General features: G+C 37.3%; 1 pseudogene; it reads right to left on the reverse strand.

The window, feature by feature from the left end:
• Positions 1 to 18995: 18995 nt before the first annotated feature.
• Positions 18996 to 106832, reverse strand: LOC127094704 (myosin-8-like; annotated as a pseudogene).
• Positions 106833 to 144179: the final 37347 nt, after the last annotated feature.

Here is a 144179-nt window from a genome sequence, read left to right on the forward strand (position 1 = left end):
ATCATCTTATGCATATATGATCCTCAATGAGTCCCAAAAGGCAAGAGAATGTCAAGCTAGCAAGTTGGTTCATGGTGGTTGACTAGAGGAATTCAACTGGTCAAGACCGGGGTTCCCTAGACCCTCTCTCCTACAATCGTTGTCATATGAAAATTATTCCAAACAACTTTCATGTTGAGGTCTATAGTTAGTTGTTCTTGGAAAGTCATTTTTTATGGTGAAAGATTATAGGTCATTTTGTCTAAACCCTAATTTCGAGGTCAACTTCCTAAGACCATAACTTGCTCAATTTTTATGAGATGAAAGTTATTCAAGTTGCATGATCAAATTCAATATGTCTACTTTAACTTTGATGCATGTGATATGAGGAAACATTATAGGTCATTTTGGACCAACAATTCAATTTTTAAATGCATGTGATATGAGGAAACGTTATAGGTCATTTTGGACCAATAACATTGAATAAGTGATTTTCCTCAACTCCTAAAATGCATAACTCCTTCATGATAAATCCAAATGAGGTCAAATTTGTGACCAATTGGAATTAATTTGAGAGAGCTACAACTTTTATAAAGGAACTTTTATCATTTGAAGTCCATAGAAAAAGTTACTCAAGGTGGAAGAAGTGAACATATGGCTTGGTACTTAGATTTTTTTTGATATGTTTGATTTTCCAAACATCCACCTTAAAATTCATCATGATCCAAGCTTCAAATGAAAAAGTGTTCAACATGAAAGTTGTTCCTGTTGATCTAAACTTTCCAAAAAGTCCAAATTCATCCCGTTTGGACAAAGTATGAGTGACTTGAGCATGGCTTAAAGTTGAATGACCATTTGGCATATTTGAACTTCCACTTTCCATACACGAATGCATGGCTTGTTAACATGACTTCAGCATTGCTTGCACATGATTTTGGACCTGAATACATCATTACATGGGCCTATCACACGCCCATGCATCCATGCAAAGGCATTTTACTATTTTTGAACTTTGGAAAGAAGTGTGCAAATATCATTGCCTTGGCCTATAAATAGAAGTGTCTATGCTCAGAATTAAGGACCCTTGCGCGCCAGCTTTGAATCTCCAACCCTAAACCCTCACATTCAAAGGATAACCTTGAGTATTTTCATTAAAAATCGAGTTTGAATCTCCACTGTTTTGAGATTCAAATCTTCAATAGTCCTGCTTATTTCTTGATCTATTTCCACTCCATCAAGAATCCAGAGCAAGGCCAAGCACAACTGAGAGCAAGATCGTGTCCATCTGAACCTACAGTGAAGGTGAATTTCTGAATTTTTCATCTCTTTGATTCTCACTCAATTATCCATGATTCTTGCTGTTTTTTGGTGTTATGAAGTCCTACAAATGTAGGAAACAAGATTGAGTTGCTTTGAGGTCAAATCGAAGCAACTCAAATCATGATCCTCAAAATTCATCTCTTTGTATCTTTCTATATACTTGGAGTTAGGTAAAATTGAGGCCAGATTCGAGCTCCTGAGCATTTTTACTTTAAATTCATGTCCTCCTTTTTAATTTTGGTGATGGTTAACGGTGGACCAGTCCGGTGAGGTCCACCGTAGAAGAAGACCAGAGCTCTGGCTCCGGCGATGCGTTGGCGTGTCTCCAAACCACAGGATCCTTCTATTTTGTTTTAATCTTGAGCGTCCAAATTGATTACCACGACTGTGGCACATTGACTAAAGTCCATCATTGAACGGGCACTCTGATCCACTTGATCTACCACCTCAATTAATGAGGGAGATCAAGTGGTCCACGTTTTTTAGCATTTTTTATTTTCATTTTATTTGTGTTATTTTCATTAATTCATATTAACTTTAATATTGATCCAAAAAATATGGGACTTTCACCAAAAATTCTCAAATATTTTTCTCTTTCATTTTATGAATTAAAATTACTTTTTGGATCAATATTAATATTTTTCATGATTTAATTATTTTTGTGCATATTTTTAATTATTTAAAAGTACTTTTAAGTTTCCAGAAATAATGAAATTTTTTCTCCAAGGTCCTTTGTCCTTGTTTGACCTATGATAAATCTCATGGCCATTTATTTGGTGTTTTGATGAGGTTTTAGTATTTTGACCAACCATAATTTAATTTAATGCATTTTTTAATTGATTTTTAATGGTTTAATTGCAAATAATTTGTGTGGAGCTATTTGTGTTGACTTGTTGAGCTAGACTTTTGTTGTTAGGCATTGGACAAGGTTGATTTGACTTTGTTGAGTTAAAATCATTGGATTTAGGGGATTGATGAAATGTACATTTCATCTCCCAAAATGAATGAAAATTTGATAAAAGTCCTCCTTTGACCAATTTGTGTTGATTTCATTTCCCCTCCCTCTTCATCTAAATCCCATTCTATCTCCATCCATTTCATTGACCTATGATATCTCTATATCCTAAGGCTTTTGTCATTTTCTTTTAAGTGTGGTATGTTTTAGGAGTATGGGTCATAATACAATATCTCTAACATGCATTAACACTAAAATTTCTATTGCACGGCCTCAAATAGTTGTGACTTCTACATAAGTCCAATTACGATTGCTTAACATAGTGCTGAATTTTGACACAAAACGCATAACATTCTAGTAAGTGAGATTGTAAGTCTCCCCTCTTTCATGGTATTGTGTATAAACTTGGCCTTTTTTCCTTCCTTTGGAAGATGTCTTGGTTCAAGGATCCATGCTTGTGAATAGAGGGTTGAGTGTTCTCCAAAGAATGACTTAAACAACAAAAAGCAAAAGTAATACTAACTTCTAATCAACTAACATTTAACTAACATTTAATTTCAAGCTCTTTACTTTTATGCACTTTAAATTTCAAGTCTTTATCCATTTTCCATTATTCATGCCATTTAACTTGTTTATTTTAATTCCATTTTCACTTTGCTCACTTGAGCCTTACTTTGTGATTATATTGTGATTGTATATACTTATTTGTGTATCTTGTTTGGTTTTGTAGTCTTTTGACATTAATGCACATAATAACAATAAAAACCCTAAAAAAGATTTGTATGGACTGTTAGTTTTGATATGAGATATTGGACTTAGAATTAGACAACACCCCCTATGCAAAAGGACTTGGCCAATGCCAACTTTTCTGAAACCAAGTGCTTGTGAAGTGAACTTTCATCTGATGCAAGTATTGAGATCCCATTTGAGTTCATCTGCTACATGGTCTTATTGGAGTTGTTACTTTGAACCTGTGTCTAAATGCCTATATTTGAGCCATTCAAGGATTATGATATCTGATACATTGGAAATTATGAAGAAGATCATGAAGTTGATAAGCTTGAATGTGACTATCTTTATTTGATGCCTTGCTCTTCACCTTGCTATTTGTGTATTGATATTGCTTGATTCTAAAGTCCAAGGAAAATTTGGGTTTCTATATGACATTCTTGTCTATTGGATTGCATCCCATTGGTCATATCTTGTCAACTCTTAACTTTTAATTTTTGCTTATGATTAGTCTCTTCATCTCCTCCCACTTCTTAAATTTCAAATATCTCCCCCCTTTTCAAAATCTGTTTTGCTTGTGATTTCTAAACTTAGACATTATTGCAAATTAGAAACTTTGGCCTTATGCCATTGCATTTTCAAACTCTTTTCTTAATCAAACTTGTAAATAAATCTAACCATATTGACTTAAAATTTTAAAAGACAAAAAGAACTAACACCCATTCAAAATCTTTTAGGCTCTTTTGCCTTTTCTTAAACTTAAACTTTTGTTAAAAGCAATGCACTCACTTTGAAATTGTTACCACGAACTACGAGGTTTTGATCCCTCATTTTATGTTGGTACGTAGGCACAAGTCTGAAGGTCTTGTCAAACACAAAAATATAATTAATGAATTCTCTTCTCATCCCTACACTCTATTTATTGCAAACATCATTTTATACCAAAACATATGTACACACAAAAAAGGGCTCCCTAGGAGTACCTAGGACACCTTGGGTGCTAACACCTTCCCTCTGTGTAACCAACCCCCTTACCTGTAATCTCTGGCATTTTATTAGTTCTGATTTGAAAACTTCTTATCTTTGGGTTTTGTTCGTACTTTTCCCTTTTCCCTTGGAAACAATAAAAGCGCAGTGGCGACTCTAGTTTAATTGACGTTAAGTTTATCCATAGATTAATGGTCATGAATTTACCGCTACAGAAATTAAGTGGCGACTCCACTGGGGAGTAGTCTCCAGTGGGTTTAGCCTACATTTTTGTGTGTATATAATTGTGTATTTGATGTTTGTATATTTGTTTGTATGATATAATCTGCTTTTTGCGCTTGGTGACCTCTGAATGGTGAGATAAGTTCTAACCCGAACTTGAGTGCAATTAAGATAGGAGGATGGTATAGTCATGTTCGACTTGTGTGGAGTAGTCCTTAACAAGTTGGCTTGAGACCCATCTATTCAGTGGAGACCCTTTTGGAGCTATTGATGTCACATAAGTTATTTATGGTTAGGCATTACTTTCTCAGATTTAGGGTCCGAGAAGCTGAGGACCGTAGAACATTTAACCCCTCTTGGCCTATTTAGGACGTAGCGCGGAGACTGTTCAAGTGTAGACTTGATAACAATTGTTATGCGATACTACACTCAGACGAGTTTCTCTTGAGAATATTATGGGTTGATAAGTCAGTCATCCTAACCTGTAATCTCCGATAGATGGAATTAAGACTCTAGGAACTTTTTAGAACATGATCTATAGGTTTTTATCCTTAATACACTCCTTTGGGATGGTTCTTAACCTGACTTCATGCTCGTGACTCACAATAAACCCTTGATTCTTGGTTGATCCAATCAAGTCTTGTCAATATCAATGGAACTTGGGTGTTGATAAGGTGAAAACCATAATCCACCAAAATGGATGATTGATCTTGGTAGTGACTTGATTCATCCCTTGACCTTTGTTTTCCTTGTGTGTGATCCCTTTTTTATGATTGTTGCATTCATGCATTCATATGCATCATGACATTCATCACACAAAACTAACTTCAAGGAACTGAGGTTTTATTTGCAAATATTTTTAGACTATGGATTATGGACGAAGGAACACTAAGAAGTACAGTTTCAGATGTCCTAACTTGAAAGAGTTAAGGAAGCTATCATCCTTTGTATTAGATCCCTTGGACTTCAAACAACGTCATGGGAAGCTTCTACCTGTGTTATCTACTGATGTGGTTGAAGGACTCTTGAGTGTGTTGGTTCAGTTTTTTGACCCTTTCTACCGTTGCTTCACTTTTCCTGATTATCAGCTTGTGCCTACGTTAGAGGAGTATGCCCATCTCTTAGGAATACCTATTTCTGACAAAGTGCCTTTTAGTGGATTGGAAGAGATTCCCAGATCTCATATTATAGCTAAAGCTCTTCACTTAAAGAAGTTTGATATTGAGGCTCTTTGGGTGAAGAAAGGAGGAATGTTTGGGTTGACTTCTGAGTTCCTCATCAAGGAAGTTACTGCCTTTACTCAAGCCGGTAGTGTGAATGCTTTTGAGGCTATCTTCGTGTTGCTCATCTATGGTTTAGCTTTTTTTCCTAACATTGACGGTTTTGTTGATGTTAACGCCATTAGAATTTTATTGATTGGGAATCTTGTGCCTACTCTGTTAGGCGATATGTACTTCTCTTTGCATCTAAGGAATTCTAAAGGTGGTGGAACTATTGTGTGATGTGTTCCTCTTCTGTAGAAGTGGTTTACTTCGCACTTGCCTCAAACGCCTACTTTTGTGGAGAAAAAACAATGTCTAAGGTTGTCTCAGAGACTTATGTCGCTCACTAATGATGATATACTTTGGTATGATTCTTCATTGAGTAGCTTGGATATTATTGATTGTTTGGGTGAATTCTCTAATGTGCCTCTCATTGGTACACAAGGAGGAATCAACTATAACCCTGTTTTGGCCCGTCGTCAACTTGGGTTCCCCTTGAGAGACAAACCTAATAACACTCAGTTAGAAGGTATTTTCTATTAAGAGGGTAATGATCCCCAACATTTGAAGTAGAATATGGTACATGCTTGGCATAACGTGCATAGGAAAGGAAGATCCGAGCTTGGTCAGCGCAACTGTGTGGCTTTGGAAGCTTACACTCTTTGGGTGAAGAAGAGAGCTTTGGAGTTGAAGATGTCATATGCTTGTGAAAGACCTATATCTTTTGTTGTGGTTGAGCCATTAACTCTCTGTAACCAAGATGTAGAGGAGTTGGAAGACACGCTCGCCAAGATGAAGCAAGATAAGGATATGTGGGAAGAGCGGCTCTATGCTTTGAGCAGAAAGCATGAGGAGTTGTAACTTGAGTCTAAGGATAAAGATGCACTTATTGAGCTTCTTCAAGACCGAGTAGTGAAGAGACATAAAGAGCCATAGGTTTCATCTTCCTCTAGTATGCCTCAATCTTCCGGTGCTTAGAAGAAGATTGTTGATCGGCTTGTCCTTGAGAAGGCTCAGATGAAGACTTCTTTTGAGTCCGAGATCCGACGCATCCGAAGGAAGTACGTGCCTACAACCAGATTATCTGACACCACTGTTGTTAGGGGATCCTTAGGATGACTAGTCTTCTTTTCTTTTGTATTTGTATTTTGGTTTCTGAAATTGTACTCAGTGTAATCCTTCCAAATCATATAAATAAAAGAGATTTTTATGGTCAATCAAGATTGTGCAATTGTTATTATTATATATTTGCAAATAAAATAGTATGTTCCTTGAAAATAAAAACAATCAAAGCATTACATTTCATGCATCATTTGCATAGCAGGTTTTTCTTCCGCCAGATGTCTCATTGGTTATTCTTCTATGCTTCGACCAAGCTGACTTATTGATGCAATACCCGCGCTAATCATCTGAGAATCATGGAACACTTGGAACAAGAGAACAGAGACTTGAAGGACGAGATTTCCCGCCTGACTGCCATAAGGAGTCATTTCTAGCTGCTCAAAGTCAATCTTCTCCAACACCTGCAACTCCCCCTCCTCAGAGGACTGTCATTTCAGAGGTTGTTTCTTCAACCGTTCCTGCCACTCAGTTCAACCGTGGGGAATGCCACCCAACTTTGTGCCCGAGGGTTTTGCGCCTACCTTTGTTTCCATTCCGGCATCTAGCACGGTCATGTCTGTGCCGCCACCGGTTGTTCATACCCTGCCTCATGTTAAGGATACCATCTACCATTCTGACCCGTCTGAGGGTTCAGATGTCTATGAGAAGATGGATGAAATGAAAGACCAATTCCTTGAGCTGCGAAAGGAGTTGAAGACCTTGAGGGGAAAGGATTTGTTTGGTAAGAGTGCTGTAGAACTTTGTTTGGTTCCCAATGTTAAGATCCCGATGAAGTTCAAAGTCTCTGACTTTGAAAAGTATAAAGGGAATACCTATCCACCCAGTCATCTCGTCATGTATGCTAGAAAGATGTTGACGCAAACTGATAATGATCAGTTACTGATTCATTATTTCCAAGACAGTCTGACTGGTGTCGCTTTGAGGTGGTACATAGGTTTGGATAGTACGAGTGTCCACACGTTTAATGATTTGGGTGAGGCCTTCGTGAAATAGTACAAGTATAATGTGTATATGGCGCATGATAGGGACCAACTTCGGTCAATGTCTCAGAAGGACAAGGATACGTTCGAAGAATATGCCCAGAGATGGAGAGAGCTAGCCGCTCGGATTATCCCTCCTTTGAAAGAAAAGGAGATGGCATAGATCTTTCTCAAGACCCTGAGCTCGTTTTACTATGACAGAATGATTGCTATTTCCCCTAGTGACTTTACCGAAATGGTAAATATGGGGATGAGGTTAGAAGAAGGTGTTCGTGAGGGACAATTATCTAAGGAAGAGGTATCATAGGGCAAGAGGTATGGTAACAGTTTCTCTAAGAAGAAGGAAGCTGAACCAATGCAATATCAGTTGGGAGGCAGATGAGGCCTCATGTCAGAAGAAGTTCGCAATCCCGTCAACACCATTGTCGTACCCCAAATTTTGACCACCTTTTCATTTTTATTTTTAGCCGACACTAACACATTCAGAACATGCCAGTCATCTGGTCAAATGACCTAAAAAGTTAAAAGGAGACCATTTTGTTTTTTTAGGAGTTGATTTTAGTTTAGGGGTATTATTTAGATTTAAAAAAAAAACATAATTTGTAGGAGCATGCTAAAAAGGGTATTGTTATTAATTTTTTAGGAAAGTTAGTAGGGTTATTAATCAGGATAATATGTCTTATTTATTAAAAAAAATCAATTAATTAGGGGTACTATTTACTTAATAAAAGTGTAAATTGATGAAATTATAAATGTTTTAATATTATTAATATAATTAACTCTAATTAACATATTAGTATTATGATTCTATTTTATTTCAACTAACTACATTGGCAAAATTGGTAGAAGAGGATTTCTAAGAAGTTGGAATGAAGAGGTCATGAGTTCAAATCTCACCTCTTTTATTTTTTCCTTTTTGTGTTTTAATTATAAAAATCACAAAAAAATCAAAATTTGCATTTTTTTTATCTTTTGTTAATTGATTTTCGTTTTTTAAATTTATATATTTTAACAATTTTATTTCTTTCACTTTTTTGCATTTTATTCATAAAAATAGTTAAACATTATTTAAAATAAAAAAAATATCAAAAGTGTCCAAGTTCAATGTATTTTGTCAATTTTTCAGATCTGATTTCTGATTGGTTGTGCTTTATGACAATTGATTCATTTCCATTTATAATGACCTAATTTTTCCTATAAATAGGACTCCTTTTTCTCACAATAGGAAGGGGGGAATTACATAGAGTTTTACACAAGGTTTGATATGAGTCTCACAAAGTCTCAAACTTTTGCTCAAGGGTTTTAAACTTTATTTATGCATTTTAATTCTTTCTACATCTTTTTAATTTAATCTTTTGGCCATATGATGATTTCTGATGGCTGTTTCTTTTTATTTTTTCTTATAAAAATTATTTGATTAAACTCTCTCACCGAGGATTACAAAGTCTCAATTTTTTCTGTCAAATTTGGTTTCTACTTTTTAATTTTCTAAACCACATGATGATCATCTGATGGTTTGTTTTTTCTTTTGCTTTTATCATTTTTTAAATTATCTACTAATATAGTTTTTATTTTTCTTATAATTTACTAATGGTTTTTTTTACTAATAGTTTACAGAATTGTTTTTGTAAATAATATGAACCAATTACTACACCACCACATGATGATTATCTGATGGTTTTTTTTTCTTTATTTTTTTATTATTGTTGGTTTTTTATTATAATTTAGATTTATCTATTAACAAAATTTCTTATTAATAATTTAGAATAATTATTTTACTAATAATTTATAATTCTTGTAAAATATTACACAAATCAACTCAATCATATTAAACGTTACTATTCTCCTATCCACAATTTACATATTCTTACCCTAAAATTGTTGCTGTTCACATCGAACAACAACAAATAAATCCTAGACTCCAAAATCAAGTTGATCAAGAAATATCGAAAGAAAAAGGAAGAACACGAGGAATATGAGGAATGAAGCAGCAGCTTACGTGGGTCACGACACTTCAGGTTGGTATCTTCATACTATTGATTATTGATTGTATATTTATTCTTGAATTCTTGTTTGGATTGCGATTTGGGGTCTGAATTAATTGTTATGTGTTTTATTCTTAAATAATTATGTATTTGAGTATTTAATGTTGTATATATTAAAAAAAAAATTGTGTAAGATTAACTTTAATTGAATTTTCATATAATCAAGTTTAATTATCATCATAAAATAAAATAAAATAACTTTAAAAAATTCTATTCCCCGTAAAAAAAAAGATTATACAGTTTTCACAATTTTGTTTTATATCTAATTAACATATTATCTTGCCAAAACTCATAAACATAATTCTAATAACCTAAAACAAAATCTCACGAAGCCTAATAAAATAAACCTGCATCTTCTTTTTCAGTGAGTTTACAAACTTTCTCACACTAACACAATTTCAAACACATCTTAAAAAAGGGCTAAATTGTTAATATTGAACTTTCCATATTTTTTCTGTAAAAAAAAACTCAATACATGATATACTTCCGACCTATTTTAGTTTCTCTTTTTTTTGTAAAGAATTAATTTACAGGTAATTAAGTCTTCTTTTTTATTTATAATATTTTCATTATTTTGTGAATAGTTATATTGATTATAGACATTCATAATTAACATGGAAAATATAATTAGGGGTTTAAGTTGAGATTAGAATTAATTCTATAATTAAGCGTATTAAAATTAAGGATTAACTTTTAAATGGGTTAATATAAATAATAAAAGGGTTAATTATGGGATATTAATCAATTAAGGTTAGTTTATGGGATAATCTTAAGGGATGAAAATAAGGGATAAAAATAAGGGATAAAAATAAGTGATACGTCAGGGGACAAACATGTATAAAATTCTATAACAATTTCAAGGGATAAAAACAAGGGATAAAATTTATGGGATAAAATTATGAGATAATTTTAGGGATAAATAATCAGGGATAAATTTTTATGGTTTTAGGGATAAATAATTAGGATACGGAATATGATATTTTGTTACTTTATAATCAACTAATATTGTTATGGGTTATTTTCTGAAATTAAAATAATCATCATATTTTTGTAAATTAACTAAGGGATAAAATCGGGATAAGGGATATATCGTATGACATCTTATTTAATTTTATTAGTCAAATTAAATTATATTTTCAAATAAAATGGGACAAGGACATGGGAAAAAACTCTAAGGTTTTCAAGGGTTAAATTGGGGATAAAATCGGGATACAGGGTTATGTCTAATACTCTAGTATAATCAATAATTTATTTTCTTAAATAAATTAAATATTGTCTTTACAAACAATCATGGGATAAAATCAAATTCAACACACTTCAAACTATAAGTCTCCTGCCCCTAGTGCATCGAGCCATTTTTTTTCCAAAAATCAATTACTTCACTGCCCCCAATGCGCGAGAACTTTTATGGGATAAAACATTGTCCAAAAGTCTAGGATTTTCAAAGAATAAAATCGGGGATAAAATCGGGATAAAGGATTACATCTAATACATAACTATGACTCTTAATTTATTTTCTCAAATAAATTAAAACAACATTTTTCGCAAGGGATAAAGGGATAAAGTCAATTCAAACTCACTTCAAATCATAAGACTTCTACCCTAGTGTATTGAGGCATTTTCTAAGATTACTTCTCTGCCCCCGATGCGTGAGAACTTTTAAGGGATAAAAATAACCAACCAACCAACAATTTTTAAGAAGAACTACGGTACTCTGATCCCTCGCCTAATGCGAAGGTACGTAGGCATAGAGTTGTAAACTCTAGCGAGTACAATTATGAAAAATATTTTTGGGTCTCTCGTCCATTTAAAAGTAATATCGTATGTAAATAAATAAATAATAAATAATTAATAAATATTAAAGCAAACACTTTAGAAACACACACTAGCCCTAAAATTGTAGGAGGATCCCATTGAGTACAATGGAGGTAAGGGGTGCCTAACACCTTCCCCTTACTTAACTGACTCCCGAACCTAGTCTCTTACTCTTAACTATTAGGTTTTATCATTATTTCCCTGTTCCTTAGGAACAAATAAAGGATGGTGGCGACTCTGTCATTTTTCCAGCCGCGACAACCATCATCAAGTATCATCTGTCATTCTAGTATTTTCCAATAATCAATCAGTGTCAGTTTAACAACAACGTCAACAACAGCCACAACAAAGAACAAACAACTACAACAACAACAACACCAATAATAATCAACAACAACAGAATTTTGAGAGGAAGAAGGTCTCTTTCGACTCTATTCCTATGTCCTATGCTGAATTGTACCCATATTTGGTTCTCAAGAACCTTCTACAACCAAGAAATCCTCCACAAATTCCAGAACCACTTCCATGGTGGTATAAGCCAGAGCTTCACTGTGCCTTTCACCGAGTGGCTCCTGGCCATGATATCGAGAATTGCTACTCACTAAAGTATGAAGTCCAAAAGTTGGTCAAGAGTGGGATGGTGTCCTTTGAGGACCGTGCGGAAAATGTCAAATCTAACCCATTACCCACTCATGGAAATCCTTCTGTCAATATGATGGATGGTTGTCCAGGGAGTTTCCGGGTGTTTGATGTGCGATGAATTCGTCAATCGTTGGTTGAGAGGCATAAAACCCTGTGTACTAATAGTGATTGTGAGCATGATCACGCCAGTTGTGCAATTTGTAGTGTGAACCCTCGAGGGTGTTCGGTTGTTAAGAGAGATATCCAGAAGTTGATGGATGAGAATGTAATACATATTCAACAGTATAGGGATATAGATGATGGCAACATAATAGTGCCAGCGTTCAAGACACCAGAGAGGGTGGTAATTTAGTTTGATAGCAGCAGCAGTACCAATGTCAGCAATAGATTGGTATCACTGTTAGTAATATGGTTAACGGGTCTAGTCCTATATCATCCGATAGAGTTGTTCCGTAGCAGTATAATGCTACCATGTTAGAGAATGGTCAAGAGGTTCCATTGCCTACAACCAGTTCTGTTGTGAGCATTGTTGATGTGACAAAGGTGACCCGTAGCGGTCGTGTTTTAGGGCCGGTGTTCCTGAAGAATTTAGAAGATGTATCTGTCAGTAAGAAGGTTGATGTGCCTACAGTAAATCTGGTTAGCGCTCCAAGATGTCAGTCTGGTGAATCCAGCGGTTTGAAGCCTAACGATGATGATGACATACTCCGGTTAATCAAGAAGAGTGAATTTAATATGGTGGAGTAGTTGCTCCAAACTCCTTCCAAGATTTCAGTGTTGTCTCTGCTTATGAACTCTGATGCACACAAAGAAGCATTGCAAAAAGTGTTGGAACAAGCTTATGTGGAACATGATGTAACAGTGGATTAGTTCGACCATATTATGGCGAGCATCACTTCCTGCAACAATTTGAGCCTTTGTAATGAAGAACTTCTCGAGGAAGGTAGAAATCACAACTTAGCGCTACATATATCGATGAACTGCAAGGAGGATGCGCTGTCAAATGTGTTGGTTGATACCGGTTCTTCACTGAATATACTCCCCAAATCAACTCTTTCCAGATTGTCATATCAAGGAGCTCCGATGAGGTACAGTGGCATGATCGTCAAAGCTTTTGATGGTTCTCGCAAGACTGTAATTGGTGAGGTGGACCTTCCGGTAAAGATAGGTCCGAGTGATTTCTAAATTACTTTTCAAGTAATGGATATCCACCCGACCTATAGTTTCTTATTAGGAAGGCCATGGATACACGAGGCGGGAGCTGTTACTTCAACTCTGCACCAGAAGTTGAAATTCGTGAAGAATGGTAAGCTTGTTATCATCGGTGGGGAGAAAGCTTTGTTGGTGAGCCATTTGTCGTCTTTCTCGTATGTTGAAGTTGAGGATGAGATTTTGGAACTCTGTTCCAAGCTCTATCTATTGCTGAAAAGAAGAAAGTTGGGGAACCTATGTCCTCTTTTAAAGATGCTCAGAAGATTGTTGAAGGTGGTAGTTCTGATCAGTGGGGCCGAATGGTAGAGGTCGTCGAAAACAAGAACCGATCTAGTTTGGGTTTCCAGCAAGGGTCGTCTGCGGTTAAAGTTGAAGGTGTGCAACCTATTTTCCGTAGCGGAGGGTTCATCCATGGTAATGAACAACACTCAGTTGTAGTAATCGAGGGGGATGAAGATGAAGACTGCACCAATTTTGTGACGCATGGAAAAGCTTGCGACAATCGGACCTTTGTCAATGTTCCTATTATTGTGCATCATTCTAAGTAATTTCTTTTATTATCTTTTGAAAATCCTTCTCCTATGCCTAAGGGAGAAGTGAACATTATTTGGTATCTTCAAATTTGATCATTAATAAAATGCAATTCTATTCACCCACATCTATGATGTTTTATAGAGATTTGAAGAAAGCCAATCCGAAAGATGATTTACCTCTGCCACACATTGATATGTTGGTAGACAATACAGCTAAATTCAAAGTCTTTTAGTTTATGGATGGATTTTCCGGATATAATCAGATCAAGATGACACCCGAAGATATGGAGAAAACCACATTCATTACACCATGGGGAACATTCTATTATAGAGTGGTGCCTTTCGGTCTAAAGAATGCTGGTGCGACTTACCAGAGAGCAATGACCACTATTTTCCATGACATGATGCATAAATAGATCGAAGTCTATGTTGATGATATGATTGCCAAATCCAGTCATAAAAAAATCATGTCGAGCATTTATTGAAGCTATTCCAGCGTTTGAGGAAGTACAAACTCCACTTGAATCCCAATAAGTGTACATTTGGTGCTCATTCTGGTAAGTTGTTGGGCTTTATTATTAGTGAGAAGGGTATTGAAGTTGTTCCTGCCAAGGTCAAAGCAATACAAGAGATGCCTGCACCCAAAACTGAGAAGCAAGTCAGAGGTTTTCTCGGCCGCTTGAATTATATCTCAAAATTCATTTCACACATGACTGTTGTAAGACCCCAATTTTGACCCTAAGATCCCTCATGCAAACTCAGCATATGCAATAGCATTGGGATCACACATTGGCATCCTCCTTACCCCTTTTTCATTGGGTTTGTTTGGGGAGAGATCACCAAGCACCATGTGATTGTATCATACTTATATATTATCATTTCACTAACCAAAATACCAAAAATGTGTCTTTGTATTTGCCTAATTCTTTTGTAGGTAGGGCATGATCACCATTGATCTATCAAGTTCATATCTAAGGTTTAAGACCCTCATAGCTAAGAGCACAACCAAGGAATGATCCACAATGTCTCTAAGCATCATATATGAGTCCCAATGATCTTTTCATGTTATTTTGATCAAGATTTCTTCAAGAGTTTGGAGTTGGTTTGCCTTGGAAACCCTAGTTTGTCTGGGTATCTTGAGTATCTTCTTCAACAAGCTTCCTTATCAATTGATCAAATTTCTCAAGGGGGACTTCAAAGTTAATCATCTTATGCATATGTGATCTACCATTGCAAGTTATCAAGGTTGGTGGTGGTGGCTGGCCAAATGAATTCATCTGATCAAAATTGTCTCCTACAATTTTCACCATATGAAAATAATACCAAGATCAAAGTTACTCTAAATGACATTAAAAACAACTTTCATGATGAGGCCTATAGCTAATTTTGCTTGGAAAGTGATTTTCTATGTTGAAACATTATAGGTCATTTTTCCTAAACCCTAATTTGAAAGCCAACTTCCCAAGGCCTTAACTTGCTCAATTTTTATGAGATGAAAGATTTCCAAGCTGCACAATCAAATTCAAGATTTTGACTTCAACTTTGATGTTTGGAGTGAGATATAAATCAACTTTTATGAGCATGTGATATGAGGATACATTATAGGTCATTTTGGACCAATACCATTGAACAAGTGATTTTCCTCAACTTCAAAAATGTATAACTCTCTCATTCTAAATCCAAATAATGTCAAATTGGTGACCATTTTTAAGGTCTTTTAAAGAGATACAACTTTGATTAAGGAACTATTCTCATTTGGAGCTCACATAAAAAGTTTAGTAAGGTGGAACATTGAGCTATATGACTTGACACTTAGAAAAAATTTCAACATGTTGAAATTTCCAAACTTCCACCTCAAAATTGACAATGATCCAAGTTCCAAATGGAAAATTGTTCAACATAAGAGTTGTTCCTCTTGATCTAAGCTTTCCAAAGAGTCATAATTCATTCATTTTGGATTAAGTTTGCTAGGGATGCACATGGTCTTAACAGGCATGCATCAATTGGTAAAATCAAAACTTCAAATGATCATTTCACATTGCCTTGCCAATCAAGCTTGATTCAGACCTCATTTCAGTTGGTTTTGGACCTTAATGTATTGCTTCATGGGCATGTACACACCCATGCAAGCTTGAACATGACATTGCCAAATTTGGAAGAAATTGCAAGTGTGCAAATAACACTTTATTTTGCTATAAATTTAGACCTTCTGAGCTCATTTGAAGGGATCCTTGTGCGCCAGCTTTGCCTCCACTCTTCAAACCCTCATAATTCAAAGAAAAACCTAATAATTTTCACTTGAAAATTGAGGTTGAATCTCACTGTTTGGAGATTCAAAAACTCTAGGATCCAAAGTTTCTTGCCATTCCTAATCCACTTCTGCAAGCTATTAGAGCAAGATCAAACAAGAATTGAAGCAAGAAGGATCAAGTTCTGCACAACATTGAAGGTATTTTCCATATTTTTTCTTCTCTTCGATTCTCACTCAATTCTCATCAATTCTCTTGGATCTTTGGTTGTCTGAAGTCCTTCCAAAAGTTCTGAATTTTTTTCTCCAAGGTCCTTTGACCTTGTTAGACCTATGATAAATCTCATGGCCATTTCTTTGGTGTTTTGATGAGGTTTTAGGAAATTGACAAACCATATTTAATTTAATGCATTATATTTAGTATTTTTTAAATTGAATAAATGCCAAATAATTGTGTTGAGCCATTTTGATTGACTTTGTAAGTTTGACTGGTGTTGTTGGGCCTTGGTCAAGGTTGATTTGACTTTGCTAGGTTAAGATCATTGGATTTAGGGGATTGATGGAATGTACATTCCATCTCCCAAAATGAATGAATGATCTTAATTTGGTAAAAGTCCTCCTTTTTCCAATTTGAGTTTGATTTATCTTTCTTCCCTCTTCATCTTATTCCACTTCTTTATGCATTCATGTCATGGACCTATGATATCTCTACTTCCTAAGGCTAGTTGGTTGCAAAATAAACATAAGTATGGATGAGATTAGGCCACCATTTTTGCATATTCTTTTCGTGTGTGGTATGTTTCATGAGCATAGTCTATTATACTATGTCTCTAACATACATTAGCACCAAAATTCTATTGCCTGACCTCAAATCGTTGCGAGTTCTACATAAGTCCAATTACGATTGCTTAACATAGTGCTAAATTTTGACACAAAAGACATAACATTATAGTTAGTTAGATTGTAAGTATCCCCGCTTTCATGGTATTGTATGGAAACTTGGCCTTTTTTCCTTCCTTTGGAAGATGTCTTGGTTCAAGGATCCATGTTTGTGATAAGTGGGTTGAGTGTTCTCCAAAGAATGACTTAAAATAAAATCAAAGCAAAAGCAATACTAACTTCTAACTCATTAAAAACTAACATTTAATTTCAAGTCATTTACTTTAATGTACTTTATTTTTAAACCTTATTCATTTGCCATTATTCATACCATTCTAATTGTTTATGTTAATGTCATTTTTTTACTTTGTCCACTTGGACCATATTTTGTGATATATTTTGTTTATGTATATTGTGTTTAATTGTGTGGTCTTTGACCATTAATGTACATAATAAGAACAAAAACCCTAAAAAAACACCTTGTGTGGACTGTTGGTTTGATCTGAGGCTATTGGACTTAGAATTTTGGCAATACTCCCTATGCAAAGGACTTGGCCAATGGTAACTTTCATGTAACCAAGTGCTTGTAATTTGAAACTTCATTTGATACATCATTGAAGATCCATTTGAGTTCATCTGCAACGTGATCATTGTGAAGCTGTTATTTTGAACCGGTGACTTGTGGCATTGTGGAATTCATCTGTTACATGGGCAAATTTGAAAAAGATCATGGAGTTTCTAAGCTTGGATGTGGCTATCTTTATTTGATGCCATGCTCTTCAAGTTGATATATTGTGCATTGTTTGTTGCTTGTTTCTAATGTCCAAGGGAATTTGGGTTTCTATAGGACACTCTTGTCTATTGATTATAGCCCATTGGTCATATCTTTTCAACTCTCAATTTTATAAATTTGTGCTTAGGATTAGTTCCTTCATCTCCTCCCCATTTATTTAATTTCAAAATCTCTCCCTCTTGTTTTTTAAAATCTTCTCTGCTTGTGCTTGTTTTCTAAACTTAGACCATATTGCAAATTAGAAACTTTGCCCTTATGCCATTTCATTTTCCAACTTCTTTTCTGAATCAAATTCTTAAATATACTTAACTATACTCACTACGCCAAATAAGGGAAAAGAGGGCGCTTTTTTTGGCCTATAACAGCGCTTTAAAGCGCCCTCTAATCTGGCGCTGGCATAGGTAAAGACAGCGCTTTTTTTCCTGGTGAAAGCGCTCTCTAAAGTGGCTCTACCCTTTAAGGGCCACTTTAGAGGGCGCTTTTTAAAGAAAGCGCCCTCTAAAGTGGAAACTTTTAAGGGTTTAGATGGCGCTTTTTAAAGAAAGCGCCCTCTAAAGTGGAAACTTTTAAGGGTTTAGAGGGCGCTTTTACTGGAAAGCGCCCTCTAAAGTGGAAACTTTTAAGGGTTTAGAGGGCGCTTTTACTGGAAAGCGCCCTCTAAAGTGGAAATTTAAAGGGTTTAGAGGGCGCTTATTTTGGAAAGCGCCCTCTAAAGTGGGTGGTTATTTAAATTTTTTTTTTAAAAAGCGCTATATTTTTTTATTTATTTTAGACAACCTGTATATTGAAGCAGTACACCTAAAACTGTAAAATTTGAAGCCCTTTTTCACACACTGCATTCAACAAGCCTTATATACAACAATCCATACATATACAACAATCCGCTGATATATAATCGTTTAACTTCTAAAGATTCTAAATATACAACCAATTCATAACTTAAAAAGAAATAAAACTAAGTAGCAAAAGCATCTCTGAGATGTATGTTTTTTTTGCTAGCCGCAGTCTTCTTAGGGTCCGCTTCCTGAATCGAAGTTCATTTCTAGCAGCCATTCCTCGCATGCCGGTTTGAATACAAACAGCTTTGAAATAGGTAGTTTTATAAGCACTTCTCGAAAGATACATGCGGATTTGTTTCTGGATTATCAAAGATGCGGCCTCCCTTCTCATGCATTCATACCGACGTCTTGCAAGTTGTCCTATGTTAAGTTCATAGGATACGTAAAACTAAATGACTTAGAAAATGGATAACAAGATTATTCATACATAGTATCAAAAAGGATTCAAATAATTGATACCTTTAATAGCCCTTTGTAGTTCTATGGTAGAAAATCGCAATAACTTGTACTGTTTCTCACAAATATATGTGCGAGCTTTTTTCTGAATAACGATTGCGGATCTTCCTAGGACCTCGACACGACATGCATCTAGTTCTGCCATTTGACCTGCTCTCAGGAAAACTTTTGTCTTTCCTATCTGCAAAGAAACCCAAACAGCATTTTATTCCAATCCATATTATCATACATAGCGTGTTCGAAATTTTTTAGCATCATCATCTATGATTCAATGTAACCTGCGAGCAAATAAAAATGCTATAACTGAGATTAAGATAAGAACTACTACCTGATAATCTTTAAGGTTTGCTTTATCTAGAAGTCTCTTGCAAGCCGTCATCTCATCAGGACTGCAGATATATATTTATTATTAGTTATTTCAGATATAGTTGTGTTATTTGAACATCTAAAACTGGAAAAATTTCGTGACAACAATCTAGGTGGTTAATTATGTTCAGTACAATCACATTCATCTGTATGATCAGAAAAAGAAAACACGGAAAAAAGGAGAAGTAAATACCATGATTTTAGAACCTTAGGTTCCATTATACTAAACCGCTGAACAAATTCATCAAAGTTCTTTCGAGTTGGATATCCAGCGCAACTTATCCTAATTGCCTCCATTACACCCTGTAAAAGGCATCCACAGAGTTTGAAGTAACTTGAAACAAAAATATTCATGTCATAATAAAGAACAAGGCTAATATGGGGGTTGAACTCACCCCACATCGAAGCTGCTGTAACACATCGTTGTTCTCAAATATCCCCGACTTAAGAAGATTATTTGGCTTTACACAACGAATGTAGTGTGGCTCAGTCGCACTCAATGTTTCAAGCAAAGATTGCAGTTGTTGCTTCATTCCATAAGCAATAAGAATAACAATGATCAATAGTTATATACAAAAGACTTATAATTTTCAAGCATATGCATGTTTAAAGAAAACCGACCTTAAACTGAGTGGCTATAGAAGAAAACTTTGTTGTTTTAGTACTTTCCTCGTGTAAAGGTGGGAAAAGTCCTGAAACAAAGGAGCACTTGGAAGCACAGAGCAGCGCAGCGTGTTCCGGAACAACGTAGTCTTTGTTTTTATCAAGGAAAAGATCAGTTTGATACGTGACCTGAAATCAAAGTTCGACATATATACTAAGCTTTTAACTTTTTATTTCATGGTTGATATAACTGCGTAGACCAAAATGTATTTTACTCACATCACCAGCATAGTGATTGATGGTGAAGTCAGTTCGTGACAACTTCGGTTTGCTGAATCACTTATTGTCCTTAAGTGTTTGATATAGCTTTTCAGCAAATGTTTCGTGCGTTGATCTTAGAAACATACTACAAAGAATAAGCAGGACAATATATAAAAGAATGACTATAAAACATAGTTATTGCTCAAAGTATATATATTTGCATGCGCTAACGCCACTTTACATTATGTAAAATGACATAAACAAACCATTAACTATAATACAAATATTTGAACTATTGTCATTTAATACATACCAGGCCTCGTCCAGAAGAGCAATAACGCCGCCAGGTTTCTGAAGTTATAAACAAGAATGAGATGACAAACTGATAGAACTTTTCTAAAATGACAAAAATGCAAGGGTGAGTTGCACCTTCTCAATAAGATCGAGAACATCTTGATTATCAACGAACTCTATATAACTCCAATCAATTTCTTCCTTTGTATATTCCTCTTGCTCCATTTTGAAGACATGCTGCATAATGAAATAATGAAGTGTTATTTTAGTCTATAGAAATTGTTTACCAGGAGATAGTAGAAAAATCAAACCTGGTTGAAATGCTGCTGTAACTTCTCATTTGTCAAATTGATACAAAATTGCTCGAAGCTGAACAGGGCCGATGTAAAGTTAGTTACTGTTAGAACAATAACTGTGGTTCAAAAGTAAATAGATACGAAAAATGTAAATAGAGAATATATATGTAGAATTGTATAATGGTCTAATTGAAAATTCATCATATAGTTTTTACAAAAGATAAATATTGACTAGAAAATATATATGTAGAATTGTATAATGGTCTAACTGAAAGCTAACAGAAGAATAGTCGACTCTAATTTACTCTATCAAATAACATCCATACCTAAACTTCTTAAGTTACTAGCTACGCTATGTATGCTAGAATAAATACACTCATAAGCTGCATAGTGTACCTTTGATTGGTAGAAGGTGTTTTAGATATTGCTGCCTCCTTTTTCTACATCGAGAAACAAATGGAACAGTTGGTGAAATTTAACCCATCATGCCTAGTCTCCATTGCTAGCATTGCAACACAATAATTATTGTTGAGAATACTCAATAAATGTATGAACCAAGAAAAATGAAATAAAAAATGAACAATAGCGAACGTCAGAAGAGAAACCAAGTAATATGAAGATTAGAAAAATACTTATGGTGTCAAAATCGAACAGCTAACAATGAATTAATAGAAGGAGGAAACGTCGTAGATCTAACAGAGGTGGAAGGAGAACGCCTTAGAAGTAGCGAAAATCGTAGCAGTGAGAACCCTAACGTGAAAAAGAACGAAAATAACAGAGAGTGAAATAACAAAACGCGCAGTATGTTATAATTTTAATGTTTACTAAAGGGGACCTTAGAGGGCGCTTGTGGAAAAAAAGCGCCCTCTAAAGGGGGCCTAAGAGGGCGCTTATGAAAGCGCTCTCTAAGGTTTTCCAAAAGCGCTTTATAAACTGGAAATGCACATGGACTTATAGAGCGCTTTTTTAAAAGCGCCCTCTAAGGGTAACCTTAGAGGGCGCTTTCTAAAAAGCGCCCTGTATTGTTGTCCCTCTATCTCCTCCTTATTTTTTTGCTTCACCTTAGAGGGCGCTTTATTACAAAAGCGCCCTCTAAAGTGCGCTGTCTATTCTAGTTGTTTGCTCCTTATTTTTTCGCTTCACTTTAGAATGCGCTTTTGTAATAAAGCGCCCTCTAAGGTGTGCTGTCTATTCCAGTTTTTGGCGTAGTGACTTGACTTAAAATTTTCAGAAAGCCAAAAAGAATTAACCCATTCAAACCATTTTTAGGCCTTTGTACCTTTCAAACTTAAATTTTTGTTAAAAAAGCAATACATCCAATTTGAAATTTATACCACGAACTACGAGGTTTTGATCCCTCATTTTTATGTTGGTACGTAGTTACAAGTCCGAAGGCCTTGTCAAACAAAAAATATAATTAATGAATTATTTTCTCATCCCCCCATTCTATTTGCTTACAAACATCATTTGTACAAAAATACATATGCACACAAAAAAGGGCTCCCTGGGAGTACCTAGGACACTTTGGGTGCTAACACCTTCCCTCTGTGTAACCAACCCCCTTACCTGTAATCTCTGGAATTTTATTAGTTTTGATTTGAAAACTTCTTACTTTTGGGTTTTGTTCGTGCTTTTCCCTTTTCCCTTGGAAACAATAAAAGCACGGTGGCGACTCTTGTTATTTGATGTCTAGCTTATCCATAGCTTGATGATCATGAATTTACCACTACAGAAATTAAGTGGCGACTCTGCTGGGGAGTAGTCTCCAGTGGGTTTAGCCTACTTTTTTGTGTGATTATAATTGTATATTTGATGTATGTATATTTGTTTGTGTGAGATAATCTGCTTGTTGTGCTTGGTGATCTCTGAGTGGTGAGATAAGTTCTAACCCGAACTTGAGTGCAATTAAGATAGGAGGATGGTATAGTCATGTTCGAATTGTGTAGAGTAGTCCTTAACAAGTTGGCTTGAGACCCATCTGCTCAGTGGAGACCCTTTTGGATTTGGAAATGTCACACAAGTATTTATGGTTAGGCATTACTATCTCTGATTTGGGGTCCGAGAAGCTAAGGACTATAGAACATTTACCCCCTCTTGGCCTATTTAGGACGTAGTGCGGAGACTGTTCAAGTGTAGACTTGATAACAGTTGTTCTGCGATACTACACTCAAACGAGTTTCTCTTGAGAATATTATGGGTTAATGAGTCAGTCATCCTAACATGTAATACCCAATAGATGGAATTAAGACTTTGGGAACTTTTTAGAACATGATCTACAGGTTTTTATCCTGAGTTCACTCTTGGGATGGTTCTTACCCAGACTCTATGCTCGTGACTTACAATAAACCATTGATTCTTGGTTGATCCAATCAAGTCTTGTCAATATCAATGGAACTTGGGTGTCTATAAGGTGTAAACCATAATCCACCAAAATGGATGATTGATCTTGACAATGACTTGATTCATCCCTTGACCTTTGTTTGTTTGCCTTGTGTGTGATCCCTTATTTGTGATTGTTGCATTCATGCATTCATGCGCATCATAACATCCATCACACGGAAATTTCAAGGAACTGAGGTGTTATTTGCAAATATTTTCAGACCATGGATTGTGGACGAAGGAACACTAAGAAGTACAGTTTCAGATGTCCGGACTTGAAAGAGTTAAGGAAGCTAGCGTCTTTTATATTAGATCCATTGGACTTCAAAAAACGCCATGGGAAGATTTTGTATGTGTTATTTGCTGATGTAGTTGAAGGACTCTTGAGTGTTTTGGTTCAGTTTTATGACCCTCTCTACCGTTGCTTCACTTTTCTCGATTATTAGCTCATGCCTACGTTAGAGGAGTATGCCCATCTCTTGGGAATACCTATTTCTAGCAAAGTGCCATTTAGTGGATTGGAAGAGATTCCCAGATCTCATCTTATTGCTGAAGCTCTTCACTTGAAGAAGTCTGAGATTGAGGCTCATTGGGTGAAGAAAGGAGGATTGTTTGGGTTGCCACCTGATATCCTCATCAAGGAAGCTACTGCCTTTGCTCAAGCCGGTAGTGTGGACACTTTTGAAGCTATCTTTGTGTTTCTCATTTATGGATTAGATTTGTTCCCTAACGTCGACGGTTTTATTGATGTTAATGCCATTAGAATTTTCTTGATTGGGAATCTTATGCCTACTTTGTTGGGTGATATGTACTTCTCTTTGCATCTAAGGAATTCTAAGGGTGGTGGAACTATTGTCTGTTGCATTCCTCTTCTGTACAAGTGGTTTATTTCGCACTTGCCTCAGACACCTGCTCTTATGGAGAACAAATAATGTCTACGGTGGTCTCAGAGACTTATGTCTCTCACTAATGATGATATAGTTTGGTATATCCTTCTTTGAGTAGTTTGGACATTATTGATAGTTGTGGTGAATTCTCTAATGTACCTCTCATTAGTACACAAGGAGGAATTAACTACAATCCTGCTTTGGCTCATCGTCAACTTGGGTTCCCTTTGAGAGATAAACCTAATAACATGTTGCTAGAAGGTCTTTTCTATCAAGAGGGTAAAGATCCCCAACATTTGAAGTAGAAGATTGTGCATGCTTGGCATAATGTACATAGGAAAGGAAGATCTGAGCTTGGTTTGTGCAAATGTGTAGCTTTGGAAGCTTACACTCTTTGGCTGAAGAAGATAGCTTTGAAATTGAAGATGCCTTATCATTGTGAAAGACATATATCTATGGTTAGGGTTGAGCCATTAACTCTTCCCAACCAAGATGTAGAGGATTTGGAAGATGCACTCGCCAAGATGAAGCGAGAGAAGGATATGTAGGAAGAGCGTTTCCATGCCTTGAACAAAAAGCATGAAGAGTTGCAGCTTGAGTCTAAGGGCAAAGATGCACTTATTGAGATACTTGAAGACCGAGTGACGAAGAGACAGAGAGAGGCAGAGGTTTCATCTTCTAGCATGCCTCAGCCTTCCGTTGCTTGGAAGAAGATTATTGACCAGCTTGTAATCGAGAAGACTCAGATGAAGGCTTCTTTTGAGTCAGAGATCCGACACATTCGAACGAAGTACGCGCCTACAACTAGATCTTCTGACATTGTTGTTAGGGATCCTTAGGATGACTATCATCCTTTTCTCTTGTATTTTGTATTTCGGTTTCTGAAATTATACTCAGTGTAATCCTTCCAATTATATAAATAAAAGAGACTTTTATGGTCATATCAAATTGTTGCAATTATTGTTAAAAAATATATATATTTACAAATAAAATGGTAAGTTACTTGAAAATAAAAACAATCAAGCATTGCATTTCATGCATAATTTGCATAGATAGGTTTCTTTTTCGCCAGATGTCTCATTGGTGTTTCTTCTGTGCTTCAGCCAAACTAACTCATCGGTACAATACTCGCGTCAATCACTCCATAATTATGGAACATATTGAGCAAGAGAATATTGATTTGAAAGAGGAAATCGCCGCCTGACTGCCATGGTGGAGTCAGTTCTAGCTACACATAGCCAGTCTTCTCCAACGTCTGCAACTCCTCCTCCTCAGAGGACTGTTATTTCAGAGGTGGCTACCTCTACTATTCCCACAACTGCCCCTCATTTCGCGCCTTCCACACCTGTAGGATTCTCGTGGGGAATGCCTCCGAACTTTGTGCCTGAGGGATTTGCACCCACATTTGCTTCTATGCCGACATTTATCCCGGTCATGTCTGTGCCACCGCCTGTCGTGCACACCTTGACTCAAGTGGAAGATACCATTTATCATTCCGAGCCGTCTGGGGCCCCGGATGTATATGAGAAAATGGACGAAATGAAAGATCAATTTCTTGAGCTGCGTAAGGAGTTGAAAACTTTGAGCGGTAAGGATCTATTTGGGAAGAGTGCTGCTGAATTGTGTCTAGTGCCGAATATGAAGATTTCGGTGAAATTCAAAGTGCCTGACTTTGAAAAATACAAAGGGAACACATGTCCGCTCAGTCATTTGGTGATGTATGCCCGTAAAATGTCTACCCAAACACACAATGATCAGCTGTTGATCCACTACTTTCAAGATAGTCTGACCGGCGCTGCGCTAAGATGGTATATAGGGTTGGATAGTGCGAGCATCCTCACTTTCAACGATTTGGGTGAAGGTTTAGTAAAGCAGTACAAGTACAACGTTGATATGGATCCCGACCGAGATCAGTTGAGATCACTGTCTCAGAAGGACAAGGAAACGTTTAAGGAGTATGCGCAAAGGTGGAGAGAACTCGCTGCTCATACCAACCCTCCTTTAGAGGAAAAGGAGATGACTAAGATTTTTATGAAAACCCTTATCTCATTTTATTATGAGAAGATGATCGCCAGTGCCCCTAGTGATTTTACTGAAATGGTAAATATGGGGATGAGGCTAGAAGAAGGTGTTAGAGAAGGACGGTTGTCTAAGGAGGAAGTATCGTCCAGCAAGAGATATGGCAGCAGTTTTGGTAAGAAGAAGGATAATGAAACCAATGCAATTTCCAGTAGGAGGCAGAGAAGGCTTCGGACCAGAAGAAGTCAACCATCCCATCAACATCATCATTAGGTATCATCAATAATTCCTGTATTTTCAGCAAATCAGTCAACACCAGTTCAACAACAACAACGTCAACAACAACAACCACAACAACGAACAAACACCTACAACAACAACAATACCAACAATCATCAACAACATAATTTTGAGAGGAAGAAGGTCTCTTTCAACCCGATTCCGATGACCTATGCAGAGCTTTACCCATCGTTGGTTCTCAAGAACCTACTCCAGCCAATAAATCCTCCGCAAATACCTGAACCACTTCAATGGTGGTACAAACCAGACCTCCGCTATACTTTTCATCAAGGAGAACCCGGACATGACATTGAGAAATGTTATCCACTTAAATATGAAGTCCAAAAGCTAGTGAAAAGTGGAATAGTGTCCTTTGAGGACCGTGCACCCACTGTGAAAGCTAACCCACTACCAGCCCATGGAAATTCATCCGTCAACATGGTAGACGGCTGCCCTGGGGAGTTCAAGGTGTTCGACGTACGTTTCATTCAAAGGTCCTTGGTGATGATGCATAAGGACAATTTCTTGGTGAGCGATTGTGAGCATGACCGTGATGGTTGTGCTATCTGCAGTGTTAATTCAAGAGGTTGTGATATCGTGAAAAGAGACATCCAACGGTTGATGGATGAGGGTATGATTCAGATTGTTCAATCCCGACATATAGATAACGATGTCAATGTGATTGTTATCCTGTTCAAGAATCCCGAGAGAGTAGTAATTCAGTATGATAGTAGCAACAATAATAGTATCAGCCAAAGATCGGTATCGTCGTTGGTTATACGATTGGCGGGTCCAGTCCCGTACGCATCCGATAAGGTTGTTCCTTATCAGAATAATGCAACTATGGTGACGGATAGTCAAGAGGTTCCATTACCTATGACCGATTCTGTCATGAGCATTGTTGATGTTACCAAGGTGACCCGCAGTGGTCGAGTGTTTGGGCCGGTGTTCCCAAAAGATGTGGAAGATTCAACAGTTGGTAAGAAGGTAGAAGTGCCCACAGTAGATCCGATTAGTAATTCAAAGCGTCAGTCTGGTGAATCCAGCAATTTGAATACTAACGATGATGATAGAGTGCTTAGCCTGATAAAGAAAAGTGAGTTCAATATGGTGGAGCAGTTTCTCCAAACCCCCTCAAAGATTTCAGTATTGTCTCTGTTAATGAATTCTGAAGCGCACAGAGAAGCACTACAAAGAGTTCTAGAGCAAGCGTTTGTGGAACATGATGTTACGGTGGATCAGTTTGATCATATTGTAGCTAACATCACTTCCTGCAACAATCTCAGTTTCTATGATGAAGAACTCCCTGAGGAGGGCAGGAATCATAACTTGGCTTTGCATATCTCCATGAATTACAAAGATGACGCTTTATCCAATGTACTTATTGACACCGGATCTTCGTTTAATGTGTTGCCAAAGTCAACATTATCAAAGTTGTCATATCAAGGAGCACCTATGAGATATAGTGGTGTAATCGTCAAAGCTTTCGACGGTTCGCGCAAGATAGTGATAGGTGAAGTGGACCTTCCGGTGAAGATAGGTCCAAGTACTTTTCAAATTACTTTTTAAGTAATGGATATCCACCCGGCCTACAGATGTCTGTTGGGAAGGTCATGTATCCACGAGGCAGGAGTTGTTACCTCCTCGTTGCATCAGAAGCTCAAATTTGTGAAGAATGGAAAGCTTGTCATTGTTGGTAGGGAGAAGGCACTATTAGTTATCCACTTGTCATATTTCTCTTATGTTAAAGTTGAGGATGAGATTATGTTTTACACTTCATTTTTCCTAGAAGCATGGGATTATGTTTTACACTTCATTAGCATCATATTAGGTCATACTCATTGCATATTGCATTAGTGACATGGAGATCAGGTTTTGATCTATCACTACTTAACAAAGGGAGCCCACACAAAGCAAGATTGAGAATTAGACTTCATTTTCTAAGTATACAAGTCTCAAGGGTCTCAGGGGGGGGGGGGTCCAAGTATCTTATTATGGTCCTTAGTTCATCAGTGAAGGATTCAAAGCTATCAGAGTGTTCATCTGGATTTAATCAGAAATTAGGGTTTCATGGCTACCTGCAACAGGAAATATTTGGTTAGAAGTAGAGGAGCTCATCCATGTCATCATTATAGAGGCATCTTGGCCTAGGAAGATTCACAATTATCTCAGAAAGATCCATTGGCAATCAGTGTAATCAGTTCTTGATCATTTTGCCCTAAAACTAGGGTGTGGTATAAAATCAGTTTATTTCTGATTCTTCGGGTGAAACTCTTTTCCATGGCCCTCCATATGTTCACAAGGGTCTACATACAAAAAATCAGCTCTTTATTTGAGCTAGAAGTGCTTCAGTTGATCAATGGAATCGGGAATCAGACAGTTTGGGAAAAGTCAACTGTGGGGCCAGAAAAGTCAACTCCTGACATTTTGAGAGTGGAATCTAAAAATCCATGCCTAGGGGATCCTACATGTGAAATTTGATCAAGGTTGGATCATGGATTCATCATTTAATCAGGAATTGGAAAAGTTACTTAATTTGGAAATGGTTGACTTTCCATTTAGGGCAAGTTTTCATGATCGTTGCACTCACTTTAAGCCCATTTTATATCAAGATAAAAACTCCATTTGAAAATTTCTCCAACAGGAAAGTTGTTCCTCTTGTTCCAGGCTTTCTAGAAATATAAAGTTTGCTCCATTTGGATTAGAATTGAGAAAGTTATGCTTAGTCAAAGTGAGACATTTTTTAGGACACTTAGAAAAATTTCTAAGTCCAAAATCTTCAAAATTTGTCAAGACATCTTGGGCAGTTTTCTTGCACTTCAAGGCATTATTTGAAAATACTTTCTTCACAACGATTGTACCTTACCGTGTCCTCTTTCACATACTTTTGGAATCATATCATTTGGATCCATGGTTTGAGAGATACATTCACTTAAAGTGGGCACCATGACTTGATTTTCTAGGCAGATTTTGGGCCTAGCTGGCCCAATCAAATTTTCTAAGCATGCTGCACAGACCAGTCACGTTTTTTACCTCTTTTGGCATTGCATTGGACATCCATTTACTTATGTTTGGCCCAAAATAACAATATTTTACACATCACTTCACACTTTTATTCTCATGGATAAATCACTTATTAAAAAGCCCATGAGAACACCTAATCCACCCTATTTAAGAAGCTGAAACCCTAACCCTAAAGGAGCATTGAAATTTCGTGGCAAGGAGGCAAAGCTTCATCACATATCAGATTCCATTCCACTTCTATTTTCCATTAGGTAATCATCTCTTTCATGGCCATGTTTTGATATATCTACGCTTGCTTACCATGTTCATCACCATTAATCCTTCCATTTTCATATTTCTTTTTCTTATTTAAAATATTTTTTTCGTCCATAAAATTACCCAAAAATATTTTTCACTTTTCTTAACATTTTATTTAATTTTATATAATTTTTATTTTCATATTTTTTTAATATTAATATTTTATTTTAATTATTTATTCTAAATGGTCCATTTTAACACACTTTTTTTTATTGATTTTATTTTTATGACATAAAATTATTGTTACCATTTGATTTTTGGGATGAAGGTTGACCACTGTCTCATGGTCAACCTGACCTTTTATTGGAATTTTATTTCACATTTTCATTTTATTTTGGATTTATTTTTGACCTAGTTTGGTTGGTTGACTTTTAATTTGACTTTTATTTTTTTTAATTAATTCACGTGCCAATTTTCATTAGTTTTAAAATCTTTTTGGGGGATGATGATGTCCTGACCCCACCTTATGTAGTTTAATTTTTCATAATTTGCTTGATTAGTTTACTATTTATTATTGATTTATTTCTAACCTAGTCTTATTAATTGTCTTTTAGTTTGACCTATGTTTTATTTTAATTAATTCACGTGCCAATTTTCATTATTTTTAAAAACTTTTTGGGGGATGATGATGTCCTGACCCCACCTTATTTAGTTTAATTTTTAATATTTTTCTTGATTAATTTGCTATTTATTTGTTATTTTTTAATTTGACTTGAATTTTCAGTTGACTTCTTTATGATCGATGTTTGACTTAGGGATTGCTTATGGAAATTAAAGAGATCTTTTGATCCTCCCTCGTTCATCTCATATGCCATGTATTAGAGGCCTTTCATCTTGATTTTATTTGGTCCTTACCTCATTTCCTGATTTAATTATTCAGTGGATCCTTTGTGTGCATATTTTCATCTGTTTGATTCATCTGATATTTGTTACACTTGTTTCTTTCATCCATGCTTAATATTGCTTGATTGTTTAACATGTTCATACTTCCCATACATTGTTTGATGCTCCATTATATCATTCTTTGATTCTTTGATTTGATTATATATTTGTTTACTTATCTTATCTGATTATTAACTGTTGCCTACTTGTATGATGTATGAGGCATGTATTCTTATTGTTTGGTTTCCATGAACCATCCCCATTCATAACAAATGTACCCCTCTCCCATGAAGTGTATAATATTTATTCTTTCATCTTTATTCATCTGTTAATACAAGAATTAAAATGAACATCCGATAATCATTTCAAAATAAGATCAAAAGCTCGATCCAACGTCGAGTAATCATTTTCAAAACTTAACAGAACCAGCACGCATTCATCCATCCTCTTGTAAGTCGATTGCCTCAGGCATCGCCATCTACCTATAAGTCGATTGCCTCCGGCATCGCCACCTACCCTTATCCGTAACTCCTCTCCGCGCTCCATCCGTCGACTCTTGTCCGTTTAGGTAGCACCCATTAGGTAGAACCCTTTGTATGATTACATAGGTAGAATTCCCTTATTCTTTGCATGCTAACATTAGGTAGAGGTTTCCCTTTGTAAATCCTAACACATAGGTCCATATTGCATGACAACTCTAGAGCAGAGCTTCCCCACTTTTAGACCTTTCGTGCGTCTCCGATCTTGTGGCATGTCAGTCCGTTCTATTGCAAAGAGGTAACTGCCTAAGACTCGATTCAGCGAGCTGTGACACCTACTGCTAGGACGTTGGACAAACTGCCCACCCTCCTTTGACACAACTGGTGTCCTCTTTTGTAAGTCCATGTTCAGATGGCAATCCTTAACCCCTAGTTAGCTGAACTACGTTTTGCTCTGATTCTCATTCCAGATGAGATACGTAGGCATAAGACGCGACGTCTTACCGAGCACACTTCTCTTTAACCCATAGGTAGCCGAGCTACGAAGACTCTGATTCTCATACTCAGATGAGATACGTAGGCAGTGGATGCAACATCCTTGCGAGTCATTTTCTTTTAACCTTCCTTTTAGTAAATAGTACTTTAGATATACCTACACCCTTTAGACTAGAACAACACTTATGAAAAGAGCTCCCTAGGAGTACCTAGGATGTTTTGGGTGCTTAAAACCTTCCCGTTGCATAACCAACCCCCTTACCTAGATATCTGACATTTTTACTAGTTTTTGATTCGATAAAACTTTTAGGTTTTTGTTCGCTTTCTAACCATTCCTTTGGATAAATAGAAGTGCGGTGGCGACTCGAATTGTATGGTTTACCTTAGATTTAGTCAATATCTCTAATGGTAACGAATACTCCGCTACAGCAAGGAAGATTGTCGAAGAAGGAATTGTTGATCAGTGGGGGCGAGTGGTAGAGGTCGCTGATAATAAGAATAGAACCGGTTTTGGTTTCCAACGAGGGTTGTCAGCTGCTAGATCAGAGGATATGCAACTTAGCTTCCGTAGCGGAGGGTTCATTCATGGCAATGAACAACACTTAGCTGCTGTGCTAGAGGACGATGAAAAGGAAGACTGCACCAATTTTGTGACGCATGGAAAGGCTTACAACAATTGGATTGCTGTTGATTTTCCTGTTATTATGCATCATCTAAGTAATTACTTTTATTTGTTTTTGAAAATACTTCTCCTATGCCTAAGGGAGAAGTGAACATTCTATTCATCCACATCTATGATGTTTTGTTTTTACTTTTTTCTTTATTCTGAAAATGGTAATCACAAAAAACATAAATAAATGATATAAGTTGTCCATCTGCATAATATTTGGTCACAAATTCACCTCTCTAAAATCAAAATATCAAATCATTATGCAGGTTGGTTTTTAACCCCATTGAATACAATGATCCTTCTCCTTCTCCAAATTTTAAATTCCATGTGTTTGAGGCCGAGGAGGAAAGTGATGAAGAAGTAAGTGATGAATTATCTCGTCTTCTTGAGCATGAAAGAAAAGCCATTCAGCCATTCAAAAAGCAGATTAAGCTAGTCAACTTAGGTTCCGAAGATGATGTGAAGGAAGTCAAAATTGGGTCTCGACTGTGCCCAGACATTAAAAAGGGGTTGATTGATCTTCTTCGAGAGTATTCAGATGTGTTTGCTTGGTCCTATCAAGAGATGCCTGGTTTGGATTCTGAGATAGTGGAGCATAAATTGTCGTTGAAGCCAGAATGCCTGCCAGTCAAGCAGAAGTTGAGAAGAACACATCATGATATGGCAATGAATATCAAAGAAGAAGTTCAAAAGCAGATTGACGACGGTTTCCTTGTGACCGTTGAGTATCCGTAATGGGTGGCCAATATTGTGCCTGTACTAAAGAAAGATGGAAAAGTCCGCATGTGTGTTGATTATAGAGATTTGAATAAAGCAGTCCGAAAGATGATTTCCCTCTACCACACATTGATATGTTGGTAGACAATACTGCTAAATTCAACGTCTTCGATTATGGATGGATTTTCCAGATATAATCAAATCAAGATGGCACTCGAAGATATGGAGAAGACCATATTCATTACACCCTAGGGATCATTCTGTTATAGACCGATGCCTTTCGGTTTGAAGAATGTTGGTGCAACTTACCAAAGAGCAATGACTACTCTTTTTCATGATATGATGCATAAAGAGATTGAGGTCTATGTTGATGATATGATTGTTAAATCCACTAATGAAGAGGAACATGTTAATCATTTGTTGAAGCTATTCCAGCATTTGAGGAAGTATAAACTCCACTTGAATCCTAATAAGTGTACTTTTGGTGTTCGTTCTGGTAAGTTGTTGGGCTTTATTGTCAGCGAGAAGGGTGTCGAAGTTGATCCCGCCAAGGTCAAAGCAATACAAGAGATGTCTGCGCCAAAAACTGAGAAGCAAGACATAGGTTTTCTCGGCCGCTTGAATTATATCTCAAGATTCATTTCACACATGACCTCCACATGTGCACCTATATTCAAGCTTCTTCAGAAAGATCAGTCTTGTGATTGGACCGAAGATTGCCAGAAAGATTTTGACAATATCAAGGAATATCTGCTTGAACCTCCGATTCTGTCTCCACCTATTGAAGGAAGACCATTAATCATGTATTTGACTGTGTTTGAAGATAGTATGGGTTGTGTTCTTCGTCAGCAAGATGAGACTGGAAAAAAAGAATTTGCAATTTACTATCTCAGTAAGAAGTTCAACGATTGTAAGACTCGGTATTTTATGCTAGAGAAAACTTGTTGCACATTGGCTTGGGCTGCTAAGCGTCTGCGTTAGTATATGTTGAATCATACCACTTGGTTGATATCCAAAATGGATCCAATCAAGTATATATTTGAGAAGTTTTCTTTAACTGGGAGGATTTCCCGTTGGCGGATGTTATTATCAGAGTATGATGTCGAATACCGATCTCAGAAAGCTATCAAAGGTAGTGTCTTGGCTGACCATTTGGCTCACCAACCAATTGAAGATTACCAGTCAATGCAATATGATTTTCCTGATGAAGAGATTTTGTACTTAAAAATGAAAGATTGTGATGAACCATTACTTGAAGAGGGCCAGAACCTGGTTCCTGTTGGGGCATGGTATTTGATGGAGCTGTTAATTAGTATTGTAATGGCATTGGGGTAGTAATTATTACTCTTCGAGGCACGCATTTTTCGTTTACAGCTAGATTGACTTTCAAATGTACAAACAATGTGACAGAATATGAAACTTGCATTATGGGGCTTGAAGAGGCCATTGATATCAGAATCAAACATTTAGATGTCTTTGGAGATTCAACTTTGGTTGTGAATCAGATCAAAGGTGAATGGGAGACGAATCAACCCGGTTTGATACCATATAGAGATTACGCGAGGAGGATTTGAACTTTCTTTACAAAGGTTGGGTTTCATCATATCCCTCGAGATAAAAACCGGATGGCAGATGCTCTTGCAACGTTGGCGTCAATGATTGTAGTGAAGTATTGGAACTAGGTTCCCAATTTGACTATGATGCGTCTTGATAGGCCAACTCATATGTTTGTTGTTGAAGAGGTCAAAGACGAGAACCCGTGGTATTATGACATCAAGTGTTTCCTCCAAAGTCAAATTTACCCCTCTGAGGCATCTTTGAATGATAAGAAGACTTTGAGAAGATTAGTCAATAATTTCTACCTTAATGGTGATGTGTTGTAGAAGAGAAACTTCGATATGGTTCTGCTCAGATGCGTGGATAGACACAAAGCAGTTTTATTGATGACTGAAGTCCATAAAGGTTCCTTTGGTACTCATTCCAATGGGCCTGCAATGGCGAAGAAAATGTTGCGAGCAAGTTACTATTGGCTGACAATGGAATCTGACTGTTGCAAGTTTATGAAGAAATGCCACAAGTGTCAAATATATGCAGATAAGATTCATGTTCCTCTGACACTGTTGAACGTCATTTCCTCCCCATGGCTCTTCTCCATGTGGGGAATTGATATGATTTGCATGATTGAGTCCAAAGCTTCAAACGGACATCGTTTCATTTTGGTGTCAATTGATTACTTCACAAAATGGGTTAAAGCGCATCGTATGTGAATGTAACCAAGCAAGTTGTTGTTAGGTTTATCAAGAATCAGATTATATGTCGTTATGGTGTGCCAAGCAAGATCATTACTGATAATGGATCAAACTTGAATAATAACATGGTGGAAGCTCTTTGTAAAGACTTCAAGATTGTGCATCATAATTCTTCTCCCTACAGACCCAAGATGAATGGGGTTGTTGAAGCTGCAAACAAGAACATCAAGAATATTATTCAGAAGATGGTGTGACGTATAAGGATTGGCATGAGATTCTCCCATTTGCTTTGCACGGGTATCGTACATCCATATGCACTTCAATAGGGGTAACCCCTTTCTCACTTGTATATGGCATGGAAGTAGTGCTCCCCGTAGAGGTGGAGATCCCTTCATTGCGTGTGCTCATGGAAGCCAAGTTGATTGAGGCTAAGTGGTGTCAAACCAGATTTGATCAGTTGATTTTGATAGAAGAGAAGAGGTTAACTTCCATGTGTCATGGTCAGTTATATCAGCAGAGAATGGAGAAAGCTTTTGATAAGAAGGTTATACCTCGTGTGTTTAGAGAAGGTGACCTTGTGCTCAAGAAGATCCTATATTTTAAGCAAGATTCTAGGGGCAAATGGACTCCTAATCATGAAGGCTCATATGTTGTTAAGAGGGCCTTCTCGGGTGGTGCTTTGATTCTTACAAATATGGATGGTGAAGAGTTCACTCGTCCTGTGAACACAGATGCAGTCAAGAAATACTTCGCCTAAAAAGAAAAGAACAACTCGCTAAGTTGAAAACCCGAAAGGGCGGCTAAGGCAAAAATGAGCGTCTCGGTGGATTGAAAACCTGAAAGGGCGATCCAGGCAAAAGTTAGAGACATAAAACAAAAGAGAATTATCCCCATAAATTGAGTACCCCATCTTGGGTCATTTTATGCAAAATTAGGGATTACGACAAGTAACTGCATCCTGCTAATCTTTATATTTGAAAAAAATTGTTGAGAACAACGGTCGACGGTGATCCATCATCCCTAGTAGCGGCCAAAAGCACAGTGGGCATCAAGAGTTGGTGGAAGGATTATTGGTCATTTGTATTTAATGTAACCCTTTTCCATGTAAATTATCATTTTCAACCTTGTAAAGATCTATGGAGTCTTGTCATTTACAGACTACCATTCTATTAAATAAAGTTGAACGTTTATCCAATTGTTTCTACTCTTATTTATTTCAGCCAAATAGTTTTAAATTTTATTATGATCATTTTTTAAAATTAAAGTTTTAATCAAAACATATTTTCTTAAACATATAAAAGCATGAATTTTAAGCAATTGATCTCATTTAAAAGGAATATCAACAGTGGTTCGAAAGCAGTAAGCCCTAAGTGTGGAGCAGTATTGGTTCTTCCTAAGCAGTAGGCGCAATTTCTCTTTCATCCCCAACAACATTGTTCAGCACTCGGTGTTTGCTGATTTCTCCAGACGATTGATTGTTCGTTATTCTCCTAGTAAAGTAGTCATCCGAGTTGGTTGATTAATCCCCTACGGAATATTTGTTCCCCAGCTGAGTGGGAACAGTTCGTTACGGAAATTTGCGTAATTTTGACAGAACTTTAGACTTGCTCCCAATCAGAGTTTCCTCCTGGTTTCTGAGCAGCTATTTGTGTTTATCCTCTGCAATGTTGTCCCCCATTTGATATGGTGTTGACCTAAAATTCCCCACAGACTCGATAACGGTTTTCCTCAGCAGATCGCCTCTTTCCCCGACTAGGTTTGACCCGTTGGGATGTTGATCTCTCTTTTCTCCAGCAGTTGTTTCCCTCTTTTATGGATTGATCGAGAATTGTATTGATGATTCAAATCTGCGACACCCTTGTATCCTTTGCGATCGTTTTGTCAGTATAATCATCATATATACATATACATATACATATACATATACATTCATATAATTTCATGATTTCATCATAGCACTTGTTGACTCATTCTTGCGATTCTTATTCTCTGTTATGGTGGTACTTTACCCCCATACGGGTTTGGTGAGTTTGTCCTCTTTTCAAATATAGACTGTCAACCCCTTAAGCAGAAAGACTTTAACCTTTCTCCTTTCCCCACTCAGTTATTTCCTCGTGGATGATTATTATTTAATTTCCTCCCCAATTGATTATCTGGATGGAACCATACCCCTTGAGTTGTATCCTCATTGGATGGAGTCTTGATTGACCGTTTCTTTCTATATCTTACCTAGACAGATGTTTTGGGTCCTCTAAGAGTTTATTATCCAGTAACTGGTAATATTCTTCTTAGTTTGTAGTTTGTTACTTCTTGCCCAATACCCGACAAAAGTTCCCCTGTTTTCTCCCCAGTGGAGTCCCCAACGGATTCATTTTATGTTTCCCCAGGAATTATATCCTTGATATGTTCATCCTAACTGATGACGAATATTTTCTTCCCCTGTTTGAGTTTATACTTGATATGTTCATCCTAACCGATGATGGATAGTCTCATCTGTGGTGTTCTACCCATTAAAAGGTAGTTGTAATCCCTATTTCGTTCCCCAGGAAGTTAATCCTTGATATGTTCATCTTAACCGATGACGGGTTTCCTTCTCTTTGCGGTCTTCTGCCCAGTGACCGGTACTTATAAATCCTGCTTTTCTTTCCCCTTGAAGAGTTTATCCTTGATATGTTCATCCTAACCGATGAAGGATTTTCTATTTGATGGTATTCTATCCAGTAACTGATAGATGTAATTACTATTTCTCTCCTCCCAGAGTCTATCCTTGATATGTTCATCCTAACCGGTGACGGATATTCTCTTTGATGGTATTCTATCCAGCATTTGTAGATGTAATTCCTACTTTTTGTTCAGTTGGTTTATCCTTGATATGTTCATCCTAACCGATGACGGATATCCTTCTTGACATCCCCAGACAAGTTTATCCTTGATATGTTCACTTTAACCGATGATGGATATTCTCATCTTTGATCTTCTACCTAGTAACTAGTAGTTGTAAATCCTATTTCTGCAAATTTCCCTAGCAAGGCTAATATTACCCAGTAACCGGTAATGAATACTCCCTCCTGGCGGTTCCCAGCGAGTCACCCTTGATATGTTCATCTTAACCGATGACGGGTGTCCTCTCTGTCAGATCTTTATTATCTCCATACCTAGTAACTGATAGTGGATAATAAATTTTTGCTCCTCCTGTGTTGAAGTCTATTTCTTCCCCATTTGAGTTGAGTGTGCATTTCCTTAGTGAAATTGATGTTCCTGCATGATTCAAGTACTTCAGTTTTATCCTGATCTACTCGTTTCCCCTGCAGATGTTTTTTTTTCCCGGCTGAGTCTTTCCATTTTATGGAATTCCTCTAGTCACCCAGCAGTTTTAAGTCATAGCCTGGCCTATGCATAACTCTTTTTTTATTCCCCTCAGAGTCTTTGTCTCCCTAGTGAGCTTTCCTTACAGAATGCATTGTGCTCCTGCGGACTTTCGGTCGCTCTGATTTCTTTTCCTTTGTGGCAACATTTTCCCACAGAGAATTTGCTTTTACATTCATATCGTATGCATCATGAGGTCTCTTAGGGACCAAAATTTGTTTCTATATGTTATTATTTAATCCCATTCTACTGAGTCGATATAAAGATTTTAACCTTCACCTCCTCAGTTATAATGTTCTTAAATATGGGCAGCTGTAAGACCCCAATTTCGACCCTAAGATCCCTCATGCAATCTCATAATATGCATTAGCATTGGGATCACACATTGGCTTTCTCCTTACCCCTTTTTCATTGGGTTTGTTTGGGGATAGATCACCAAGAACCATGTGATTGTATCATACTTGTATATTGTCATTTCACTAACCAAAATACCAAAAATATGTCTTTGTATTTGCCTAACTCTTTTGTAGGTAGGGCATGATCACAATTGATATATCAAGTTCATATTTAAGGTTTAAGACCCTCATAGCTAAGAGCACAACCAAGGAATGATCCACAATGTCTCTAAGCATCATATATGAGTCCCAATGATCTTTGCATGTTATTTTGATCAAGATTACTTCAAGATTTTGGAGTTGGTTTGCCTTGGAAACCCTAGTTTGTCTGCGTATCTTGCGTAACTTCTTCAACAAGCTTCCTCATCAATTGATCAAATTTCTCAAGGGGAACTTAAAAATTAATCATATTATGCATATGTGATCTATCATAAGCCTAAAAAGTAAATAGAATTGCAAGTTATCAAGTTGGTTGATGGTGGTTGGCCAGATGAATTCATTTGATCAAAACTGGGTCTCCCTAGACCCTATCTCCTACAATTTTCACCATATTGTAACACCTCAAAATTTGCCCTCCTCTCTTGGGACTAGCTTTGCATTTTTGCATTTCATTCTTAGGTCATTAGGCATTGCATATTTGCACATCATATGGCTACATTGAGCAAGCCATTCTCCAAAATCTTGGTCAGAAGATAAAGAGGTTAAGATGTAAGCTAAGGTTTCATGGACTGATCATTAATCATCTGAGGATGTGTGATTCAAATTAGGGTTTCATGGTTCTTCAAAGAGGTTGATCTTCATCTGGGTTGAAATGATACATCATCATCATCATGGTTTTGTCATCATCCCAGAGATCCAAGAGCTTGATCAGATACCTTGGGATTAGGGTTTTGACCACTGGTCAACCCTAATCAGTTGAATCAGTTGCATTGGGCCAATCAGGGCTTAGCAAGAAGATGAGGATTTCAATGGGTATGGGGATCATCAGGTGATTATCTTGAGCTTATGGAAGCTAGGGTTTCATCATTGGGCCATTTCATCAGGAGTTTGAAGCTCAGCTTGATCAGTGCATAGCCAAAAATGGAAAGTTTTTCTCCTCAAAATTACAGGTCCAAAAATGCTTCAAATGAAATTTTGTCCAACATGAAAGTTGTAGATCTTGCTCTCACCTTTCCAAAAAGTCCAAGAACATGAATTTCTCATGTGTGGTTGGCAAGTTATGATCAAATCATTTTCCAAAAATGTTGAAATTCAAGGTGCTATAACTTTTGAATGGAATGGCCAAATTGGGTGATCTTTCTTTGAGCAAACCACATTTTACATGTACTTTCATGATGCATCATCACATTTCATTGAAAATCATCATAGCAAAAAGTCATTTTTCAAGTGATTCATTTTGAAAATTGGTGGGAAAAAAGGTCAATTTGAAAAATACATGTGATTTCCATACAAAACCAATTCCAACACATTCCAAACATCCAATGTGACTTGTTTGAACTGGTTTGGTACTGTTACATTGACTGATAATGAAAAGGATATTTTGGCCATTACACATAAATTGCATTTGTGCTAATTCACTCCAATTTTGCTAATTGTGATTAACTCTTGGATTAGGAGTTGGTATAAAATGATAATCATAACAGAAAAGCATAATCACATTTCACAATTTCAGATCTAACAAACTTTTCATCTCAATTCTCTCAATTTTCTCCAAAGCTTTTCACACTTTTTTATCATTTTTCATTGCAAATTCATCAATCTTCTTGCTGTTTCTTGCTTGATCCTTATTCTGCAGGACTTATAGGAGAACTGTTTGCAACAAGATCAAGACCAAGCTTGCAGAATCGTGACTGTTCTCACCTTGCTCATCCATGGCAGCTTGAGAGATCTTCCTCATTGTGCACAATTGAGCTGCAAGACCTCCTTCAATCAACTTCCCCAGCATCAAGCATCATCTGTTTTGGCTTTTTGGACCTTGAAGCTCGCGATTTCAACAGCTGCCATCACCACAAGGTTAGAACTCGATCTCAATGATTCTCAAAATCATGATGTGTCTTTGATAGTTCATTCATTGCTGAGCATACTGCAACTTGTGAAATTGATTTCCATTGAGAATTGCTCTAGTTATCGTGATTTGAACATTTGGATATGAAACTTAATTCGATCGATCCCGTTGATATGATTAGAGTTAGGTCAAATGCTTGTTAGATTCAGGATCCTGGTTGAAAGGCGAATCCAATGATGTATGATTTGTTCGTTTTAGTGAAATATGTTCTTGACAATTTTATGGAAATTTGTTGTTGTTCTTGATGAAGAACACGATCCAGAAGCTGTCTGATCTTCGTTGCCTTGGCTTTGTTTTGAAAATGTGTTTACCGCCACCAGTAACCAATAGCGTAGCGACACTGCATTAATGAAAACGGCTGCGTTTTGGACTTCGTTGCTCATATTACAAAATTGCCACTAAATCATTTAATTTGTATTATTTCATTTTTCTTTTTCCAATTTCATTTCATTTTCATCACATAACTTCAAAAATCCATAAGTTCTTCATTTCTTGTCCAAATTTGGTGAGACTTTTTTCACCATTCTCCTTGTGATGTGTAGTTTTTTATGATGATTTTTAATATTTTTGTGCACGTATGGAAAAATAAATTGCCTAGGGTTTGATTGAATGTGTCCAATTTGTGTATACCATGCCATTTTGCTTGTGAAATCTTGATGCTTCCGTAGAAAGGCTTGAAATTTTTTGTGCATGTTCTAGACTCTTTGCTGGTGATTTTGATATGTGGTTTGCAATTTTTGGATCCCTGGTTGATGAGATATGATTTTTTCATTAGAGGTGTGACAATTTGTGTCACACCATGCTTAGTGCAATTTCATGATTTTATTTGATGTGCTTAGGGACATTGGATTGAGTTGAATTTTTGCATGATTGAACATATGGGTGTTGAGCACACATGTGAATTTTTCTGGATTTATTGATGGCATTTCCTATTTGATTGGAATTTTCTCCCCTGTTTGGTCATTTGTTGATTTTTTGTGACACATGTTTGTATTTGCTTTGTGAAATTCTGGTCATTAATTGGATGGATGTGAAATTTGGTATGAGCATTCTAGACACATTATAGGTCATTTTGGCTTTGATCCCATTCATTTATCATGTTTTGTCACTGTTTTATGATTGATGGAAGTTGATGCTTGTTTTGATGCCTTGTGTTGGCTTGCTTGAACTTGTCTGGACTTTCTGATTTTCATTGACCTACTTCCTCTTGTCCAAATGGCATGAAATTTGATATGATGCTCATTGAATGTGTTCTGTTTAGGCCTGAATTTTTGTGAAATTTATTGAAATGTTTTGATGTTGATTTAATTGAGATCATTCTGTTTGGTCCTTTGAGGTTGCAAATTGCATGTTTTGTGCCTTTTCTTTTATGAAATGATGATAATGAATGATATGAGCATGGGACCAATTGGATTTGTTTCTAAATTGTTTGATTGTGGTTTTGGATAATTTTCACTTGCTGTTTTGGATTTTTCATCTCCTTTTGACCCTAGGCTTGTCCTAGTGGTCTTGTTTCTCATATTTGAGTTTGGCTTTTCAGGTTGAGATGCAAATTCCTTAAGGAGATTGCTTCAAGTTAATTGAGTTTGATTTGGTTAATTGTTGTGAACTAACTTGTTTTATTTTGTAGGATGCTTGGCTCACTTGAGTTGATTGTGCATTGCACATTGCATTGTTTGATTGAACATTGACTGTTGGCTTTTATACTGTCTGTTTTGCTTTTGTGATTGGTATACTGATTGTATTTGATTGATTTCAGGTACATTAGTTGCTAATAGTTCCTTCAGAACTTGCTTGCTGTTGCTTGGTTGTTTAACCAATAGAGGTAGAACACTCTAACTTCATGTAGTCTGGAAGACCTGGCTTGTTATTTAGCCAGGCAACTGTCTGAAGTCCTCCTTAAGAGGCGATGTTTGTGATTGTTTAACTTTGTCCCCAAGCAGGTAAAGACCTCTATGAGGCAATTTGCAGATAGAAGAGATATGCAATCTATCTCCCGCTATTCTGTTGAGTCGTCCCTCTGCTCACACCACTGTGTTGATGCATTGGGACATTAACCCAAGATTAGTTGAGTCAGAGTCGTGAGTGTAGAAGGGTTCCCACTTTCTGAACCCACACTCCTTTGTCTGAAGCTCTCCCTGGCCAAGGATAAGAGCTGTGAAGTCTCATCTTCACTCACCTTTCATCTGCTTCACCCTGACTCTCAATGTCAGGGTTAAGAGCGAACACTACCCTGTACAGCTGGCTTGCTCTTGCAGCCTCACCCTTGTTTGAGCCTCACTTGACTGGATATAGTGTGTGCTAACTGTGAATGATTGTTTTGTTTTGTGTATGCTTGCATGCTTCGCTTTTTCCTGGTTAGGATTAGCTTGCTGTTGTGCAAGTAGATAGAAACCATAACATAGGGCAATGATGCATGATAACATCTAGGCTCGAGTCCAGCTCCCTAGTAGTGTGTCTCCCTTTGTATCTGGTTAGAATTTCTTTCCCGTTCAGGGGAACTACGTCGCCCTGATCCTCATACCAGATGAGGTACGTAGGCAGGAGACCGTGCGAGGTCTCTCCGGGCATTTTTTTTCTTTTTGTGTGTGTTTGCTTATTAACCTTCTTGTGTGTCAGGATATGGATGTAAGCCCAACGATTGGCTGTCCGTATCCTGAGTGTGTTTGGTTGGTTCGGAAGTCGATGTAAGTCCAGCGATTGGCGTTCGGGTTCCATGTTTGCTCGTGTTTGTGTGTGTCTAGTTTGGCGTGCGTGAGCCAAACTACGGCAGCTCTGATTCTCGTTCCAGACGAGATACGTAGGCATAGGATGCGATATCCTAGCGAGCCCTCTCCTCCTTTCCCCCATCTGTGTTGTCTTCGGTGTGTGTGTGTGTGATGTTTGTTTAGCAACCTTTTCTTTCTTTTAGAGCGTGGATCCCGTCGAGTACGATGGACGTGAGGGGTGCTAATACCTTCCCCTTGCGTAACCGACTCCCGTACCCTTTCTCTTTGGTCGCGAGACCATGCTTTTTCCTAGGTTTACTTCGAGCGTTTCCTTTCCCTCTTTTGGGATAAATAACGCACGGTGGCAGCTCTGTGTTATTTTTTTTTCAGCCCGCCGGTTGTTTTTCGCGGATGCGACAACTGGCGACTCTGCTGGGGACCTACCTAGATGTTGACCTGTGCTGGTCCATCTTCCCTAAGCGAGTCTCTCCTAGCGTTCTAGGATAGTTTAGGTTGCTTGTGCCGCTTTATTTATTGCATTTATTGTTCTGACTGTGTATATATTTGCATAAATATTTGCATGCATCATACTATCATGTTGCCATCCTCTGTGCAGGTGGTTCCTCTGTTTTGGGGTGGGTGTTCTGAGTGGGGCTAAAACCCAGGCCCGAGTATACACCTAGGATTAGTGTGGTCTCATGTTCCTCACATGCCGGTTGGGCATGTTGTTGCGACGAGACATACCACAAGCCGGACGAGGTTCATCTGAGAGTGCTCTTCCTCAGTGGGGTTTTCCACTTTGGTTGGGTTACCTCTTTTGAACTATTGACTTCGGTGACCGATCTTTCCCGGATCTTTGGTTTAGACGATCTCAGGAGAGCTACAATGGCACACCCGAAAGGGCAAACCCATTGAGTATCTTTGCCCGATTGTCGAGACTATTATCCGCCTTAGGATGACCTGATTAGAATTTACCTGTGAGGGGAGGGTGATTCTTACAGATGCATGTTCAGATGGTGACTTTAATGGTGACTGTTGGTTCCGTTGATCAGAGTCCTATTTATAAGTCGGATTTATGGCCATTTATTTCTGAGACGCCGGAGTGTTGTCCGAGTTATTTATCAGTGGGGATCCGTTTATTTCAGGATTCCCCGGGCCGATTCAGATGGTTATGATGATCTGCTCAGAGATTGTCTGATGATGATGATGATGATGTATCTGTCTTCCGTTTATTTCGGAACTCCCAAGTCGGATTTATGGTTACATATTCCTTCAGATGGTTGTGATCGGTTCAGAAATCAGGGTTTCAGTGCAACAAATGATCAGACGACTTGGAGGATGGCACAATGCATTGCATTCATTCATCAGCATCATCACGTTCTGCATTTATTTGCATCTAACACATGTTTATCCATATGCAGGGACATTTTTGATCGAGATCCTGGTTGAGAGACTTCTTAGACATGAGGAGGCCCGGTTTGAAGGATGATGTCTCCTATAGCTTCTTTGACCCAGAGATCAGTGCGCTGAAGGATATGATAGCTTTGATTACACCCGACCATGTGGGGATGTTTCGTGAGCCATATGGGGGTATTCTGAAGACGGTTTTCAGACACACTGACAGAGATAGCAGCGCCATTCATACTCTCCTCCAGTTCTATGATCCCGGTTTGAGGTGCTTCGTCTTCCCAGATTACTTATTGGGGCCTTTGATGGAGGACTATGCTGATATCTTGGGCATTCAGATCAGAAATCAGGTTCCTTTCTATGCTACTAAGGAAGAGCCTGATATTGGAGGGATTTCCCGTGCTCTTTATTTGAGTCCGGAGATGGTTAAGGGGAGTCTGAAAGAGAAGGGGAAGTTGCCTGGTTTTCATCTGAGTTTCCTAGAAGCTAAGGCCAAGGAGAATGCTGAGTTGGGTAATTGGAACACAGTCTGTGCTTTGATTGCTGTGGGCATTTATGGGATCATTCTGTTTCCTAATCAGAAAAGCTTCGTGGATATTAATGCCATCCGCTTGTTTGTTCAGAGGAATCCTATCCCTACTTTGATCGGAGATGTCTATTACTCGGTCCATAACAGGAACGAGAAGCGGCGTGGGGGATTGATTCGATGTTGCACTCAGTTGCTATACAAGTGGTTTATGGGATATTTGCCTACCAGGGGTGCTTTTGTTCTTCTTGGCCAAAATTTCAATTGGGCGACCAAGCTGATGGGTTTGAGGGCCAGAGACATAGCTTGGACTCACAGTAGTGGGGTTGGACAAGACTTCATTTGCAGTTGTGGGGGTTTTCCCAATGTGCCGCTTATAGGAGTTCAGGGTTGCATTAATTATAACCCGACACTTCTTAAGAGACAAATGGGATTCGCTATGGAGCTTCCTCCGTTCAAGAGTGAGGTTCAGGAAACTGTGTACTTCCCGGTTGAGGGCAATCAGGCTAGGTTGAAGCAAGTATCTGATGCGTGGCGCAGCATTCAAAGGAAAGGCAAGTTTTCTTGGGGTAGAGCCAATAACCGGTCTTTTCCTCCGTTCGATGACTGGCTTAGTAAGAGAATGGAGCTTACTTGTCTACCGTTTCCTATGGTTGATCCTTGGTATCCGTTGATTGAGGAATCTCCTTCTTCTGTTGGTATGGAAGAGTTCCTGGAGATGAAGCGGGAGAGAGATCAGTTGCTAGCGGAGAAAGCGGAATTGGAGATGAGTTTCGCTCGGATTTAGATGCTAATCAGGAGATCAGAGTGAAGATGGAAGATCAAGACAAGCGACATGCCTTGGAAGCAAAGCACTTTGAGATGGATACTGCCTACTATGGGAAGGTCAGTCAGGCTTTGGCATCTTCAACAAAGGAGCACGACATCACCAAAGAGAGATTGGCTAGAGCCTCAAAGGTCATCGAAGATCAGAAGAGGAGGCAAATTATCGTGAGGGATCAGAGGGATGACAGAGTCAGAGTCCTCATTGCTGAATGGGAGTCAAAGCTGAAGATCAAGGAAACAGAGAATGTGAAGATCATCACTGAGAGAGATCATTACATGGCTGAGAGAGATCATTACTTCAGGCAGATGAAGATTCATCAGAAAGAGGTGGGGAGATTACAGCAGGAGAACACCGAGCTCAGGTTCGCCGCAGAGTTCGTGAAGATGGTTGATGATATAAGGCCTTTTGTGGGACCCTCATCAGGCTAGCTTTATCATTTGTGTGGATTACCGTCAGGCTTGTTGACGGAATTCATTTGCTTGTATTTTCTTTCCTGATTCTGGAGAATTGTATCTGATTTGTATCAGTTGTGATGTATGACTATGGCACTTATTGTGCATTTTGCTATGTGATGGTTATTTTCATTCTGTGATTGATCTTCAAGCTTTATTTGCTTTCCCGTATGCACTCACACAGCACACACACATGGTTGGGGGTATTTTGCTAAATCATATATCTCTGATCTGTATGATGAAATCGAATGACGAATATCAGAATATTGCTGCCGGATTTTTATCTATCTCGATGAAACCAGGATCGAGAGACAAAGTGTTCCTCATGTGGATAAACACTGCATTCATGCATGATCATAATGACGTGTTTTTATTTTGCAGGTATCAGTTCTAACGCGCTTGATTGTTTTAGGAATCATTGCTCGTGCTCGCAGAGTTGTACCTTTGCACTCAACACGCCCTCACAGATACTTCACGCGACGCAATACTCCCAGATTGATGGATCTCCCAAATTCAGATATCCTCGAGTTGAAAGACAAGATGACCGAGCTGATCAACGTCATGCAAGGTTTTGCAGTTGGTCAAAAGGCTCTGGCTGATAAAGTTGAGAAGCTCGAGCGGGCTTCAGCGGCAAACAGCGGTGTCAACCTGGATGGTGTCTCCAACCAGGGGCTGGGTGGTTCTCGAGACGGTGGTAAAAGAACAACAGTGGGTATAGTGAATAATAATGCTGGAGGTTTTGGTGTTGCTGGGGGTCAACCTGGTCAGAATCTGAAGGACAATCTGTTCCCGCCTTTCTTCGGGGTTGATGACGATAGAGAGGAAGACAGAGAGGCTGATCAGTTCTCGATGCACAACGAACCGTTTGGACAGTACGGTGCCCCACCACAGAACAAAGAGATTCAGTTGCTGGCTGAAAAGATCCGAGCTTTGGAGAGCTATGCCACTCCTGGGGTGGTCAACATGTCAAATATGGGGCTAGTGGAGGGGATTGTGATCCCGCAGAAATTTAAAGCGCCCACATTTGATAGGTACAATGGGAGTTCCTGCCCCGAGACTCATCTGCAGGCGTTTGTCCGAAAGATCTCTGCATACACCATGGACCAAAAGCTGTGGATGTATTTCTTCCAGGACAGCCTGTCCGGAGGCTCCCTGGAGTGGTACACCAAGCTCAAGTCCTCAGATATTAAGAATTGGCAAGATCTTGGGGACGCATTCTTTAAACAGTATCAGTTCAATGCTGATATGGCCCCGAGTCGTACCCAGCTACAGGGTATGTCTCAAAAGAATAACGAGGGGTTTAAAGAATACGCTCAAAGGTGGAGGGAGTTGGCTGCCAGAGTGCAACCTCTACTAGTTGACAGAGAGATGTCTGATCTCTTCATGGGAACCCTGCAGGGGGCGTTCGCCGAGAGGATGGTTGGTTGTCCGGTGACGAACTTTTCAGATATAGTGGTGGCTGGCAAAAGGATTGAGAGCTGGCTGAAGCTCGGAAAGATTCAGGGTAATGCTTCTTCTTCAGGGTCGAAGAAGCCCTTCAGTAATGGCCAGAGAAAGAAAGAGGGTGATACTAGTGCGGTCTATGCTCAAAGAGGACCCAGTAGGGATCGTTACTTTAAGCACACTGCTGCGGTAATTATTCCTACTGACAATCAACCTGCACAGCAGCAACAACAACAACCTCAACAGCAGAGACAACCCTTTCAGCAGAGGCCTCAGAGGGCTGGTTATCAGGTGCGGGGAAGAATGAACGACCGGCAGTTTGACAGGCCTCCTGTAACCTATTCCTTTTTGTTAAAGAAGTTGATGGATTTGGGGCTGGTACAACTTAGGACTTTGGCACCTTTGAGACCTGATCAAAGGCCATCCAGTTATGATGAGAGTGCAAAGTGCGAATTCCATTCGGGTGCTCCCGGACATAACGTAGAGAACTGCAAAGCTTTTAAGCACGTGGTTCAAGACCTGGTGGATTCGAAAGCTATCAACTTCACACCATCTCCCAATGTCAATGCTAATCCCATACCCGCGCATGGTCAAAGGGGGGTGAATGCTATTTCTGAGGAGAGTAGGGTTGGGTTGTCTACTATTGATCAGTTGAAGACTCCGTTGGCTGAGGTTAAGCGGCAGTTGATGTTGAATGGGGTTCACCCGGGCTGTGGTATTGATTGTGCTGAGTGCACTGTTGTTCAGAATGGGTGTGAATTATTGAGGAGGACTGTCCAGGGTTTGATGGACAATGGGAGTATTCTGATCGAGAAGGTTGATTTGGGGAAAGATGAAGTCTCCACCATAACAATTTATTTTGATCCGGTGGATTTGTCTACTCTAGCTGAGGCGGCTCCAGTTACCATCACGGTACCTGGACCAATTCCGTATGACAAAGATGATGTCGTGCCATGGCATTATGGTGGGGAGGTATATTGCAATGGGGAGAAAGTGGAAGAGCAGACTGTGGATGAAACCACCGTTTCAAAGGTGGATAATGCGGGTCCCAGCGGTTTCACTCGCAGTGGCAGACTGTTTGCTCCTGATGCCTTGAGGGGAGGAGTAGGAGAAAAAGAGAAAAAAGAAAAGGCCGAGGCTTTAGCCAGGGCAAAAGGGAAAGCAGTGGTGAGCAATGGTACTCCAGTGGTGACACCGGCGCCCGTGGGATCGGAAGAGAAACTTGATGATGATGCAGAGGAATTCTTAAGGATCATCAAGAAGTCTGAGTACAAGTTGGTTGATCATCTGCAGCAGACTCCCTCTAAAATATCGATTCTATCTTTGCTGTTAAGCTCTGAGGGGCACAGGGAGGCTTTGATGAAGATCCTGAAGAAAGCCTATGTTCCTCAAGAGATAACAATTAACCAGTTGGAGACGGTCGTGTCTAACGTTCATGCCAGCCATGGGTTGGGTTTTACAGACATGGATCTGACTGTGGATGGGAGAAATCATAACCGGGCTCTACACATTGCAATGGAATGCAAAGGAGCTGTGCTTTCGCATGTGCTGGTTGATACCGGCTCCTCATTAAATGTGTTGCCGAAGAAAGCTCTGGCTAAGCTGAATTGTGACGGGTTGATCCTGACTCCCACCGATCTAATAGTGAGGGCGTTTGACGGGTCGAAGCGGGCTGTATTCGGAGAAGTTGAGCTTCCTGTGAAGATAGGCCCAGAGGTGTTCAAGTCGACTTTCTATGTCATGGATATTCAGCCGGCATACAGTTGCATGTTGGGTCGCCCATGGATCCATGTTGCTGGGGCAGTGACCTCGACTTTGCACCAGAAGTTGAAATATATCTGGGAAGGACAGGTTGTCACCGTCTGCGGAGAGGAGGATATCTTTGTCAGCCACCTGTCCTCATTCAAGTACGTTGAGATGGACGGTGAGATATGGGAGACGCCTAGTCAAGCGTTCGAAACCGTTAAGGTGGAGAATGCTTTGTTTGCAAAAGAAGAGGAGAAACCGTCCATTGCTTCGTACAAACAGGCCGCCGAGGTGGTGAAGAATAGAGAGGCTCCTGGCTGGGGCAGGATGATGGACATCTCTGCAAAGAAGGACCGCTTCGGAGTGGGATACCATCCGGGCCGAGGCTCATCTGGACAAGGCAGAGAACGCCGTACGTCGGTAACATTCACTAGTGTCGGAATGCTGGATCCGGATCACATCTGCATGATGAGTGAGGAAGCTGATAGCGACTGCGAAATAGATCAATGGATAAAGCCGTGCGCACCAGGGATGGGAATCCAGAACTGGAAGGCTGAAAAGATCATCCGGGTCACTCTGCTGGAAGAGTAATATTTTTCTGTTTTTGATTTTATGTGCATGAAAGCCATACGTGTTGCCCGACACGTAATGGTTCATTGTAAGGGCCACCTCATGTTTAAATTTGCAAATTTGCATCATTAATAAAAGGATGTTTTTCAGTTAAAAGCGGTGTTCCCTGTTTTTCATTTATTTTTGCAGTTTAAAAATAAAAACAAAATAAAAATGGCAATGTTTTCATTTCTCTTTTTCAATTTGTCTCGTTCCGGTTCTAAGCAATGCATGAATCCACATTCATGCAGATGCGATCAATCTCCGGATCTCATTGATAACAATCCTGTTACACCCTCGTATGACTTCGACAATCCAATCTATCATGCTGAAGAAGAAGACGAAGAAGATTGTGAACTGCCAGGGGAGTTAGCCAGGTTGTTGAAACAAGAGGAGAAGGTGATTCAGCCGCATGAAGAGCATATTGAAACGGTGAATCTGGGTACCGACGAGGTCAAAAAAGAAGTGAAAATCGGGGCTGCTTTGGAGGAAAGTGTCAAGAGCAGAATGGTGGCATTGTTGAAAGAGTATGTCGACATCTTTGCCTGGTCTTATCAAGATATGCCAGGGTTGGATACCGATATCGTTGTGCACAAGCTACCGTTGAGAGCAGATTGTCCTCCAGTGAAGCAGAAGTTGCGCAGAACTCGACCTGATATGGCGATGAAGATTAAAGAGGAAGTGCAGAAGCAGTGGGATGCTGGTTTCCTTGTTGTCACTAACTATCCGCCTTGGGTCGCGAACATCGTGCCAGTCCCGAAGAAAGATGGTAAAGTGAGAATGTGTGTGGACTACCGAGATCTGAACAGAGCTAGTCCGAAAGATGATTTCCCACTACCTCACATTGATGTGTTGGTAGACAATACAGCTCAATTCTCGGTGTTTTCCTTCATGGATGGTTTTTCTGGCTATAATCAAATCAAAATGTCGCCAGATGATATGGAGAAAACAACGTTCATCACACCGTGGGGCACTTTTTGTTACAAGGTGATGCCATTCGGTCTCAAGAACGCCGGTGCTACTTATCAGAGGGCCATGGTGACTTTGTTTCATGATATGATTCATCATGAAATTGAATGCTATGTTGATGACATGATAGCAAAGTCCCAGACAGAAGAGGGGCATTTGGTAGATCTGGCCAAGTTGTTCGACCGGCTGAGACAGTTCAGACTGAGGTTGAATCCGAACAAGTGCACGTTCGGAGTGCGGTCCGGTAAATTGCTGGGGTTCATTGTAAGCGAGAAAGGAATCGAGGTTGATCCTGCTAAAGTAAAAGCAATAAGAGACATGCCTGAACCGAGAACATAGAAGGAGGTTCGTGGTTTCTTAGGTAGATTGAACTACATTTCACGGTTCATATCTCATCTAACAGCCACGTGTGAACCTATATTCAAGTTGTTGAAAAAAGATCAAACGGTCAAGTGGAATAATGATTGCCAAGCGGCATTTGAAAAGATAAAAGAATATTTGCAGGAGCCTCCGATTCTGATGCCTCCTGTGGAGGGAAGACCGTTAATTTTGTACCTGACGGTCCTCGAGGGGTCTATGGGGTGTGTATTGGGGCAGCATGACGAGTCTGGTCGAAAAGAGCATGCCATATACTACCTTAGCAAAAAGTTTACCGACTGTGAAACAAGATATTCACTGCTCGAGAAAACTTGCTGTGCTTTGGTCTGGGCTGCTCGCCGACTGAGGCAGTACATGCTGGTCCATACCACTTTATTGATTTCCAAGATGGATCCAATCAAGTACATTTTTGAAAAGCCAGCATTGACCGGACGGGTTGCGAGGTGGCAAATGATTTTGACAGAATATGATATACAGTATACCTCTCAAAAGGCGATCAAGGGGAGTGTATTGTCTGATTACCTCGCCCAGCAACCCATTGATGATTATCAACCGATGAAGTTTGAATTCCCTGATGAGGACATCATGTTTCTCAAATCGAAAGATTGTGAGGAACTAATCCCGGGGGAGGGGCCTGACCCTGAATCCGAATGGATTCTGATGTTTGATGGGGCCGTTAACGTGAATGGAAGCGGTGTTGGTGCTGTTTTGGTTACGCCGAAAGGATCCCACATTCCTTTTGCTGCCCGGCTAACATTTGAGTGCACCAACAACGTGGCTGAATACGAAGCTTGCATATTGGGGATTGAAGAGGCGATTGATTTGAGGATCAAGAACCTCGTCATATATGGAGATTCAGCTCTGGTTGTAAATCAAGTTAACAGAAAATGGTATACGCATCAGTCTCACTTAGTGCCATATCGGGATTATACGAGGAGATTGTTGACGTTTTTCACCAGGGTGAAGTTGCATCATGTGCCCAGAGAAGAGAACCCTTTGGCAGATGCTTTGGCTACTCTGGCCGCCTTGATTAAGGTGCAGTGGTGGAATCAGTTCCCCAGTGTTGAAGTAGGTCGTCTGGATAGACCGGCTTATGTGTTTGCTGTTGATACAGCGTTTGATGATGAGAAGCCGTGGTATTATGATATCAAGCGCTATCTGGAGACTCAAGAGTATCCTGAGGGAGCATCTAAGAAGGACCGAAAGACTCTGCGGAGGTTGGCCATGGTGTTCTATCTGAATAAGGATGGGGTTCTGTATAAGAGGAATTTCGATTGGGTCTTGCTCAGATGTGTTGATGATAGAGAAGCAAGCCAATTGATGAAAGAGGTTCATGAAGGATCATTCGGTACCCATGCCAGTGGGAATGCGATGGTAAAGAAGCTGCTGAGGGCAGGTTATTATTGGATGACCATGGAGGCCCAATGTTTTAATTTCGTGCGGAAGTGTCATAAATGCCAGATTTATGCTGACAAGGTGCACGTGCCTCCTAATCTGTTGAGTTTAATGTCGTCTCCATGGCCGTTTGCTATGTGGGGCATTGATATGATTGGAAAGATAGAGCCTACGGCTTCGAATGGGCACAGGTTCATATTAGTGGCTATTGATTACTTCACCAAGTGGGTGGAAGCAGCCTCTTATACGAACGTGACGAAGCAGGTCGTTGCCAGGTTTCTTAAGAGAGACATCATTTGCAGATATGGGGTTCCCGAGAGAATCATTACTGATAATGGTTCTAATTTGAATAACAAGATGATGACAGAACTGTGTCGGGAATTCAAGATTGAACATCACAATTCTTCTCCCTATCGTCCGAAGATGAATGGGGCGGTTGAGGCAGCCAACAAGAATATAAAGAAGATTGTGCAAAAGATGGTGGTGACCTATAAGGACTGGCATGAGATGTTGCCGTTTGCATTGCATGGGTATCGAACGTCGGTGCGTACATCTACTAGGGCAACTCCTTTCTCTTTGGTATATGGAATGGAAGCGGTGCTACCAGTTGAGGTTCAGATTCCCTCTTTGAGAGTCCTGATGGATGTGAAATTGCAAGAGGCAGAATGGGTAAGGACCCGGTATGAGGAGTTAAGCCTGATTGAAGAGAAGAGGCTGGCGGCCATCTGTCATGGGCAGTTGTACCAGCAGAGGATGAAGCGTGCTTTTGACAGAAAGGTACGACCTCGGGTATATCACGTAGGTGATATGGTGCTGAAAAGGATCCTTCCTCCTCAAAACGATCGTAGGGGCAAATGGACACCCAATTATGAAGGTCCATTCGTGGTCAAGAAGGTCTTCTCTGGCGGAGCCTTGTTGTTGACGACCATGGATGGCGAGGATTTTCCATCCCCTGTGAATGTGGACGCAGTTAAAAAATACTTCGTATAAAGAAACCCGCTGGACGAAAAGAATAAAATAGTCCAGGCAAAAAAGGGCATCCCGGCGAACCAAAAAAACAGAAAGAAAGGTTCGGGCAAAAATTAGGGATAAAAGGAAAATTGTACACCCGGCAAGTCGAAAACCTGAAAAGGCGACTTGGGCAAGAAAGGGTATCCCGGTGGACTGAAAACCCGAAAGGGCGGTCCAGGCAAAAGAGGGATTGAAACGAACAACTGCGTCTAGCATGATCGTTTGCGCTTTGGTTAAAGCATCATGGATAATACCCGGTAGGGATCAGTCGGAATCGTCTTATTCAAAAGGCAGAAAGCAAGGAGAGTCTGAGGACATATGGGGTGTAACCGAGTTGGAACTCGATGAGATCACGGGTTTCACATTGCCATTAGGATAGATTTTTCCTTTTGTGCGCAATTACCTCTTTTCAGGAATTGCTTCCTTTGTATTGCTCAATTTGAGCCACACTTTTCCAATCAATAAAATGCATGTTCAGTCAAATAATTTTGTTTTTGTTTTTCATTACCGCTTTGATTGCAAAAACATCCGATTATTTTGATAACGAATCTTTGCATTTTAAGACATACAGGTCCCTTCCAATGCATGTTTATAAGATTGAAAGCTTGAAATCTTATTTGGAAGGATGAGTGACCCAAGTGTTGAAATCTTGACATGCCTGGGGCACGCTTTTATCTAACGATCTCTTTTGCAGGTACTGTTAGGTATTTTCACTCACTTGCAGGTTGTGACGTGGAAGCTTTTGACAAACAAATCCCCATGGAGTCCAATCAGGGACGAATGAATGGAAGAACAGTGGAAAAGACGACGGAGGGCGTACGACGATCCTTGGAAATTAATCAAGAAGACTCTTCAAAGTCTGAAAATTGAAAAGCTTGTATAAATCCCAGGAGTTCGCTTTCCGTCGAGTACGGAGCGGTTTGGAATACAAGATGATGGAGCAGAAAGGTTCGGACGAGTCTGGGAGTTTTCAAAATTGGAAAGAGGATAGTGGAATTGGATGTGGAATGCCAGGGGTCGACGAGTCGACGGGTGTTCGGTATCAGATTTTCCTCATCTCTCCAAGCAGAGTCGTGAGGACTAATTCCACAGCAGATCCAAGGTCTGTGGCTTCCCTAGCAGGGTCAGAATGGTTATCCCCAGTAGGTTTTAGATCAATGTTTCCCCAGTCGCCAGGCCTGAAGGTTGTTGTTCCCCAGCGGAAGTATCTGTGTGCGGTGGTTCCCCAAACAGAGTCTGGAGTGTTGTATCCCCAGCAAATCAAAGACTGTTGTATCCCCACAGAGTGCATTGGTGGATCTTTCCCCAGCAATTCCCCAAGCGGATCGGGTGCAAAGGAGGTTATCCCCAGCAAGGGTTGCCTTTTTCCAGCGGCAGTGCTGTTCCCCAGCAGGGTGGAAGTCAGAGTGTTGACGAGTTCCTCAGCAGAGTGTCTCGAGCTCCCCAGATGAGTCCCTTGAGGGGGATAATTTTTTATACATACATCATGAAAATTGGCATAGCATATTGCATAATAAATCGCGTAGCATTTCCATGATTATGGAGCATTACGCAGAAAAATCAATCATGCATCATATTGCAAGCATGAGTTAGTCTCAGACCGTGGTTACCGTTTGAGAAGTGGTTGCCTGAGGGTGAAGGTGTTGCTCTGAGGAGTTTGGCACCGTTTTTTTATCAAAAATACTTCCCCAGTAGTCCGATACTGGAGGAAATCTTTTCCGTCGGACAGAGATGGAAATGTTACGCGATCAGCGCGACTCAAGCCGTGGTTACCGCTTGAGAATTGGTTTTGCCAGAAGTTGGAAGATGTTACTCTGAGGAGTTTAGCATCATGATGTCAGATCAGCAGTACCTCCCCAGTAGTGCGATACTGGAGGAAACTTTTCCGTCGGACGGAGATGGGAATAAAATCAAAGGACGTTACGCGATCAGCGCGACAATCGGGGTTCAAATGGAGAAAGGGAAATGTTGAGGCATTTTTTGGAGAGCGGGGTTCAAATGGAGATTAGAGTTGAAGATTATATCTGGGATGAGGTCCGCAGGATTATCTTCTGTTCATGTGTCACCTTAGACTTTGGTTGAGGCCAATGGAGGTCGTTATAGGTGTCTTCTGAGGAAGAGATGCACATGTTACCTTCCTTTTGTGAAGGTGTACCCTCTGATATGTCGCCCTCAGAGTGGTGTTGGGTGTTATTTCCGACGTTGCCAGCGGAATTATCACAAGAAAGCGGAGAACGGGGTTCAAACGGAGAAAGGGAAATGTTGAGGCATTTTCTGGAGAGCGGGGTTCAAATGGAGAAAAGGAGACACGAGGTGTTTTCTGGAGAACGGGGTTCACAATGGCGATCGCAAGTTATCGTCAGGCGACTGGGGTTCAAATGGAGAATGGGGTTCATTATTTTGGCAAACGAGATGTCGGGGTTCAAATGCAGTGATCCAGGATCATTTGCGCGAAAGAAATTTCGGGGTTCAAGAAAAAGAGAAAAAGAGAGAAATAATAATCCCCAGCGGATGTGTGGTGTTCAGGCCATGGTTATTGTAACACCCCGAATTAAATAAGAGGATTATTTAAATTAAGTTAATAATATATTTAATAATTTAATTAAATAAATTGAATTATTGGATTATTATTATTATTATTATTTGGAATAATAATTATTTGGAAAATATATATAAGTTGGAATAAGGAAAAAGGGTTTCAATTGTTGGTAAAGAGTTTTCACGTGAAACAGAGAAGCGGCTGAAAAGTGGAACGTGGAGAAAGGGCAAAGAGGAAGAGCTAGAGAGCAAAGGTTGAAGAACGGAAAAGCTTGAAGCTTAGAGATTGCCAGATTATCTCAGGTAAGGGGGGTTTATCGTCGTTTAATGGGTATTATGGGATAGCATGTAATGGGTAGTGATAAACCGTTGAATTACCCTAATTGGGATTTAGAATGCTGAGAAAATTGTGATGGATAAGTTGTATGAAAACTGAAATTGAATCGATAATTGTATGTGTCGTGATTTTCCGATAATGTAGCTTTTTACGGAAGTTGAATCGGAGGTCCGGAAGTCCTCCAACGGCGGAAAATGCGGAGAACTCTGCATTCTGCCTTGTGTTAGCGCAGGAACTGCTGTTTTGTCTGCGTTAACCGGTTAACCCAGGGCGTTAACCGGTTAACACTGTTATATTTTGTGAAAATGTGCTGTTTTGCCTGCGTTAACCGGTTAACCCAGGGCGTTAACCGGTTAACACTGTTGCGTTTTGCCAGAAAGTGTGTTTTGTCTTGCGTTAACCGGTTAACCCAGGACGTTAACCGGTTAACGCTGTTGGAAATCAGAAAAATTGGTATTTTAATGTTGTGAACATAATTGGTGATTGGCCTATTTTCGTTAATTTTGATGAGTAATTTTGTTGGGTTATGTTATGAAGTGTTGATACAAATATGTTGATAAGTTGTGTTAAAGTTGTTGAAAATACTGAGTTGTAGGCTTGGTGAGCCAAAGTTGATTATAAGTTGATTTTGTTGAAAATACTGAGTTGTAGGCTTGGTGAGCCAAAGTTGATTATAAGTTGATTTTGTTGAAAACATTGTTGTGTTGCTATTATCATTATGTTGTCGAAAGTTTAAAGTCGTGTATGCCATGTACATTCATATGCATTAAGTCGGAGCTCTGCTCACACCACGTTGGCCTGGATTGGCAAATTTTAAGTTGAAAGTTGAAGGCTTACGCCTTGATGGAGCTTTGCTCACACCACGTTGGCCTGGATTGGCAAATTTTAAGTTGAAAGTTGAAGGCTTATGCCTTGATGCCCAATAAAATGGCAATGATTTTAAGTTGGGAGTTTTACTCCGATTGGTACCACATGCATGAAGAGTCGAGTCTCATTCGAGTTGCATTTTGTGTTGTTATTGAGTTGCATTTCACGTTGTTATTGAGTATGATATTTGAGTTGATGTGCCGTTACTGAATGCATGATATGATTATGGTGATTAACGTGTAAATTTACTTAGCATTACATGATGATTTATAATGCTTATTATATCGATTGAGGAACTCACCCTTACAACTATTTTTCAGGTAACGAGCAGTGAGTGAGTAGAAGCTAGTGCCTGGAGTCTAGTGTCGTCTACTTAGTGGGTCGTGCTCTGATAGATGTAACATCGGGACGGGATGTTTTAATTAGTTTATTGTTGGTTGTTGAACCTTTTTACCTGTAACATGTTATATGTTTTGAATGGTTGGTTGATTCTATCCGCTGCGAATTATGCAAAAAATGTTGTTTTGATTAAATAAAGAGCATGACAGTTATTATGGTGTGAAATGTTGTGTGACACCCTTGATTGCATATTTACTCTGATTGATATGTGTTAATTTAATTAAATATTTGGGGTATTTTAGAAGGGTGTTACATTAGTGGTATCAGAGCAGGTCGGTCTGTCCGGCCAGTTGTCGTGTCGTTACTGTCTAACAATTGTGTAATTGTTACTAGTCTAACTTTTAAGTTGTGTTGTAGTGATAAGTTGAAATGGCTGGAAGGAATGACGCTGCAATGGCTGCCGCAATGCAAGCGATGGCACAAGCTGTGCAGAACTTGCCAAATGCTGGTGGTGATGCTGGATCACGTAGCTTGGCGACTTTTCAGAGAGAGAATCCGCCGGTGTTTAAAGGGAAGCATGATCCAGATGCAGCCTTGGGATGGTTGAAAGAGATTGAGAGAATCTTCCGTGTTATGGATTGCACTCCAGCTCAGAAGGTTCGGTATGGTACTCACATGCTAGCAGTCGAAGCTGATGACTGGTGGCTAGAGACTCACGAGAGGTTGACCGTGGCAGGTGAAGTCATTACTTGGGATGTATTCCGCAGGGAATTCATGAGGAAGTATTATCCGGAAGATGTCCGTGGTAAGAAGGAAATTGAGTTCCTTGAGCTGAAGCAAGGAAACATGTCTGTCACTGATTATGCTGCGAAATTTGTGGAGCTGTCCAAATTTTATCCTCATTACACTGGTGCTGGTGCTGAATTTTCAAAGTGCATCAAGTTTGAAAACGGACTACGCTCTGAAATTAAGAAGGCTGTTGGGTATCAGAAGATACGCATTTTTACTGAATTGGTTGATAGCTGCAGGATATTTGAAGAAGACAATAATGCTCATTACAAGATTGTCAGTGACCGCATGGGCAAGCAACATCAAAATCGTGGCAAGCCGTATGATGCCCTAGTGGGAAAAGGGAAACAAGGAGCTGCTCCGGCTCAGAGGACTAGTAGGGGAGGTGCTCCTGTTGGTATAGTTTGTTTCAAATGTGGTCAGGCTGGTCATAAGAGTAATGTATGCACTGTTGAAGTAAAGAGATGTTTTCGTTGTGGTAAGACTGGTCATGCAATAGCTGATTGCAAGCACAAGGAAGTGATTTGTTTTAATTGTGGCGAAGAAGGGCATATTGGAAGTCAGTGTCAGAAGCCGAAGAAATCTCAGACTGGGAAGGTGTTCGCATTGACCGGAACTCAAACCTCCAGTGAGGATAGACTTATCCGAGGTACGTGTTATATTAATGGCTTTCCCCTTATAGCTATTATTGACACAGGTGCGACTCATTCCTTTATATCTTTGGATTGTGCTGTGAAACTTAAGTTAGAGATATCTGAGATGTTTGGTAGTATGGTAATTGATACTCCTGCGAAGGGTTCAGTGACTACTACTTCGGTTTGTTTGAATTGTCCTTTGAGTATTTTTGGTAGAGACTTTGGGATGGACCTAGTGTGTCTTCCACTAGTGCAGATTGATGTTATTCTGGGTATGAACTGGTTGGTGTTTAACCGAGTTTCTATCAACTGTTTTGATAAGACTGTGATATTTCCTGAGGTTGAGGAAGGAAAGGATTTGTTTCTATCTGCAAGGCAAGTGAATGAGGAGGTAGCTGATGGGGCAGAGTTGTTTATGCTGTTAGCGACTTTAGAGGCTAAAGATAAACTGGAGATTTGTGATCTAGCTGTGGTGTGTGATTTTCCTGATGTGTTTCCGGAAGAGGTAAATGAATTACCGCCAGAGCGCGAAGTGGAGTTCTCGATTGATTTGGTACCTGGTACTAGACCGATATCGATGGCTCCGTACCGTATGTCTGCTGTTGAGTTAACTGAATTGAAGAGTCAGTTGGAAGATCTGTTGGATAAGAAATTTATTCGTCCGAGTGTGTCACCGTGGGGTGCACCAGTGCTATTGGTTAAGAAGAAAGAAGGTACTATGAGGTTGTGTGTGGACTACAGGCAACTGAATAAAGTGACGATCAAGAATCGGTATCCTTTACCGAGGATTGATGATTTGATGGATCAGTTGGTTGGGGCAAGTGTGTTCAGCAAAATAGATTTGAGATCTGGGTATCATCAGATCCGTGTGAAAACCGAGGATATTCAGAAGACTGCTTTCAGAACAAGGTATGGACATTATGAGTATTCTGTAATGCCTTTTGGTGTGACTAATGCGCCTGGAGTATTTATGGAGTATATGAATAGGATTTTCCATCCGTACCTAGACAAGTTTGTTGTGGTGTTTATTGATGATATTTTGGTGTATTCGAAATCTGAAGAAGAGCATGCTGAGCATTTGAGAGTGGTTTTAGAAGTTCTCCGAGAAAAGAAGTTATTTGCTAAATTGTCCAAGTGTGAATTTTGGTTAGGAGAGGTGAGTTTTCTTGGTCATGTGATTTCAAGAGGTGGCGTTGCTGTTGATCCTTCTAAGATAGAAGCGGTATCTAAGTGGGAAGCTCCGAAGTTTGTTGCTGAGATTCGAAGTTTCCTTGGTTTGGCTGGTTATTATAGGAAGTTCATTGAGGGATTTTCTAAGTTGGCGTTACCGTTGACGATGTTGACTAGAAAGGGGCAAGCGTTTGTTTGGGATTCAAAATGTGAAGAAGGTTTCCAAGAGTTAAAGAGGAGGTTAACTACTGCTCCTATTCTGATATTACCGAGTTCGTCGGAACCATTTGAGGTTTACTGTGATGCTTCATTGTTGGGTTTGGGTGGTGTGTTGATGCAGAATAAGCAGGTTATAGCTTATGCTTCGAGACAACTGAGGGTTCACGAGAGGAACTACCCGACGCACGATTTAGAGTTGGCGACTGTGGTATTTGTTCTGAAGTTATGGAGGCATTACCTGTATGGATCAAGATTTGAAGTTTTCAGTGACCATAAAAGTTTAAAGTATTTGTTTGATCAGAAAGAGCTGAATATGAGACAGAGAAGATGGTTAGAGTTTCTGAAGGATTATGACTTTGGTTTGAATTACCATCCGGGTAAAGCAAACATAGTGGCTGATGCATTGAGTCGGAAATCATTACATATGTCTATGCTAATGGTTAAGGAATTGGATTTAATTGAGCAGTTTAGAGACTTGAGTTTGGTGTGTGAGAGTACTCACAATAGTGTTAAATTGGGAATGTTGAAGTTAACAAGTGGTATTCTGGATGAGATCAGAGAGGGTCAGAAATCTGATATGCTTTTGGTTGATAAGTTGACTCTGGTGAATCGGGGTCAAGGTGGTGAATTCAGAGTTGATGAAAATGGTATTCTGAAATTTGGTAAGCGGGTGTGTATTCCGGATGTTGCCGAACTTAAGAAGAGTATTCTTGAGGAAGGACATCGTAGTGGTCTGAGTATTCATCCTGGAGCTACGAAGATGTATCATGATTTGAAGAAGTTATTTTGGTGGCCAGGAATGAAAAGAGAAATCGCAAGTTTTGTTTATTCTTATTTGACTTGTCAGAAGTCAAAGATTGAGCATCAGAAGCCGTCTGGGCTAATGCAACCGTTGGCTATTCCAGAGTGGAAGTGGGATAGTATCAGTATGGATTTTGTTTCTGGGTTACCGAGAACAATTAAGAATTTTGAAGCTATTTGGGTGATTGTTGACAGATTGACAAAGTCGGCTCATTTCATTCCGATCAGAATGGATTATCCGTTAGAGAGATTAGCTGAGTTGTATATTGAGAAAATTGTAAGTTTGCATGGTATTCCGTCGAGTATTGTTTCGGACAGAGATCCTAGATTTACATCGAAGTTTTGGGAAGGTTTGCAGAAGGCTTTGGGAACTAAGCTGAGATTGAGTTCTGCATATCACCCGCAGACTGATGGTCAGACTGAGAGGACGATTCAGTCACTAGAGGATCTGTTGAGGGCTTGTGTTTTGGAAAAGGGAGGTGCTTGGGATTGTTATTTACCTTTGATTGAGTTTACCTACAACAATAGTTTTCATTCGAGTATTGGTATGGCACCGTTTGAAGCTTTGTATGGTAGGAGATGTCGGACACCGTTATGTTGGTATGAGTCCGGTGAGAGTGCTGTGGTTGGACCGGAGATTGTTCAACAAACTACAAAAAAGATTAAGATGATTCAGGAGAAGATGAGAATTGCTCAGAGTCGTCAGAAGAGTTATCATGACAAGAGGAGGAAGTCACTTGAGTTCCTAGAGGGAGATCACGTGTTTCTTCGTGTTACTCCGATAACTGGGGTTGGTCGAGCCTTGAAGTCAAAGAAGTTGACACCTCGATTTATTGGTCCTTATCAGATTTTGGAGAGGATAGGAGAGGTAGCCTATCGTATCGCTTTACCGCCGTCACTTGCGAATTTGCATGAGGTTTTTCATGTGTCTCAGTTGAGGAGGTACATTCATGATCCGTCGCATGTAATCCAAGTAGATGATGTACAGGTGAGAGATAAACTGACCGTTGAAACATCACCTATGAGGATTGAGGATCGAGAGTTGAAGCAGTTGCGGGGTAAAGAGATTGCCTTGGTGAAGGTAGCTTGGGGAGGACCAGCAGGTGGCAATGTGACTTGGGAACTGGAGAGTCAGATGAAGAAGTCTTATCCGGAGTTATTTGCTTGAGGTATGTTTTCGAGGACGAAAACTCTTTTAGTAGGGGAGAGTTGTAACACCCCGAATTAAATAAGAGGATTATTTAAATTAAGTTAATAATATATTTAATAATTTAATTAAATAAATTGAATTATTGGATTATTATTATTATTATTATTATTTGGAATAATAATTATTTGGAAAATATATATAAGTTGGAATAAGGAAAAAGGGTTTCAATTGTTGGTAAAGAGTTTTCACGTGAAACAGAGAAGCGGCTGAAAAGTGGAAAGTGGAGAAAGGGCAAAGAGGAAGAGCTAGAGAGCAAAGGTTGAAGAACGGAAAAGCTTGAAGCTTAGAGATTGCCGGATTATCTCAGGTAAGGGGGGTTTATCGTCGTTTAATGGGTATTATGGGATAGCATGTAATGGGTAGTGATAAACCGTTGAATTACCCTAATTGGGATTTAGAATGCTGAGAAAATTGTGATGGATAAGTTGTATGAAAACTGAAATTGAATCGATAATTGTATGTGTCGTGATTTTCCGATAATGTAGCTTTTTACGGAAGTTGAATCGGAGGTCCGGAAGTCCTCCAACGGCGGAAAATGCGGAGAACTCTGCATTCTGCCTTGTGTTAGCGCAGGAACTGCTGTTTTGTCTGCGTTAACTGGTTAACCCAGGGCGTTAACCGGTTAACACTGTTATATTTTGTGAAAATGTGCTGTTTTGCCTGCGTTAACCGGTTAACCCAGGGCGTTAACCGGTTAACACTGTTGCGTTTTGCCAGAAAGTGTGTTTTGTCCTGCGTTAACCGGTTAACCCAGGACGTTAACCGGTTAACACTGTTGGAAATCAGAAAAATTGGTATTTTAATGTTGTGAACATAATTGGTGATTGGCCTATTTTCGTTAATTTTGATGAGTAATTTTGTTGGGTTATGTTATGAAATGTTGATACAAATATGTTGATAAGTTGTGTTAAAGTTGTTGAAAATACTGAGTTGTAGGCTTGGTGAGCCAAAGTTGATTATAAGTTGATTTTGTTGAAAATACTGAGTTGTAGGCTTGGTGAGCCAAAGTTGATTATAAGTTGATTTTGTTGAAAACATTGTTGTGTTGCTATTATCATTATGTTGTCGAAAGTTTAAAGTCGTGTATGCCATGTACATTCATATGCATTAAGTCGGAGCTCTGCTCACACCACGTTGGCCTGGATTGGCAAATTTTAAGTTGAAAGTTGAAGGCTTACGCCTTGATGGAGCTTTGCTCACACCACGTTGGCCTGGATTGGCAAATTTTAAGTTGAAAGTTGAAGGCTTATGCCTTGATGCCCAATAAAATGGCAATGATTTTAAGTTGGGAGTTTTACTCCGATTGGTACCACATGCATGACGAGTCGAGTCTCATTCGAGTTGCATTTTGTGTTGTTATTGAGTTGCATTTCACGTTGTTATTGAGTATGATATTTGAGTTGATGTGCCGTTACTGAATGCATGATATGATTATGGTGATTAACGTGTAAATTTACTTAGCATTACATGATGATTTATAATGCTTATTATATCGATTGAGGAACTCACCCTTACAACTATTTTTCAGGTAACGAGCAGTGAGTGAGTAGAAGCTAGTGCCTGGAGTCTAGTGTCGTCTACTTAGTGGGTCGTGCTCTGATAGATGTAACATCGGGACGGGATGTTTTAATTAGTTTATTGTTGGTTGTTGAACCTTTTTACCTGTAACATGTTATATGTTTTGAATGGTTGGTTGATTCTATCCGCTGCGAATTATGCAAAAAATGTTGTTTTGATTAAATAAAGAGCATGACAGTTATTATGGTGTGAAATGTTGTGTGACACCCTTGATTGCATATTTACTTTGATTGATATGTGTTATTTTAATTAAATATTTGGGGTATTTTAGAAGGGTGTTACAGTTATCCCTGTGTTACCATTTATTTTGGTATCCAGGTCGACATTTCTGTTTAGGTGATCAGGCCGACTTTCTCCGTGCCAGACGGGTTTTTTCTTCAAGATTGTTTCTTTGCCGATTCTGACAGGCATTGTTAATTATTTTCCCATCAGAGTGCAAATTGTTCGTCTGTTCTTGGTATTCAATCACTCTTCATCCTGATCATCTGAAAGCCGAGGCTATTCATATCGACAGGTTCACAGTGGATTGAATAGGGGCAGCTGTAACACCTCAAAATTTGCCCTCCTCTCTTGGGACTAGCTTTGCATTTTTGCATTTCATTCTTAGGTCATTAGGCATTGCATATTTGCACATCATATGGCTACATTGAGCAAGCCATTCTCCAAAATCTTGGTCAGAAGATAAAGAGGTTAAGATGTAAGCTAAGGTTTCATGGACTGATCATTAATCATCTGAGGATGTGTGATTCAAATTAGGGTTTCATGGTTCTTCAAAGAGGTTGATCTTCATCTGGGTTGAAATGATACATCATCATCATCATGGTTTTGTCATCATCCCAGAGATCCAAGAGCTTGATCAGATACCTTGGGATTAGGGTTTTGACCACTGGTCAACCCTAATCAGTTGAATCAGTTGCATTGGGCCAATCAGGGCTTAGCAAGAAGATGAGGATTTCAATGGGTATGGGGATCATCAGGTGATTATCTTGAGCTTATGGAAGCTAGGGTTTCATCATTGGGCCATTTCATCAGGAGTTTGAAGCTCAACTTGATCAGTGCATAGCCAAATTCATCTATCAATCAGAAAAGTCAACTGTGGTCAACTGTGCTTGAATTTATGGATTTGGAGGAGGGAGAGGGTTAGAGACACTTCATTCATGTCTAAACAAGTTTCATTTGACATTTCAAAGATCAAGAATGAAGAAAATAAAGTTAGATGGAAACTTTCCAAAAATAGAAAGTGACTTGTAATTGAAAACTGCCAAAAATGGAAAGTTTTTCTCCTCAAAATTACATGTCCAAAAATGCTTCAAATGAAATTTTGTCCAACATGAAAGTTGTAGATCTTGCTCTCACCTTTCCAAAAAGTCCAAGAACATGAATTTCTCATGTGTGGTTGGCAAGTTATGATCAAATCATTTTCCAAAAATGTTGAAATTCAAGGTGCTATAACTTTTGAATGGAATGGCCAAATTGGGTGATCTTTCTTTGAGCAAACCACATTTTACATGTACTTTCATGATGCATCATCACATTTCATTGAAAATCATCATAGCAAAAAGTCATTTTTCAAGTGATTCATTTTGAAAATTGGTGGGAAAAAAGGTCAATTTGAAAAATACATGTGATTTCCATACAAAACCAATTCCAACACATTCCAAACATCCAATGTGACTTGTTTGAACTGGTTTGGTACTGTTACATTGACTGATAATGAAAAGGATATTTTGGCCATTACACATAAATTGCATTTGTGCTAATTCACTCCAATTTTGCTAATTGTGATTAACTCTTGGATTAGGAGTTGGTATAAAATGATAATCATAACAGAAAAGCATAATCACATTTCACAATTTCAGATCTAACAAACTTTTCATCTCAATTCTCTCAATTTTCTCCAAAGCTTTTCACACTTTTTTTATCATTTTTCATTGCAAATTCATCAATCTTCTTGCTGTTTCTTGCTTGATCCTTCTTCTGCAGGACTTATAGGAGAACTGTTTGCAACAAGATCAAGACCAAGCTTGCAGAATCGTGACTGTTCTCACCTTGCTCATCCATGGCAGTTTGAGAGATCTTCCTCATTGTGCACAATTGAGCTGCAAGACCTCCTTCAATCAACTTCCACAACATCAAGCATCATCTGTTTTGGCTTTTTGGACCTTGAAGCTCGCGATTTCAACAGCTGCCATCACCACAAGGTTAGAACTCGATCTCAATGATTCTCAAAATCATGATGTGTCTTTGATAGTTCATTCATTGCTGAGCATACTGCAACTTGTGAAATTGATTTCCATTGAGAATTGCTCTAGTTATCGTGATTTGAACATTTGGATATGAAACTTAATTCGATCGATCCCGTTGATATGATTAGAGTTAGGTTAAATGCTTGTTAGATTCAGGATCCTGGTTGAAAGGCGAATCCAATGATGTATGATTTGTTCGTTTTAGTGAAATATGTTCTTGACAATTTTATGGAAATTTGTTGTTGTTCTTGATGAAGAACACGATCCAGAAGCTGTCTGATCTTCGTTGCCTTGGCTTTGTTTTGAAAATGTGTTTACCGCCACCAGTAACCAATAGCGTAGCGACACTGCATTAATGAAAACGGCTGCGTTTTGGACTTCGTTGCTCATATTACAAAATTGCCACTAAATCATTTAATTTGTATTATTTCATTTTTCTTTTTCCAATTTCATTTCATTTTCATCACATAACTTCAAAAATCCATAAGTTCTTCATTTCTTGTCCAAATTTGGTGAGACTTTTTTCGCCATTCTCCTTGTGATGTGTAGTTTTTTATGATGATTTTTAATATTTTTGTGCACGTATGGAAAAATAAATTGCCTAGGGTTTGATTGAATGTGTCCAATTTGTGTATACCATGCCATTTTGCTTGTGAAATCTTGATGCTTCCATAGAAAGGCTTGAAATTTTTTGTGCATGTTCTAGACTCTTTGCTGGTGATTTTGATATGTGGTTTGCAATTTTTGGATCCCTGGTTGATGAGATATGATTTTTTCATTAGAGGTATGACAATTTGTGTCACACCATGCTTAGTGCAATTTCATGATTTTATTTGATGTGCTTAGGGACATTGGATTGAGTTGAATTTTTGCATGATTGAACATATGGATGTTGAGCACACATGTGAAGTTTTCTGGATTTATTGATGGCATTTCCTATTTGATTGGAATTTTCTCCCCTGTTTGGTCATTTGTTGATTTTTTGTGACACATGTTTGTATTTTCTTTGTGAAATTCTGGTCATTAATTGGATGGATGTGAAATTTGGTATGAGCATTCTAGACACATTATAGGTCATTTTGGCTTTGATCCCATTCATTTATCATGTTTTGTCACTGTTTTATGATTGATGGAAGTTGATGCTTGTTTTGATGCCTTGTGTTGGCTTGCTTGAACTTGTCTGGACTTTCTGATTTTCATTGACCTACTTCCTCTTGTCCAAATGGCATGAAATTTGATATGATGCTCATTGAATGTGTTCTGTTTAGGCCTGAATTTTTGTGAAATTTATTGAAATGTTTTGATGTTGATTTAATTGAGATCATTCTGTTTGGTCCTTCGAGGTTGCAAATTGCATGTTTTGTGCCTTTTCTTTTATGAAATGATGATAATGAATGATATGAGCATGGGACCAATTGGATTTGTTTCTAAATTGTTTGATTGTGGTTTTGGATAATTTTCACTTGCTGTTTTGGATTTTTCATCTCCTTTTGACCCTAGGCTTGTCCTAGTGGTCTTGTTTCTCATATTTGAGTTTGGCTTTTCAGGTTGAGATGCAAATGCCTTAAGGAGATTGCTTCAAGTTAATTGAGTTTGATTTGGTTAATTGTTGTGAACTAACTTGTTTTATTTTGTAGGATGCTTGGCTCACTTGAGTTGATTGTGCATTGCACATTGCATTGTTTGATTGAACATTGACTGTTGGCTTTTATACTGTCTGTTTTGCTTTTGTGATTGGTATACTGATTGTATTTGATTGATTTCAGGTACATTAGTTGCTAATAGTTCCTTGAGAACTTGCTTGCTGTTGCTTGGTTGTTTAAACAATAGAGGTAGAACACTCTAACTTCATGTAGTCTGGAAGACCTGGCTTGTTATTTAGCCAGGCAACTGTCTGAAGTCCTCCTTAAGAGGCGATGTTTGTGATTGTTTAACTTTGTCCCCAAGCAGGTAAAGACCTCTATGAGGCAATTGGCGGATAGAAGAGATATGCAATCTATCTCCCGCTATTCTGTTGAGTCGTCCCTCTGCTCACACCACTGTGTTGATGCATTGGGACATTAACCCAAGATTAGTTGAGTCAGAGTCGTGAGTGTAGAAGGGTTCCCACTTTCTGAACCCACACTCCTTTGTCTGAAGCTCTCCCTGGCCAGGGATAAGAGCTGTGAAGTCTCATCTTCACTCACCTTTCATCTGCTTCACCCTGACTCTCAATGTCAGGGTTAAGAGCGAACACTACCCTGTACAGCTGGCTTGCTCTTGCAGCCTCACCCTTGTTTGAGCCTCACTTGACTGGATATAGTGTGTGCTAACTGTGAATGATTGTTTTGTTTTGTGTATGCTTGCATGCTTCGCTTTTTCCTGGTTAGGATTAGCTTGCTGTTGTGCAAGTAGATAGAAACCATAACATAGGGCAATGATGCATGATAACATCTAGGCTCGAGTCCAGCTCCCTAGTAGTGTGTCTCCGTTTGTATCTGGTTAGAATTTCTTTCCCGTTCAGGGGAACTACATCGCCCTGATCCTCATACCAGATGAGGTACGTAGGCAGGAGACCGTGCGAGGTCTCTCCGGGCACTTTTTTTCTTTTTGTGTGTGTTTGCCTATTAACCTTCTTGTGTGTCAGGATATGGATGTAAGCCCAGCGATTGGCTGTCCGTATCCTGAGTGTGTTTGTTTGGTTCGGAAGCCGATGTAAGTCCAGCGATTGGCGTTCGGGTTCCATGTTTGCCCGTGTTTGTGTGTGTCTAGTTTGGCGTGCGTGAGCCGAACTACGGCAGCTCTGATTCTCGTTCCAGACGAGATACGTAGGCATAGGATGCGATATCCTAGCGAGCCCTCTCCTCCTTTCCCCCACCTGTGTTGTCTTCGGTGTGTGTGTGTGATGTTTGTTTAGCAACCTTTTCTTTCTTTTAGAGCGTGGATCCCGTCGAGTACGACGGACGTGAGGGGTGCTAATACCTTCCCCTTGCGTAACCGACTCCCGTGCCCTTTCTCTTTGGTCGCGAGACCATGCTTTTTCCTAGGTTTACTTCGAGCGTTTCCTTTCCCTCTTTTGGGATAAATAACGCACGGTGGCGGCTCTGTGTTATTTTTGTTTCAGCCCGCCGGTTGTTTTTCGCGGATGCGACACATATGAAAATGATCCAAAGATACAATTTACTCTAAATGACATTACAAACAACTTTCATGTTGAGGCCTAGAGCTGATTTTGCTTGGAAAGTCATTTTCTATGTTGAAACATTATAGGTTATTTTGTCTAAACCCTAATTTGAAAGCCAACTTCCCAAGGTCATAACTTGCTCAACTTTTATGATATGAAATATTTCCAAGTTGAAAAATCAAATTCAAGATGTCGACTTCAACTTTGATGTTTGGAGTGAGATATAAATGAACTTTTATGAGCATGTGATATGAGGATACATTATAGGTCATTTTGGACCAATACCATTGAACAAGTGATTTTCCTCAACTTCAAAAATGCATAACCCTCTCATTATAAATCCAAATGATGTCAAATTGGTGACCATTTTGAAGGTCTTTTAATGATATACAACGTTTATGAAGACACGTTTCTCATTTGGAGCTCACCTAAAAAGTTTAGTAAGGTGGAACATTGAAGTATATGACTTGACACTTAGAAAAAATTTCAACATGTTGAAATTTCCAAACTTCCACCTCAAAATTCACCATGAGCCAAGTTCCATATGGAAAAGTATTTAACATAAAAGTTGTTTCTCTTGATTTAAGCTTTTTAAAGAGTCCTAATTCATTCATTTTGGATCAAGTTTGCTAGGGCTGCGTATGGTGTTAACAGGTCTACATCAATTGGTATAGTCAAAACTTCAAATGATCATTTTACATTGCCTTGCCAATCAAGCTTGATTCAGACCTTATTTCAGTTGGTTTTGGACCTTAAGGTATTGCTTCATGGGCATGTACACGCCCATGCAAGCTTGAACATGACATTGCCAAATTTGGAAGAAATTGCATGTGTGAAAATAACACTTGAATTTGCTATAAATATAGACCTTCTGAGCTCATTTGAGGGGATCCTTGCGCGCCAGCTTTTCCTCCACTCTTCAAACACTCATAATACAAAGGAAAACCTGATAATTTTCACTTGAAAATTGAGTTTGAATCTCACTATTTGGAGATTCAAAAACTCCAGGATCCAAAGCTTCTTGCCATTCCTAATCCACTTCTGCAAGCTATTGGAGCAAGATCAAACAAGAATTGAAGCAAGAAGGATCAAGTTCTGCACAACATTAAAGGTATTTTCCAGATTTTTTCTTCTCTTCGATTCTCACTCAATTCTCATCAATTCTCTTTTCATCTGATAATTTTCTTGTGATTATTTTTAATTCTTAAAAAATACTTTTAAGTTTCCAAAAATTCTGAAATTTTTTCTCCAAGGTCCTTTGACCTTGTTTGACCCACATAAATCTCATGGCCATTTATTTGGTGTTTTAATGAGGTTTTAGGAAATTTACCAACCATATTTATATTAATGCATTATATTTAGTATTTTTTAAATTGAATAAATGCCAAATAATTGTGTTGAGCCATTTTGATTGACTTTGTAAGTTTGACTGGTGTTGTTGGGTCTTGGTCAAGGTTGATTTGACTTTGCTAGGTTAAGATCATTGGATTTAGGGGATTGATGGAATGTACATTCCATCTCCCAAAATAAATCAATGACCTTAATTTTGTAAAAGTCCTCCTTTGTCCAATTTGAGTTTGATCTATCTTCCCTCCTTCTTCATCCTATTCCCATTCTTTATGCATTCATGTCATGGACTTATGATATCTCTACTTCCTAAGGCTAGTTGATTGCAAATTCAACATAAGTATGGATGAGATTAGGCCACCACTTTTGCATATTCTTTTTGTGTGTGGTATGTTTCATGAGCATAGTCCATTATAATATGTCTCTAACATACATTAACACCAAAATTCTATTGCCCGACCTCAAATAGTTGCGACTTCTACATAAGTCCAATTACGATTGCTTAACATAGCGCTAAATTTTGACACAAAAGGCATGGCATTCTAGTTAGTGAGATTGTAAGTCTCCCCTCTTTCATGGTATTGTGTGGAAACTTGGCCTTTTTTCCTTCCTTTGGAAGATGTCTTTGTTCAAGGATCCATGCTTGTGATAAGTGGGTTGAGTGTTCTCCAAAGAATGACTTAAAACAAAAGCAAAGCAAAAGCAATACTAACTTCTAACTCATTAAAAACTAACATTTAATTTCAAGTCATTTACTTTAATGCACTTTATTTTTTAAGCCTTATTCATTTGCCATTATTCATACCATTCTAATTTTTTATGTTAATGTCATTTTTTTACTTTGTCCACTTGGACAATATTTTGTGATATATTTTGTTTGTGTATATTGTGTTTGATTGTGTGGTCTTTGACCATTAATGTACATAATAAGAACAAAAACCCTAAAAAACACCTTGTGTGGATTATTGGTTTAATCTGAGACTATTGGACTTAGAATTTAGGCAATACTCCCTATGCAAAGGACTTGGCCAATGACAACTTTCATGTAACCATTGAAGATCCATTTGAGTTCATCTGCAACATGATCATTGTGAAGCTGTTAATTTAAACCTGTGACTTATGGCATTGTGGAATTCATCTGCTACATGGGCAAATTTGAAAAAGATCATGGAGTTGCTAAGCTTGGAAGTGGCTATCTTTATTTGATGCCTTTCTCTTCAAGTTGATATATTGTGCATTATTTGTTGCTTGATTCTAATGTCCAAGGGAATTTGGGTTTCTATATGACACTCTTGTCTATTGGATTGTAGCTCATTGGTCAGATCTTTTCAACTCTCAACTTTTAAATTTATGCTTAGGATTAGTCCCTTCATCTCCTCCCCATTTCTTTAATTTCAAAATCTCTCCCTCTTATTTTTTAAAATCTTCTCTACTTGTGCTTGTTTTCTAAACTTAGACCATATTGCAAATTAGAAACTTTGGCCTTATGCCATTGCATTTTCCAACTTATTTTCTCAATCAAATTCGTAAATATACTTAACTATACTTGACTTAAAATTTTCAGAAATCCAAAAAAAAATAACCCATTCAAACCATTTTTAGGCCTTTGTGCCTTTCAAACTTAAATTTTTGTTAAAAAAGCAATACATCCACTTTGAAATTTATACCACGAACTACGAGGTTTTGATCCCTCATTTTTATGTTGGTACTTAGGCACAAGTCCGAAGGTCTTGTGAAACACAAAATATAGTTAATGAATTATTTTTTCATCCCCCCATTCTATTTGCTTGCAAAAATCATTTGTACAAAAATACATATGCACACAAAAAAGGGCTCCCTATGACACTTTGGGTGCTAACACCTTCCCTCTGTGTAACCAACCCCCTTACTTGTAATCTCTAGCATATTATTAGTCTTGATTTGAAAACTTCTTACTATTGGGTTTTGTTCATACTTTTCCCTTGGAAACAATAAAAGCGCGGTGGCGACTCTTGTTATTTGATGTCTAGCTTATCCATAGCTTGATGATCATGAATTTACCGCTACAACTGTCACATGTGCATATATACTCAAGCTTCTTCGGAAAGATCAGTCTTGTGATTGGACCGAAGACTACCAGAAAGCTTTTGATAGTATCAAAGAGTATCTGCTTAAGCCTCCGATTCTCTCTCCACCTGTTGAAGGAAGACCTTTGATCATGTATTTGACTGTGCTTGAAGAGAGTATGGGTTGTGTTCTAGGTCAGCAAGATGAGACTGGAAAGAAAGAGTATCCTATTTACTACCTTAGTAAGAAGTTCACCGACTGTGAGACTCGGAATTCTATGCTAGAGAAGACTTGTTGTGCATTGGCTTGGGTTGCTAAGCGTCTGTGTCAGTATATGTTGAATCATACCACTTGGTTGATATCCAAAATGGATCCAATCAAGTATATTTTTGAGAAACCTGCTTTAACTAGGAGGATTGCCCGTTGGCAGATGTTGTTATCAGAGTATGATATTAAATACCGATCTCAGAAAGCAATGAAAGGTAGTGCCTTGGCTGACCATTTGGCTCACCAACCAATTGAAGATTACCTGTCAGTGCAATATGATTTTCCTGATGAAGAGATTTTGTACTTGAAAATGAAAGATTGTGACGAACAATAGCTTGAAGAAGGGCCAGAACCTGATTCCCGTTGGGGCGTGGTATTTGATGGAGATGTTAATCAATATGGTAATGGCATTGAGGAAGTGATCATTAATCCTCAAGGCACACATTTTGCGTTTTCAGCTAGATTGACTTTCAAGTGTACGAACAATATGGCTGAGTATGAAGCTTGGATTATGGGGCATGAAGAGGCCAATGATCTTAGAATCAAGTATTTGGACGTTTATGGAGATTCAACTTTGGTGGTGAATCAAATCAAAGGTGAATGGGAGACAAATCAACCCAGTTTGATACCATATAGAGATTATGCGAGGAGGAATTCGACTTTCTCTACGAAGGTTGAGTTTCATCATATCCCTCGAGATGAAAACCGGATGGCAGATGCTCTTGCAAGGTTGGCATCAATGATTATGGTGAAGTATTGGAATGAAGTTCCCAATCTGACTATGATGCGTCTTAATAGGCCAGCTCATGTGTTTGCTGCTAAAGAGATCAAAGAGGAGAAGCTGTGGTATTATGATATCAAATGTTTTCTCCAAAGTCAGATCTACCCGCCTGGGGCATCTTTGAAAGATAAGAAGGCTTTGAGAAGATTAGCTAGAAATTTCTACCTAAATGGTGATGTGCTTTACAAGATAAACTTTGATATGGTTTTGCTCAGATGCGTGGATAGACACAAAGCAGACTTATTGATGACAGAAGTCCATGAAGGCTCCTTTGGTACTCATTCCAATGGACATGCTATGGCTCAGAAGATGTTGAGAGCAGATTCCTATTGGCTGACAATGGAATCTGACTATTGCGAGTTTGTGAAGAAATGCCACAAGTGTCAAATTTATATAGATAAGATTCATGTTTCTCTGACACTGTTGAGTGTCATTTCCTCTCCATGGCCCTTCTCCATGTGGGGAATTAATATGATTGCCATGATTGAGCCCAAAGCTTAGAACAAACATCGTTTCATTCTGGTGGCTATTGACTACTTCACAAAATGGGTTGAAGCGGCATCGTATGCGAATGTAACCAAGCAAGTTGTTGTGAGGTTTATCAAGAATCAGATTATATATCGGTATGGTGTGCCAAGAAATATCATTACTGATAATGGATCTAACTTGAATAACAATATGGTTGAAGCTCTTTGCAAAGACTACAAGATTGCACATTATAATTCTTCTCCCTACAGACCTAAGATGAACGGGGTTGTTGAAGCTGCAAACAGGAACATCAAGAAAATCATTCAGAAAATGGTTGTGACGTACAAGGATTGGCATGAGACTCTCCCATTTTCTTTGCATGGGTATCGTACATTCGTCCGCACTTCAGCTGGGGCAACCCCTTTCTCACTTGTTTATGGCATGGAAGTTGTGCTCCCGGTAGAAGTTGAGATCCCATCATTACGTGTCATGATGGAAGCCAAGTTGACTGAAGCTGAATGGTGTCAGACCAGGTACGACCAACTGAATTTGATTGAACAGAAGAGGTTAACTTCCATGTGTCATGGTCAGTTATATCAGCAAAGTATGAATAAAGCTTTTGATAAAAAGGCCAGACCTCTTGTGTTTAGAGAAGGTGACCTTGTGCTCAAGAAGATTCTATCTTTCAAACCGGATTCCAGGGGTAAATGAACTCCTAATTATGAAGACCCATATGTTGTTAAGAGAGCCTTTTCAGGCGATGCTTTGATTCTTACAACTATGGATGGTGAAGAATTCACACGTCCTATGAATGTCGATGCAGTCAAGAAATACTTTGCCTAAAAAGAAAAGAACGACTCGCTAAGTTGAAAACCTGAAAGGGCGGCTTAGGAAAAAATGAGCGTCTCGGTGGATTGAAACCCGAAAGGGCGATCCAGGCAAAAATTAGAGACATAAAACAGAAAGAGTTATCCTGATAAATTAACTACCCCACCTTGGGGCAATTTATGAAAAAATTAGGGATTATGGCAAGTAACTTCATCCTGTTGATCTTCAGTCTTGAATACTTTCTTGAGAATAATGTTTGGTTCTGATTCATCTTCAACCGAAGCCAAGAGCAGAGTGGATATCAAAGTCGGCAGAAGGATTAGTGATCATTGTATTCAATGTATCCCTTTTCCATGAAAATTACCATTTTTCAACTTTTTGTAAAGATCTACGGAGTCTTCTCATTTACAAACTACCATTTCATTAAATAAAGTTGAGCTTTTTATCCAATCGTTTCCACTCTTATTTATTCAGCTAAATAGAATTAAATTTTGTTGTGATCATTTTTGAGATTAAAGTTTTAAAATAAAAAGTCATGTTTTCTTAAATAATAAATGCAATTATGTTTTAAAGAATCAATCGATTTCATTTAAAGGAATATCAACAGCGGTTTGAAAAGCGGTAAGCCCTAAATGCAAAGCATTGTTGGTTTTTACCCAAGCGGTTGGTATGATCCTTATTTCATCCCCAACAACATTCCTGCAGCATTTTCTGTAGCCGAGTTTGGTTAGTTTCCCCAGCTAAGTTTATATTTGCCTCCCGTGAGTTCTAGGCGCGTCCTAGCAGCAGTTCGCACAGTTCAGCAGAATTTCGCTTCCCCGCAAGTCGCCATCAGAGTTGTCCCTAACCTCCGTTAGCCCTGATTCTGAGCAGTGTTGTAGTTGTCCCCTGTAGGGTTGTCTCCTATTTGGTATGGTGTTGACCTAAAATTCCCCGCAGAGTTGATGATGCAGTTTCCTCAGCAGATCCTCTCCTCTCTTTCCCCAGCCTGGGTTAACCCTTTGAGGTGGATGATTCTTGTGCATCCCTTTTCACCTTGATCTCTCCAGCAGTTGTTTCCTCCCTTTGTGGATTGGCGGAGAATTGTATCAATGATTCAGACCAGTGACATTTGTATCCTTTGTGATCATTTTGTCAACATAATCATCATATATACATATACATATACATATATATTCATTTCATTATTGCATTACTAATGCACTTTGTGATTCATTATTTCTATGATCCTCTGCTACGGTGGTATACTTTTTTTCCCCATGCAGATTTGGTTTGTCTGTCCATTTTAAATTGTAGAGTGTCAGCCCCCTAGACAGAAAGACTTTAACCTTTCTCATTCCCCAATGAGTTACTTCCTCGTGGATGATTATTATTTCCGTTTCTTACCCAGTTGATTGTCTGGATGGGACTACTCCCCTTGAGTTATATCCTCATTGGGTTGAGTCTTTGATTAACCGTTTCTTTATAGATCTTGCCTAGATAGATGTTTTTGGTCCCCTTGAGAGTCTATTACCCAGTAACTGGTAATATTCTTCTCAATTTTTTCCGATTTTTACTTTTTGTCCAATACCCGGCAAAAGTAACCCTTTTCTCCCCAGTGGAATCGTTTTTCACATTTCTCCAGGAAGTTTATCCTTGATATGTTCATCCTAACCGACGACGGATATTTTCTTCCCCTGCTTTGAGTTTATCCTTGATATGTTCATCCTAATCGATGACGGATATTCTCTTTTTCATATTCTATCCAGTAACTGATAGATGTAATCCCTATTTCCCCCCGCAGAGTTTATCCTTGATATGTTCATCCTAACCGATGACGGATATCCTCTTTTTGGTGTTCTATCCAGTATCTGATAGATGTAATTCCTACTTTTTTAGGAAGTTTATCCTTGATATGTTCATCTTAACCGGTGACGGGGTATCCTTCCTAATGTTCCCAGGTGAGTCTATCCTTAATATGTTCATCCTAACTGATGACAAATATTCTTCCCCCTTGATTCTATCCTTGATATGTTCACTTTAATGAGTGATGGATATTCTCTTTCTTTGTGGTTTTCTGCCCAGTAACTGGTAGTTGTAAATCCTATTTGGCTTTTCTCCAGCAGGTTATTCTTACCCAGTAACTGGTAATGAATACACCTTTGGTAACGAATGTCCTCCCTGTCTGAATTTGTTATCCCCTTACCCAGTAACCGGTAATGGATGATATACTTATGTCCCTCCTGTGTTGAAGATTGTTTCTTCCCCAGTTGAGTTTGTGTGCGTATTTCCTCGATGAAATCGCATTCTCCTGCTAGGTTCGAGTATTTCAGCTCTGTTCTGATCTACCCGTTTCCCCGGCAGATGTTTTTTTTCTTTCCCCGATTGAGTCTTTCCATTGATTTATTTTCATGGAACCCCTCATTTCCCCCAATAATTTTTAAAGTCGTAGCCTGGCCTACGCACAACTTTTTTTCTCAGAGTCTCTGTCTCCCTAGTGAGTTTTCCTTATGGAATGCACTGTGCTCCTGTGGACTTTTAGTCTCTCCGGATTCTTTTCCTTTGTGGCAATATTTTAACATTCATATCATATGCATCATGAGGTCTCTTAGGGACCAAATTTTTTTCTATATGTTGTTATTTAAGCCCATTCTACTGAGTCGATGCGAAGATCTTAACCTTCATCTCCTCAGCTAGAACGTCCTTAAATAGGGGCAGCTGTAAGACCCCAATTTTGACCCTAAGATCCCTCATGCTATTTCTCATCATATGCATTTGCATTGGGATTACACCTTGGTATCCTCCTTACCCCTCATTGGGTTTGCATTGGGAGAGATCACCAAACAAGGAGCTCAATCAAGATTTGGTTTACTATGGATCTATGTATCATATATGAATCCCCATGATCTTCACATGTTATTTTGATCAAGAAATCATCAAGAGTTTGGAATTGGTTTGCCTTGGAAACCCTATTTCATCTAGGTATCTTATGTAACTTCTTCAACAAGTTTCTTCACCAATTGATCAAATATTTCAAGGTATACTTCACATTTCATCATCTTATGCATATATGATCCTACATGAGTTCAAAACGGCAAGAAAATGTCAAGCTAGCAAGTTGGTTCATGGTGGTTGACCAGAGGAATTCAACAGGTCAAAACTGGGGTTCCCTAGACCCTATCTCCTACAATATTTGTCATATGAAAATGATTCCAATATAAAAGTTACTCTAAATTACATTTCAAACAACTTCCATGTTGAGGTCTAGACCTAGTTTTTCTTGGAATATCATTTTTTATAGTGAAAGATTATAGGTCATTTTGTCTAAACCCTAATTTGGAGGTCAACTTCCCAAAACCATCACATGCTCAATGTTTATGAGATGAAAGCTATTCAAGTTTCATGATCAAATTCAAGATGTCTACTTCAAATTTGATGTTTTGAAGAAGTGCAAATTCAACTTTTAAATGCATGTGAAATGAGGAAACATTATAGGTCATTTTGGACCAATACCATTGAACAAGTGATTTTCCTCAACTTCTAAAATGCATAACACATTCGTGCTAAATCCAAATGAGGTCAAATTTGTGACCAATTTGAAGGACTTTGAGAGAGCTACAACTTTTATGAAGGAACATTTCTCATTTGAAGACCATAGAAAAAGTTACTAAAGGTGGAAGAAGTGAACATATGGCTTGGTATTTAGATTTTTTTTTTGATATGTTTGATTTTCCAAACTTCCACCTTAAAATTCATCATGATCCAAGCTTCAAATGAAAAAGTGTTTAACATAAAAGTTGTTCCTCTTGATCTAACCTTTCCAAAAAGTTCAAATTCATCCCATTTGGACAAAGCATGAGTGACTTGCACATGGCTTAAAGTTGAATGACCATTTGGCATATTTGAACTTCCACTTTCCATACACGAATGCATGGCTTGTTAACATGACTTCAGCATTGCTTGCACATGATTTTGGACCTGAATGCATCATTACATGGGCCTATCACACACCCATACATCCGTGCAAAGGCATTATACTATTTTTGAACTTTGGAAAGAAGTGTTCAAATATCAATGCCTTGGCCTATAAATAGAAGTATTTATGCTCATAATTAAGGACCCTTGCGTGCCAGCTTTGAATCTCCAACCCTAAACCCTCAGATTCAAAGGATAAGCTTGAGGATTTTCATTGAAAATCGAGTTTGAATCCCCACTGTTTTGAGATTCAAATCTCCAAGAGTCCTGCTTCTTTCTTGATCCATTTCCACTCCGTCAAGCATCCAGAGCAAGGCCAAACACAATTGACAGCAAGATCGTGTCCATCTGAACCTGCAGTGAAGGTGAATTTCTGAATTTTTCATCTCTTCAATTCTCCATAATTCTTGTTATTTTTTGGTTGTCTGAAGTCCTACCAATGTAGGCAACAAGATTGAGTTGCTTTGAGGTCAAATCGAAGCAACTCAGATCATGATCCTCAAAATTTAACTCCCTGTATCTTTCTATATACTTGGAATTAGGTAAAATTGAGGCCAGATTCGAACTCCTGAGCATTTTTACTTTAAATTCATGTCCTCCTATTTCATTTTGGTGATGGTTGAGGGTGGACCAGTCCAGTTAGGTCCACCGGAGAAGAAGACCGGAGCTCTGGCTCCAGTGATGCGTTGGCGTGTGTTCAGACCATAAGATCCTTCTATTTTGTTTCAATCTTAAGCGTCCAAATTGATTACCAAGCGTGTGACACATTGACTAAAGTCCATCATGGAATGTGCGCTCTGATCCACGTGATCTGCCACCTTAATTAATGAGGGAGATCAAGTGGTCCACATTTTTTAGCATTTTCTGATTTTCATTTTATTTGAGTTATTTTCATTAATTCATATTAATTTTAATATTGATCCAAAAAATATGGAACTTTCACCAAAAATTCTCAAATATTTTTCTATTTCATTTTCTGAATTAAAATTATTTTTTGGATCAATATTAATATTTTTCATGATTTAATTGTTTTTGTGCATATTTTTAATTGCTTAAAAATACTTTTAAGTTTCCAAAAATAATGAATTTTTTTCTCCAAGGTCCGTTGACCTTGTTTGACCTATGATAAATCTCATGGCCATTTGTTTGGTGTTTTGATTAGGTGTTGGGATTTTGACAAACCGTAAATTATTTTAATGCATTTTTAATTGATTTCTAATGGTTTAATAGCAAATAATTTGTGTGGAGCTATTTGTGTTGACTTGTTGAGTTAGACTTTTGTTGTTGGGCCTTGGTCAAGATTGATTTGACTTTGTTGAGTTAAAATCATTGGATTTAGGGGATTGATGAAATGTACATTTCATCTCCCAAAATGAATGAATGGTTTTAATTTGATAAAAGTCCTCCTTTGACCAATTTGTGTTGATTTTATTTCCCCTCCCTCTTAATCTCAATTCCATTCTATCTCCATCCATTTCATTAACCTATGATATCTCTATATCCTAAGGCTAGTTGATTGCAAAATTAACATAAGTATGTATGAGATTAGGTCCCCCATTTTTCCATTTTCTTTTAAGTGTGGTATGTTTTAGGAGTATGGTTCATAATACCATATCTCTAACATGCATTAACACTAAAATTTCTATTGCCCAACCTCAAAATGTTGTGACTTCTACATAAGTCCAATTACGATTGCTTAACATAGCGCTAAATTTTGACACAAAAGGCATAGTATCCTAGTAAGTGAGAAGTCTCTCCCCTTTCATGGTATTGTGTGGAAACTTGGTCTTTTTTCCTTCCTTTGGAAGATGTCTTGGTTCAAGGATCCATGCTTGTGAATAGAGGGTTGAGTGTTCTCCAAAGAATGACTTAAACAACAAAAAGAAAAAACAATACTAACTTCTAATCAACTAATATATAACTAACATTTAATTTCAAGCTCTTTACTTTTATGCATTTTAAATTCAAGTCTTTATCCATTTGCCATTATTCTTACCATTTAACTTGTTTATTTTAATGCCATTTTTACTTTGCTCACTTGAGCCATGTATTGTGAATATATTGTGATTGTATATACTTGTTTGTGTATCTTGTTTGGTTTTGTGGTCTTTTGACCTTAATGCACATAATAATAATAATAAAAACCCTAAAAAAGATTTGTGTGGACTGTTGGGTTTGATCTGAGACATTGGACTTAGAATTAGACAACACCCCCTATGCAAAAGGACTTGGCCAATGCCAACTTTTCTGAAACCAAGTGCTTGTGAAGTGAACTTTCATCTGATGCAAGTATTGAGATCTCATTTGAGTTCATCTGTTACATGGTCTTATTGGAGCTATTACTTTGAACCTGTGTCTAAATGCCTATCTCTGAGCCATTTAAGGATTATGTCATTTGATACATGGGAAATTATGAAGAAGATCGTGAGGTTGATAAGCTTGGATGTGGCTATCTTTATTTGATGCCTTGCTCTTCATCTTGCTATTTGTGTATTTCTATTGTTTGATTCTAAAGTCCAAGGGAAACTTGGGTTTCTATATGACATTCTTGTCCATTGGATTGCATCCCATTGATCAGATCTTTTCAACTCTTAACTTTTAATTTTTGCTTAGGATTAGTCTCTTCATCTCCTCCAACTTCTTAAATTTCAAATCTCTCCCCCCTTTTCAAAATCTTCTTTTATTGTAATTTCTAAACTTAGACTTTATTGTAAATTACAAACTTTGGCCTTATGCCATTGCATTTTCAAACTCTTTTCTTAATCAAACTTGTAAATAAATCTAACCATATTGACTTAAAATTTTAAAAGACAAAAAGAACTAACACCTATTCAAACTCTTTTAGGCTCTTTTGCTTTTTCTTAAACTTAAACTTTTGTTAAGAGCAACGCACTCACTTTGAAATTGTTACCACTAACTACGAGGTTTTGATCCCTCATTTTATGTTGGTACGTAGGCACAAGTCTGAAGGTCTTGTCAAACACAAAAATATAATTAATGAATTCTCTTCTCATCCCCACACTCTATTTATTGCAAACATCATTTTATACCAAAACACATGTACACACAAAAAAGGGCTCCATAGGAGTACCTAAGACACTTTGGGTGCTAACACCTTCCCTATGTGTAACCAACCCCCTTACCTGTAATCTCTGGCATTTTATTAGTTTTGATTTGAAAACTTCTTATCTTTGGGTTTTGTTCGTACTTTTCCCTTTTCCCTTGGAAACAATGAAAGCGCGGTGGCGACTCTGGTTCAATTGATGTTAAGTTTATCTATAGCTTAATGGTCATGAATTTACCGCTACAATCCCCATACAGAGTTTTATCTCTTGTGTCCCCCGACGAAGTTCATCTTCTGACATGAAGATCCCTTGTTCCCGACAATATTGGATTCTAAGCAGTATTTGTTTTTTCCCTTGCAGGGTTGTCCCCCCATGGTGTTGACCTAAAATTCCCTGCAGTATTGACAATTTTGATCCTCAGCAGATCTTTTCTCTATCGTTGGCATGTTTGGTTGATTATCCTTCAATCAGTGCTCTCTCTCCCCGTAGAATTTGCTGTGATTTATTGGAAGCATTTTCTCCATGACTTTCTCAGCCAGAGTTGATTTCTTCATAGCAGGATGATTTATTTTCATCCCTAGCATTTTCTCCAGTTGGTGTTTCAATCTTTTTGAGATTCGCCGAGTGTTGCAATAGTGATTCAAATCTTTGTTATTTATCCTTAGTATGGTTTTATCAGCATAATTATAATCATATATATACATATTCATACATAGAACACAACATCATATATTTCATTATGCATCTTATCGCATTTGATTTCTTTATTCTGATCCCCTGCTTCGGTTATATCATTTACCTATGCATATTTGGTGCGTCTGTCCTCCTCCAATTGTAGAGTGTCAGCCCCTTAAGAAGAAAGAGTTTAACCTTTCTCGTTTTCCTACTGAGTTATTTCCTCGTGGATGATTATTATTTCCTTCTCCTCCCCATTTGTTTATCTGGATGGAACCATTCCCCTTGAGTTATATCCTCGTTAGGTTGAGTCTTTGTTTGACCGTTTTTTTCTAGCTATTACCTAGAGAGATATTTTGGTCCTATGAGAGTCTATTACCCAGTAACTGGTAATATTCTTCTTGATTCTTGAGTACTTTACTTTTGCCTAATACCCGGTAAAATGTAATCTACTTCCTTTACTTTCCCCAGCGGATTCGTTTTCATGTTTCCCCCAGGTAGTCTATCCTTGATATGATCACTTTAACCGGTGACGCATATTCTTCCTTTTGGGGTTTTCTACCCTGTAAAAAGGTAGTCGTAATCCCTAGATAGCTATTACCTAGATATATATTTTGGTCCCCTGAGAGTCTATTACCCAGTAACTGGTAATATTCTTCTCGATTCTTGAGTACTTTACTTTTTCCCAATACCCGGTAAAATGTAATCTACTTCCTTTACTTTCCCCAGCGGATTCGTTTTCATGTTTCCCCCAGGTTGTCTATCCTTGATATGATCACTTTAACCGGTGACGCATATTCTTCCTTTTGGGGTTTTCTACCCTATAAAAAGGTAGTCGTAATCCCTATTTTTATTCTCTAGAGAGTATATCCTTTATATGTTCACATTAACCAGTGACAGATTTTCTCTCCCCTTTTGGTATTCTGCCCAATAACCGGTAGTTGTACTTCCTACTTTATCTTTCCCCCCTGAGTCTATCCTTGATATGTTCATGCTAACCAGTGACAAATATTCTCTCTTTAGTATTATATCCAGTAACTGATAGATATAATTCCTATTTCTCCACGGCAGTTTATCCTTGATATGTTTACCCTAACCGGTAACAGATATTCTTCCCCATTTCCAAGGCGGTCTATCCTTGATATGTTCATCCTAACCGATGACAGATATTCTTCCTTTGAGTTTATCCTTGATATGTTCACTTTAATTAGGTGATAGATACTCTCCCCTTTTGGTCTTCTACCCAGTAACCGGTAGTTGTAAATCCTATTTGAGTTCTCTCCATAGTAGGTTATTCTTACCCAGTAAAAGGTAACGAGTACACCTCTTTTCTTCCTCAGCGAGTCATCCTTGATATGTTTACCATAACCGATAATGGATGTCCCTCTGTCATAGTGTATTATCTTCCTACCCAGTAACCGGTAATAGATAATATACCTCTGGTACTCCTGCGTTGAAGTCCATTCTTCCCCAGTTGAGTTTGAGTGTGTATTTCCTTAGTGGAATCGCCAACCCTCTGTTTGGTTTTAATAATTCAGTTTTGTTCTAAACTATTCCTATCCCTTGCAGATTTCCCTTATCCCCAGACCGAGTCCTTCCGTTTATTTATGGAAATCCCCTCGTGTCTCCAGCAGTTTATAAGTTGTAGCCTAGCCTACGCATAACTTTTCATTCCCCCCAGAGTCTCTGTCTCCCCAATGAGTTTTCCTAATGGAATGCATTATGCTCCTGTGGACTTTCAGTCTCTCCGAATTCTTTTCCTATGTGGCAATATATTCCCCACAAAGATTATATTAACTTCATATCATATGCATCATGAGGTCTCTTGGGGACCAATATTTAGTTCTATATGTTGTTATTTAATTCCATTCTACTGAGTTGATACAAAGATTTTAACCTTCACATCCTCAGTTAGAATTGAAGGATAATTGCCATCCAAGGCGCAGCGGAATTTATAAATTTCTCCATTTAGTGATCCTTATGAATGGGCATGATCAGTGATAGAATCGTTACCTCTTGTGGCGATCACGAACGTTGAACGATGACAACGTCTCTACTCAGTCCACACGAACGGATTCCTTCAATCTCAGTGCTAGCTGGTACGAATGAAGGCTTTGAGTGAGAGAGAGAGGGAAACGAAATTCCAAGTCTTCACTTGAGTTGAGTCTGAGTTGAATGCTTCTACCCAAGGGTTCTATTTATAGAACCACTTGTGTGGCTTCAAGCTAAAAAGCCCACTTAAGTGTATTTTGGCCCATATCTTATAATATGCCCAAAATCACTTAAGCATGTGGTACCTTACCATATTTCGTATTCCACTTAAGTGCACCGTACCTTACGGTGTTCCTTAGTTACTCTATCTCTCATCAATCCTTCCTTTGTGTGTGACCCTGTAGGTTTTCGCGACGTTGGCAATTATATTAAATCACGCATTTAACATAATAAACAGTGAGCGGTATCTAGCAACACATCACTGCTACCCAAGACACGAAAATGTCATGTGATCTGACAAAACCTCCTATGATAATAATTATGTGTATAATTACCCCTTTGCCCTTATGTCTATATTGAACACAAGGTATAGACCGTGTCATCCTTGTCTAGTTCAATATTGAGCCCATACACATTTATCCTGTTACGCAGGATGGGCAAATTCCATCTAGGTCACTCATGTCCCTCAGCATGCTTCGTGGAGTACCCATCAACTGTCTTTATGGTTATCCAGTTACGGACAACGTTGGATCAGCAATAAAGCACTCGATTCTACATCTAGGATCCATAGTGGTTTCAGGTCGAAGAGTGGTATACACCATTATCACCATGAGAATATCTTATGACACTTTGCATAACTTTCTATATAGTATTCTCATAGCGGGTCAATCCGGTATAAATATTACTCTTAATATTCATACCTATGTTTAAGACTTGATAACTCTTTATCCATGATCCATGAGATGTGATCATCAATCTACAAACATAATAGTCTTAATGCTTTAATGTTACCCCACTTCATAATAAAGTTCGACTACGGATACTTTAAGAATAGTGTCCTTATGTTTAATGTGATCTCATGATTAAGTCATACTTGATACATTAAACGGACTAGCTATTCTAGGGACTTTATTAATCAAACATAATAAAGAAAAAGCCTTTTATTAATTAATAAATAATTCGAACAAGTAACAAAAGTATTGGCCTCTAGGGCTTACACCAACAATCTCCCACTAGCACTAGAGCCAATCAGGCATACCCCTAATGCCCATTGATCTAGTATGTCCATCATGCTTCTGCTGCGCAAGAGGCTTTGTTAGTGGGTCAGCAATATTGTCAAGTTTGGTACTCTACATATTTTCACATCTCCTCTATCTATTATCTCTCGAATTAGGTGATAACGCCTGAGTATGTGTTTGGATCGTTGGTGAGATCTAGGCTCCTTAGCTTGTGCGATAGCATCATTGTTATGACAATAGAGACCAATGGGATCCACAATGCTACGGACTATGCCAAGTTCACTAATGAACTTTTTGATCCAAACAGCTTCCTTTGCTGCACTTTAGGCAGCAATATACTCGGCCTCGGTTGTAGAATCAGCAATTGTATCTTGCTTTGAACTTTTCTAGCTCACAGTGCCACCATTTAAGCAAAACACATAACCATTGGAATCATTCATATTAAAGCGTCTCAGCACTTTGTCTATGCACTCTGACTTAGGCCAAGCATTTTGTGATCTATCTCTATAGATTCTGGTTCCTAATATATAGGCTGCTTCACCTGGGTCCTTCATAGAAAAGCATTTCCCCAACCAAGACTTTACTTGTTGCAGGGTAGGGATATCGTTTCCAATGAGTAATATGTCATCTACATATAATACCAGAAAAACGATCATGCTCCCACTAACCATCTTGTAGACACAGGGCTCATGTTCGTACTTGATCCATGAGTAATACATCACCTTGATCAGTTATGAGATATCAATATCTCTTAGGTAGGTGACGTATCCTGTCTGACTACGTTGGTCTTGTTCTACTTGAGCAGGTTGCTCTTTACACAACTATTTGTGTTTCCTGCTCTAATTCCTCCATAGGTGTATCGATGCTTTGTGATTCTTGAATTTCTTCAAGCTCTACTTTCCTCCCACTGATTCCTTTGGAATTAAAATCCTTTTCTAGGAAAACTCCAGTTCGAGCGACAAACACTTTGCCCTCAGAAGGATTGTAGAAGTGATACCCTCTTGTTTCTTTAGGATACCCCACAAATAAGCATTTGTCAGATTTGGGCTCAAGCTTATTTGAAATTTGTCATTTCACATAAACTTCGCAACCCCAAATCCTCATGTAAGACATATGTGGTTTCTTACCACTCCATATCTCATATGGTGTCTTCTCAACCTTTTTGGATGGAACACGGTTAAGTGTGTAAGCTGCTGTCAATAGTGCATGTCCTCACAAGGAGTTTGGAAGATCGGCGTGACTCATCATGGATCGGACCATGTCCAACAGGGTTCGATTTCTTCTCTCAGATACACCATTCCATTGGGGTGTTCCAGGAGGAGTAAGTTGGGATAGGATCCCACATTCTTTCAGATGGTCATCAAACTCTAGGCTTAAATACTCACCACCTCGATCTGATCGAAGAGTTTTAATATTCTTACCTAGTTGGTTTTCTACTTCATTCTTGAATTCCTTGAACTCTTCAAAGGACTCTGATTTGTGTTTCGTTAAATACACATAACCATATCTACTGAAATCATCAGAAAATGTGATGAAGTACTGAAAACCTCCTCTGGCTGGCATGTTCAGTGGTCCACATACATCAGTATGTATGAGGGCCAAAAGATCATTATCTCTTTCATCTTTTCTTGTGAATGGAGACTTTGTCATCTTTCCAATTAAACAAGATCTGCATGTCTCATATGATTCATAATCAAAAGAGTCCAAGAGTCCATCTTTATGGAGTTTGGAATTGCATTTCTCATTTATGTGGCCTAATCGACAGTGCCAAAGGTAAGTTGGATTTAACTCATTAGGTTTCATCCTTTTAGTATTAATGTTATAAATAGGCATTTTAAGATCAAGGACATATAGTCCATTGTTCATTTGTGCAGTAGCGTAGAATATATCATTCAAATAAATTGAGCAACAATCGTTCTTTATTATAAATGAAAAACCAAACTTGTCCAAACAAGAAATGGAAATAATATTCCTGCTAATTGTAGGTACATAATAACAGTTCTCTAAATGAATTATTAAACCACTAGGTAAAGTCAATACATAAGTTCCTACGGCTAAAGCAGCAACCTTTGCTCCATAGCCAACTCGTAGGTCGACTTCACCTTTTGTTAAATCTCTACTCCTTTTTAGTCCCTGCACATTTGTACAAATGTGAGAACCACATCTAGTATCTAATACCCATGATGCAAAAGTAGATAAATTAATTTCAATAACAAAAATACCTGCAGTTGAAGTCTCTACTCCATTCTTCTTATCTTCCAGGTACTTTGGGCAGTTTCTCTTCCAGTTTCCGGTCTTACCGCAATGGAAGCAGGTGCCTTCTTTTGCTATGCCTCCACTAGGCTTTAAAGCAGTAACAGTGGGTTTGGGTTTGGCAACTTCCTTGCCTTTCCCTTTATCACCCTGCTTAGTGGGCCTTTTGTTCTGTCTCTTTCCATTTCCGATCATCAGAATGGACTTCCCTTTTGACTTCAGATTCTGCTCGGCAATTTTTAACATGGCGAGCAGTTCAGGAAGAGATTTGTCCATTTCATTCATATTGAAATTTAGGACAAATTGACTGAATCTATTTGGCAACGATTGCAAGATCAAGTCAGTCGCAAGTTCCTTTTCGAGGGGAAAACCCAATCTCTCCAGGTTTTCCACATACCCAATCATCTTGAGCACATGGGGACCTACAGGGGATCCCTCAGCTAACTTGCCTTGAAAACGGCTTTTGAAACTTCAAACCTCCCATGCCTTGCTTGCTCTTGATAGAGCATCTTCAGGTGTTCGATCATATCGAACACTGACATGTTCTCATGTTGCTTTTGCAATTCTGAGTTCATGGTAGCTAGCATGAGACAAACAGTTTCATTGGCATCATCGACATGCTTCTTATAAGCATCTCTTTCTGCCATAGGTGCAGAACTAGGAGGTTCCTCTTCAGGAACAGGTGTCTCCAAGACATACAACTTTTTATCATGTTTGAGGACAATCCTCAAGTTTCGGTGCCAATCTAGAAAATTTGTCCCAGACAATTTTTCCTTATCAAGGATTGATCGCAAAGTGTTGTTAGAGGTGTTTGCTGTCATGGTTATCTACATAAGGATTAATGAAAATATAAGTATCATTGACATATTTAATTAGGCCTTTAATTAAATATGCTCCCACTATTTTACTCAAAACAAATTACCCTCATCATTTGATTCGGAAAATCCCATTGGAAGATTTTCTAGTGGGTCGAGATCCATATTTCACTTCGTTCTAAGTTCGCGTAGGCGGATTACACAAAACTAGGTTATTTAGGTAGGAACTCCTTCCAATTGTATCTCATACAACTCTCGAAAATTTCAGTTGGGTGAATAACTCCTTATTCCAATCCATCATATGGATCATTCCCAACTTTTGCTTCTAAACATATATAATATTATTATAATTAAGTTTGACCCATCGTTTTAGCAGTTGGATATTACAATTATCCCATCGCACCTTACCAATATAGAAAATGCACCTCGCGTAGGCGAAACCTACATTGTCCGATACTAGTCTTGATGGGTGCTAAAACTTGGAAAGCAAACATATATAATATTATTATAATTTGTTTAGTTAAGTTTGACCCATTGTTTTAATAGTTGGATATTACAATTATCCCATCGCACCTTACTAATATAGAACATGCACCTCGCGTAGGCGAAACCTACATTATTCGATACTAGTCTTGATGAGTGTTAAAACTTGGAAAGCATAAACTTAATATTTAATTTGAGGGAATTGCAATTTTTCATGATCTCACCGGCTTATTTATCATATAAATCGCCTCTCACATGCATCAACATACATTCACATGCATCAACATACATACATAATGAAACAGTTATGGCCCCTAGCGCAATTGTTCTCCCAAGCTAATGAGAGAACCTAAGCTAACCTAACAACGATCTAAGCTTCTCCAAGCAAGATCTTCAAGGTTGTCCTCCTTTGGCACTGACTTCTTTGCTTTCTTCATATCATTACATTACATAAAAGAAACTCGTTTTACATACGAGGGAGTGAGATGAGAAAAGAAGTTACATTGAGAGATTAAAAGAGAGGCACGACACGCAGGTCGTATTTTAAAAACCAAAACAAAAGAAAGGAAAACTAAGGCCATAACCGATCACCACAAGACAATAATAAACACATTATTATTATTATCAATTTTAATTCTTTTAATTAAAACCAAATTAAATTTCGACGATCGATCACACTACGCAGAGTTAGCCGGGGGTCCGCTGCCCGGTCAGCGGACGGTGGTTCCGCCGAAATTTTTAATGAACAATTCATTTAAAATCGACGTCGCTTTTCGCATCAACACTTGATACTTTAAAGCACTGAGTTAGCCGAACGGGTGAATTTTGCCTTGCGTTAACCGGTTAACCAAATGCGTTAACCGGTTAACACTGTTTGAAATCTGTTCAAAATTTGCTTTCTGTCTTGCATTAACCGGTTAACCAAATACGTTAACCGGTTAACACTGTTTGAAAATCTCTTGGAAAACTGTTTTCCGTCTTGCGTTAACCAGTTAACCAAATGCGTTAATCGGTTAACACTGTTTGATAAACTTAAATTTTTTATTTCGTATTGCGTTAACCGGTTAACACTGTTCCAAAAAGTGTTTAGAAAGCACAACTCTTGTGCAGTCATAACCCTAATCGTATAACTCTCTGACAACACAACCCTTGTGCCGTCACTAACCCTGATGCACCAATTTCAGACCGTCAAACACATCTCGATTGTTGATTCAGTATGATTGATCAACACGTCATTGCTTCACCATACTAATGTCAGATCAAGAAGCAAACGACCATTGATCGCTCAAAGGAAAACAACCATTGAGTGTTTGAATGAACGAAATGAGAACACTATATCATATATAATGTATTTTGCTTCAGGATTACATATATCATATATATATATATAACTTGATCGATCTCAATTTAATCTTTGATCCATTCTGTCTTTAATCATATTAACACAAAACAAAAACAGTTATCAGATTCATGGTTTCGTAAGTGGCTCTGATACCACTGAAGGAGAATTGTCATCCAAGGCGTAGCGGAATTTATAAATTTCTCCATTTAGTGATCCTTATGAATGGGCATGATCAGTGATAGAATCGTTACCTCTTGTGGCGATCACGAACGTTGAACGATGACAACGTCTCTACTCAGTCCACACGAACGAATTCCTTCAATCTCAGGCTAGCTGGTACGAATGAAGGCTTTGAGTGAGAGAGAGAAGGAAACAAAATTCCAAGTCTTCACTTGAGTTGAGTCTGAGTTGAATGCTTCTACCCAAGGGTTCTACTTATAGAACCACTTGTGTGGGCTTCAAGCTAAAAAGCCCACTTAAGTGTATTTTGGCCCATATCTTATAATATGCCCAAAATCACTTAAGCGACCTTACCATATTTCGTATTCCACTTAAGTGCACCGTAACTTACGATGTTCCTTAGTTACTCAATCTCTCATCAATCTGTCCTTTGTGTGTGACCCTGTAGGTTTTCGCGATGTTGGCAATTATATTAAATCACGCATTTAACATAATAAACAGTGAGCGGTATCTAGCAACACATCACTGCTACCGAAGACACGAAAATGTCATGTGATCTGACAAAACCTCCTGTGATAATAATTATGTATATAATTACCCCATTGCCCTTATGTCTATATTGAACACAAGGTATAGATTGTGTCATCCGTGTCCAGTTCAATATTGAGCCCATAGACATTTATCCTGTTACGCAGGATGGGCAAATTTCATCTAGGTCACTCATGTCCCTTAGCATGCTTCGTGGAGTACCCATCAACTGTCTTTATGGTGATCCAGTTACGGACAACGTTGGATCAGCAATAAAGCACTAGACTCTACATCTAGGATCCATAGTGGTTTCAGGTCGAAGAGTGGTATACACCATTATCACCATGAGAATAACTTATGACACTTTGCATAACTTTCTATATAGTATTCTCATAGCGGGTCAATCCGGTATAAATATTACTCTTAATATTCATACCTATGTTTAAGACTTGATAACTCTTTATCCATGATCCATGAGATGTGATCATCAGTCTACAAACATAATAGTCTTAATGCTTTAATGTTATCCCACTTCACAATAAAGCTCGACTACAAATACTTTAAGAATAATGTCCTTATGTTTAATGTGATCTCATGATTAAGTCATACTTGATACATTAAACGGACTAGTTATTCTAGGGACTTTATTAATCAAACATACTAAAGAAAAAGCCTTTTATTAATTAATAAATAATTCGATACAAGTACCAAAAGTATTGGCCTCTAGGGCTTACACCAACAAGAATGTCCTTAAATAGGGGCAGCTGTAAGACCCCAATTTAGACCCTAAGATCCCTCATGTTATCTCATCATATGCATTGGCTTTGGGGATCACACCTTGGCATCCTCCTCACCCTTTATTCATTGGGTTTGCATTGGGAGAGAGATCACCAAGCACATTTGATTGTATCATACTTTGTTTTTATTTGTTTTACTAACCAAAATACCAAAAATATGAATATGTATAGTTTTGTTTCCTTTGTAGGTAGTGTGTGCATCCACCAATGCCTCATCAAGCTCATATCTAGGGTTTAAGACCCTCAATGCAAGGAGATCAATCAAGAGATGGTTCACATTGGCGCTAAATATCATATATGGGCCCCCATGTTCTTTATTTATCATTTTTATCAAGAATTCATCAAGAGTTTGAAGCTTATTTGCCTTGGAAGCCCTGATTCATCTGGGTATCTTATGTGACTTCCTCAACAAGTTTCCTCAACATTTGATTAAATTATTTCAAGGTATATTTCATATTACATCATATTATACATATATGATCCTCGATGAGTCCAAGAGATCAAGAGAACTTCAAGTTTGCAAGATGGTTCATGGTGGTTGACCAGAGACAGTCAACTAGTCAAAACTGAGGTTCCCTAGACCCTATCTCCTACAATTTGTGTCATATCAAAATTATTCCAAGATAAAATTTACTCCTTATAACATTCCAAACAACTTTTATGTTGAGGTCAAGATCTATTTTTGCTTGGAAAGTCTTTTTTTATGGTGAAAGATTATAGGTCGTTTTGTCTGAACCCTAGTTAGGAGGTCAACTTCCAAGGACCATAACTTGCTCAATTTTTATGAGCTTAATTCCATACAAGTTTCATGATCAATTTAAAGATGTCCTCTCCCACTTTTATTCTTTTATAAATGTCAAATTCTACTTTCAAGGGCATGTGCCAAGAGGAAACATTATAGGTCATTTTGGGCCATTACCATTGAACAAGCAATTTTCCTCAACTTCTAAAATGCATAACTCCCTCATACCAAATCCAAATGAGGTCAAACTTGTGAAAAACTTAAATAGATTTGAAAGAGGTACAACTTTTTATGAAGGAACTTTTTCCATTTTAAGCCCATAGCAAAAGTTATTCAAGGTGGAAGAAGTGAACATTTGGCTTGGTACTTAGAAATTTTTTATTTATGTTTGATTTTCCAAACTTCCACCTCAAAATTCACCATGATACAAGCTTCAAATGGAAAATTGTTTAACATGAAAGTTGTTATCCTTGAACTCACCTTTCCAAAAAGTCCAAGATCACTTCATTTGGCCAAGGATTGAACAACTTGCATATGGCTTTTCTTCAAGGTTCCATTTAATTGAATCTCATTACCATTTCCCAATTCCAATTGCGTGACTTCATGACACACTTTCAGCATTTCTCATGATCAATTTTGGACCTTTCGACATCACTTCATGGGCCTATCACACGCCCATGCATCCATGCAAGTGAGAACTACTATTTTTGGAATTTTGATGGAAGTGTGTGGAAATCAATTGCATTGCCTATAAATACAACCCCTTCTGCTCAGAATTGGGGACACCTTGCCCAAGATTTGATCCTACAACCATACCCCTCACCATTATAGGATAAACTTGAAGGTTTTCAATTGAAAATCTAGTTTCAATTTCACTTCCCTTTGAAGTTGAAACTCCAAGAATCCAAGCCCTTCCTTGATCCAATTCACTTCCTACAAGCTTCTGAAGTCAAGCCAAGACCAATTAGAAGCAAGATTCATGCTCCCTCGAAGGTAATTTTTCAGAAACTTCATCTCTTCGATTCTCTCTCAATTCTTCACCATTCTCTTTGATTTTTGGTTGGTTGAAGTCCTACCAATGTAGGCAACAAGATTGAGTTGCTTTGAGGTCAAATCGAAGCAACTCAGTTCATGATCCTCAAAATTCAAATCCCTATATCTTTTAATATACTTAGAATTGGAGGAAATTGAGGTCAGATTCAAGCTCATGAGCATTTTCTCTTTGAAATAGTGTCCTTGTTTTTCATTTTTCATTGAGATAAAGGTGGCCCAATCCGGTGAGGTTCACTAGAGAAGATGATCAGAGCCCTAGCTCCAGTGGTGTGTTGGCACGCCTCCTGACCATCTGATCATGTTTGAATATTTTAATTTGGGCCTTTCCTTTTAAATACCATGTGTGTGGCGCATTGACTAGAGCACATCGTGGGTAACTGAAATTCTGGTTTAGTCAGAATTCAGATGTTATACTCCACATCATGACATCTGATCTAACATTGTACCTAATACAGCAAGATAGTTATTAACCACTGTACTAATATGCACAGGTTCACAGATGTCACAACATCTCATTCTATGTCACCCTAGAATGTATGAACCCCTGGTTTTGTGCATCAGGAAGAAGGACTCAACAGAAATCAAACCTAGCACTCACTTCTGTTGTTTTCTTCCATAGTTATCAGCATGATGTCTTACTGTTGTTTGTGGACATCATCTGTTACATTGTTCCAGTGTGTGTATCTTTTACTTGTTTTTCCTGAATTAAAGGTTGAACATGTTAATCTAATTTCCACTTATTAGATTGCTAACAATTTGGCTATTTGTTAGGTTCATTAATTGTAGGTTAGTAGTTGGTTTCCTGGTTTTTCTCTAAGCTGTTGAATCCCTGAATAATAGCCTGAGAAAAACACTGAACCAGAAAAACCAATCATCCTACACTTTAGCACCTACTGTTGGGAATGAATGTCACAACATTCAGTTCGACATCCAGAACATAGCTGATTCTGTTATGTTCCTGGAATTGTACTGTGCTAAGTTTGCAGAACTGTAAAAGACTAACTAGTCTCTTCTTCAATATCAACCTTCAGTATCAACTGTCAAAACATCCAGTTTGACAGTTTCACAATGATCCTTCAGCTAGGTCTGTTATCCTTGAAAAGAACAGACTTAAATAAATACTGAACTGAAATTAACCTGCTCGTCATTCAGTATCTACTGTCCATGATGAATGTTACAACATTCTGATTAACATTCAAACAGAAGGTTATATGCCAAGTCTGTTATCATCTTGATAAGCTGACTAGAATACCTGCTGAGTTATGACAGTAATAAAAACACATGCAGAAGGAAAACAAACACAGGAAATTGTTAACCCAGTTCAGTCCAACATGACCTACATCTGGGGGCTACCAAGCCAGGAAGAAGATCCACTATTAACAGTATTAATTCAGAGCTAAACTCACCCGTTTACAACTCTTCACTTAATCCCTACCCAATGCAATCTATACCTAGGAACTCCTAGATAGAAACCTCCAGTTTCCATTCCTATCACTACAAATACAATGTAATGTTCACACACCTTGAACTTGCTTCACAGCTTCATTCAAGAATAAAATCACTCTTGCCTACAGGCTTCGAGTTACAAACACTCTCAGGTTTTACCACTGAGAAACACATGGTAACCTGCCCACAGATTGGGAGGTTTACCTTACACACACCCCTAAAAATTCATTCTAAGAGGCTTACAAAAACTAGATTACAATCAGCTATTTATAACCTAATCACCCAACTGGATTTGGGCCTTCAGAAAATTGAAGCAGACTTGTTCTTTGCTGTTGCAACTTCAGCAGAAAAATTCTGCTACAAACAAGGTCTTCAAGTTCCTAAACTCTCTCCATATATATCTCCATGTTTAGAGCCTATATATATTCTGATTTAGTCTTCAAGACCTCCACATGGGAGTTAGGATATTCACCAGATATCCTTGCTGATCCCATGACATATACTGAATTAATTAATTCAGTTTCCTACACATGTGCGATGTCACAGACCTGATGTCGTGACATCGTACATGACATGTTGGTCCAGATGTTGAATTTCTTCAACCCAACATATTAAAACAACAAAGATGATTACATTATTTGTTTTCTAAAATTACTGCCAATCCTAAGGAATCAACAATCTCCCCCTTTGGCAAATTTTAGCTAAAACAAATAAACAATACACTAGACAAAACATCCCAATTTGGGAATGCTCTTCATCTCCGTCATTGGCTCCACCACTACAAACACCAAGGTTGGTGTACATGGGGAAGAAGAGGGACAAGACTTAGTTGTACCAGAACCCTTCCCCTCAACCGGAGAGCTTCCTAAAGACTATGTAATGCTGAGTACATAGACAATGTAACTCAGATCACAAGGCACAACTGTTTTCTTAACTCAGATCACAAGACACAAGAGGTAAACCCAGTTGGTGGATTTTGTGCCTGATGCCAACTTCTGTTTGCTGCCACATCCATAGTTGGCTTGCTTCTGGTACATTCTCAACCCCAGGACTATATTTCCCAGGACTATATTTCTCTCCCCCTTTTTAGCTAAACATTTGTAAAGGCACCCTTCACAAAACCAGATCCAGGCGCAGCTTGCCCAAACCTTAACATACCCCATGATTCTGAGAATGGAGTGTTTTTCTTGTGAGAGGAAGAGGACTATTGCATCCTTTAAATAGCCCAGCCCGTGCCTAGGAATTTCCGGTAGAAATAAATGCTTGGTCAAGATGCATTTATTTTTGCTGAGAAACAGTCAGAGAATCACCAACACAATCTCATATTATCTTTGAATACTTTTTATAGCTCCTGACTGTTTCTTTTCCAAAATAGCCGTTCCAGTGCATGGAGACTATTCCATATATGCAGTCAGACACGTTGCACGCGATGTCTTAACATTTCACGCGGCTTTTTCCTGCATTCTGCTAGTATTCACCATTTTCCAAGGTTCCTGTCATACCTCCAGTAGAGACTTGACATCTGGCACTGATACAGTCAAATTCCCACACTTCAGCAGATGGTTACTCCCCCTGTACCATACAGCTGTAGCCATCTGGCTTATTCGGACTTTCCAGAATTTGACACATCACCTTCATAATTCCTACTGACTTTAAGTTGTAGAAGGAATTAGCAGCATTTTCCAGGGCAATGTCATGACATTCGGTCAGACATTTTTCAGCTCACTCAGCCTTGACACAACATCATGATAGCTGACAAGGTGCCATACCTGGTTATCTGAGTGCACATAGACCACAAGCTTGATGATTACTTGCAGCTACTTGGAGATCACACATGAGCATATCCAACACCCCAAAGTTGGACCTTCACATACTTCCTGATTCAAAGAGAATCCAGACCACTTGATGAATGGAAAACATAAGACGCATCTTCATGTCTTCAAGAGCACACCCTCTGTTCAACCCTCTTAGCTGAACACATTCACACTCTGTGTCAATCTCTCTTCTAACTAGAACAGAAGACCACTTCACTGGATGTTCTAACATCAGCTGGGACATCCTTCACACCAGGACAAGGCACACCATCTGATAGTCTTCAGATACCACTGAGTCTTCGGGTTGATCAAGAAGAACCCAGACATAAATTGGGACATATACCTTTTCATCCCATTACATGAGATAATCTTCCATAGATGGCTTAGAACTCCTACCACAAGCTCCAAGGGATGAATGGAAGACCCCTCCTTTTGTCTTCAACTTCCTACTTTTCTGCTCAAAAGTAATTAGTCTCAGACCTTACCTCAAGAATAACCAGCTGCCTTATGTTGATTATCTTGATTCTTCGAACTCACTTCTGAGATAGACCAACTGCCACTGGTTGATTACCTCCTTCATGAATTCTCATATGAAAAGGTCAAATGCTGCTTTTTGACCTCCCCAAGTTTATCAGACTTCTCCCAAAGATATTCTGACCTTCCAAGTGAGACTTGAACTTCAAGCTACATGTTGAACAAAACTTAGCTTTTCTAAGACATGAACATGTACCATCCAGCCACTCCAAAGTACTGCTACGAGGACGACCTTTTTGAAGTATCCAATCTACAACCCTGTAGACCCTTCTATCTCAAGTTGATGTGCCACTTCACCAACTTAGAGTCTGATGTTGAGCCAAATGTCACAACATTGTGTTTTGACATCTAGCTGTTGAATTCAGCTCCTTCTTCTGCCACTTGAAAGAACTTCCTCCCTTCACAGAACTAGAGTTCACTGTTCTCATAGACTTGATTGTGGAACCAAGTTTGAGTAACCAACCTCCATCCTGCAGGTTTACAGTTAAATCATCCAAGCTCACACCTTGATGAATCCCTGCTTCTTCTCCAAAGACATCAGACACTCTGATGTATGAGTCTTCAGAAGGACCAGTTAGAAACTAACCCTTCAGCTCTACCAAGGATTCCACATCCTAAGGCAAGGCTGTTTCCATGATGTCAAGACTGCTGCCACTTGTTCTTGACTCCACAGTGTGCATAAGCTAATGCACTTCCTTACCTAGATCAGAAATAAACTGATCCAAGTAACCACCATCAAGACTATGATGTCTTCTTCTTCTTGTACATACCAAGGCTGAACATGTTTCTTGCCAGGAAACCTTTTCAGAGATCATATGCTTTTGCTGCCACCAAAGAGATAGATCATAAGCCAAAGTACTATCCTTCCTGTGATTCTGCACAGGGTCTTGAAGAAGTGATGTTCCAACATCTTTAAGAACATCCGTTATCTTGAGCTCCAAGGATAATCAATTACACTCTTGTACTTGACACAAGTAGACATTGATCTTAAATCCTTTCCCAATTTTCCTTTCAGATACTTCCACCATAAGAATACTTTGAAGGTACTCTTCTTGTGTCAACATCTTCTGCTTGCAAGCACCTAGACAATTTTGAAAGTCTTCCCAGATTAAACTCACCCTTAGGAATGAGAGAGATGAATTCTTCCTTGCAAATGTGTCACACAACCACCAGAACCCATGTGACACAGGTCAACAGCCAACCAGACCCTAGGCTGACCAGACTTGAGGAGGTTAACCAAAACTCCCCCTCAAATTAACAATCATGGATACTTCACACCAATATCCATGCATTGTATACATATGTCTCCACAAGACATACACTATCCCTACCAGAGGCAACTAACTCCTCCAATCAGACTCCAGCTGACCATAAGTACTAGTGAGACACACAATACTAGTCAATAGTAGTTATGCATTGCCAGGGCATACTACTTCAACCAACCTCTGAATCTTCATATTCTTACTCCTTGACAGAACTGCCACTTCTGCACGTGGTGTTTGAATAACATGATTCATGGTTCCAATCCTCGTAGATGATACAGCCCTCAGGTTACCCCATTATTGACTGCTAACATCCAGGGGACTTGTCTTCCAACACAACATAGTACTTCAGGGAACACCTATCCAACCCTGCTCAATCTACAAGAATATGCCAAACAGCAGGAGATTGCACACTGCCACATCTCAACCAGCTCAACTTTTAGAGATCAGACTTCTAAAGGTGACCTTCTTGAGCACACATACAGTTGACCCTTCCCTTGTCAACTTAGCACACACAGATGTCTCCTCTTCCAGGTCAGGAGTAGGTTCCAAACAGAAGTATCCCTTTGTTTGATACCTAAAAACATCTGCTCTTCAACCAGTAGTTGCATACTTGTTGAACAACATGTTCTAACATCGCATAGAACATCAGTTCCACCTCCTTGGAACAAACCTTCCTTGAAGGTCTTCAAGGTCTTCATACACCCTACTCAAGTGAGTAAAAGAATCAGTGATTAAGTGATTCTTACCATCCTGAAGTGAGAACGTCATGATGAGTGGACTTGAGGGGACTCAAGTATCTTTGACATCTTCAGTAGATTATGATGAGATCTTGAATACAGCAGCCTTACATCCACATGAGGGGAAACAACATCAGAGTTTGAGTTTTGCCAGGTATTATGCAGCGGAAATCATAATACAACTCAACCTATGAACACACACTTCACCAGATCAGCCTCCAAGACCATACCAAGTTTGAATGTGATTCAATACTGGCACAGCTGTCCCACACACAGGCCAATTGCCACCCTCCAGAGACAGGTACACACCATTCCTGTCATGAACAGTCCATCCACCTACTTCAAGGGACCATTCAGGGAAAGTACAGAACCTTTCACAGGTTCCAACATTAGTACTACCATAACTCCTTGCAAGATACCAGAAAGTATCACCCATGGATCTCATCCAGAGACAGAACAGGATGCCTGCTCTGATATCAAATGAAATTCTGGTGTAGTCAGAATTCAGATGTTATACTCCACATCATGACATCTGATCTAACATTGTACCTAATACAGCAAGATAGTTATTAACCACTGTACTAATATGCACAGGTTCACAGATGTCACAACATCTCATTCTATGTCACCCTAGAATGTATGAACCCCTGGTTTTGTGCATCAGGAAGAAGGACTCAACAGAAATCAAACCTAGCACTCACTTCTGTTGTTTTCTTCCATAGTTATCAGCATGATGTCTTACTGTTGTTTGTGGACATCATCTGTTACATTGTTCCAGTGTGTGTATCTTTTACTTGTTTTTCCTGAATTAAAGGTTGAACATGTTAATCTAATTTCCACTTATTAGATTGCTAACAATTTGGCTATTTGTTAGGTTCATTAATTGTAGGTTAGTAGTTGGTTTCCTGGTTTTTCTCTAAGCTGTTGAATCCCTGAATAATAGCCTGAGAAAAACACTGAACCAGAAAAACCAATCATCCTACACTTTAGCACCTGCTGTTGGGAATGAATGTCACAACATTCAGTTCGACATCCAGAACATAGCTGATTCTGTTATGTTCCTGGAATTGTACTGTGCTAAGTTTGCAGAACTGTAAAAGACTAACTAGTCTCTTCTTCAATATCAACCTTCAGTATCAACTGTCAAAACATCCAGTTTGACAGTTTCACAATGATCCTTCAGCTAGGTCTGTTATCCTTGAAAAGAACAGACTTAAATAAATACTGAACTGAAATTAACCTGCTCATCATTCAGTATCTACTGTCCATGATGAATGTTACAACATTCTGATTAACATTCAAATAGAAGGTTATATGCCAAGTCTGTTATCATCTTGATAAGCTGACTAGAATACCTGCTGAGTTATGACAGTAATAAAAACACATGCAGAAGGAAAACAAACACAGGAAATTGTTAACCCAGTTCAGTCCAACATGACCTACATCTGGGGGCTACCAAGCCAGGAAGAAGATCCACTATTAGCAGTATTAATTCAGAGCTAAACTCACCCGTTTACAACTCTTCACTTAATCCCTACCCAATGCAATCTATACCTAGGAACTCCTAGATAGAAACCTCCAGTTTCCATTCCTATCACTACAAATACAATGTAATGTTCACACACCTTGAACTTGCTTCACAGCTTCATTCAAGAATAAAATCACTCTTGCCTACAGGCTTCGAGTTACAAACACTCTCAGGTTTTACCACTGAGAAACACATGGTAACCTGCCCACAAATTGGGAGGTTTAGCTTACACACACCCCTAAAAATTCATTCTAAGAGGCTTACAAAAACTAGATTACAATCAGCTATTTATAACCTAATCACCCAACTGGATTTGGGCCTTCAGAAAATTGCAGCAGACTTGTTCTTTGCTGTTGCAACTTCAGCAGAAAAATTCTGCTACAAACAAGGTCTTCAAGTTCCTAAACTCTCTCCATATATATCTCCATGTTTAGAGCCTATATATATTCTGATTTAGTCTTCAAGACCTCCACATGGGAGTTAGGATATTCACCAGATATCCTTGCTGATCCCATGACATATACTGAATTAATTAATTCAGTTTCCTACACATGTGCGATGTCACAGACCTGATGTCGTGACATCGTACATGACATGTTGGTCCAGATGTTGAATTTCTTCAACCCAACATATTAAAACAACAAAGATGATTACATTATTTGTTTTCTAAAATTACTACCAATCCTAAGGAATCAACAGTAACACGCGCTTGGCCATTAGATTTTCCACCTCAATTAATGGCCCTCGTTTTTTCCAATTTCTTTTTATTTTTTGAATTTTCATTTAATCCATTTATTTTGTTTAATTCATAGAAATTTCATTTTTAATCCAAAAAATATGGGACTTTTACCAAAAATCTTTAAATATTTTCCTCTTCCATATTCTGAATGAAAATTATTTTTTAGATTATTTTTTAATTTTTCATGAATTAAATGCTTTTGAGCATATTTTTAATTATTTAAAAATACTTCTGACTTTTCAAAAATAGTGAATTTTTTTTGTCTAAGGTCCTTTGACCTAGGATAAATTACTTGGCCATTTATTTGGTGTTTTGAAGGGATTTTAGGTGTTGTCCAAATTAAAATGTATTTTAATTCATTTTTAAGGTGTTTTTTAATTAATTAAATGTTTATAAATGTTGTTGAGCCATATTCATGGTCTTATGATGTTTGACTTTCTGTTTGGGCCTTGGTCAAGGTTGATTTGATTTTTGTTCGATCAAAACCATTGGATTTAGGGGATTGATGAAATGTACATTTCATCTCCCAAAATGAATGGATGGTTTTGATTTGATAAAATTACTCCCATGATCAATTTGTGTTTCTATCTTCCCCTATCTATTCATCTTCATCCCTATTCTTTCTCATTCCCTCATTTGACCAATGAAATCTCTAATGTCTATAGGCTAATTGATTCATCAATGACCTTTATGTCAGATGAATCAATACAAGTATGACTGAGATAGGTCCCTCCTTCTTGATTTTTTCTTTTAGTGTGTGTTATGTTTTAGGAGTTTGGTTCTTCATACCAAATCTCTAACATGTATTAACACCAAATTTTTGATTGCCCGACCTCAGATAGTTGTGACTTCTACATAAGTCCAATTACGATTGTTTAACATAGAGCTAAATTTGACCCTTAAGGCATAGCATTCTAGTAAGTGATATTGTAAGTCTCCCGTTCTTCATGGCATTATCTGGAGACTTGACCTTTTTTTCCTTTCATGGGAGTTAGTCGCATACTAGTTGAATTATCCAAGTTGGATCCCTTCTCATGGAAGATGTCTTGGTTTAAGGATTTATACTTGTGAATGAATGGTTGAGTGTTCTCCAAAGAATGACTTAATCAATTAAAATCACCACTAACTTTTGAATAATTTTTGACTAACATTTGACCAACTCTTGTTAATATTTCTTTACTTTCAAGTCATTTAGTTTATGCAATTTAAATTTTAGTCATTTATCATTCATTCCCATTTACATTTCATTTAACTTGTTTATGTTTATGTTATTTTCACTTTGCTCATTTGAGCCATATCTTGTGATTGTTATATATTTTGTTTGTGTGTTTTGGTTTTATTTGTGGTCTTAGGACCTTAAAATACTTAACAACAACAAAAAACACTAAATAAGATCTGGTGGACTATTGAACTTGATCTGAACTTTTAGACTTAGGATTAAGCAAAATTCCCTGTGCAAAAAGGACTTGGCCAATGCCAACATTTTGAGACCAAGCTATTGTGAACTAAGCCTTCATCTGGTGCAAGCCTTGGGATTTATTTGATTTCATCTGCTACTCTAGCTTTGTGCTTAATTCTTATTTTGATCTTGTGTCTGATGCTTTGCTCTAAGTTGATCAAGGAATATTTCATATGATACATGAGAAGATAAAGAAGACTGCTAGCTTTTGGATTGCTTGCTTGGATGTGGCTATCTTTATTTGATGCCTTGATCTTCATGATGTCTGGATATTGCTCATTTCTTATTTAATATTGCTTGATAAAAGTCCAAAGGAAAATGACTTTCTATATGACATTCTTGTCTATTGGATTGCATCCCATTGGTCAGATCTTTTCAACTCTTAAATTTTAATTTTGGGCTTAGGATAGTCTCTTAATCTCCTCCCACTTATTTAATTTCAAAATCTCTCCCCCTTTTCAAAAACTTTCTTTGCTTGTGATTTCAAACTTAGACTTTGTTTTAATGATTAGAAACTTTGGCCTTATGCCAATGAATTTTCAAACTCTTTCTTAAATCAAATTTGTAAATAAACTTAACCATATTTACTTAAAATTTTCAGAAGACAAAAATAACTAACAACTTCATTCAAACTTTTGGCCCTTTGTGCCTTTCTTATTAAACTTTTGTTAAAAACAATTCACCAACTTATTTGAAATTTTTACCACGAACTACGAGATTTTTATCCCTCATTTTTATGTTGTTACGTAGACACAAGTCTGAAGGTCTTGACACACCTAAAAATATAATCAATAAATTCTTTTCTCATCCCCACACTCTATTTTTCTCAAACATCATTTATACCAAAAACACATACACACATAAAAAGGGCTCCCTAGAAGTACCTAGGACACTTTGGGTGCTAACACCTTCCCCCTGTGTAACCGACCCCCTTACCTGTAATCTCTGGCATTTTAATAGTTTTGATTTGAAAACTTCTTACCCTTGCATTTTGTTCGTACTTTTCCCTTTTTCTTTGGAACCAATAAAAGCGCGGTGGCGACTCTAATTTTATTGACGTTAAGTTTATCCATAGCTTGATGGTCATGAATTTACCGCTACAGGCTGACACTTTGCTTTCTTCTACTCCACTTCTCAATATGAACTACTTCCTTTAACTTCTTTGATGGAAATCTATTGAGCATATATACTGAAGTGGCTATTGCTTCACATAATAGCTTAGGAAGATTCTTCTCATTTAACATGCTCTTTGTCATGTCAAACAAAGTTATACTTCTTCTTTCAGCAAGACCATTATGATGTCGAGTGTATGGATTCGTCACCTCATGCTTAATACCATGTTCTTTATGGAACTTGTTGAACTCAGTTTAGTTAAACTTAATTCCATCATCAATTCCGAGGATCTTTAACCTTTGTCTACTTTGATTTTCAACCTTCACTTTAAACTTTTGGAACTTAGAAACCACCTCATGTTTGAACTAAATGAGTTCGTCCCATGTCATTCTTATGAACTCATCCACAAATGACATAAAGTACTTGTTTCCTCCAAGTGAAGGTACCTTAAATGGACTACATACATCAGAATGCACCACACCCAAAGCATGAATTCCTATTGGAGGAATTTATGATGAGAATGGAAATACTGGTTGCTTTTCTCTCATGCATATATCACATGATTTCTCTAGTGCCACAATATTAGGAATTCCATGAACCCGATTCTTTGAACTTAGATGCCCTAAGCTTATGTAGTTTAGATGCCCCAATATCTTGTGCCAAAACTAACTTTCCCCTCCAGTACTTCTTTCACTAAGGCATTGAGTGTCTATTGTTGCAAAGTTCACTTTGAATGCTCTATTTCTTCCCAATTCAGACTGCATAATCAACTTTTGATTATAGTCATACAACTTCAAGATATTGTCCTTCATAGTTACTGAAAATTCTTTTCAATCAATTGACCTACACTCATCAAATTTCTATTCATGCCAAGAACATACCATACATCCTTGATCAATACAGTTTTTCCATTATTCAACTTAACTCTGCAATTTCCCATCTTTTAGCATTCAAATACTCATCATCAGCACATATGATCTTAGTCCTCTTACTAGAGTCAAATCAACCAGTTATTGCTTGTTTCCAATTAGCTGATTTGAGCAGCCGATGTCCATATACCATCAGTCTACCATTGATCCACCTACATTCTCAGATTCCATCAATAGCACAGGTTCATGATCAGAATATGATACGGCTATGTTAGCTTCTTCACCCTAGCTAACCTTGTTTAACTAGCAATCGACATCAAAATGGCCAAACTTGTTGCAATTGTAGCACTGGACTTTTATCTTGTCAAACTTCTCCTTTCCCTTCTGAACATTTTTTTGTTTCTTATTAGAATTGGAGAGTTTTGACTTCTGAACACCACCATCATACTTCTTCTTGTTTTCTAACCATGTTTTCTTCTAGTTATTCTTTCTAGAAGAAGCTTTCAGAGTCCGAGCTTTCAGATCTTGTTCTAACTCTTGTTCATAGTTTCTTTTAGTCAAACACAACTCTTGTGTCTCTAAACTACTCTAAAGCTCTTCAATTTTCTTGGTATTGGTATCTTTAGAGTGTTCTATAACTACAACTATGTAAACAAATAGAGGAGTGAGTGATCTTGGTACCTTTTTAATAATTACTTGTTCAGATAGTGTTTCTCCACAAGACTTCATCTCATTAGTGACCTCGATCACTTTAGAGATGTAATTAGGTACATTTTCATTGTTCTTAATGCTAAGATTCTCATATTACTTACATAGGGACTGAAGTTTGACATTCTTCACTGATGTGTCACCATCAAGGCACCATACCAGTGTATCCCACGTCACCTTCACCGTCGTCTAATCATCAATTTTCTCAAATAACTATGTATCCACACACTGATGGATATAGAACAACACCTTATGATCCTTCTTCCCTGTTTTCTGTTGCACAATTCTTTGTGTTTCTGTTGTATTTTCTACAACCGGTGTGTAACTGTCATTGACGAGATCAAGAACATCTTAAGCTCGAAATAATACACACATCTGAATCGACCGCCGATTCCAGATCTTTCCGTCGAATATTGGAAGCTTAGTGTTTAAGCTACCATTTCTGTTGTTCATCTTCGTTCTTGTGCAAATCACTTAGTTGTCACCAACACCCGTGTTTCCCAAACCTTGAGAATCAAGATTTGTGATTTTCTATGATTTCGAACTTCAATTAATTATAAATTTCAGAAATAAAATCAATCATACACCTCACTACACTTGTGTTTCCTTGTGAATCAAACCAAAGCTCTAGATACCAATTGTTGAAGTTTAACAATGAACCTTCATTAATAATGCACAAGAAGATAAAGAAGAATTATAGAGAATTGAGAAGAGAGAGAGAGAGGGGGGGGGGAGTTGGGCATGCCAACACTACTACAATATTGATCTATAATAGCTCATATTTAATAGCACTTGTTTGTAAAATGTTATTAAATGTAATATCCCAAGACCTATAATATCACTTTTGTCACAAGCGCTATTATAAGTTATAATAAATATAAAATTACATGAATAGATAATAATTCTTTATCATAAATGCTATTATATGCTGACAAAAAAATTATATAAAAAAATTAGGTTGAGCCTATGATAGCGCTTTACTACAAGCTCTATCTTAGATAAAGATAAATAGAAAAACAAAAATATAATTTTTGCATATTGTAAGAGATAAGGATTACCGAGTTGCTACCTACGAGAAGAATATGAGCCCAAATCATAAGATTCTCGGAGACACGTTCTCGGACGGTGTGTACAATCAGTGAGACAAATATAGGGTAGTTCCATGGTTACATGGGAGCCATAAATATTGATAGAGATGAAGTTATACGATAATGATGATGATGACAGATGTTATTAGCATAATTTTTAATCATGAAACTTGAAGGGGAACTTCTTAATGATCAGAAGGTAAGATGGGTATAAAAGGGCTCCTCGGGAGGGGAATGGAGGGGGACAAAGAAGAAGAGAAGTAATCAAACAACACCCAATTCCCATTGTGTTTTGTGTATCACCTGGTTCACATCAGGGAGATTATCCAAAAGTGTTTATCAGGAACATCTGGCGCCCATCGTGGGGCCTCGATAAGACTTTACCATACCACACAAAAAACACCATTTATGTCGTACTAACTCAATGTCTGGTTCGTCTCTCAACAAGAGTGAACCTTGTACTCCACCAGACATGGCATAAATTTTGAAAACTATGGAGAATTTTCACGATCAGAATGAGTCCTTGCAAGAGAGTATTCACACACATCAGCAAATGCAAAGCATTAGGGAGGAGGAAGCAGAAGAGGAACTTATGGATCCTTAACCTCTTTCAGAAGCAATATGGGGCGACCAAGTCACATATAATTCCAAACCACCACCTTTTCCATCCCTTAATGGAAAAAGTGATTCACAGGAGCATATAATTTCAATTAACAATCAAATGGAGATATTCAGTGCTTCCAACTCTTTAATGTGTAAGCTCATGGAAGAGACGTTCAAAGATGTGGCCTTACGTTGGTACATGAGCCTACCTAGATTCTTAATCATGATTATCAGGATCTAACCAGGAATATGGTACAACACTTTTCCCCTAGAAAACATAGAAATGTGTTCACCACTAACCTGTTCAATTCCCACTAGGGCCCCTCTAAATCTCTCTGTGAATATATGGCACGACTCAATGAAGAAACAATAAAAGTTTCACAGCCGAATCAGGAAATGTTCGTGGGAGCCTTCTAGAACAGACTAAAGGTCGGTCATTTCAACGAGTCTTTGGTGCAAAAGTCGGCCACCAGTACAGATGAAGTAATGAATTAAGAAAAATGTTATATCAAGGGCGAGGAAATAAATATGTAGAAGAGATCCTGAGATGCTAAGGAGAAGTTACAGCCTAGGCATGTCAATTTCAGGCCAAGGAAATATCACCACAAGCATGGATGGATGGATAAATCAGCGATAAAGCCTTCCCGGAGGCTATACGACAACTTCGCTGAGAACTTTACCCCACTCAATGCAAAGTGCACATATATCTTGCATGAAGGGTACCATCTCAAACTGTTATCGAAACCCAGTCACTCCAAGAGGGCCAATGTTGTTATAGGACAAAAAGAGGATGCTTGGTGTGATTGTCCTCGTCTGAGGGGCCATCATACTAAATATTATCATCATCTAAAAATAGAAATCAAGATCCTGATCCAAAGAGGTCGATTGATGTCATACGTGAAAGATGTTGAAGGATCAACTGGAAAGAGAGGTCATTCTCAAAGAGATCCAAACTCAGAGAACCTCTTCGCCAAGAAGGGAAAAAGTACCCAGGAGGTGCGTGAAACCAGGGTAGCACGCCACACACTCAACACCATCTCGAGAGGTTTTGCTGGTGGATGTGAAACAAGCTCAACCAGAAAGAGATATGCCCGACCAGTAATGCATGTTTCCCAAAAGCTATTTTCAGTAAAGGAAGAAATACTTATCACTGTAAACTTTTCAAGAAGGGATTCTGAAGGTGTACTAGCGCATGAGAATGACCCAATGGTCATAAAAGTACATATTCATAATTGGAGTCTCATGCAGGTGTAAATCGACCCAGGTAGTTCTACCGACATATTATATTGGGACAATTTCAAAGGCATGAAGATGGATACACCGAGCTGCTACCTTTCAAAGCTACCCTGGTCGATTTCTCCGCGGAACGGGTCCAGGTACTAGGGAACTTGCATATCATGATTGTTTTTGGAAGTGGAAAGAATGCCAAAGGCATCAAAGTGAGATACCTGATAGTAAATTCATTCTCACCGTATAATATTATCATTGGATGGACGATGTTCAACACTTTGGAAGTTGTATTGTCCACTCTTTATCTTACCATGAAGTACCCTCTAGGAGGTGGGCGTGTAGAGGTAGTTAAAGGAGGTTAAGAATTAGCAAATTAATGCTATAAGGATAGCCGCAAGCTGAAAAAGAAGAAACAATAAGATCATCCAACGATTGAAAAATACTCTTAAGGTGAACTTGGTCGATCTCGACCCTCGGGAGGACCCGACGTATGATAACTTAAACTTAACACCCATTGGAGAAATGAAAAAGGTGCAGATCAATGCTGAGGAATTTTAAATCACATAGATAAGATTAGAATTATCTCAGGAAGAAGAGACAAATATCATCAAGGTATTGAAAATCCCTCAGACATGCTCGGGATCGACCCAAATATCGTATTCCATCAACTTTCTCTTGATCCATCATTGAAAGGCATGGTGAATAGGAATCATAAAGAAGGTGAACAGAAAAGAAAGGATGTCACAGAGGAGGTGGGGAAACTATTGAAGGTTGGGTTCATCCAAGAAATGAAACACCCAACATTGTTGTCCAATGTCGTCATGGTGAAAAATAAATCCGGAAAGTTGCGCATGTGCATAGATTTCACCGACCTTAATAAGGCTTTCCCGAAGGATCCTTATCCATTGTCACACATTGATAGACTCATCAATGGGTCATTTGGGTTCCGTCTACTTAGCTTCATGGATGCCTATTCAGGCTATAACCAAATACGTATGAACTGGATGGATGCTCCCAAAACAACATTCTTGACCAACATAAGCAATTATTACTATGAAGTGATGTCATTAGATCTTAAAAATGTTAGTACTACTTATTAAAGATTGATGGATATGGTACTCTCATCACAGATAGGGAAAAACTTGGAAGTATATGATGACATCATGGTGATCAAGACCCCAGAGGAGAGAGGTCATGTAAAATATTTGGAAGAGACATTTGAGTCAATAAGGAAATTTGAAATGAGGCTTAACCTAGACAAGTGCACTTTCGGGGTGCAAATTGGCAAGTTTTTGGGTTTCATGAAGACACACCGGGGGATAGAGGAGAATCCAGACAAGTGAAAAGCGATCATTAGTACGAAAAGCCCGATGTCAGTAAAAGAAGTTCAACAGCCGACCGAGAAGTTGGTCGCCCTGACCCGATTTTTGTCTTGTACGGGCGATAAGTCCATCCACTTCTCCGTAACTATGAAGAAATCGACAAGTTTTCAGTGGATGGAAGAGCGTGAGTTATGGAATTGAAACATTTCTTATCCGCCCCATCGATCTTGGTCCGTCTGAAGTAAAATTCACCCCTTACACTATATATGGAAGTCTCAGAAAAGGCTATTAGTTATGTATTGGTTGAAGACAGTGATGAAGGTGAAAGGTCGGTTTACTTTGTCAGCAAGGTTCTCAAAGGAGCAAAGATTCGTTATCAAAACATCGAATGATTAACTTTGGAAGTAGTGATCACCTATAGGAAACTTATACAGTATTTTCAGGGCCATCTTATTATTGTAAAGACGAACTACCCCTTAAAACAAATTCTGACTTGGTGGGTAGGATGGTAGCTTTGGATTTAGAATTGTCAGAGTACGAAATCATGTTCGCACCCGAGAATAGTATCAAATCACAAGTATTGTTGGATTTTCTACTAAAACTGAGTTTGCCCACTCCAAAAGAATCACCCGAGTAGTGGATTCTATTAGTAGACAACTCATCCAACCTCAAACCTAGCATATCATGAATAGTACTAGAGGGACCTGAGGAGTTGGTGTTAGAACAATTTGTCTGCTTTAATTTCCAGGCCAACAATAATCAGGAAAAATATGAATCCATGGTTATCGGTTTGAGATTAGCTAAAGAAGTAGGAGCTACCCATTTGCTTCTTCGCACCGATTCACAATTAATTTCTAGTCAAATCAAAGGAGACTATCATACAAACTATCCATTGTTACTCAAATATTTACAACAGGCTCTACAAATGGCCAAGGGGTTCATAAAATTTGAAATATCACATATCCCCCGAGAAGAAAATGTCAGGGCCAATCTACTGGCTCTTTTAGCCAACACTAAAGGCCTCGGGTTAAATAGAACTATGATCCAGGAAACCTTGGAAGCATCAAACACGGAAACAGAGGAAATCATGGTGCTGAAAAATGCACTAGGATGGATGGCACCCATCATTCAATATCTGACTCAAGATAAACTACCAGATGAGGAGACTAAAGCCTGATGCATTAAAACTATATCTTCTCGATACCTCATGGTAGCCGACCAACTCTATAAAATGGGAAGATTATCTTTGATGTTGACATGTGTTACTGAAGAAGTAGGACTTATAATGAAATAAATGAAAGAAGGAGTGTGTGGAAGTCATATTGGGGGAAGGGCATTATCTCGGAAAATACTCAGGGTCAAGTATTATTGGCTGAGTATGCTACAAGATTGTGCATGATTCATGAACTGTTATGAGAAATGCTAGATTTATGATCCCTTCATACACTTTCCTGTCGAGTTGTTGCATTTAGTAATTTCCCTTTGGCCTTTTTACCAATGGGGATCTAATATTCTCAAACCTTTTTTCATTTAGCCACCAGACAACTGAAATTTCTTATAGTTACGTTGGATTATTTCACCAAATGGGTGGAAGCCGAAGCCGTATCCTGGATCACAAAGGAAATGGTAAGGCATTTTTATTAGAGGAATATCATATGTCATTTTGGTCTACCAGGGATCATTGTTTCTGATAACGAAACACAGTTTGCAAGCCCGTCGGTTGTAGAGTTCTACAAGCACCTCGACATACATAACAAGTTTATTTCTATTTAGAACGCCAAGGCTAATGGCCAAGCAGAAGTAGCGAATAAGATCATCCTGTCAGGAATGAAGAAAAAGCCAGAAGAAGAAAAAGGACTTTGGGCCAAATATTTACACAAGATTTTATGGTCCTATCACAAATGATACCAGTAGAAGTTTACACTCCAACCTGGAATCGAATAAATTTTGATAATAATCTTAATGATGAAGGGATAGATAACTCGGATGATCTCATAGAGGAGATCAGAGCAACGACTCATATTAGAGAATTTGCAACAAAACAAAGAATAGCCATGAGGTTCAATACAAGAGTCCGTCGAAACGACTTTCAAGAAAGCGACCTAGTTTTGAAAAGGGTTACAGATACAAAGAATAAAAGAAAGATTACCCCAAACTAGGAAGAGCCTTACCGAATATGGAATAGGATGAATAATGGAGCTTATAAGCTTGAATGTTTGGAAGAAGTGGAAATACCAAGAGCTTGGAATGTCTCTAGCCTAAGATTTTATTATAGTTAAAACTATGTAATGTTTTTATTAAATAAAAAATACGGGTAACATTATTTTCCTTTGAAAGGGAAATTATTTTTAATGAGGCACCCTCGATGCATATTAACATGTGTTACTCTTTTCAATTTTTTTACAAGGAACAAATCGGGCTCGTCCTAGGAACGATAAGCGTGCCCGATATTGAAGTCTTCTAATTAAAAATGTCAAGTAAATAAGAACCTCTAACCGGGTTATTTTAATTAAAACATCTGACCACCCCAAAAGTCTAAGAAAATAAGAACCTCTGACAAAAAGGTCAAGTAAATAAGAATCTCTGACCGGGTTATATTAAATAAAACCTATGACCGAATAAAAAATCCAAGTAAATAAGAAACTTAGGCAAAAAGGACAAGTAAATAAGAACCTCTGACCAGGTTATGTTAATTAAAACCTCTGACCAAACCAAAAGTCCAAGTAAATAAGAACCTTTGGCAAAAAGGCCAAGTAAGTAAGAACCTCGGGCCGAGTTATGTTAATTAAAACCTATGACCAAACCAAAAGTCTAAGTTAATTAAAATCTCTAGCAGGTCGGTTAATTTACTGAGATCTCTAACTTAGTTAAAAGGATCGAGTTGACATGTCTTTAGCGTAGATCTGAGTACATATGATTAAGATATGAACCTTAATAATCTAAGATGTTCCCATGGCTATACACACGATTAGGAATTAACGGTGATAAAACTCATGCAAGACAATAATAATACATTTAAAAAGTTCTTAGAGGGGCTTGAACCATTGTATTGGAAACAAAAAGGAAATTATCCAAAAAATACAAAAGCGCATTGCCATGGATGACAAAGATAAAAAAAAAATAAGTTTAAGCATCATGATGCTCCTCCTCTCGAACATCAAGGGTTGGATCACCGGTCTTAGCATCCTTAGAAACCTCGGCTTTGAGAGAAGCTTCCTCCATATCTACAAGTCGACCATCCACCACAGTCTTGAAGAAGTCCATCTCTGACACATTGAGGTCGGGTTGGAGGCATAACGTTTGGGATTTAGCTCTCTCAAAAGCTCCATCGCCGACTGAAAGAAGGTCCACCTTGGCCTCTTGCAAATATTTGTTCAACTTCTTATTAACCTCTCAGGATTTTTCAACATCTTGGATCAAACTGGATGTGGTTTCTTCAAGATCTAGACATTTAGACTCCGCAATTTCTTTTTGTTTATTCACTTTCAACAAAAAAAAATTCCAGATCTTCCACCTTCTTAGTCTGAACCTTCAAAGTATCCTTCAACTGAGTTATCTCCTTTATGAGATGGATTTCATTCTGCTCATAGACGTCACTGACTTCAAACATTCCTCGGGTCATAACAACACACCTCATCAGGTAAGCCCCAAAGTTTTGGGTTAGTTGTTGAGCCCCTATAGGTTTTGCCTTCTCAACATTCTCTATCGCATTCAGATGGTCATACAGGAAATTCAAGCCATCAAAGTTATTTTACCAAAACTTGAATTCAGTTGATGAGTTAGCTTTATGGTTGCCTCTAGAATCTTGCATCAAGGTGGTGACTGCCAAATCGATGTGACTTACAAGATCACCCATCAAAGATTTCATCTTCTTAGGGGAACTCGAATTCGAACTTTCAAGAGGGGAAAGAGAGACACCTTGGAGCTTCGAAGCGTCTAGGGATGCTTTTCCAGCATCTACTTTCATTTTCTTAAGAGCCCAGGTTTGAATACCAGACAAGTCGGTCTTAGAGGTAGGTTGTTCTCCCTCCCTCGCCCTCTCTCCAGCCATCAGCTTCTTCCAGTCCTTAAACTTAAGGCTCATCATTTTAGCTAAAAAGGAATGGAAAAATAAGTTCAAGGGAATCACATAAAGAGATCATTAGAGTATAGTAAGAGACATATAAACATTACCCAAAAAGTTAGAAATTTGTTCCAGATCATCATCCATGTTTATTAAATCCTTGACCTTTATTACCTGGAAGGCATCTAGAATAGCTAAAGCTTGGATCTCCAAAGCATCTAACTTGTCGTAGTCAAAATCGAACACTGGCAACATGTTATCCGTCTAGTAGATCGGAAAGTGATGGCCTCCGTCCAACACATACATAACTTGGGGGCATATTTTCCCACTTTCTATTTGAAGAAACTTGTCTTTGAAACCTTTGTAGTTGGTGGTATAATCCTGGAGGAAAATTTCCCTGGAATTCCATTAAGGGAAACCCAACCTCCTTTGTTTGCCCCTTTTATCTCAAAGATAGAAAAAAAAAACCAAGGTGAAGATTATATTCGCTTCCTCACAAACAATTTCAAAGGCTTTTATAAAGCCTCATCCATTTCGGCGTAATTGAGAAGAGGAAATACTAAGGGTTTTGGGGAGGTCGAATTCGAAATCGGGAAAGGGGATACAGATCTTAAAATCCTCAATCACCCTAGAGAATAAATAAAATTGTATGTCTGATACTCCTCTTAGTCGAGTGATACAAACTCTTAGTCGAGTGATACAAACTCTTTCACCATGCACACATGGTTTCAGACGACATCTTCTTGGTTCCCAGTTGAAGAAATCGCTTGTTAGATCAGAGTTTAGAAGTGTAAATATCATCAATCATGATGTGGTCGTAGCTTATGACTTCTCGATTAATAAAAGACCCAGCCATCTCCATCACAATGTCCATAAAACCTGATGATGAAGATTCTGAATCAGTTTTACTACAAGGTAAAGAAATATCGCCATTAACTTCATTAATGATTTGATCGAATTCTACTTGACCCAGATGACCGTCACATTCTTTCATGCATGCATCCCAGAGTTTGCTTCTCTCTTGGGCATTACGGAGAATCTGTACATTTCCTGAATCATCACACTCACGTATTATAACCATAATAAAAGAATTAAGTAGAAATAAGTAAGGCAAATGAGTAATACTTGAGATTTGTGTTTGCAAGCAACTGGCGGAAAGCGCAAAAAACTTGGACAACAATCTTGAAGAAGGGTTGAGAATGATGAGCAAAGAAGTAAAGAAAGTTGGAATTTTATTGAAAGAAATTTAAAATAGTTTGGAAACCCTATCAAACTAGAGTCACGATGAAGATTGGCTTCCCCGTGAAATTCATCAAGACAAGGAGAGATATGAGATTTGACAAGACATCGTCATCATTACTCTTAAAAACCCACTATCACATGTCAGCAGGTCACGAGGCGATCGCTGGATTAAATCAAACCGAATAGAATTACAATCCAATAAAGAAGAAAGAATTTTGGGATTCTCTGTCCAAACACTTTATCCCATTGCGCCTTGTGATCGGGAGGCTTATGTACACCCCGAAATTCCCAAAATCGAGTTATAGGTCATTAGGGTCGAGAAGAAAAAGTTTGGTGTGTCAGGTACTTGTAAAAGATAACGATTGTCGAGTTACTACCTACGAGGCAAATAGGAGCCCGAATCATATGGTTCTCGCAGACACGTTTCAGGACAGTGTGTACAATCAGTGTAACAAATATATGGTAGTTTCATGGTTACATGAGAGTTACGAAAATTGATAGAGAGGATGTTACACGATAATGATGACGACAACAGATGTTATTAGCATTATTTAATCATGAAACTTGAAAGGACCCTTCTTAACGATCTCAGGAGGTGAGATGGATATATAAGGGCTCCTCATGAGGGGGAAAGGAGGGGGACAGAGAAGAAGAGAAGTAATCAAATAACACCCAATTCTCATTGCATTTTTTATCTCATCAAATTCACTTCTGAGAGATTATCAGAAATAATATATATATATATATATATATATATATATATATATATATATATATATATATATATATATATATATATATATATATATATATATATATATATATATATATATATATATATATATATATATATATATATATATATATATATATATATATATATATATATATATATATATATATATATATATATCTTTCATTTAGTCGTTATAAAAGTTACTTCATGTTGAATCGAGAAAGTCTACAACTTCAGCATCATAATTTATTGTCAATTCTATGTTTACTGCATAAAGAAATATATGACATTCAAAATTCATCTTGATTATGATTCTTTTTTATACAAAAAATTTATGTGATGGACTTGGGGTCAGATACTTACAAATCATGGACAACAAAAGTTGAATTCATAACGTTTCGATGGATAGTTAAGTTCTTATCAACTAAGTTAATTTACTTTGATTTCATTTTATAATTTTTGATAATGTATATAAGACTATCTAGATAAAAATTTAGTCAACTCTAGGAGTTATCCCGTAGCCCAAATCAGTATTTTTATTTTAGCCTAAAAATGATTGCTATTTCAGTATTATCTTGTGAAGCACGGATACTTCATTTAAGATAAGGTATCGGTATCGAGTATTGATACTCGTACGGTATGCACCGAAGTCGTATCAATTTTTTTTGTTTTCTTTAAGTTGATACACCAACTGGTATATATTTGATACCACGTACTTTTTTTTTTTTTTTAATTTTGGATGCTATAATTTGGACTTTTTTTATTAAGTAAAAGTTAGGTTAATTATTCTATTTATAAATAAAAAAATTCTTTCGCAACCATGTTCTTCATCTTCTGTGGAGAGAAATTGGAGCACAATTAGATTTATTCACTCATTGAAAAGGAATAGGCACAATCCAAAGAGGACTGAGGATTTAGTTTTTGTTTATACAAATCTCTGTCTTCTCATATTAAGGTTTATAATGAAGGAGCAACAAAAATGTGGGATATTGGTGGAGATGAATGAGATCTATTTGATGTAGTTGATGTTGCTGAAGTTGTTAGTCTTTCTCTCGATGAATCTGAACTAGAAGCCGCTCTTTTTAATGATATTGGAGAGAAAAATATTGATATTCGGTCATGATTTCATGATTTATAGATGTTTTTTAAGTGTGATTTATTTATGTTATTGCACAGATATTAATTTGTTTTAAGGAAATTGTTTTATAATTTTAGTGTTTTGTTGTTATTTAAACAATAAAACTCCTTTTTTATTTTGATAATTGTATTTAAAAAAATTATACTAACATACCCGTAATTTAATTTTTCTAAAAATATGATACTCCGTACCAATACCCATATCGGATACTGGGTACGTTCCCGTACCTATCCAATCGAGGTTTAGTGAAAAGAAAGTAAGAATAACCTCTCTGGTTGTAAAGGGATTTCTCAGTGATTTTTCAATTAATTGTTTTTCTTTCTCAATTTTGTTTTCTATATGAACAAAATCAAACCTTTATTCATAAATGTTTGACTCAGTTTTCCAACGGCCTCTACCTCAAAATAATAACCCTTTCTTGGTCATCCAGGTCATGTCACCATCCATACTTCATTTCTTTGCAATTAATTTTTTTTCATTATTAATGTGATGAACTTCTTGAGAAGTCCTAAAATCTCAAGTTCACCCATTAATCCTTACAACAACCATTGCTTCATGCAAAAACTCTTTTTCATTAAGGTCACACTCTTGAGAGGGGAGCAAGTGACATATGTGGGTTTAATGCAATGGCACCACTTTCATGTCCTGATAAAGTAGAAAACAATCTGATGTGAAATTTATGAGTAGTTGCCAGTTTGCTTTGCATCTTGATATGGCAACATCAAGAGCGACGTTTCATGAATCTTAGAAATGGACAAAACTTCAAATTGTATATTTTTGGATGGATATATTAAGTTTAGCATTTGGGTGATAAATAAGTAAGCAATACATAAATCTAGATTCTAGATAACGTTCAAACGAATAGAAGATACAAAATTGAACGAAAGATCATAATAGTGATTTGGAGGAAGTTGAGGATTGTGCAGACGAAAATAAACACATACATGGACTTTCACAAATATAGGACGGCAGTAAGATGTGCTTTAGCGAAAGGTCATCAAAGTGGAATTCTAGGCGGCTTTTCAGTTAATTTTTGAGGATCTCAAAACAGATGATTTACCTGCAAAAGTCTTCAAATGAACTTTATTTACTCAAATATATGTCGAGAAGAAAATTTAGCGCAAAAAATTAGCTAATGGGCATGCTATAATAGACTTCTTGTGATGAGATATTCTGGGGAGTTTTTTTTTAAGAATCCATTATGTATAAAATCAAATATAAAGTTTAAGGGCATGTTTGAAATGCATCTTAAAAACTCTTTTCTAGTTTTTGAAAATTTAAAATTTAAAAACTTGTTTGAATATAATATTTTGCAAAAGTATTTTTAAAAACTCTTTTCTATTTTTCAGTTTTTAAAAGCAAAACAGTGAAACAGTTTAGTTGTGTTTTACTTTTTATTTTTTAGTTTTAAGTATTATAAAACTTGAAGAAAAAACATAAAAATTTATAATTTTTATTAATAGCATTAATGTAATTTTAATAATTTTTATGTTTTAAAAATAAAATTGAAAAACGTATTTGAAAGAGTATGTTATTTCTTTTATTTATACTCTTTTTATGTATAAGTAACATTTTCAAATATGTTTATTTATTTTACTTAATTTTTTTTTTGTGTTTCTTAATTATTTTCACTATATAATTTTTTTTATTAAACGTGGAATCCCATTTTTTACTTGTTTTTTTCTTATTATTATTACAAACAAGTGTTATGTGATTTGTAAAATAAAAAATTGATTTAACCCAACTATTTGTATTCGACCAAATATCAATTAATTTTCTTAAGTTTGTAATATTTTATACAATAAAATAGATTTTAAAAGTAAATGACAAAATATGCATTTTTATTCTCTTCTTAAAATACTATTAAAAGATTAGATTATCAAACAAGTTTTTTCATTTTCATATTTTCAAAACAGTTCTTAAAAAATAGTTTATCAAACAAATTTTTTGTTAATTTTTTTCTTAAAAGTAGTTTTTAAAAATAGATTTGAAAAACAAATTTTAATAACTAAAATTGAAAAGTGTTTCAAACAGGCCCTAAGTGTTTTTTATTGACTCATTTTCTTTGAAGAATTTAAATTTTTTATATAGTTTTGAATTCTCTCTTACAAAATTCAGTACCTTAAATTTTTTTTAAGATATATATTTTTAACTAAACCAACAATCTCAATCTTGATTGAAATTAATACATCAACTTTCATTGTTTTCACCGACGATCATAAATTAAAAGTACTATTATACTCTATTATAAAGAGTGTATTTACTTGAAACTATATCACTTCAAAAAAAATTATTGTTTTGACCGACAATTATAATTAAAAAACTCTCGGTCTATTATAACTATATATTTTAGCTTATAAAATAATATAATTTTTTTCGTATTTTAGTTTAAATCTACGATATTCAAAAAAATAGAATTCCAAAACTAACAATAAATCTTTATTAAATACTTTTTTATAAATATTTACTACGTCAATAAAATTATTTTCTAAATTAAAATTTAAAACCAATTATCATGAATATTAAAAATAAAATTTAGCTAAATTTAGATAGCGAAAATTTAGATAGCATAGATATTAAAATTAAAATCAATATTATTCAATAAAAAATGTATATGTCTGGGGTCTTGGTATGTCTCAAGAAAACATTTCTCTCATATGTGGTTTATGCTTGAGAGGATATGTACATGTCCAATCTATTGGGTCAGGTAATCGAGAGTGGGACAAGTTGAAGCTTAAATATGATATAGCTCTTCACGAATAGAAATTCGTCCATCAAACTAGGGTTGTGTTGCGGCAACTGATGAGCCAGGTTAATCATGATGGTCCTAAACTGACACGAAGCGAATATTTGGATTAAAGATATGAGGGTTGACACATGTATGGCTGATTGAGGGCATTGTGACCTAGGATCGGGAAATCAAATCTAATTTGCAATTATCATTAAGAGATCGTATCATTCATGAACAATCATCTTAAAATGTCTCTGATGGGCATCTCGTAACGAATAAGTCAAAACTACTATATAAGAATATGATCACAAAGAGAAAAGATATACACAAATCACATAATAGACAATTGATCAAGAGACAAATGCAACTTTATTGACCTCATTAGTAGAGTTATCATTAGTGAACTTCTACGAGTACATCTGGCACCCACTGTAGGGAGAGGCAAAATTTATTTGTGTCAAACATACTGATCGATACAATAGTTGATCTCATCCCACGGTTGCGAGACCTCCCGCCACTTAAAACAACAACTACAAGAGAATGTCATTGACCTACAACAATAACATGTAGAGCCATATTTGATCGAGCAGGCATAGCCCATGGATCTTCAATCACTCACGGCGGAGATTTCAGACGCTCTGATCCCTGGTAATTTGAAACCAACATCCGTGGTATCATTTGATGGAAATAGTGATCCCCGTGAGCACGTAATCACAATCATCATTCAGATGGATATTATCGGGGTGGATGAATCACTAAAGTGAAAATTGATGGTCGGGAGGTTGAACAAGGACACTCTCTATGGGTTTATGAACCTCTAAATGTTCTCGGTGTCTAGTTATCAAGATTTGACAAGAAAGATGGTCCACCATTTCTCATCCAACAACTATAGAAAGGTTTCCACAACGAGCATGTTCAATATTTGCCAAGGCTATTTTGATTCCTTGCGTGAGTATTTTCCCAGATTTATTGAGGATACTGTCAAGGTCACCAACCCAAACCAAGAGATGTTCATCAGGGCTTTCCAAAATGACCTCAAGGTCAGGCACTTCGATGAATCCCCAGTCCAGAAGTCAACATGCTCGCTGGAAAAGATCGTGGCGAGAGAGGAATATTATATCAAATATGTAGAAATTAATGCCTAAAAGAGAACTCGATATGAAAGAGAGTGTGATGGTAGAAAATCTGAAGCACCTAGCTAGCGAATGAACCAAAACAAAATATTTGTTCGAGAGAAATATATATTCAAGCATGCCAATAGGGCATTAGAGCATTTCACCCCACTGAACACAAGGAGTAAGAAGATCCTCCAAGAGGTATACCACACTAAGGTCATTCTCGAGGAGTGGTGTAAGTATTAGAGGATACAAGGTCATCACAGAAATGATTGTTACTCCCTAAAGGAGTAATTGAAAAGGTAATAAAGGAAGACCTCTATAGAGAAATATACATGGTGACTTGCATAATAGTACATGGTGACTTCAATAATTCATATAAACCAAAGACAATATCTCTTCCCATTGAATTGAAAAATAAAAAACTGTTGGAAGAAATATAAACTCTTAGAGAGAGACGACAATATGATATAATTCAAAACTCTTCCTCATCTTATAAAGTCCTAGGAGAATATATCAATTTTATCAATATGACATTTTGAAAAATAAAATTGTCGATCTTCAAAACCTACTTGATAAATTCACTAAAGGGAGAGACAACTTGAACCTTTTGTTAGATAACCAAAGGGGGCTTACAATACGGCTGGTCTTGATTATGAACCCAAGAACAACAGTAAAAACTTTAGTAACATTTGCAAGTCTAAGTCCACCTCTCGTTGCAAGACCTTAAAATGCAACTACAGTAATAAAGACGGTCATATTTCCATGTTATGTTTTATAAAAATGAGTCATAAGAGCAAAGAAGGAAATCCTCCTACATACTCTTTAAAAGAGTACTTTGAACGTAATAGAAATATGTATGTTCAAAATATGTATTACACTAACGTCAAATGACCCCAAAAGCTATGGGTACCAAAATTAGAAAAGTTAAGAGGTGATGCAGATGATGATACCGATAATTGCTCTTCAAGTGATACAACTGAAGAAATAAATATATTCTATTGTTCCACTCCTACGAGGGAAGAAATTCACTTGCATGATAACAACAATACAAAACCACTGAATCTTTAATTTTTTTTAATATCCATAATCGTACCCTGTAACTATTTTAATTAATTAAATCTTTATTGCATAAGTTACTTAGTATTATGTAAGTTGTGTAACGAAGGTAATATATTATGTTAAATTCCTCTATATGCATTGTCTATAAAAACCTCAAGCCTCTTAAAACTTCTTTTCAAAAAAGACCACGACTATGGAGGAAATCATGCATACTACCTTTGGTGTACTAACCTCTAGTAGGTAGAAATAGAGGTTGTCAGTTATGCGTGTATTCCTTAAAGAACATCCTTGGAAGATAACAATCAATGAAAATAAAAATATAAAATACAAGAGAAAATCCAAAGTCCAAATGGTTTGATTCAAGTTAAAGAAGTTAACATAAGATAATCAACGTTTATCTTAAGAAAGGAGTACCATTAAGTACCATCCCATTATGAATGTTAATAATGATATTTCTAAGGGAATTACGTCTTAGAACTCCTTTAGCAAGGATGTCTCTTATATGATGCATATTAAAATCAAATTAGATGAGAGCTATTTATACTAACCTAAGTGTACACGAAGAAGTGGTTACCCGATAGAACTTGGTTCAAGACGTTGATTGTGTTCTTCAAAGGAATTGCCCAGGGTGATTATGTTAATGGTATTGTTCAACGATTATGATCACGAAAGATTAAGGTGATAAATTTGTAGTGGATTTGTCAGTCCTATAACTGGACCGAGTCTCATTTCAAATGATTAGTAGAGAAGAAAAATCAATGATGTCTTGTTGTTCCCTAAAAAGGGGAAGTTTCTCAAGTTACCTTGAGGCTTTGAGTTAGTACACTTAACAGAGATCGAAAAATTGAAAAATTATGATTCATTCTCTAGTAAGTGATTTATTAATTGCTTAGTCAATTTATTTTCTTACTAACCTTTAGGGGAGCTTTTAAGTGTTTATGGAGCTAAGTGGCGTCAAACACCTAGAGCCTAATATAAATCTAAGGCCTAAGGTGACTAAAAATAGGTTTTTCAAAACACTCCTAAGAAGAAATAATTATATCTTGGAGAAATATGAGAAAGAAAGAAGTAGACAATGGAATTCCCTCTCGGTTTATAAAGCTTCAAATAATTTTTATTTTTGTTCGAGAAAGAATCAAGAAAAAGAAGTTCTCTAAAGCTTACCCATCAATTGATTTCAAAGTTGGATTTTCCATAAGGGGAAATGAAATCTTAGATCCTACTTTTTACTCCTTACTCTGGATTGCTCATGTCCATATCTATAAGGTAACTTGTTCCTTTTAAATGAGATCTATGCACTTTGATTATTTTTACCTTTTTGGTTAGGATATATGAGGAGAAGTATACTCTCAAGGGGAGTAGAGTATACTCTCTACTCAAGTGAGGGGAAGTTTAATCACTCAAAACACACACGTGTTATTTATTTTACCACCTCCATGGGAGATATGTTACCATCATAAAAAAATGAGGGATGTGGATCTATGTGCTTTCAGGTATGAATTTGAAAATTCCCCAAAAGATTCATCTGAAGTTTTTATGACGACAACGATCATTAAATTCGATGGCAATAACTTTCAACCTTGATGATGGTGGTATAACTTGAGAAACATCTCATGCCTCATCAAAAAAAGGAGACTCAATATTAAAGTGCTTATATGATTAGAAACAATCTAGCAAATAAGCTTGAAGCCTTAGATAAAGTGTGAAAGCTTATAAAGTCATGTCTGTCTGTTTGTCTGTCGGTGTGACCCGAGTTTTGTAAAAGTAAGGAAGTAACTTAGAAGTACTAAGGAAAATTACACACACACCTTAATATTGAAGGTAATGGAAACACGAGAATGGGGTGGGGGTTTAATTGAGTATCAAGAACAATAACTTTTGCAACCCAAAGAGACAAATAGAAAACTAAGAACAAAAATAGTGAACTCAATTATTTTTATCCTGGTTCACTGTTAACAGAGCTACCTCTAGTCCACCCTCCAAGGTGATTTCTCCTTTTCACAAGGATTTAATCCACTATAAATAAACTTGATTACAACACAAAGACCAACTATCAATGTCTTTTTGAGTAACTTTGACTAAACTCTAGTCATTTAAGGAAATACACTCACAAAGATTGAGATATAAAGTATGTTTACAAAATGCTTCTAAGTAAGCATAATACACAAATGAATTACAAAATGTTTCATATAAAATATATTCTATGAAGAAAATGAACAAAATTTCCTTGTGTGTATGTTTCTTTTCTCTCAAAAATATTCATAGTATGCAATATTCACGTAATGATATTCTTAGCACTTGGTTACTTCGTTACCATTCCATTCTTCCAAGACTCTTTTATATAGAAAATTCAGATATTTGTTGGAGGGTAAAAGTGGAATACATAAATATAGTTGTATCCTTGCATAAGAGTCTGTGAAAATGGGAGACACAATGGTACAATAGTACATTCCTTAGTCCACAAAATCAATATAGTGGAAGGAATATTTGATCTTGTATTGTGTACTATTTTCTCACGTAAAACCTTTTTGATGTTATCTTCAATATTCAAAGGCTTCTTATAAGTAGGTATGAAGCATGCATAGAAGATTAATAAGAGTCTGATTGAGAGAATCTTCAGAAACTTGGTATTTAGAGTCTTGACCCAGTTCATCAGAACCTGGTCTTTAGAGTCTGGTGACACAGTTCATCAAAGTTGTTTGAGTGCAAGACTTCAGAACTTGACATCGTCAGAAGCTTCAGAGTCATGAAGCTTTGGATAGATAATGTTTAAAAGCATTGAGTAGAGTAGTTCAGTGCTTGAATATCTTGTAGAACATACACCTCAAAGTCAGAGTACACTAGGTTCTGAATCAGATGACGTCACACATCATTCTATCAGAGTTAGAACTTGTATCTAGTATCTACACACTAAATAAACTCATTAGGCTACAAAATTATTCTCTAAGAGTATATATATTATTATTATCAAAACATAAGGCAAATTTATAACCAAATCTTATTCTTACAATCTCCCTTTTTTTGATGATAACAAAACCATGAATTTTTATGAAATTTTTTTACTTGGTTTAATCTCATAAAAGCATCAGAGTGAGGTTTGTAAGCTCCTCTTGAGTTTTATACTATTAAAACTATTTCTCAACTTAAAACTTCAGAGTTAAGTTTGCAAGCTCCCCCCGAGTTTAAGACTTAAAATAATTTTAACACATAAAACATTTTAATCATCATGAATGAAATAACTTCATTGTACAATGAAGCCTGGTTGAAATATCTTTTAATTTTAGTTTTCTTGACTTCATGTATCAGAATGTGTTGTATCAGAAAGTCTAGTTGTCAAGAGTCTGTCTTGCATCAGAGTCTTGGTTAAACTTATATCCGATCTTAGAGTCAATTCCTTGTATCAGAGCTTTATTAGAAATTCTCAATTTCTTGTATCAAGGCCTGGTTTGATCAGAACTTGGTTTAAAACCCATATAAGCCTGGTTAACACCTATTTGACTATAAAGTTAAAATCTTGATAGTTTGAATAACTGAACTTCTGAAAGATCTAGTTAACTTAAATTCTGAAAGACCTGGTTAACATGACTGAGAAGTATCTTTTATCAATATTGGTGAACTTTATCAAAGTTCCCAGATTACTCAGAAAAGTTGGAAAGAAGTAATAGAGTCAGGAATGTTTTGGATTTAGAAGGGAAATAAATATATAAATATTGTGTCCACCATTCTCCCCCTTTGTCATCAATAAAAAAGATAAATATAAAAAAGAAAAAAGATAAAGACAAAGGGAACTTAATTTCATTCAAAAATATAAAGATATAAAATCAAAAGATAAATACTTAATCAAAATAAATAAAACAACATTTTAAAAGCATTTTGGATTCTAGCTTGGGGGTGGGAATCTTGACAAGATAACTTGAAGCAGTCCTTCAATCTTTGTGTTAGTCTGAGCCTGTTCCTTAAACATGTCGTATTGCTTGTCCAGGCGAGTCCTAACAACCTCATTCTCTTACTTGAGTTCTTCCAGAGTCTTCATCAAAATAGGAATGGGGTTATCATCCACCATTGGCTTTTTTCCAGAAATTGTGGCAATCTCAGTTTTGGAGGAGGAAGAGTAACTTTCGTTTCTGCTTCAACTTCAAAAGTAGGAGGAGGTTTTGGACTAAACATCTCCACCAGAGCCTCTATGATTCCAGATAATTTCTCATGAAATATCTTTTAATTAGCTTTGTAGCAAAGTTCTCTCAACTCCCACGAACATAAATTCATCCATCTTTTGAACTCATCCCAAGAAGCATCACTCTGAGCAAGATTAAAACATTCTGTGCAATCTTACGTCATAGAGTGTAGACGCTCATTTGTTTCTTACTCAAACTGCGTAACTAGATTATGAATCTCCTTAGGGTCAATGATATGTTCAAGTTCTTTCTCAATATCAGATAACATTTTTATAGTCAAGTCAAAGGAATTAGGGGTTGAGGGTTCATTGTTTATGATGTGTTCCATAAAGGTGTCAATGACAGGTTCATTTATGATGTTAGGTTGAGCGATGGAGTTGGTGGTGTTGATGTGTCTTCTCGAAAAGCACGAGCTTTTGAAATGATAATGGGAAAGGAATTATGAATGTAATTTGTGATTTCAGAAGGGGGATTTTCTAGTTAATTTTGTTGAGATTATGTGGGGATTGTTTCAGAAATTGGTGGTTATGTTTGTTCAGATGGTTGTACAGTAGTTGTAATAGTAGGTTGTTGAGATGTTATATTTTCAGTTTGGTTTATAATTTGTGAGAGAAGTGTTTGTGGATTTCATGGGGTTTTAGTTATAATGGTTTTATTCGGTGTAGGTATAGAATTAGTAACTCTTTCAGATACATTGGGTTGTATTTCTTTGGGGTTGGAGATTGTTCCATAAGGTATGGATACATAAGGTGTTGGAGTAGGTTGGAGTGGAGTAGATGAAGTAGTGTTAATAGTATGAACAAAATTGAAATAGGTCTTAGATAGAAGATACTTACCATGGGGTCTATTGTGAGAAGTAGAAACTTCAGTTGGCTTATCACAACCAGAACCAACAAGTTTTACTTCTGGTCCCATGGTGTTCCTCAAGATGTAAGAGGTTCTGGTTATCTTGGCTAGAGGCTTGACTATTCTAGGAGGTCCATCACCTGTTAATTTAGGCTTCCTCTTCCTCTTGAGAGAGTAAACGTTAGAAGTATTTGTCTGGAAGCTCATTAAAGGAATAAGCTACAAGAACTACAACAGTTCCTAGACAGTTAGTAATGTATGACTCTGTAACTTCTTAAGGATCTTGCTTGGTGAAAATTGGATAAACCTCAATAGGAATTCTTCTGGAGGCAACAATACTCATATCCAGAGCTTCTGAAGGGTCAGTGACAACAGCTATCAGATACAAGTTTTTCAGATTCCTTCCATTGAATATTTTTAGTTCATCAAACTTGTTTGAGCGCAAGACTTCAGAACTTGACATCGTCAGAAGCTTCAGAGTCATAAAGCTTTGGATAGATAATGTTTAAAAACATTGAGTAGAGTAGTTCAGTGCTTGAATATCTTGTAGAACATACATCTCAAAGTCAGAGTACACTAGGTTCAGAATTTGATGACGTCACACATCATTCTATCAGAGTCAGAACTTGTATCTAGTATCTACACACTAAATAAAACCATTAGGCTACAAAATTATTCTCTAAGAGTATATATATTATTATCATCAAAACATAAGGCAAATTCATAACCAAATCTTATTCTTACAATCTCCCCTTTTTTGATAAAAACAAAACCATGAATTTTCATGAAAATTTTTTACTTGGTTTAATCTCATAAAAGCATCAGAGTGAGGTTTGTAAGCTCCCCTTGAGTTTTATACTATTAAAACTATTTCTCAACTTAAAACTTCAGAGTTAAGTTTGCAAGCTCCCCCCGAGTTTAAGACTTAAAATAATTTTAACACATAAAACATTTTAATCATCATGAATGAAATAACATCATTGTACAATGAAGCCTGGTTGAAATATCTTTTAATTTTAGTTTTCTTGACTTCATGTATCAGAATGTGTTGTATCAGAAAGTCTAGTTGTCAAGAGTCTGTCTTGCATCAGAGTCTTGGTTAAACTTATATCAGATCTTAGAGTCAATTCCTTGTATCAGAGCTTTATTAGAAATTCTCAATTTCTTGTATCAAGGCCTGGTTTGATCAGAATTTGGTTTAAAACCTATATAAGTCTGGTTAACACCTGTTTGACTATAAAGTTAAAATCTTGATAGTTTGAATAATTGAACTTCTGAAAGATCTAGTTAACTTAAATTCTTAAAGATCTGGTTAACATGATTGAGAAGTATCTTTTATCAATATTGGTGAACTTTATCAAAGTTCCCAGATTACTCAGAAAAGTTAGAAAGAAGTAATAGAGTCAGAAATGTTTTGGATTTAGAAGGGAAATAAATATATCAAAATTGTGTCCACCCTTCTCCCCCTTTGTCATCAATAAAAAAGATAAATATAAAAAAGAAAAAAGATAAAGACAAAGGGAACTTAATTTCATTCAAAAATATAAAGATATAAAATCAAAAGATAAATACTTAATCAAAATAAAATAAAACAACATTTTAAAAGCATTTTGGATTCTAGCATGGGGGTGGGAATCTTGACAAGATAACTCGAAGCAGTCCTTCAATCTTTGTGTTAGTCTGAGCCTGTTCCTTAAACATGTCGTATTGCTTGTCCAGGCGAGTCCTAACAACCTCATTCTCTTACTTGAGTTCTTCCTGAGTCTTCATCAAAATAAGAATGGGGTTATCATCCACCATTGGCTTTTTTCCAGAAATTGTGGCAATCTCAGTTTTGGAGGAGGAAGAGTAACTTTTGTTTCTGCTTCAACTTCAGAAGTAGGAGGAGGTTTTGGACTCTATGATTCCAGATAATTTCTCATGAAACATCTTTTAATTAGCTTTGTAGCAGAGTTCTCTCAACTCCCACGAACGTAAATTCATCCATCTTTTGAACTCATCCCAAGCAGCATCACTATGAGCAAGATTGACACATTCTGTGCAATCTTACGTCATAGAGTGTAGACGCTCATTTGTTTCTTACTCAAACTGCCTAACTAGATTATCAATCTCCTTAGGGTCAATGATATGTTCAAGTTCTTTCTCAATATCAGATAACATTTTTATAGTCAAGTCAAAGGAATTAGGGGTTGAGGGTTCATTGTTTCTGATGTGTTCCATAAAGGTGTCAATGACAAGTTCATTTATGATGTTAGGTTGAACGTTGGAGTTGGTGGTGTTGATGTGTCTTCTCGAAAAGCACGAGATTTTGAAATGATAATGGGAAAGGAATTATGAATGTAATTTGTGATTTCAGAAGGGGGATTTTCTAGTTAATTTTGTTGAGATTATGTGGGGATTGTTTCAGAAACTGGTGGTTATGTTTGTTCAGATGGTTGTACAGTAGTTGTAATAGTAGGTTGTTGAGATGTTATATTTTCAGTTTGGTTTATAATTTGTGAGAGAAGTGTTTGTGGATTTCATGGGGTTTTAGTTATAATGGTTTTATTCAGTGTAGGTATAGAATTAGTAACTCTTTCAGATCTATTGGGTTGTATTTCTTTGGGGTTGGAGATTGTTCCATAAGGTATGGATACATAAGGTGTTGGAGTAGGTTGGAGTGGAGTAGATGAAGTAGTGTTAATAGCATGAACAAAATTGAAATAGGTCTTAGATAGAAGATACTTACCATGGGGTCTATTGTGAGAAGTAGAAACTTCAGTTGGCTTATCACAACCAGAACCAACAAGTTCTACTTCTGGTCCCATGGTGTTCCTCAAGATGTAAGAGGTTCTGGTTATCTTGGCTAGAGGCTTGATTATTCTAGGAGGTCCATCACCTGTTAATTTAGGCTTCCTCTTCCTTTTGAGAGAGTAAACGTTAGAAGTATTTGTCTGGAAGCTCATTAAAGGAATAAGCTACAAGAACTACAACAGTTCCTAGACAGTTAGTAATGTATGACTTTGTAACTTCTTAAGGATCTTGCTTGTTGAAAAATGGATAGACTCAATAGGAATTCTTTTGGAGGCATCAATATTCATACCCTGAGCTTCTGAAGGGTCAGTGACAACAGTTATCAGATACAAGTTTTTCAGATTCCTTCCATTGAATATTTTCACAAAATCAATATCAACTTCTTTGGTTAACCCATCATCTATCAGGGTTTGAACTAGCTTTCTTTTAAACAAAACGTCTGACATAAGTCTTCCAAGAGGGATACACTTTCTGGGTTTTTAAGATCCATCTCAAGTTTCCTTGACCAGCCCCCTTAGATACTTGAACAATATTGAAGGTAAACTCATCTTACTTCCAGAAGAGAGATCGTACAACATGTACTTCTGATTTGTGTTGATGTAGTTAGAAGAGTTTGTTAAGGGTCTATGGTGCATATAACACAAAAGAAACTTGAACCATATCCTAAGATGGTTGTGCAGATTTTTGGCATTTGAGGAGTTCTTTCCATCTTGTAAAATAACTTGAACAATCTCATTCAGCTTATCCCTCTTAGCAGGCATGTCAAAGCATCTCTTTCCAGAACCATCATGGATAAGAAGCTTTGCTATAGACTTTTCCAAAAATGTTGATCTTGCAACTCGAAATGCATGAAGTTACTTGAGGTTTTGAAGCTACAACATGAATCCGTAATTGCTTGACCAATTCAGGATAAACTATTCCTTTGAGACGATTTAAAAATTCTTCTCAACCTTGAGACTTAACCCCTTCAGTAGGATCAAATCCATTTGCTTTCAGGTTATCAAAGCCCACAATCAATTCACAAAGAATCTCTAACTGAGTAAAAGGACTAGAAAGAGTGACTTTTTGGAGTCCTTCTTTCTGTTGATCTTGATTTGAGAAGATTATTATTGTTGTTATTGTGAGACTTGTTGTTGAGAATCAACAATGGTGAAGAGCTGGTTTATAGGGTTGCCGAGAAAATGAAGGTTTGAATGAGAGAAAGTGTGGGTTTGTGAGAAGCGTAAGTGTGTGAAATGTGAGTGAAACGGGTTTTATAAAGGTTTTGAAATCATGACAAAATCTTGAATAGTGTAACAAATATGACAAAGGGGAAGACTTGGAGAGATTTTACTTATTCCCAAGAAATCTTTTCACCCAAAGCATCACTCAGCCGTTTGAAGCATTTCAGTTAAAGACAATTATCTTTAATTTGATCCACAAACCTATGTTGATTGACAACTAATTAATATAGAAACTATTCAGTATCCCAAAGGTAGAACATTTTAGAAAGAGGTCCTTATTGGATACTTATACACCATGAAACCTTCTCGCTTCAAAAGACCTAATGTTCAGAGTAAAAAAATCTTATAATCTCATTTAATCATTCTGAGAAATTAAACATTCTAAGATATACATCTTTTCATTCTGGACATAAGTCCACATTCAAATTCTTCAGAATGAAAACAAATTTATCTTCAACAAGGGGCTTTGTAAAGATATCAACCCATTAATGGTCTGTATCAATAAATTTTAAATTTAAAGTTCCCTTCTTAACATAGTAATGTATAAAGTGATGTTTAATCTCAATATATTTATCTCTAGAATGTAAAATGGGATTCTTAGATAAACAAATGGTTGAGATATTTTAACATAGAATAGGAACATTACACTCATATATCTGAAAATCTTCTAGGTGACTTTTCATCCCGAGAATATGAGTGCTACATCCAAATGCTGCAATATATTCAGCTTCAGTTGTTGATAGTGCAATTGTTTATTAACTCTTGTTGGACCATGAGATCAACTTATCTTCCAGAAACTGACAGCTTCCAAAAGTGCTTTTTCTCTCAAGTCTATCTTCAGTGTAATCAACATCATAATAACCTACTAACTTGTATTCTTTTTATTTTCTATAACATAAGCCAAAGTTAGTAGTACCTTTCATATACCTAAAGATCCTCTTAACAACTATTAAGTGGGATTCTCTAGGATCTGATTGGATGTGAGCTTATAAGCAGGCACTAAATAAAATTCCAGGCCTAGAAGTAGTTAAGTATAAGATAGAACCTATCATACCTCTGTATACCTTTTTCTCTACCTTTGTGCTTACCTTATCCTTCTCTTAAATACATGTAGGATGCATTAGAGTTTTTTCTACCTTGCATTCAGACATTTTAATCTTTTTCAGAAGTTCTTTGGTATATTTTCTCTTATGGATATATGTTCCTTCTGAACTTTGATGAAACTGGATTCCTAGAAAGAACTTAAGTTATCTCATCATACTCATCTCAAACTCTGCCTACACTTACTTAGCAAACTTCTTGCACAAGGTAGCATTAGAAGAACCAAATATGATATCATCCATATAAATTTGAACAACGAGAATATCCTTTTGAATGTCTTACAAAATAAAGTAGTACTAAAGTAGTATCAACATTTCCTTTGGTAAAGTCATTTTCTAAATGAAAATTGCTTAGTGTTTCATGTCATGCTCTGGGAGCTCGTTTCAGGCCATACAAAGATTTCTTAAGTTTGAAAAAAAATATATTGATTTTTATGATTTTCAAAACCAGGATGTTGGTGTACATACACTTCTTCAGTTATGTAACCTATCAAAAATGCACTTTTAACATCCATCTGATACAAGATAATGTTATGATTAACGAAAAAAGAAATTAAGAGACGAATAGACTCTAACCTGGCAACTAGTGTAAAGGTCCCAGTATAGTCAATTGTTGACTATAGCCTTGTGCAAACAGTTCGGTCTTGTTCCTGACTATTTCTCCTTTTTCATTCAGCTTGTTTATGGAGACCCATTTTGTCCCAATGACATGAATTCCTTTGGGTCTAAGCGCAAGAGTCCATACATCATTTTTAGAGAATTGTTCCAAATCTTCTTGCATTTCCAGAATCCACTCAATATCTAGAAGTGTTTCATCAATAGATGTAGGTTCTATGAGGAACACCAAATCCATAAGTGTCTCTTCAGAAGGTTTGAAAGAGGATTTGGTTATGTCTGGTTCAGTTTTATCTCCCATAATGATTCTTTAGAGTGTGAGGATATTTGTTTGTGATTTCTCAGAGGAGTCTGAACTTCAACACCTTCTGGTTGAACAGTTTCAGAGTCTTTTGCCTTAGTATCTTTAGCTTCTAAAGCTTTACCTTCAGAGCCTAAGTAGGTAATATCCATATTTCCAAACTTCTCAACTAACTTTGAATTTTCATGGTTAAACTTATCATCCAATCTGACATGAATTTATTCCTAAATAATTTGTGTTTCATTTTTATATACTCTATAGCCTTTAGAGTGTTCATAGTTGTAGCGGTAAATTCATGACCATCAAGCTATGGATAATCTTGACGTCAGTGAAACCAGAGTCGTCGTCGCGCTTTTATTGTTTCCAAATAAAAAGCGAAAAGTACGAACAAAACCCAACGATAAGAAGTTTTCAAATTAAAACTAATAAAATGCCAGAGAGTACAGATAAGGGGGTTGGTTACATAGAGGAAAGGTGTTAGCACCCAAAGTGTCCTAGGTACTCCTAGGGAGCCCTTTTTTGTGTGCATATGTTTTGGGTATAAATGATGTTTGATAAAATAAAGAGTGTGAGGACGACAAAAATAATTAATTGATTATATTTTTGTGTTTTACAAGACATTTGGTCTTACGCCTACGTACCAACATAAAAATGAGGGATCAAGACCCCGTAGTTTGTGGTAAAAATTTCAAAGAAGTTGGTGAATTGATTTTAACAAGATTTAAATAAAAAGGCACAAAAGGCCAAAGATTTGAATGAGGTTGTTAGTTCTTTTTGTCTTTTGAAATTTAAGTCAATATGGTTAAGTTTATTTACAGATTTGATTTAAGAAAACAAGTTTAAAAATTCAATGGCATAAGGCCAAAGTTTCTAATCATTAAAACATGTCTAAGTTTGAAATCACAAGCAAAGAAATTTTTGAAAAGAGGGAGAGATTTTGAAATTAAAGATAGTGGGAGGAGATGAAGAGACTACCCAAGCAAAACTTTAAAACTTTAAGAGTTGAAAGGATCTGACCAATGGGATGCAATCCAACAGACAAGGATGTCATATAGAAACCCATTTTCCTTTGGACTTTAATCATGCAATAATCAATAATCAATGAGCAATATCCAAGCATCAAGTGAACACCAAGGAATCAAATAAAGATACCCATATCCAAGGAAGCACTCCAATAGCTAGCAGTCTTCAGTGTCTTCCAATGAATCAAATGAAATATTCCTTGATCAACTCAGAATAAAACATCAGACATATACAATAATAACAAAATAAATAATTAAGCACAAAGACAAAGTAGTAGATGAATCAAAGAGATCCAAGGTCTTGCATCAGATGAAGGCATAATCAAAGATAGTTCAGTCTCAGATGTTGGCATTGGCCAAGTCCTTTAGCATAGGGAATGTTGTCTAATCCTAAGTCCAAAAGTTCAGATCAAATCCAACAGTCCAACAAATGTTTTTTTAGGGTTTTTGTTGTTATTAAATGTTTTAAGGTCCTAAGACCACAAACAAAACAAAGACAAGCAAACAATATATACAATTACAAGATATTGCTCAAATGAGCAAAGTGAAAAGGACTTGAAACGTAAACAAGTTGCATGAAATGTAAATGACAATGAATGATAAAGGTGCTTGAAACTTAAATTGCATAAAGTAAATGACTTGAAAGTAAAGCATAATGAATAAGAGTTAGTCAAACGTTAGTCAAATGTTAGTGGTGAATTTTAATTGATTAAGTCATTCTTTGGAGAACACTCAACCATTCATTCAAAAGTATGAATCCTTAAACCAAGACATCTTTCATGAGAAGGGCTCCAACTTAGATAATTCAACAAGTATGCCACTATCTCTCATGAAAGGAAAAAAGGTCAAGTTTTTATACAATGCCATGAAGAATGGGAGACTTACAATCTCACTTACTAGAATGCTATGCCTTCTTGATCAAATTTAGCTTTATGTTAAGCAATCGTAATTGGACTTATGTAGAAGTCACAATTATCTGAGGTCGGACAATAAAAATATAGGTGTTAATGCATGTTTGAGATTAGGTACAAAGAACCAAACTCCTAAAACATATCACACACTAAAAGAACAAAGGGGAGGGCCTATCTCAATCAGACTTGTATTGATTGATCTGACACATGGTCGTTGATGAATCAATTAGCATTTAGACATTAGAGATTTCATTGGTCAAATGAGGGAATGAGGAAGAATAGGGATGAAGATGAAGAGGGAAGGGTAAATAGAAACACAAATTAATCATGAGAGGAATTTCATCTGATCAATACCATCCATTCATTTTGGGAGATGGAATGTATATTTCATCAATCCCCTAAATCCAATGGTTTTGATCAAACAAAAGTCAAATCAAACATGACCAAGGCCCAAACTGAAAGTCAAACATCACAAGACCATAAAAATGGCTCAACATGATTTTTAAACATTTAATCAATTATAAATCACATTAAAAATGAAATAAAATGCATTTTAATTTGGTCAAAACCTCAAATCTCATCAAAACACCCAAAAAATGGCCAAGGGATTTATCCTAGGTCAAACAAACGCAAAGCACCTTAGACAAAAAAAAATATGATTTTTAGAAAGTCAGAAGTATTTTAAAACAATTAAAAATATGCACAAAAACATTTAATTCATGAAAAATACCAAAAATAATCCAAAAAATAATTTTAATTCAGAATATGAAAGAGAAAAATATTTGAATATTTTTGTTTAAATATCTTTTGATTTTAGTTTTCTTGACTTCATGTGTCAAAATGTGTTGCATTAAAAAGCCTAGTTGTCAAGAGTCTGTCTTGCATCAGAGTCTTGGTTAAACTTATATCAGATCTTAGAGTCAATTCCTTGTATCAGAGCTTTATTATAAAGTCTCAATTTCTTGTATCAAGGCCTAGTTTGATCAGAACATGGTTTAAAACCTATATAAGTCTGGTTAACGCCTATTTGATTATGAAGTTAAAATCTCGATAGTTTGAATAACTGAACTTCTGAAAGATCTAGTTAACTTAAATTCTGAAAGACCTGGTTAACATGACTGAGAAGTATCTTCTTATCAATATTGGTGAACTTTATCAAAGTTCCCAGATTACTCAGAAAATTTAGAAAGAAGTAATAGAGTCAAAAATGTTTGGGATTTAGAAGGGAAATAAATATATCACAATTGTGTCCATTCTTCTCCCCCTTTGTCATCAATAAAAAAGATAAATATAAAAAAGTAAAAAGATAAAGACAAAGGAAACTTAATTTCATTCAAAAATATAAAGATATAAAATCAAAAGATAATCACTTAATCAAAAGAAAATAAAACAACATTTTAAAAGAATTTTGGATTCTAGCTTGGGGGTGGGAATCTTGACAAGATAACTTAAAGCAATCCTTCAATCTTTGTGTTAGTCTGAGCCTGTTCCTTAAACATGTCGTCTTGCTTGTCCAAGTGAGTCCTAACAACCTCATTCTCTTGATTGAGTTCTTCTAGAGTCTTCATCAAATTAGGAATGGGTTTATCTTCCACCATTGGCTTTGTTCCAAAAATTGTGGCAATCTCAGTTTTGGAGGAGGAAGAGTAACGTTTGTTTCAACTTCAACTTAAGAAGTAGGAGGAGGTTTGGGACTAAACATCTCCACCAGAGGCTCTATGATTCCAATTAATTTCTCATGAAATATCTTCTAAGTAGCTTTGTAGCCGAGTTCTCTCAACTTCCATGAACGTGAATTCATCCATATTTTGAACTGATTCGAAGCAGCATCACTCTGAGCAGGATTGACACATTCTCTGCAATCTTGCGTCATAGAGTGTAGACGCTCATTTCCTTCTTACTCAATCTGCCTAACTAGATTATCAATCTCCTTAGGGTAAATGATATGTTCAAGTTCTTTCTCAATATCAGATAAGATGTTTATGGTTAGGTTAAAGGAATCAGGGGTTAAGGGTTCATTGTTTCTGATGTGTTCCATGAAGGTGTTAACGAAAGGTTCATTTATGATGTTAGGTTGAGGGGTGGAGTTGGTGGTGTTGTTGTGTCTTCTGGAAAATCACGAGCTTCTGGAATGATAATGGGAAAGGAATTATGAATGTAATTTGTGATTTCAGAAGGGTGATTTTCTAGTTGATTTTGTTGAGATTATGTGAGGATTGTTTCAAAAATTGGTGGTTGTGTTTGTTCATATGGTTGTACAGTAGTTGTAATAGTAGGTTGTTGAGATGTTATATTTTTCAGTTTGGTTTATAATTTGTGAGAGAAGTGTTTGTGGTTTTCATGGTGGTTTAGTTATAATGGTTTTAGACGGTGTAGGTATACAATTAGTAACTCTTTCAGATACATTGGGTTATTTTTATTTGGGGTTGGAGATTGTTCCATAAGGTATGGATACATAAGGTGTTGTAGTAGGTTGGAGTGGAGTAGATGAAGTAGTGTTAATAGTATGAACAAAATTGAAAGAGGTCTTAGCTAGAAGAGACTTACCATGGGGTCTATTGAGATAATTAGAGACTTCAGTTGACTTATCACAACCAGAACCAACAAGTTCTGCTTCTGGTCCCATAGTGTTCCTCAAAATGTAAGAGGTTCTGGTTATCTTGGCTAGAGGCTTGACTGTTCTAGGAGGTCCATCACCTGTTGACTTAGGCTTCCTCTTCCTCTTGAGAGAGTAAACGTTAGGAGTATTTGTCTGGAAGCTCATTAAGGGAATAAGCTACAAGAACTACACCAGTTCCTAGACAATTAGTAATGTATGACTTTGTAACTTCTTAAGGATCTTGCTTAGTGAAAATTGGATAGTCCTCAATAGGAATTCATCTAGAGGCAACAATATTCCTATCCAGATCTTCTGAATGGCCAGTGACAACAATTATCAGATACAAGTTTTTCAGATTCCTTCGATTGAATATTTTCCCAAAATCAATATCGACTTCTTTGGTTAACCTAACATCTATCAGGGTTTGAACTAGCTTTCTCTCAAACAAAACGTCTGATATAAGTCTTCCAAGAGATATCCACTTTCTGGGTTTTTGAGATCCATCTCAGGTTTCCTTTACCAGCTCCCTTAGATACTTTAACAATATTGAAGGTAAACTCATCTTACTTCTAGAAGAGAGATCGTACAACATGTACTTCTGATTTGTGTTGATGTAGTTAGAAGAGTTTGTTGAGGGTATATAGTGCATACCACACAGAAGAATCTCGAACCATATTGTAAGATGGTTGTGCAATTTTTTGGCATTTGAGGAGTTCTTTCCATCTTGGAAAATAACTTCATCAATCTCATCCAGCTTATCCCTCTTAGCAGGCATGTCAAAGCATCTCTTCCCAGAACCATCATGGATAAGAAGCTTTGCTATAGATTTCTCCAAAAATGTTGATCTTGCAACTTGAAATGCATGAAGTTACTTGAAGTTTTGAAGCTATAACATGAAACCATAAGACTTAAAAATTCAGGATAAACTATTCCTTTGACACGATTTAAAAATTCTTCTCAACCTAGAGACTTAACCCCTTTAGTAGGATCAAACCCATTTGCTTTCAGGTTATCAAAGTCCACAATAAATTCACAAAGAATCTCTAACTGAGTAAAAGGAGTAGAAAGAGTGAGTTCTTGGAGTCCTTCTTTCTGTTGATCTTGATTTAAGTAGATTATTATTGTTGTTATTGTGAGACTTGTTGTTGAGAATCAACAATGGTGAAGAGCTGGTTTATAGGGTTGCCGAGAAAATGAAGGTTTGAATGAGAGAAATTGTGGATTTGTGAGTAGCGTAAGTGTGTGCAATATGAGTGAAGTGGGTTTTATAAAGGTTCTGAAATCATGACAAAATCTTGAAGAGTACAACAAATATGACAAAGGGGAAGAAGTGGAGAGATTTTACTTATTCCTAAGAATTCTTTTCACCCAAAGTGTCACTCAGCCGTTAAAAGCATTTCAGTTAAAGACAATTATCTTTAATCTGATCCACAAACCTATGTTGATTGACAGCTAATTAATATAGAAACTATTAAGTATCCCAAAGGTAGAACACTTTACAAAGAGGTCCTGATTGGATACTTATAAACCATGAAACCTTCTCACTTCAAAAGACTCAATGTTCAGAGTAAAAAATCTCATAATCTCATTTAATCATTCTGAGAAATTAAACATTCTAAGATATACATCTTTTTCATTCTGGACATAAGTCCATTTTCAAATTCTTCAGAATGAAAACAAATTTAACTTCAACAAGGGGTGTAAAGATATCAACCCATTAATGGCCTGTATCAATAAATTTTAAAATTAAACTTCCCTTCTTAACACAGTAATTTATAAAGTGATGTTTAATCTCAATATATTTATCTCTATAATGTAAAATGGAATTCTTAGATAAACAAATGGTTGTGATATTTTAACAGAGAATAGGAACGTTACACTCATATATCTGACAATCTTCTAGATGACTTTTCATCCAAAGACATCCAAATGTTATAGTATATTCAGCTTCAGCTGTTGAAATTGCAATTGTTTATTAACTCTTGCTGGACCATGAGATCAAGTTATCTTCCAGAAACTGACAGCTTCCAGAAGTGATTTTTCTCTCAAGTCTATCTTTAGTGTAATCAGCATCATAATAACCTACTAGCTTGTATTCTTTTTTTTCTATAACATAATCCAAGGTTAGTAGTACCTTTCATATACCTAAAGACCCTCTTAACAACTGTTAAATGGGATACCCTAGTATATGATTGGAAGTGAGCTTATAAGCAGACACTAAATAAAACTTCAGGCCTAAAAGTAGTTAAGTATAATATAAAACCTATCATAGCTCTGTATACCTTTTTCTCTAACTTTGTGCTTACCTCATCCTTCTCTGAAATACATGTAGGATGAATTAGAGTTTTTTCTACTTTGCATTCAGACATGTTAAACTTTTTCAGAAACTTTTTTAGAAGTTATTTGGTATATTTTCTCTGATGGATATATGTTCCTTCTGAACTTTTATGAATCTGGATTCCTAGAAAGAACTTAAGTTCTCTCATCATACTCATCCCCAACTCTGCCTACACTGACTTAGCAAACTTCTTGCACCAGGTAGCATTAGCAGAACCAAATATGATATCGTCCATATAAATTTGAACAACGAGAATATCCTTTTGAATGTCTTACAAAATAAAGTAGTACCGAAGTAGTATCAACATTTCCTCTGGTAAAATCATTTTCTAAATGAAATTTTCTTAGTGTTTCATGTCATGCTCTAGGAGCTCATTTCAGACCATACAAAGATTTCTTAAGTTTGAAAAAAATGGATTTTTATGATGTTCAAAACCAGGATGTTGGTGTACATACACTTCTTCAGTTATGTAACCATTCAAAAATGCACTTTTAACATTCATCTGACGCAAGATGATGTTATGATTAACAAAAAACTAAATTAAGAGACGAATAGACTCTAACCTGACAACTAGTGCAAAGGTCTCAGTATAGTCAATTGCTGACTATAGCCTTGTGCAAACAGTTCAGTCTTGTTCCTTACCATTTCTCCTTTTTCATTCAGCTTGTTTATGGAGACCCATTTTGTCCCAATGACATGAACTCCTTTAGGTTTAAGCACAAGAGTCCATGCATCATTTTTGGAGAATAGGTCCAAATCTTCTTGCATTTCTAGAATCCACTCAGTATCCAGAAGTGTTTCATCAACAGATGTAGGTTCTATGAGGAACACCAAACCCATAAGTGTCTTTTCAGAAGGTTTGAAAGAGGACTTGGTTAGGACTGGTTCAGTTTTATCTTCCATAATCAATTCTTTAGAGTGTGAGGATATTTTTTTGTGATTTCTAAGAGGAGTCTGAACTTCAACACCTTCTGGTTGAACAGTTTCAGAGTCTTTTGCCTTAGTATCTTTAGCTTCTAAAGCTTTACCTTCAGAGCCTGAGTAGGTAATCTCCATATTTCCAAATTTCTCAACTAACTTTGAATTTTAATGGTCAAACTTATCATCGAATCTGACATGAATTTATTCCTCAACAATTTATGTTTCAGTGTTATATACTCTATAGCCTTTAGAGCATTCGGAGTTGTAGCGGTAAATTCTTGACCATCAAGCTATGGATAAACTTGACGTCAGTGAAACCAGAGTCGCCGCCGCGCTTTTATTGTTTCTAAAGCAATAGGGAAAAGTACGAACAACACCCAACGATAAGATGTTTTCAAATTTAAACTAATAAAATGCCAGAGATTACAGGTAAGGGGGTTGGTTACACAGAGGGAAGGTGTTAGCACCCAAAGTGTCCTAGGTACTCCTATGGAGCCCTTTTTTGTGTGCATATATTTTGGGTATAAATGATGTTTGATAAAATAAAGAGTCTGAGGACGAGAAAAAGAATTAATTGTTGGTTCTAAGTGTTGGCAGCAATTTTGGTAAAACAAAGAGTGTTCACAAGATGTTACATGTGATGTCTTAACATAAGATATCTTGTACCTGCTGGAGGTCTAAAATATAATTATGCAGGATTGTTTTAGGATGTCATACTCGATGTCATGACATCTGATATAATGTACCTGCTGGATATTTAAAATGGAATTATGAAGAATTGTTCCAGGATGTCAGACCCGATGTCATGACATCTGTATACAGAACATTCAGTCTGAATGTTATGTGTTATGTGATTGCGCTTTTAATGTCAATCTATGTTTGATTGATAAGTTAGTTGCAAACGCTATCAATTAGTAATTACAACGTGATTAACTTATTTTCCAAAGAGATCTAATCAACTGTCATAAGAAGATTTGAATGGAAAATAGTTTTAGGGTTTTATGATGTACAAGCCTAGCTGAATGCTTCTATAAAAAAGGACATGGAATACCTGATTTGATACACAAGAAATATAGAGCGAAATATTCAGAGAGAATAAGGGTTTTAGTCTTGTGTGGTTGTGTGACTTGTAAGCCATTCAATTCATCTATAGATGATTGAATTGGTCTGATTTTTTAGGTGTAATTTGTCACTCTAAGATTTTAAGCATGAGTGTGTGTCTACTTGATTGAAGCTGCTAAGTAAGATCAAGTGTGTGTCTTTGAAGAGTGTCTTCTTTTCATAGTAATTCTTGTTTAATCACTGGTGTGATTGAGGGGGAGTGAGTGGGATCTCATATCTAAGAGTTCTTAGGTAGAAGTCATACGAGTAGAGATTAGGTGAAAAAGACTGTAACTTGTGTAGTTTACTGAGAGTGTTTGAACTGATTCTATTTAGTGGATTTCCTTCCTGTCTTGGTAGCCCCCAGACATAGGTGAGTTGCACCGAACTGGGTTAATAATTGCTTGTGTCTCTTGCATTACTATTCTTTATCTT

Source organism: Lathyrus oleraceus, chromosome 6 (assembly GCF_024323335.1).
Source record: "Lathyrus oleraceus cultivar Zhongwan6 chromosome 6, CAAS_Psat_ZW6_1.0, whole genome shotgun sequence".
Classification (NCBI taxonomy): Eukaryota; Viridiplantae; Streptophyta; class Magnoliopsida; order Fabales; family Fabaceae; genus Lathyrus; species Lathyrus oleraceus.